The following is a 144,179-nucleotide window of genomic DNA, read 5'->3' as shown; positions in this document are numbered from 1 at the left end:
TGGCCCCACATAGTCCTCCATACAGAATAATGGGCCCCACATAGTCCTCTATACAGAATAATGGGCCCCACATAGTCCTCTATACAGTATAATGGCCCCACATAGTCCTCCATACAGAATAATGGGCCCCACATAGTCCTCCATACAGAATAATGGGCCCCACATAGTCCTCCATACAGAATAATGGCTCCACATAGTTCTCTATACAGTATAATGGCCCCACATAGTCCTACATACAGAATAATGGCCCCACAAAGTCCTCCATACAGAATAATGGCCCCACATAGCCCTTCATACAGAATAATGGGCCCCACATAGTCCTCCATACAGAATAATGGGCCTCACATAGTCCTCCATACAGAATAATGGGCCTCACATAATCCTACATACAGAATAATGGGCCCACATAGTCCTCCATACAGAATAATGGGCCTCACATAGTCCTCCATACAGAATAGTGGCCCCACATAGTTCTTCATACAGAATAATGGCCCCATATAGTTCTACATACAGAATAATGGCCCCACAAAGTCCTCCATACAGTATAACGGGCCCCACATAATCCTCCATACAGTATAATGGCCCCACATAGTGCTCCATACAGAATAATGGGCCCCACATAGTCCTCCATACAGAATAATGGCCCCACATACTCCTCCATACAGAATAATGGGCCCCACATAGTCCTCCATACAGAATAATGGCCCCACATAATCCTCCATACAGTATAATGGCCCCACATAGTCCTCCATACAGAATAATGGCCCCACATACTCCTCCATACAGAATAATGGCCCCACATAGTCCTCCATACAGAATAATGGCCCCACATAATCTTCCATACAGAATAATGGCCCCACATAGTCCTCCATACAGAATAATGGGCCCCACATAGTCCTCCATACAGAATAATGGCCCCACATACTCCTCCATATAGAATAATGGGCCCCACATAGTCCTCCATACAGAATAATGGCTCCACAAGTCCTAAATACAGAATAATGGGCCCCACATAGTCCTCCATACAGAATAATGGCTCCACAAGTCCTAAATACAGAATAATGGGCCCCACATAGTCCTCCATACAGAATAATGGCCCCACATACTCCTCCATACAGAATAATGGGCCCCACATAGTCCTCCATACAGAATAATGGCTCCACAAGTCCTAAATACAGAATAATGGGCCCCACATAGTCCTCCATACAGTATAATGGGCCCCACATAGTCCTCCATACAGAATAATGGCCCCACATAGTCCTCCATACAGTATAATGGCCCCACATAGTCCTACATACAGAATAATGGCCCCACATACTCCTCCATACAGAATAATGGGCCCCACATAGTCCTCCATACAGAATAATGGCTCCACATAGTCCTCCACATAGTCCTCCATACAGAATAATGGCCCCACATAATCCTCCATACAGTATAATGGCCCCACATAGTCCTACATACAGAATAATGGCCCCACATACTCCTCCATACAGAATAATGGGCCCCACATAGTCCTCCATACAGAATAATGGCTCCACATAGTCCTCCACATAGTCCTCCATACAGAATAATGGCCCCACATAGTCCTCCATACAGAATAATGGCCCCACATAGCCCTTCATACAGAATAATGGGCCCCACATAGTCCTCCATACAGAATAATGGGCCTCACATAATCCTACATACAGAATAGTGGCCCCACATAATCCTACATACAGAATAGTGGCCCCACATAGTCCTACATACAGAATAATGGCCCCACATAGTCCTCCATACAGTATAACGGGCCCCACATAATCCTCCATACAGTATAATGGCCCCACATAATCCTCCATACAGAATAATGGACTCCACATACAGGTGTGTCTTTCTTATCTTGCAACCTGCAACCTTTCTGAGAAAGGTCTGGATGGTAGACCGAAACGTCAAAATTGTTATATTACGTTATGATTTTTTTGGGCTGCACCAAATAAACTTTCTCCGTAACTTGCACACTGATGAGTGCCGAGTTTTTCATATTATTGATAGGCAATTATGTCATCCTCTGGCTCACAGAAAGTCAGAATCTGACTTCATGTCAACACTGCAAAGCATTTACTGGACTGTATGAAAACTTCCCAAGTCACCTTTTTGTAATCTATTTCCAATTACCATCAAAATCCACAGACAGCGAACACTTAACTTTTCCTTTAAATATACAGTAACAAACTTGAGGGATCAAGCGAAGTGCACCAAAATATAGTGACGGTATTGTGTGGTTATTACTATTAGGAGGTGACATCATCTTGGTGAATTAATTCTACATTTTACCAGGGGGAAAAAAAATCTTCCTTTGGCTTCCCACAGTGGAAAAAAAGACTCAAGGCACATTTCCTGTTTTATTTCCTCTCCAGAACATAGCTTCTCCTGTGTCTTTAAGAAGTTTCCTTCATTGAAGTTTTTCACTAGAGTGGAATTTCCCTTTAATAAGGTTACTTTGTGATCATAAAGTAAAATCTATGAGCAAAAGTAATAAAGTAGAAGAAGATGGATGAGTCTGCTCTGAAATTATCAAATAATCTGCACTTATATTAGTAACAGATATTCGTAGGTGGTACATCGAGATGAATCAATCTGCCAGGTTCCTGACGTCTAGAATCGGTCCAGTTGGTGTTGTGTAACTAAATGGAAATAAAAATAATATTTGTTAGAAGAAATGAACCATCAAGGTTGAGGATGTTGGTCTCATACAGCTAAATTATGGCTCTGTGCAAGCTCTGAGTCTTACCAAGTTCTAATATGACACCACTAGAAGTGACTGCTACACTGCACTGCTACAATCCTCTGATTTCATGGCATGCTCCTTCAGATGTATCATAGAAAAATACTTTCATAAAAGCGTTAATTACATCTATGTAAGGCCGGCTGTAGAGTCTGTCATCTGAGAATATTGGGCCGATTATGCAAATAACGCTCTGATCAGAGTTTGCAGTGTGATCAGATTCTCTCGGATGTGAGAATCAGCGTGAGGAGCAGATGGAGAAGAGTTCTCCATCTTCTCCATTCTGAGAGTTCGCCAAAATCTGACTGCACTCGGATGTCATCCGAGTGCAGTCCGATGTTTTAAACGCATCCATGTTAAAATTGGATAGCACTCGACCAATGTATACACTGGTGTGAGCGAGCCCCAAAAAAAAAAAGAGCCTTCCATCTCCATTTCTGAGCTTGGTATGGCTGTACACACTCTATATACACAGCTCTGCCATGTGACTTATGCCCCCCATACAGATTAGACGAATGTCGTCCGATAACAACAGGTTCGGTCGACAGTCTAATGTGTATGGGAGCCCCGGAAAATTGATTGTCGTGAGAGTTAAGGATCCGGCGTGTCTGATTTTGGACTGCGAATACTTTTGCCTTTATCCTGTAAGGGTGCACATACATGTAATATTTTTTTTTATAAATAAAAACAGGGGAATGTTGTTGGAGAGATCTTTTCACCTAAACCCAACAGCTTCACATATGCCCAGTGAAGACCTGCGCCCGATCCATGTATCTTGGGTCCATAAATGAACCGTAACATAAGGATGTGCAAAGCCTTAAACCGCAGGCCAATAGAGAATATAGGCATAAAGAAAGGTAGTAATAATGTGCAATACAAGGCTGCTAGTGCACGTTTGAGTCTGAGCGGCACTAGTCATCTTGTAAACTGTTGTGGTTCAGGGTGCAAGTACGTGTGCAGCGCGGCAAAGAGCAGCAATCTAAGACCAGGTACAATGTTTCGCCGTATGTAGCTTTTTACTAAGGTTTTGATGTTGCACCATTTCTGCACCCAGTAAGTAAGAAAGGTTACTTGCATTTTTTCAAAAACTGACCAAAAACTCATCGTGGGCACACAGCCTTATACTTTCATAAATTATGACCTTCAACTAAAAAACTGCATCAAACTCTACAAAACTGCACATGTAATTCCAGCTTAAATATGTAGCAAATATTTACTGTATGTTGACATAGGTTTAAAGAAGTTGTCCACTACTTTTACATTGATGCCCTATCCGTAGGATAGGGCATCAATGTATGATCGGCTGGGGTCCTGCAAGCGGCACCCCTGCAGATCAGCTGCTACTGATGCCGGCGGCGGCCGCAGGCCGGAAGTGCTCATGACGCGCCCCTGGGCCTGTGTCGCGCTGCGTTGCGCACGCGGGAGCTTACCCGGAGCCGGATCTGTTTAGGGTTGTAGTCTCGTGGCGGTGACCCGGTCCGTGCCCAGGGAGTCAAACTGGACGGCAGTCTGTTAGGGTTGAGGACCTTCCGTCGCGCTCCTGTGACGTCGGCGTCTGCTGGGCTCCTTCCAGGACCTTACGCAACGTCCGGACGTGAGGCGGGGCTTCAGTTCTCGCGCGCTTTCGGAGTCCACGCCCTCTTCTTCCCGCGCGGCGTCCTCAAGATGGCGTCCAATGGCGGGAAAACTCCACGGATGGCGGGAAGAAGGCTGAAGATGGCGCCGGATGGCGGGAAACTTCACCGATGGCGGGAAGAAGGCTGAAGATGGCGCCGGATGGCGGGAATCTTCACCGATGACGGGAATCTTCACCACTGGTAAGTTTGAACAGTCTTTGCTTTTCAGGCACGCAGTACCCGGTGGTTGCGGGCACGTGATCCTGCCGACTACGCCAAAGTTGACGCGCCCCTGGGCCTGTGTCGCGCTGCGTTGCGCACGCGGGAGCTTACCCGGAGCCGGATCTGTTTAGGGTTGTAGTCTCGTGGCGGTGACCCGGTCCGTGCCCAGGGAGTCAAACTGGACGGCAGTCTGTTAGCGGTAGAAAATGGTTGATGACTACGCCACCCGTTGAATGCAGCCAGGGGGCTGCTGCTGCAGGGCAGACCGCTGAGGCCGGTGGAAGGATGGTGCAGCGTGATAGTATAACCCCCAACGGGAGGGGTATGGCCTCAGGGCAGCCGACGTGGATGATGGGGGTAGCAGGAACCACTCAGAGACGGTATGGTAGCGTTCAGGGTCTTTACTGGTAACAACGATAGACCCTCCCGGAGTACTTGCTAGCGAACGGGGCCTGGTCAGTCCTTGAGCAGATGGGATCTCCCCTGGCCAGGCGTAGTTGTAGGCCTCCCAAGCTGACTGTACTCTTCTGGCTACCTTGCTAGAAGCTGATGTAAGTAGCCCACGTCCCTGAGTGTACCGTGTGGTGCTCACCCGTATGGCCGGTGACTCGGGGCCTTCTAATGGCTTCCGCTCCACGATGGCGGTGCTGGTCCCACGCGTGTGACCGGGCCTTCGGGCTTCTGGGCCAGGGGACCTGAAATCCCCTGCCTGACGGATTCTGCTGCTGGGTAGAAGTTAGTCCCCACAGCCTCGGACTCCGGGTCCGGTAAAGAATCTTCTTAGTCAGGGCGAGCTCTTTAGCTGCCAGCCCCTGACTCCTTGTGACTCTGCTGCTTCCTATGCTGCTCTTGTCTCTACTCTTCCTGGACTCACTAACCCTGCCTCAGCCCCGGGTTTATACAGGGGAAGTTCTTCCCCTCCCAAGGCTGGGCAGGAGGTGTGGCATGCACAGGATCCCTGACCAAAGGACCTCCCACCTGCTCTCAGACGTAATATCTCTATCACTGTGACAACCAGACCCCTGGGGTGTCACACTCCCCCCTAGTGAAATTTAGTACTCCGGGACTAAACACTTTTTAGAAAAATATAACAAGGTATATCAAAGAACAATAAAATACAATAAGGAAACACAATAAGATGGTCACGGATGTCCGCAACCGGGTGCAGTCTTTGAAGAAAAGTAAAGGTGTCCATTTCACCAACACAGGGAGACGTAACCAGGTAGGGGTCTGTCCTACCCCGAGTCCTTAACAGTCTCTAGTCCATCCTGGGTTACGCTCCAACTATATACAAAGGATTCCCGGTAAATCCACCGAAGACTCCTAAAAACAACTAGAAACACAAAATTACACACAAGCAACAATAAACAGGTAAACATTGTAAAACAACTTAAACATTTAGATCCTCCAACGTGCGGGTAACTGGCCTCTAGTGGCCCTAGTGGACCTACGGAGCTGACTGTCTGGCCCTGAACTACAGGGTGTAGGAGCTGTCAAGGGTAAACTGGGCAGCTGTCTACCGGCTCTTTGTCTCACTAGGGGTACGGCAGGCTCACTATAAGCAGAGGGTGGATTCTCCTGTTCCGCTTGGGTGGAGTCTTCTGCCTCCTGGACCGGCTGCTCTTCCAGCTCTACCCGTTGCTCCGTAGGTTCTTGGGATGATGGTTGGAGGAAGGTGAGTACGGGTACCACAACTGCACCATTGACTTGAGTCCAAGACCGAGGGAAGTCCCCGAGCACGGTACTAACCATATCTTCCCTTTCTTCCACGGGTCGATGGTCTTCCTGTTCCTCCTCAGGGTTCCTCAGTTGTTCGGGGCACTTCTTCAGGTGGTCCCGGGATACAATGGCTGTGGTTTCCCCTCCGTCTTTACTGATGGTACAGACCTTCGGGTTCTCGTGGCTTGAGGGCAGTACGGTGTACGGGTCCTTCTCCCACTGGTCGTCCAACTTGTGGAGCCGTCTCTTCCTCTTCAAGACCTGCTCTCCGGGTACCAGGGGAACAGCGGGAGCATACTGGTTGTAAGTCTTCTTTTGTCTTTCCCTAGCCTGACAGAGACTTCGCTCCACGCTCTCCTGTACTTTCCGGTACTGCTGCTGCCTCTCTGTGTCCCAGTCCGTTTCTGGTGAAGTGTCCTCGGGCGTCAGGACTCCCATTTCCAGGTCAACAGGTAACTTACCAGGTCTTGCCCTCATTAGGTAAGCCGGGGTACAGTTGGTGGAACCTACCGGGATGTGGTTGTATAGGTCCACCAGATCGGGCAACTTCTCAGGCCACAGACTGCGTTCTTCCAGGGGCAACGTTTTTAGAAGATCCATTACCACCTGGTTCATTTTCTCACAAAGTCCATTAGTTTGCGGATGGTAGGGTGTCGTCCTTATCTTCCGGCAGCCATACAGATTGCAGAATTCCTGGAAGACCTCCGCTTCAAAGGCAGGTCCCTGGTCCGTCAGCACTTGGTCCGGGTACCCGTGTGGACGGCAAAAGTGCTGCTGGAAGGCTCTAGCTGCTGTTCGAGCCGTTAAGTCCTTGACGGGGACGACAACCAGAAACCGGGAGTAATGATCCACGATGGTTAACGCGTAGACGTAGCCACTTCTGCTGGGGGTCAGTTTTACATGATCCAAGGCTACCAGTTCCAACGGTTGCCGGGTGACGATGGACTGCAGGGGAGTCTTCTGGCTGGCCCGGTCCTTCCTTCTCAGATTGCACGGGCCACAGTCTCTGCACCACTTCTCGATGGTTCCCCTCATGCCTACCCAGTGGAACCGCTCGCGCAGCAGGAACTCCAGCTTTTTCCACCCGAAGTGTCCAGCTCCGTCGTGGTATGCCTCCATCACCATGGCTGCGTCTCTTCGTGGCACCACTACTTGCCAGAGTAGTTCATGCGTCCTGGAGTTAACCATTCTGCGGCACAACTTCCCCTTGTAAAGGAACAGTCGACTCTTCTCTGCCCATAGTTGTTTGGCTTCCTCTGGAGCGTCTGATTCCAGGCTAGCCTCCGGGCGAGTCAGCATCTCCTTCACCAGTCGGACGGCAGGGTCGCTGTCTTGCGTTTCCGCCCAGTTGTAGTGAGGTAAGGGGTTCAACGTAGCAGCCTGCTTACTCCTTACCCGGTGGGAATACTGGATAGTCCCATGACGGTGGAACGCAGGGAGTTCAACTTCTTCCAGTCCCTCCGGATCTTCTCCTCCGTCCGGCAGGTTGGGCATCCTGGACAGGGCGTCCGCGTTGGTATTGGAGCGCCCTGCCCGGTATTTAATTGTGAACTCGTAGTTGGACAGACGGGCCATCCACCTCTGCTCCAGGGCACCGAGTCTTGCCGTGTCCAGGTGTGTCAGCGGGTTGTTATCCGTGTATACGGTGAAAAGGGAAGAAGCGAGGTAATGCCTAAAGCGCTCGGTGACTGCCCATACCACGGCCAGGAACTCTAGCTTAAATGAGCTGTAATTTTCGGGGTTCCTTTCGGTGGGTCGCAGTTTTCGGCTGGCATAGGAGATTACTCGTTCTCTCCCCTGCTGAATCTGGGACAGTACGGCTCCTAGCCCGATGTTACTGGCGTCGGTGTAGAGGATGAAGGGCTGGCTATAGTCCGGGTACGCCAAGATTTCATCCCCCGTGAGGGCCATCTTCAGCTGGCGGAAGGACTCTTCTTCTAGCTTTTCCCATTTGAAGGGCGGCTTCTGGTTCTTGGCCTTCCGGGACTGGCCTATCAGGAGGTCCTGCATAGGTGCTGCCTTTTTGGTGAAACCGGGAATAAACCTTCGGTAGTAGCCTACCAACCCTAGGAACTGCCGCACTTCTTTTACGCTGGAGGGGCTTGGCCATCCCTTAATTGCGGTGATCTTATCGGGGTCGGGAGCCACTCCGTCAGCGCTCACCACGTGTCCCAGGTATTGCACCTTTGGTTTCAGGAGGTGACACTTGGAGGGTTTCACCTTTAGGCCGTAACTCGCCAGAGCTTCGAACACCTCCGCCAGGTGTTTCAGGTGGTCCTCATAAGTTTTGGAGTATACGATGACATCGTCCAGGTACAACAGGACCGTCTCGAAGTTTCTGTGGCCCAGACAGCACTCCATTAATCGTTGGAAGGTTCCTGGGGCGTTGCAGAGTCCGAACGGCATGCAGGTGAACTCGCTAAGTCCCATCGGGGTGGTGAATGCGGTCTTCTCCCGGTCCGCCTCTGCTACAGGAACCTGCCAGTACCCGCTAGTGAGATCCAAGGTAGAGAAGAAGTTAGCAGATCTTAAAGCAGCCAATGACTCCTCTATCCTTGGTAAGGGGTACGCATCCTTGTGTGTGATACGGTTGATTTTCCGGTAATCTACACACATCCTCATGGTGTTGTCTTTCTTTTTGACTAAAACTAGTGGGGCTGCCCAGGGGCTACAGCTATCCCGGATTACCCCAGCCTCCTTCATGTCTCTAAGCATCCCCTTGGCGTGTTGGTAATGTGCAGGGGGTACGGGTCGATACCTCTCTTTTATGGGAGGATGATCTCCCGTGGGGATGCGGTGTTCTACCCCCTTGACTCGCCCGAAGTCTAACGGGTGTTTACTAAACACTCTCTCATACTCTTGAACCACCCGATAGACTCCTTGTTTCTGGTGTGAGGGAGTGGAGTCAGTACCCAGATGTAGTTGCTGACACCAGTCCTCCATGTCTTTCTTAGAGCCGTTACCTTCCTCCGGGTGAGATGGAGGCAAGGGTTCCACAGATTGTATAGAATTTTGATTAGTGGTATATAATTTGGCTAGCGTGGCATACCGGGGCAGGTACACTTCCCTCTCCCCGATATTTATTATGCGAACGGGCACCCTCCCATGGCGTACATTGACCACCCCCCGTGCTGTCAAAATGGTGGGCCTACTGTCTGAGTAAACTGGTTCTACCATTGCCTGGTAATCTCTACCTCTCAGACCAATAGCTGCCCGGCACCAAATCATCATTTCACTTTTTGGGGGCATGGCAATAGGAAAAGGGTCACACATTCTTACGCTACCAATCTCACCGCCGGAGAGTTCCACTTGTTGCCGTTGCATCAGTGCCCGGATCTCTTTCTGGAGCACCCGCTGCTCGCCGGAGCTGGCATTCTTGGCAACCTGCTGTAAAAGGAAAATCACCTCTGCAAGACAATTTTCAATTACATTAGTTCCTAGAGTTATTTTTGGGTGACTCTCATGTTTGTCAATATCTACAATGATCAGTCCCTGTGCGGCCAGTTCGACTCTACCAATTTTGATGGTCACCTCTTTAAATCCGATCTGTGGCACGGGCTGACCATTGCTGGCGATGATACTCAAGTCGTCGTCAGGGTAGCGGGTAATATCCGAGTCATTCCAGTACTGCTTGAAGAGCACGTACGGGATGGTGGTGACCTGTGACCCGGTGTCCAGTAGGGCACTCATGGGAATGCCATCCAGTACCACAGGCAAGACTGGACGTCCTCCCACATATCTGTCGCGCCAGTTCGATGGGCCTGGTGATCTTTTTCCTGGGGGTTGGCCCTCTACCCCAGGTTGTGCCCGTTTAAAGAACAGTACCTTTCCATATGTCCGGGTTGATTGCAGCGGCGGCAGATGGGTCGTCCGTCCTCGCTGTATCGGTCACTGGGTCTTCCTCTGGCCGGTGGGGTCCTCCTTGGTCGACGCCACGGGATGTCCTCCGGTCCGGATGCCAGCTGGATCTTCCCTGGAGTGGAAACCTGTAAAGACTGCACAGTTCGGGTTAGCGCAGCAACGCTTTTAGCTAGCTCTTGGACCTGATGGTGTAGGTCTGGAGCCGGGTCATTGTCCAAAGCCTGCGCATCAGCTCCCACAGGCCCTGCTGACAAGGGCGCCGCCTCCTGGTAGTAAGTGGTAGTGGGGCGTCTGTGGGTCACAACGCCACCTGGTGCCGGTTCTCGGAGCACCCGGATGGCTCTGTCCTTGAACTGTGCAAATTCTAGATGAGGGTCCTGTAAGGCCATTGCCCGCAACTGGGTGCGGTGGGCATTGCAATATAAACCCTCTATAAATTGTTCGGTCAACAGCCTGTCCTCGTTTCCCACTCCATTAGGGTCGGTCTGCTTAATGGCCCTCAGGGCCTCTTGTAGGTTGAGTGCATAGTCCCTTATACTCTCATGCGCTCGCTGCTTGCACCCGTAGAATCTAAGTTTAATCTCGGCTGAGGTGCGGGTATCAAAGGTGTCCTTCAGCCGGGTTAGTATCCCTGCGACAGTCTTCCTCCCAGGTGGCCAGGATTTTACTTCCCTTTTGGCTGCCCCAGTTAGTTGGGCCACCAGGATGCTCACTTTTTGCTCTTCTGTGAGGGGGTACACCTGGAAGAGGCTATCCAGCTTTTCTCTAAAGTCATGCAGGGTATGTGACTCCCCTGAGTACTGGGGTAGCCAAGCTGCTCCCGGGATATAGGGCATGGTGAAGGGCATAACTGCAACAGCGGTAGCGCTGGCGGGGGTTGAGGCAGTGGAGCTCTCCTCCGTATCCGACATCTTCCTCCCCCCTAGTGGACCGTGGCCTACCTTGCGATGATCCTGTTCCGTAGGCCGCGGCTCCGCAGTGGATCGTCAGGGTTGAGGACCTTCCGTCGCGCTCCTGTGACGTCGGCGTCTGCTGGGCTCCTTCCAGGACCTTACGCAACGTCCGGACGTGAGGCGGGGCTTCAGTTCTCGCGCGCTTTCGGAGTCCACGCCCTCTTCTTCCCGCGCGGCGTCCTCAAGATGGCGTCCAATGGCGGGAAAACTCCACGGATGGCGGGAAGAAGGCTGAAGATGGCGCCGGATGGCGGGAAACTTCACCGATGGCGGGAAGAAGGCTGAAGATGGCGCCGGATGGCGGGAATCTTCACCGATGACGGGAATCTTCACCACTGGTAAGTTTGAACAGTCTTTGCTTTTCAGGCACGCAGTACCCGGTGGTTGCGGGCACGTGATCCTGCCGACTACGCCAAAGTTGACGCGCCCCTGGGCCTGTGTCGCGCTGCGTTGCGCACGCGGGAGCTTACCCGGAGCCGGATCTGTTTAGGGTTGTAGTCTCGTGGCGGTGACCCGGTCCGTGCCCAGGGAGTCAAACTGGACGGCAGTCTGTTAGCGGTAGAAAATGGTTGATGACTACGCCACCCGTTGAATGCAGCCAGGGGGCTGCTGCTGCAGGGCAGACCGCTGAGGCCGGTGGAAGGATGGTGCAGCGTGATAGTATAACCCCCAACGGGAGGGGTATGGCCTCAGGGCAGCCGACGTGGATGATGGGGGTAGCAGGAACCACTCAGAGACGGTATGGTAGCGTTCAGGGTCTTTACTGGTAACAACGATAGACCCTCCCGGAGTACTTGCTAGCGAACGGGGCCTGGTCAGTCCTTGAGCAGATGGGATCTCCCCTGGCCAGGCGTAGTTGTAGGCCTCCCAAGCTGACTGTACTCTTCTGGCTACCTTGCTAGAAGCTGATGTAAGTAGCCCACGTCCCTGAGTGTACCGTGTGGTGCTCACCCGTATGGCCGGTGACTCGGGGCCTTCTAATGGCTTCCGCTCCACGATGGCGGTGCTGGTCCCACGCGTGTGACCGGGCCTTCGGGCTTCTGGGCCAGGGGACCTGAAATCCCCTGCCTGACGGATTCTGCTGCTGGGTAGAAGTTAGTCCCCACAGCCTCGGACTCCGGGTCCGGTAAAGAATCTTCTTAGTCAGGGCGAGCTCTTTAGCTGCCAGCCCCTGACTCCTTGTGACTCTGCTGCTTCCTATGCTGCTCTTGTCTCTACTCTTCCTGGACTCACTAACCCTGCCTCAGCCCCGGGTTTATACAGGGGAAGTTCTTCCCCTCCCAAGGCTGGGCAGGAGGTGTGGCATGCACAGGATCCCTGACCAAAGGACCTCCCACCTGCTCTCAGACGTAATATCTCTATCACTGTGACAACCAGACCCCTGGGGTGTCACACTCACCTGTGAGGCTCCGCCGTCAAGTGGTAGTGGCCGCCGCTGTGTACTACATATCCACCTCCCATTCAATTGAATAGGAGGCAGATGTGCAGCACACTGCGGCGGCCACTACCACTTGATGGCGGAGCCCCACAGGTGAGAACTTTCGGCCGGCGGCCGATAATAGCTGATCAGCGGGGGTGCCGCGTGCGGGACCCTGGCCGATCATACATTGATGCCCTATCCTACGGATAGGGCATCAATGTAAAAGTAGTGGACAACCCCTTTAAGGCAAAGACAGTGAAAGATATCATGAAAGGGAGAGAAGGAAGAAGGGTAATAATGGGTGAATGGGAAGTGGTAACGAATGGGTATGTCCACTGATAACCAAATCTCAAATGGGTAAAAATCCCAACCTGCAGGGGCTTGCTCCTGTAAACCCTAATATAACCCTAAAATAACTAAGAGATTGATTCAATCTACAAATACAAGTACACTGCTCAAAAAAATAAAGGGAATACTTAAACAACAGAATATAACTCCAAGTAAATCAAACTTCTGTGAAATCAAACTGTCCACTTAGGAAGCAACACTGATTGACGATCAATTTCACATGCTGTTGTGCAAATGGAATAGACAATAGATGGAAATTATTGCCAATTATCAAGACACCCTCAATAGAGGAACAGGAGGTGCACTGCCAGACCCCTGCAAAATGACCTCCAGCAGGCCACAAATGTGCATGTGTCTGCACAAACGGTTAGAAACCGACTCCATGAGGGCGGTATGAGGGCCCGACGTCCACAGATGGGGGTTGTGCTCACAGCCCAACACCGTGCAGGACGCTTGGCACTTGCCACAGAACACCATGATTGGCAAAGTCGCCACTGACGCCCTGTGCTCTTCCCAGATGAAAGCAGGTTGAAACTGAGCACATGTGACAGACGTGACAGAGTCTGGAGACGCCGTGGAGAGCGATCTGCTGCCTACAACATCCTTCAGCATGGGCGGTTTGGCAGTGGGTCAGTAATGGTGTGGGGTGGCATTTCTTTGGAGGGCCGCACAGCCCTCCATGTGCTCGCCAGAGGTAGCCTGACTGCCATTAGGTACCGAGATGAGATCCTCAGACCCCTTGTGAGACCATATGCTGGTGCAGAGGGCCCTGGGTTCCTCCTAATGCAGGACAATGCCAGACCTCATGTGGCTGGAGTGTGCCAGCAGTTCCTGCAAGATGAAGGCATTGAAGCTATGGACTGGCCCGCCCGTTCCCCAGACCTGAATCCGATTGAGCACATCTGGGACATCATGTCTCGCTCCATCCACCAACGTCACGTTGCACGACAGACTGTCCAGGAGTTGGCGGATGCTTTAGTCCAGGTCTGGAAGGAGATCCCAGAGGAGACCATCCGCAACCTCATCAGGAGCATGCCCAGGCGTTGTAGGGAGGTCATACAGGCACGTGGAGGCCACACATAATACTGAGCCTCCTTTTGACTTGTTTTAAGGACATTACATCAAAGTTGGATCAGCCTGTAGTGTGTTTTTCCACTTTAATTTTGGGGGTGACTCCAAATCCAGGCCTCCATTGGTAAATAAATTTGATTTCCATTGATGATTTTTGTGTGATTTTGTTGTCAGCACATTCAACTTTGTACAGAACAAAGTATTCAATGAGAATATTTCATTCATTCAGATCTAGGATGTGTTATTTGAGTGTTCCCTTTATTTTTTTTGAGCAGTGTAGTTTAGAATCCAAAAGAAAGAAGACATATTTCTCTCCTTCTACATTCACCCATTAATCTTTAAAAAAAAAGTGTCCCATGTGGACTGTAAGGCCATGTTCACACTAGGTGTTTTTTATGCAAATTTTCAGCTGCATTTTACAGTACTAGCAAAGTCTATGAGATTTCAGAAATCTCATGTACACAACTTGGTTTTTGTGTCATCAGTATTTTGTGCTTTGCATGTTTTTTTGAACAATAGAGCGTGTCACTTCTTTCAGTGCTTTTTGTGCATTGTTTCAGCATTTTTCACCCATTGAAAGTAATGGGTGGTGAAAAAAACGCTGAAAAAATGCCTAGTGTGAACATAGCTATCAGGTTTTGCTGCATTTTTAGTTAAAAAGACAAGTAGAGCAGTATGTGAAACTCATTTATTTTTGTGATTTTACCACCTATCTTGGTCACCTATGATGGCAGTGTGGATTAGGACAGTTTAATTAAATGAGTGATGTGTACAATGTAAATATTGTCTGAGGTAGGTGTGAGATTGAACAGTACCTGTGGCCCATGGAGGTGTGAAATTGAACAATCCCTGAGCAACTCAATGGCAAACCATAGTGTGAAAGTAAATAGTGTCTTGCAAACTCAATGCACTGCCAGTGTCTTAGGTAAACTATTCCTGAACAATTCATCTCCCCCCACTGTTACATTTGAAATTCTGATTAATATGGTTTCACATATGTCTTGCTTTGGTAACCTGTGTTCATGCTTCTGTGGTGGAAGCAAAGCTGGACTTTGGGATACTGAAAAACACACCAAAACCTGTGTTTTTGATGCAGCTTCTTTCCTGCTAAGAGATCAAGTTTTGCTGCAGAAAAAAAAAGCTGAAAAAACGCCTAGTGTGAACCTTACAGGAATTTGGATATTTTACGGGTGACTTTCCAAGGGCATGTTCACAAACAACAGGTTTGTTGCAAAATCCTCAGTAATTGTTCCATTGATCTGAATGTGGTTTGCAAAAATCCATTTGCTTCCCACCTAGACATCCTCATACAGATGAATGGAACTGATTTTCAGTCACAGGTCATTTTGAAAGGTTTCCTGTGCCTAAAGACGGAACATCCCGACTTCCAGTTGTGCTTGGATGGGGACTTGGTCACCTGTTAAAATTTGCTATGTGACACAAAGGGTGCCACAGTTATTATTCTCCCAGACAGGCTGTTTGAAAAGTTGATAATATATATATTATTTTTTTTGGCCTAAAATACAAAGGAAATGTGTCATCTTTAACTTTAGGCCTTTTAGAAATCATTTGATCTTCAACTTGCTTAACTGTTCACAATAATTGTAATTTTGACAAGGGGTGCCCCAACTTTTACATGCCACCGTAACCTACTAGTTGGTAAACTTGCAGCTTGCGCCTCAAGGGACTGTATGGTGACACACTGAATGCCAGTGGTTCCACAATCTATGGCCCCGATTCATTAACACTGGCAATTGATTAGCTGGTTTTGATGAGGGAGCTTGTTAGAGTCAGACACTCCTGATTCAATAGGAGGCACATGCTGAATTAATGAGTCAGAAGCGTCTGACAAGTGGCTTGCACATCTGTGCACCTCACCACAAAACTTACTCCAGTAAGAGACTAGAGTGCGATTTCTAGCATAGGAAACATCAGAGCTCATCATGAATGCACTTCCAGCTGCCCCCATTTTAGCGATTCTGAGAAAAACTGGCGTGAAAATGCCAAAAGTCACAACATTTTTGAGCAAATCTGAGTTACACAAAAATTTGCTAAACAATTTATGCCAGTTTTGCCAATGCCAATTTTGGCAAAAGTGCTTTGATGGATAGGGGTCTATGACTCTACAGTATACATGTCAAACACTGGCCCATAGGGTGGATTTATTTGGCCTGCGACAGCAGAACCACCACCCCTAAATGTAGGGCCATTATTCTGTATGGAGCACTATGTGGGGCCATTATACTGTATGGAGGACTATGTGGGGCCATTATTCTGTATGGAGTACTATGTGGTGCCCATTGTTCTGTATGGAGCACTATGTGGGGCCCATTATTCTGTATGGAGGACTATGTGGGGCCATTATTCTGTATGGAGGACTATGTGGGGCCATTATTCTGTATGGAGGACTATGTGGGGCCATTATTCTGTATGGAGGACTATGTGGGGCCATTATTCTGTATGGAGGACTATGTGGGGCCCATTATCCTGTATGGAGAACTATGTGGGGCCCATTATTCTGTATGGAGGACTATGTGGGGCCCATTATACTGTATGGAGGACTATGTGGGGCCCATTATACTGTATGGCGGACTATGTAGAGCCATTATACTGTATACTGGTTGGCCCGTGATTTTGTCCAAGTTTTTCATTTTGGCCCTCTGTGTGTTTTGAGTTTGACATCCCTGCTCTAGAGCCATGGACACTCTGTGTGTCGCCATATAGTGTGCAATACATAATCAGTGCTGCTTCTGGAGGAGATTACCTCTGCAACGTGAACTAGGCACAAATAATTTAAAAAAGAATCTTAACCCTCCATGTAAAACTGGAAGTACATAGAGGTGCAATAAGTTTTTCTACCCTTTTAGGAGTGTATTACAGTATTGTACACTTTGGATGTATACTAGTGTGATGTGCATGGGCCTGTATGAAAATGTGCTATACGCAGTGACATAATGTATATGCTGTGTTTTAAAAAAGCAGTTAAATTAACATAACATATATATAAAATTCTAAGCATGACACATACCCCAGATCAGGGCGGTGGTTTACATGCGTCAATGCATAATTTGCATCGCACAATAAATTTTTTTTTAAAAAGCGGTGAATCTATGTCAATTTCCATGTCACTTGCTGGCACATTACATGTCTGGATATTTATAAGTTTCCATTAACCTTACTAAACCTATGACGTTTCCCTTCTGCGGCATAAGAAAATACTTAAGAAATAAGTTTGGGCTATTTTTATGGAGAACAATACGTGGCCCCAAGATAAACCGAACTCCGGCAGCGAGAATAAACTGAGAACATCATTGTTTCGTTCAGCTGCCAACACATTATTTTTGTACTTTGTCCCACAGACTCTCAAAGCCACAGTGTTCCTGTGGGCTTCACTACATGAAGTAAATGGTAGCAGGGGATGTGGGATGGCTGTTATGTATTAGCCAGGTCACATCGTCTAATATAACACGCCATAAACCTCCCTTGTCCTGTAGTGTGACTCTTTTATACATGCTAATGTAGCTTACAAAATATTTTGTTTATTGCAAAAAATCCATGCTGGATCTTTAAAGCCCTGCGAGACATATTTCATGCCGGGCAAGGAGTGTTTCTAGTTTGCAAGAGCTTATTGTTTGTGCCACTGGTTAATGTCAGCGTGCATCTGTGCCTGTAAACAGAGGGCACATTTAGTTTTCCCGAGCTCTTTTTAACTCCCTAACTATTAACTTCCTATCCCAACAGCTGTGGTCAGAGTCAACTGTTTTCCCATGCCAGTTTGTGCTCCGCGGTAATGCATGCCAGATGAGGCTCATATTAAACAGTAATAATATAACCTCTGAAACCGCTCACTTATCCTGCTCGCTGGACTTTTTTTTTTTTTAAGAAAAATAGTTTGATTTGAATATATTTTCTGTCTGCGACGTCTAAAAACCCTAATCTAAAGAACTTTAATCCCTCACTTCACATTTCCTTGCAGAATTTTAAATAAACCAGGTAGAGGTCATGTACAAGAGCGGTATTGTGCGAGCATCCATGGGGTTTCGGCAGGCACCGCGGACTCAGATCCTGATTGTCTCACTCTTCTAGGTCTCACTTTGTGCCTTTAGGGCTTGTGGCTTCACTATTATTCCACAATTATTTATACCGCTTGTTATATATTCTGACTCAATCTCTAGTGTCATTACACTGAAGCTCGTGATGTCAGATTTTCTTTAAGGAGAACTAGAATTAAAAGTCTTGGGTAAAAACTAACCCCAGTGGTCCATTCTTCTGACCTAAACATGGAGGATAAATGTGTGGCGCCTATAGCTTCTTATTGAGCAAATAGAATATATTTTAGGGCTTGTGCACACAACCGATTATGAAGGACAAGCCCTATCCATGGTTTTCATGGATAGTACTGGTAACTATGATATTCTATGGGGCTTTGCACATGTCCAGATTTTTTCCATTTTCGATTTTGATCAAAATTGGCAATGCAAGTTTATGGGTCCGTGAAAAACATCGTAACATACTCAGATGTCATCTGAGTGCAGTCTGATATTCCCGGACTGACAGAATGGAGATAGTGGAGAAACTTTTTTTTTTCTCTCCCCCTGAGAAAAACTGATCAAACTCGGATCAGAATAATCAAGACAGTTTTTCTCAGATGGAGAGAAAACAATCGTATGAACCTACCCTGACTGTGATCATTTCTAAAATTTTGTACTGATATTCATATCTTTATAGGGGTGAGTGACAATTTTTTCCAAGCTGGAGCTCAAAATTCCTGCTCGTTTTCAAACATCCTTAGGCAAACATGGCCGGCAGCCACCACTATGCAGGATTACTGACGCAACAGCAACCATTAGACTAAATATTAAAGGGTTATTTCCGTTAGTTAAAGTTATGATCCTAGATATAGATGATAACTTGCAGGTTCATGGGGTCCAACTCGCTCTGAAATGACCTGTTGCAATGGTGTGATGGCCAGTCATGGGTTACACTAGTCCATTCATTGTCTATGAGAATTACGGAGACAGACGAATATGACAGCATGCTGCTTTCTTCTTTGGGTAAAAATTATGGAACTTGTCAAAGAGCTTCCTAAGAGGATCCACCACAAGAGGATCTAGTCTTAGATAGACATATGGTTGCAGAATAGGAAAACACATGGGATAATGGTAGTTTGCGACTTGTGATGAGCGTAAGTGCTCGTTGCTCGAGTTTGCCTTGGGTGCTCAGGTATGCACAGAGTATCGCGGGTGCTCGAGTGACATGTTCCCGGGCCGCATGTTTCGAGGCTGTTATACAGCCACAAAACATGCGGGGACTGCCTGACAAACACTAACAATCTCTGCATGTTTTGTGGCTGTCTATCAGCTGCGAAACATGCGTCCGCGGGGACTTGATAATGATACTCTGTGCATACCCGAGCACCCGCCATACTCTGTGCATACCCGAGCACCCGCCATACGCTGTGCATACCCGAGCACCCGCCATACGCTGTGCATACCCGAGCACCCGCCATACGCTGTGCATACCCGAGAACCCGCCATACGCTGTGCAAACCCGAGCACCCGCCATACTCTGTGCATACCCGAGCACCCGCCATACGCTGTGCATACCCGAGCACCCGCCATACACTGTGCATACCCGAGCACCCGCCATACACTGTGCATACCCGAGCACCCGCCATACACTGTGCATACCCGAGCACCCGCCATACTCTGTGCATACCCGAGCACCCGCCATACACTGTGCATACCCGAGCACCCGCCATACTCTGTGCATACCCGAGCACCCGCCATACACTGTGCATACCCGAGCACCCGCCATACTCTGTGCATACCCGAGCACCCGCCATACACTGTGCATACCCGAGCACCCGCCATACTCTGTGCATACCCGAGCACCCGCCATACACTGTGCATACCCGAGCACCCGCCATACTCTGTGCATACCCGAGCACCCGCCATACTCTGTGCATACCCGAGCACCCGCCATACTCTGTGCATACCCGAGCACCCGCCATACACGAGCACCCGCCATACACTGTGCATACCCGAGCACCCGCCATACACTGTGCATACCCGAGCACCCGCCATACTCTGTGCATACCCGAGCACCCGCCATACACTGTGCATACCCGAGCACCCGCCATACACTGTGCATACCCGAGCACCCGCCATACACTGTGCATACCCGAGCACCCGCCATACACTGTGCATACCCGAGCACCCGCCATACACTGTGCATACCCGAGCACCCGCCATACTCTGTGCATACCCGAGCACCCGCCATACTCTGTGCATACCCGAGCACCCGCCATACACTGTGCATACCCGAGCACCCGCCATACTCTGTGCATACCCGAGCACCCGCCATACTCTGTGCATACCCGAGCACCCGCCATACACTGTGCATACCCGAGCACCCGCCATACTCTGTGCATACCCGAGCACCCGCCATACACTGTGCATACCCGAGCACCCGCCATACTCTGTGCATACCCGAGCACCCGCCATACACTGTGCATACCCGAGCACCCGCCATACACTGTGCATACCCGAGCACCCGCCATACTCTGTGCATACCCGAGCACCCGCCATACACTGTGCATACCCGAGCACCCGCCATACTCTGTGCATACCCGAGCACCCGCCATACTCTGTGCATACCCGAGCACCCGCCATACACTGTGCATACCCGAGCACCCGCCATACACTGTGCATACCCGAGCACCCGCCATACACTGTGCATACCCGAGCACCCGCCATACACTGTGCATACCCGAGCACCCGCCATACACTGTGCATACCCGAGCACCCGCCATACACTGTGCATACCCGAGCACCCGCCATACACTGTGCATACCCGAGCACCCGCCATACACTGTGCATACCCGAGCACCCGCCATACTCTGTGCATACCCGAGCACCCGCCATACTCTGTGCATACCCGAGCACCCGCCATACACTGTGCATACCCGAGCACCCGCCATACACTGTGCATACCCGAGCACCCGCCATACTCTGTGCATACCCGAGCACCCGCCATACTCTGTGCATACCCGAGCACCCGCCATACACTGTGCATACCCGAGCACCCGCCATACACTGTGCATACCCGAGCACCCGCCATACACTGTGCATACCCGAGCACCCGCCATACTCTGTGCATACCCGAGCACCCGCCATACACTGTGCATACCCGAGCACCCGCCATACTCTGTGCATACTCGAGCACCCGCCATACACTGTGCATACCCGAGCACCCTAGGCAAACTCGAGTAACGAGCACTTGCGCTCATCATTATTTGTAACCATTGAGATACATATGTGTTCATAGGTGATGTAGACCCAAAACAGCACCGCTCTGCTACTTCATGGCCTAACATGACCTGGTGTAAATCTGTAATTCATGGCTTTTTTTAACCATTGTGCAGTCCAGAAAGCTTATTCCAGTTCTATCTCTGACAGTACTGACAGTAAAGTCTTCTTGCTCAACTGAAATCGCACATTTTAACCAATCTCTCTTGTGCTGTGTTGCAACATAACATTCAGAAAGTCATCACAATCTACCATACATCCTTTTTACAAGGGAACATGTTTCCGACAAAGAACTGTGCAAAAATGTGATCAGCCGTCAAACCGTTTGATTGTCCATCAGATGATGGCTGCCGTTTACACAAGCCAATGATCGGCACCACTCCCATTCAGTCACTTCCCAGCCATCGTTAAATGTTCTCTAGGATGGGTTTGTGGCTACTGGGGCTTGTAAAATGATACGAGACAAAAACCGTATCTTTTCCCAGGCTATAAAGTATAGGAGCCACCAAAGCTTCTCCTGCAAGTTCTGCACACAATGAGGTGGGATGGATGATGTCTGGAGTAGGACGGAAAATGTGAGACAACACCTAGAAGTGGAGGGGGAAGTAATAACATGAGAGAGTGATACATGGGCAGGCGGCTCATACTAATAATGTACCACAGCCATGCAAAGCAAAAACTGCACTGACATGGCGGGAACTGCGCCGACATGATGGTCACATGGATTCCACAGGTTCTGCATCCAGCGCAAGTCTGGAGCCTACAAATGAATAGTAGGAAAACTCCAACTGCATCCCTCCCACCTCCACTGTCATATGTGCTCCCACCAGTCTCGGAGGTTTGGATATAGGGATAGCGCTACAGCCGGTGGGGAATGGTGGTTTAGGTAAGATCGTTAGGTTGGAAGGACAATGCTAAGCTTTTCTTTTATTTTCCTTCTTGTGTTGACTGTTTGTGCTGTATTCTTAAAGAAATGATGAGGAGCGTTACCGCCAAGTAAGGCAAAATCCACAGCGGGGTGTATTGTGCACCACTATTTTTTCTGATATATGATATACTAGTGACCCTGAAATTGTATTTGCCTGGAGGGGTCTTGTATGCCGAGGCTCTTGTATTTTTTTTTACTCCAGTCCATCTCTGTGGAGGGAGGAAGTGATATCTGAAGGATCGATGATACTTGGGGGAGGTGACGCCTTAAGACAGGGATGATACCTGGAGAAGATTGGCTTATTTGGCCCCAATATAAGCGGCTGAAACACTCATTGTGTCCCCACAAGCTAAAAGTGACATCTACAGCTTAATCTAATAACGGTTTTATAATTCTAGGTGTCTTAAAGGGAATCTGTCAGCAGGTTTTTAATGTGTAATCGGAGAGCATGAGGTAGGGACAGAAACCCCGATTCTAGCCATGTGTCACTTACTAGGCTGTGCTTTGCTGTTTCAATAAAATCAGTGTTTTATCAGCAGGAGATTATCACTAGAGGGGTAGATGTCTCGTGCCTCCTTGTCCAACCCCGCCCCACCACTGATTAGGAACTGTCTGCCTATGCACAGTGTATACAAGAAGCTGCAAATCAGGGGTCTGGGCAGGGTTATACAGGGCTCAGCATTCAGAGCTCTGCAGATCCGCAACGGAGAAAATTGTGATTGCATCACAACTGCTGCATCTAGTAAACTAAACAATACATCACTGGAATCAGGGTCTCTGTCCCTACATCATGCTGCTGTCAGATTACATAGCAAAACCTGCTGACAGAACAAGAACCCAAAATGTAAAATCTGTCATGCAGGACATTGTCAGTCCTATAAACAGATATCAGATAAGTGGGGGTCTCACTCTGGGTACCCCTACCTGGCAGCGTTATCTGACTGCACCAATTAATGGAGCCGTTTAGTGGCTACTTCTGGGTACTGCAGCTCAGCTCATACACATATCATGTAGAGCTGAACTACAGTATCTGAAAATATAGGTCATCAATATATGATCTAGAAAACACTTTAGCACATAATCCCGCAGTTTACTTCCCCAAACCAACCCATTCAATAAGTAACAATTGTATAACACATATACGGCATAGGTAAATACTGACTGTCAGTGTCATGTTCCTTTAATTCCAGGAACTTTCAGGAAAAATGACAAAATGATTGTTAGGATATGTAATTACATTGTGTTACTGTCTTAATATGGAAAAAAAAAACAACTAACAAGCAAGAAGTGTTGCTTTTACAGCTTTATTGCAGTTCAATATCCATTGTAATTCTCACTCACTACCACTAGATGGGGCAGTGGAAAAGTCCGACAAGCAACATTGTATTTATTGCATAGAGAAAATGCTGCAAACTGAGCTAATTAATAGTATGTTAATGATCAAATCTGAATATCTATGTATGGTTGGCTTGTATTTCACTTTTACACTTCTCTCAATCAATAAAGAAAAGGTTAAACTAATATTATCCAAGAAAATATGTGAAATTCAAAGTCATATACAGTCACACAGTGAATACATGGATAGGTACAGCTTGTGTGAGATTAGGATATTGTACTGCGCCTGACACCAAAATGGATTAAAAATCTGTACAATTACTTAAAGGATCCAAACACAGCCCTAAAGCCAACGTAAACATCTTTTCTCCTGGATTCAATACTAAAAGCTCAGACTGTAACTAATACTCTTACTTTCTGTGCAAGCAGCGATAGCAAGACATCAAAGCTTCCAAAGCCATTAAAAGATTTATAAAAAAAAAATAATTTTGGTGAAGAAAGATCCATAGATCTATAAAAAAAACCAGGATTATTCCATATTTACACGTTTAAACAAAAAAAAAAGTTACAAAAAGTGAAACTTTATCCCTTCATATCCCCGGTTTACCCTTCATTACAAAAGAAACGACACAAAAAACAAAAAGCATCAATAATAAACAGATGACAAGTGAGGAGTGAAGGTCTACAACAGTCTACGTCTACAGATTAAAAACTCTGCTAGACTTCACATAAGTTTTCTGCTTTTTTTCCTTTTTAAAATACTTTGACAAAGTGAATAAACCAGAAAGTAACATCTGTCTCTGAAGTGACATCTGTAATAGATTGCTAATGAAAAACGATGTGAAAAACACCAAAAACAATGGGGTAAAAGTCAGCAACACTTTCAAAAGTTTTTTTTGTAGTAAGGTGCACCAAATTCATAGGGTGGATCATAGGGGCTGCCCGGATCAGAAATGTGCTCCGACTCCGATCTGCCACACATTTCTGGAGCAATGTACTCCGCTATCTGGTAAATATGTCCTCTCCGATTAGTCACGCTGCTTCCACTTAATCCCACCCACTTTATATAAGAAAAGTACATAGATCGGTGTAAAATGGCAAAAAGTATGACATTTTTGAGCAGTGCATTGATTTTCTGCTGTAAAAGCCAATAACGGAAACTGTCGGCACAAAATGACTGTTCAAACAAAGCACAGGCTTCAGTGCGCTCCTGAACACCATCCCACCAACTCGTGTTCCACCCATCTCTCTGGAAAGCCAGAGTTGTCAGCCAACGAAGAAGAGGGCAGAGATAGAAATAATGTAGGTGGGAAGGTGCACTCAACTGTTTGGCCACACCAAGGGTGCACCGAGAGCCTGTGCTTGGTTTGATCAGTGATTTTGTGTTGACAGTCTTCCTTTAATGAATTCCTCCAGCCAGGTATTCTGATTGATTGTAGAATAAAAAAATAATACAATTTAAAATATACATTTTCTATCAATTCCTCAGTTTTTAAACTCTCAATGGAAACCTTCATTACTCACTGCTATAACAACAGATCATGTCCTCGGCAAGTGATAGAGGAGCATTAAGCCACGTTCACACGCTCAGTATTTGGTCAGTATTTTACATCAGTATTTGGAAGCCAAAACCAGGAGTGGAACAATCAGAGGAAAAGTATAATAGAAACACGTCACCACTTCTGTATTTATCACCCACTCCTGGTTTTGGCTTAGAAATACTGATGTAAAATACTGACCAGATACTGTGTGTGTGAACGTGGACTAAGACGGATTATTATTATCCTCCTGTAAGAAAACGATGAAGGTTTCTATTGAATGACTGTAAGCAGAAATCTTGAAATACCAAGGAAGTGATTCAGAAAGTATATAGGAAAAATCTACACCTTTCTGTTACACAAGAAGTCACCTTTATTTGTTGAAACTGAAAAACACCTTTAAGATTTACCCAGGTGCCAACTGTAATGGCCGAGGGGAACCGGTGTATATTTAAAGGGGTCTTAGAAGTTTAATAGATCTGTCACCTGAATATGCGGCTTTATGTCTGAAAAAAGCCGCTGTGAGGGCAGATTGCAATATTAGTGCAGAGTATTTGGCTATTAGGCCACGTCCCCACTATCCGTATTCGGGCAGTATTTTTTCTCAGGAGTGGGAGCCAAAACCAGGAGTGGGTGATAAATGCAGAATTGGTGACTTGTTTCTATTATACCTTTTCTCTGATTGTTCCTCACCTGGTTTTGGCCCCCGCTCCTGAGAAAAATTACTGACCGAATACTGACCAAATACTGATAGTGGGGCTGTGACCTTAGTGGGATTGATGGGTGTATAGAAAGTACAGATATACGGCAGCTGTCAGTCACAGGAGAGGGCAGGGGAGTACACCCCTCATGAATACAGAGGACTCATGACTATGAAATTCTGCATTTCTTAAATCCCTTTAATAAGGCAGGTCACTCAGACAGATCTGCTTTAATAAGCCTCTTCTTCGTTTGTCAGGGGACAAATATGTCTCTTTAGCTAGGGTTGGCCATATGCATAACAGGAAAGTCATCCAATCCCTTTGCAGAGGGAAAGGAAATCTATATTATGTGTGGACTCTCCTCTTATGACAGATGTAAGTGTAAAGAGGGATGGGGCAAGCTGAAATCAACATGCCCAATCCTTTGGTCTCAACTGGTTGATCTTGCATATTTATAGGGGGAGGTCAAGAAGAATAGCTCTCAGCCAAGAGAGTATATGACCCACAGCAATCAAAAGTGTATGGCCACCTTAAAAGAGGGGATCCTGATTGAAGACAGTCCTTTATTAGCTCAGTGTAACTAGAGGAGGGTCTAAATCAGTGCAATAGGAGGATATTTATTTCCCAAGATTCCATAAGGAAGATTTAATAGTTGTTATACACTTCCTTGTGCATTTAGCCTGAATATATATATATATATATATATATCTAGATATATAGATATATATATAGATATATATACACACATACACACACACACACAGAGAGAGATGTATATATCCATCAACAAGATATGTGGGCGGTTGAGTAAGAAGCTTATGGAAGCAATGTTTCCTTGCATGCGGCAGTCAGAGACTTCAGCCTGAGGAGGCTGGACGCTTTATCTATATTCTTTACAAATGTATGCAGTAGGGGAATACTGAAGACTTACTAATATTTACTGAGCAGAAGTGTTGCTCTATGTTATCACTGACTGTAAAGTCACCTTATACGGTTAGTGAAGTCGTCTTGCACGCTGCGTAGGTGCTAGTGTGTTGGACGTCCCAGACCCGAGCAAGTGAAAGCTTGGTTATTTTTAACTGATAGTACCTAAGATGGGCAGCAAATTGTGGGGGGCCGGGTCCTGAGACTCCCACAGATTGCTCAAAAGGTGGCTTTTGCAGCACACCGCTCAGCAGGCAGCCACACTGGGCTTCCCTGTGAGCATTCTGTAGACCGGCCTTTTAAGTGATCGGTGGGGGTTTCAGGCCTTGGACCCCACCAATTTTCTGCACATTTCGTTAGTACCCATCATTTAAAAAAAGCAAAACTTTAAAATATTAAGTGCTCTTTAAATACCTTCCTTTGCTCAAGTCCTGGACGTCTAGCGCATTGGGATCTACGTATCTGAAACGCGTAAGCCTTTGTACGCTTTTATTTGCACTATGGTCTCATGTTTTTAATTTTTTCAAATTAAAGGCTATTTTTTAAGTTAATTTCACGAGTAACTGGATAACTACCCTTTCATCACTGTCTAATGTCTCCCAGATGGGGATCTTTACAATCCAAGCACCGTGCCTCATGAGAAAGTGGACCGAGCAGGCTGACCCAGGGGAGCTGAAATATTTTTTCTACATTACGTCTAGCGCACACGCAGGATGTTTCGAGAGATGTTGCTGCTGGACCGATTGCGTTACATGACCCTCAGTCTTTGGTCATTTTCAGGATGAGACCATTGTGCTGTCATAAGGCGAAGACTTTTGTTAATAATGTACACATCTAAAGATTCAGATCAGCACTACACCCTCCCACACAGAAATTTGTCCATGACGGCTCCAGCATAGCAGGAGGTGCTCAGTATCCATCTATACATAGAAATATGCAGCGTGAAGTTCATAAATAGTTGGGGGACTTGTCCATAACATTTCTAAGTCTTAATTCCAGTAAAAATATAAATTTCATGAGCATTAGGGTGGATAGAATTATGTAAGCTCCTCCTCACAAGTCCAGCAGAACAGCCCTTTTGTGTCTCACGCGATGCACCTGAAAAAGCGTCAAGTGAGATGCGAAACTAGCTGGTCTTAAGGGAGGGAGCTTGCATAAGTCTGTCTGCTCGAATGGTCATGAAATTTATATTTTTACTGGAATAAAGACTCAGAAGTTATGGGTGAGTGCCACATCTATTCCTGCACCTTACACTGCAAACTGTATTAACAAGAGTCATGGATTTAGAGTGATATTCCGCAGTGGAAAACTTCTAATGAGCATTTATTAGTGGGTTGTGTATATAGTCTGCCTTTCCACACATATTTTAAGTTTCTATATTTTGTCTTTACTGAGGGACTTGCCTTTATAGCGTCCATATAGCCTACCAGAGCATATAGTGCAAAGGTTGTCCTGATGGGACAAACCCATTAAAGGGCTATATGTGTGTGTATAGTGGCCTTTCTTTTTGGGAAAACCAACCATTTTTCTATGTCAATTTGGGTGGTCATTTTAATGAGGCATATGTGTGTATATATATATATAAAACAGGTAACAGTGGCAGGATGCTCAGCCTTATGGAGAGGTTTCCATGTACTTATAGGGGGTAAGCAGGGCCATGGATGAGGGTGATAATGAGAGAGATATTGCATATCACTGGTGTATGTACAGTTAGGATTGTCACTCGAGGGTTTTTCATTTACAGATTTCCCTCTGCTACTTTAAATGTACAAATATTTTAATATTTCAAAACAGACACAGCTACAAAAGCTAACGATGATAATTAAATAAAATAATAATCACCTATCGCATAACAACTAGAAAGCCTAAGCTAAAACTTAAGTAATAGCCATACTAATACAGGTCCCAGTCCAGATGATATTGCTGTAATGTGTCTGTCAGTTTCATCACAGGAAAAGGAGGAGGAAGTATTTAAAGGGGTTCTCTAGGACTTTAAGAACCTACCATTAGAAAATGTAAAAAAAAAAAAAAAAAAAACTACCATTACAGACTGTCACTACTTTTTTGATTCCCGCTAGTCTATGTTTATTACCCTACATCAGTGACATCACGTACATCCACTTGGCCACTGCAGCCAATCAAATGGCCTCAGCAGTGATTCTAGCATGCTGATTGGCTGTGGTGGTCATGTGGATGTACATGATGTCTTTGCAGCAGGAAATAATAAAATTCAGAGATTGGTAGGGACCACAGAGGGATTTAACAGGTAGGTAGTGGGTGTATTTTTATTTTAGATAATTTTTTGCTTTTAGGTTCTTTCTTCCAAATTCCTAGATGTGATCCCTTTAATTAGTAAAGATGTCCCTCAGAAAAAGATTTCTTTAGCTAAACAAGTAAAACATCTGTATTTCACTATAAACCATACATACTGTGCCTGAAACAAAGAAAAGAAAAAATCTATAAAAAAAAAAAAAAAAAAAAATGTAAACAGTTAAAAATTTGTGGCTATAAAAATTGTACGAATAATCCCTTATCAGATTGAAAAAAAAGAATCTGGTGTAAACTGATGTGAATCAGAAGTAAGAGGGGTTCTCGCGACGTAAACGGGCAATACCTGAAACCCCAGAAGAACAACTAGTGAATGTCTTGTGCTATGGACCTAAACACTGGGAGACAACTTCTAAAACTTTCCTACAAAGTGGCTGTAATAAAGGAAGTTTCCATGCAGAATACAAATCACACCATAAAAACTGCAGCAATAATAATGGGGACGTATCTTTGGTCCATAAACGATAAACCCATATACAAATATGGAGGTCTACTGTCCACTGTCCACGGCTTCAGTTCTGCGATGCCTCAAGGCACTCTCAGTGTCCGGCGTGCTTGTGGGTTGTGGTTGACTGTCCTGGTCTTCCTCATCTTCTGGGTCAGATTTCTCCACGGCCGAGTCCTCCTCTGAATCCTTAGCGTCACTATTAGAATTAGCTTCCTCACTGTCCTCCGCTTGGTCGTCTTCTTTATCACCGTCATTATCCGCTTCAGTTACTTCTTCATTTTCAGCCGCCTCCTTCGGTTCATCAGAAGAATCTTTCTGCTCTTTATCTGATACTTCCACGTCTTCCATGTTTTTATCTAGAGTAAAGTAAATTAGAATAAATGGGTATTTATTAATTCAATGGTTACATGCTAAGGAGATGAGAAAGCTGAAGCCCATAACCATCACGGCCATAACTAAAGCCCTGTTACATCTATTCTCACACAGCTGAGCAGTCGCTACAATGTCTCTGGCCGGGAAATCCTGTGGGACATATATTCCTTGGTCTTTTGTTCCTTTCCTACACCGCTAGCTGCTACTATATACTATTACAAGCTCTGAGCCATACAAACCCAAGCTTGAGTCGAGGACTCCTAGACATTCACGTGATGACCACAGGGACCAATTAGCAAAACTTCATTGAGCTGGACAACTATCGGTACAGCACTGTGCTTAGAAGAAAGATTAAGGGGCAGTGGTACTCCAGGTACGAGTGGAGCCTTTCGTTCTGCAAGTAAGTAGGGATCTATGGGTAGGACTGCATCCTCAAACAGCGATAGTCTATATTTATTCAGATCTTAAAGGGGTTGTCCAGGACCTTTAATTTATATCCTAGTCTACTGGTCAAAGGTAGATAACAATTTTAACCAAAAAGTATTAGAGTTAGTGAGAACCTATTCGCAGGAACCGATCCATCGGCAGCGTCATTAATCTGTGACCACTAGACGAGAACCTTGAAAACAGCCTCCTACCTGACGTCATCTCCAGCTCCTCTTTTGATTAGCTAGCCTGATGTGATGGCACCATTGCAACGTGATCCACATGTCATGTTACGCTAGGCAGGTTAATCAATAGAAGAGCCGTCAGGTAAGAGGTGGTTCTTAGGGCTCTTGTCCAGCGGTGACAGATTACTGACTTGGCCGCTGGATCAAGAACTGTGAATCCATTCACACCAACTCTAAAAAGGATGCCTTTGGAAAAAGAAGGATCAGGCATGTTGAATTTCATTCCCTGATCTTATTCTTTTGTAGGGAGATAAGTCAAACACATGGCTGAACCAAAGATTGAGAAATCGGGAGACATAGCCGCCGGTTGAATGAGTGTTAAGTTGTATGGACACCAGAAAACTGGCTCTAACACTTTAGTGATTGGACGAACATCAATGGCAGCAGTTTATTTCCATAAAGGCTGCCATATATATTAGCCAAAAGTTGGCTGAACCCAACGACTTCAGCCAATTATCTAATATGTTTGGGGTCTGCTGAAGAAGGATCCATCAACTGATCCTTTTGCTCAGCGGGGAGATAAGTCAATGCCAGAGGGTTCTGGAAGCGGCTCGATCATAGAGACCACAGGAGCGCTTGGCTGAGCCAAATGTTCCTTTGCATGGGGGAGTCGGGAGAGATAGGTGCTGGCTCATTATCTAAGGTGTATGGGACCTCTAGAGTAAAGGATTAAACCATCAGGGGGGTAAGAATTGGGACAATGCTATACACATTAGATGCTCTGCCATTTCCTTTGAACGCGGAGGGCTCAGACGCCCTTCATCTAATAGATATGGGCACCTTTGTATCATCTTGGATAGGCAACTTCTAGTGATATGCATGCAGAGCAGGCTTATATCTCAGCGGATCTGAATGAAGCTGGTGCACATATGGGTTTTCATCCACAAGCGCAATCACCTCTACAGTAATGTGCATGTGAATCCCCCGACAGTTTAAAGGATGCCTTTGATGTTTATATTAACATATGGTATCTGTAGAGAAGGCGTAGAAACAGATCATTATTCTACCTCAAATAGAAGACTTATGAAGAACATACAATCTAAGCTGAATTGTCATTCATTATCTACAAACCTACGGATAAGGATCAATGTTCTCCTCCAGCTGTCTCGGGATGATAAACAGCACTTGGCTGTAAAAGATAGACTATTTTTTTTTTCTCGTAAGGACTCTCTAAAAGGAGATCTTATATACAAAGCAGAACAAGATAATGATCAGATGAGCATTATGGAAGCCTCACCAAACAAATGCGGCTTTATCGTTTACAGAAAGAAACCAATTTGACCAGGGAGACAATCTATTTCTAAAAACAGAGCTCGGAGATAGTAAATGTACAAAGCAAGTGGGAAGGTTAAAAATGGAAAGAATAAAAAAAAAAAAAAAACACAAACTGAAAAGATTTAAAGGGGGCATAGCTGGGTAAGTGAAGTAATTGCAAGCTTTCAAGGCACCACGTGTTTGGCAGGAAGGAAGATACACGTACCCCTTTGAAAGGCAAGACAGTAATGTAAAGTTATTTATTTAGCCTAGACAGATGTCTATCTTAAAGGATGGACATATGGCAGAAAAAAGAGCATAAAAACATAGTAAAAGAGCAAGCTTTGACTTGTTTGGATAAAATGAATATCTCATTTTGACTGTAATACAATGCAAATTGTCTAGTTCATATAACCTATTAGGGACTTCAGAGATAAAGAAGACCTGTCACTTGCATAAAAAAATAAGTACTTTGCAAACATCTATGAGCACATCTGATCCCGATGCTCTTTTCCTTTTTGCGCTGCGTCACTCCATTGCAGAGATATTTACATTTGTTGCTTTTGGAGAGCAATATGTGAAATCTGTGTTTGCAGACCAACTAGGCGTTTCTTCTCAGTCTTCTCTGAGGGCATGAACATGTACCCCTGCCTGAATAATGCTGCCAATCACTGTTCAGCAGCTGATCTAGCAGTCTATTATTAGTCTCAGACGCTGCCAAGCTGCAACTGGCAGCATTTAGGAAGGAGGAATGAAAGTGCACGCCCTCAGAGAAGACTAAGAAAAATGCCCAGTTGCACTACAAGCAGAGATATCACATACTACGCTTCAAAAACATCAAATGTGAATATCTTTAAAACAGTGTGACAGAGCACAAAAAGGAAAAGAGCATCAGAATCAGGGGAGAGCAAAGCTTTTTACTCCAAGCATTTAACTCAATTTTGTTTACCAAGTGATATTAATATCACAAATATTAATCCCTTGTGGAATATCCTCCATGTGATTACACCACATTTGAAAGATTCATCAATTTTTTTGGTTACTCTTTCTTCCATGGGAGCGCCGTAAATCATGCAGACGCAGGGAGTCGAACATAATATACAAGCACGCCAAAGATACTGGGTAAGCACCCGAGCATGCACGGTGAAAGGGTCAAACAAGCACGCTCGCTCATCACTAATTGGCATACTTATCCTGTACCACATTATAACACTTACTGCCAAATTTCCCCACAGTTTCCAGCTGATTGATAGCAAGGAGATGCGTTGTCAGCTTTTTGTCAAAGGCTCCATCTAGCTCCTTCTCACCTTGGAAACAACGAAAACCCTCACTGTTGCCCTGATCCACTCCCGCCTTGACTACTGTAACTCTCTATTAATTGGCCTCCCCCTCACTCGACTTTCCCCTCTCCAGTCCATCCTTAATGATGCAGCCAGGGTCTATTTGGCTAACTGTTACTCAGACTCCTCCGCTCTGTGCCAGTCACTGCACTGGCTGCCCATGAATTATAGGATCCAATTTAAATTGCTTGCTTTCACCCACAAGGCTCTCCATAGTGCAGCACCCCACTGCATCTCTTGCCTCATTTCTGTTTATCGGGCTACCCCTTCTCTACGCTCCGCAAGCGACTTTTGACTAACATCCACACTAATCCGTACCTCCCACTCCCGACTTCAAGACTTCTCCCGAGCTACACCTATTCTTTGGAATGCTCTACCCCAAGGAATTAGGATGAACCACAACTTACAGTTTTAGGCGCTCCCTAAAAACACACCTGTTTAGGGCGGCCTATCACGTTCCCTAATCGAAGTCCTTTTATATTTTTATAGCCCATCCCTTATTTGTCCAAACATAAGTCTCCACCGAACCAAAAAGCCCTACAGATACTGGCTGGTGATGAGCTCATGCAGCCTTTATCTATCCCTCATCCCCTCAAGATGGCTGGACCATCCTTGTAAATAAGCCCCTGTCCTTTGTGTCACCTCCACCTCATTGTAGATTGTAAGCTCTTACGAGCAGGGTCATCATTATTTTTGCTGTAATTATTGTATTATCTTTAGCTATGTTACTTATGACTGTTGTATATGAACCTCTAAATTGTTAAGCGCTGCGGAATATGTTGACGCTATATAAATAAAGATTATTATTATTATTATTAACTACAGAAATCAACAGAAAACAAGGGGGTTGTCCACTACTCACACAACCCCTTCTGAATCACTTGTAAAATAATAGCTTATACTCACCTCCGATGCTGGAGCCATTCTAGCAGTGTCAGCATTGGCTCTCCTGGGGATCGAGTGACATTATTATGTCACGCAATCCTTGCAGCCAATCAGTGCTGGCTTCACTCTCCCCATATTCGGATGCATCACGTACAGCCGGAGGAAGTGAAAACTGCTGCTCTCTGCTGGGAGAGTCAATGCCAAAACCACTGAATCAGCACCGGCTCCGAAGGTGAGTATAAGTGTTATTATTTTACAAAGGAGAAACCTAGTGATTGAGAAAGGGTTGTCTGAGAAATGGACAACCCCTTTAATGGTAAAAGGCTCTGTACGCAAAACAAAAATAAACTCCACCTTAGCCAAATTGTTCTTGCTTCCCTAGGTTTAAAAAGCAATTTTAACATGAAACAGTCCAATGAATTTCTTAGGTGGGGGTGTGTGGCATATAGTTCATTTAGATATAGTTTTGTGGAAATGTGTTGAAAATCTTTGATTTCTCGTTTGATTCCAGAGGGTCATTCATCACATGCATAAAGGGATTGTAAAAAAACTATGGAAACAGTCCTCAGTCAACTACAGCATTAACAGTGATTTTTCATATGGGACCAGCCCATCTATGAGCTAGAAAAGAGGCCATGTAGCAGAGTTGCTCTTGCTATGGCCGACTAGAGCAATCATGGATGACCATTTATCTGGTAGGTCAGTAATCTGCAGCTTAAAATATTTCCTACCTTTTTGCAGAAAACCATGTTCAAGCTATAGGAAACCGGCCATCAGTAAATCCCATACACGTGTTTTCTGACATAATCTTAAATTGTTTGTTTAGCCATTTTTTAACCAGATCCAATATAGTTACACAAGTTGCAGTTTGTATGGCTAAAAAAAGACAGTCCTTCTAGTTCAGCCGATTTCCCTGTAATTTTGATCTAGAGGAAGATTTACCCCACTTCATGAGACAAAAAAATAATTTCCTTCATTTTGGGAATATGTTTCCTGACTCTGCACATGACAATGAGAATGATTCCCGGGATCAGAAATCCATCTCCAGCAATCTAGAACCCATATATGATAATACCCTCAGGAACGACATCCAGAGACTTTTTTAAATTGTTTTAGTGATTACACCATAATAACCAATTCAGATAAAGAGATCCATAGCATCAGTGCTCTTACAGTAAAGACTCCCCTTGTCCGGTGGTGAAGAATCCTTGCATCCTCTAGAAGTCCCTATGTTATAGTTACAGTCCTGTGTATAAGTAGCTCAAGGGAGAGGTCCTTGTACTGATCTTTGATATACTTACTGAATTCATGGATATTAATTCATTTCTCACCCATCTTTTTTGTAAAATAAGTATACCCAATTTTGATTATCTGTTCACACTGCTTTTCTGCACTGCTTTCGGGGATTCTGCCTGATTCCACCTAAAAACTGTATTGCGAAAAGATGAGACCCAAGATGAGGCCACAGAACGCAATGACAATGAGTTCAGATGAACGCTGTGCTTTTTCACCTGAAAGTATCCATCATTTAGCCGGGGACAGAGATAAACACTTTCAGAAAAAACACGACCGAAGGTCATCTGAACACTGTTATCGCTGCTATAGCCCCATTAGGAGTTCACCCTAATGCCGTTTTTAAGCAGATTCAGGTGGAATCTCGGAACGCACTGCAGAAATTCAATCTGAACAAGGTCTAAGCAACACACATCCACAATGTTCTCCATTTGGTGTGGTTGTCACCATCTTTTAGAAACGGAAAATCCTAGTCCATCTCTATTCCCAATAAAAGACGGTGTCTTCCATACTTACCAGGTTTTGCCACTTTATACTTCGGTTTCGCTGGACAAAAGCAATCGGCTAGAAGGACCAGTATCTGCATAGGAAAGAGAAGAAAGAGCAGGGGTCAACTCTACAACACGAGAAGTCAACCATGAAAATACCCGAGCTGCCATCACCCACATCCCCCTCTCCCAAATATGAGTACACTCAACACCAATACAGGAATCCCTTGTGTAGGAGGAACAGAGAGGAGACAAACACTAAACGTGGCTGCCAACTTATGTCCATGGGGATGAACGGCCTCCAAGCTGTATCCACATCTCTGGGGTTTTTCAATAGGTTCTGATGAAAATGTCAGATTTTGCTGGAAAAAAAACATCAACTAAAGAGTCAAAAGATGACCAGGTCCTTTTCTCTTAAGAACTAATCTTGTAAGAGATGAGTAGAGCATTTTAAGATGGGAGATGTCAATCACTGATGAATCTGCGTGGTGCTAAAATCCTGACTGCTCAGAATCGTCAACTTGTGCCTTCACCCGATGTTAACCACCTTTGTATTAATATCCACATAACAGGACTGTTTCTATATGGAGGACCTGCCTACGCTTCAGACGTGTCAGACTTTACTACATGCTTGTATTCTTTTCTTAGATCTTTGCTCTGTCCCGTTCATTTCTTAGGCTGTGATAATCTGTAGCGGAAACGCTTAAAAAACGCATGGTAGAAGGCCTGCCATGTTCCCCAATGATAATCCGCATGTGCTGTGCACATGCTGCGGAAATTTTTGCTGCGGATTATCATTGCGGCAAAATCCGCAGCACTACCATTAATTTTGCGTAATCACAGCGTTTTCACTGCCATTGACTTGCATTGAATCGCATAATATCAACATCACTACATGTGCACATGCGGATATTAAGCGATTCAATGTGCGGATGGTACCCAGGTCGGGAGAAGAGGAGACTCTCCTCCAGACCCGGGTACCATAGTACCTGTAGAAAAAAAAAAGAATTTAAAATAAAAAAATAAACCATACTCACCTTTCCGTGGCCTCCAGTTTCCTCAGCGATGCGTCCTGGCTCTCTGGCGGCTCGCGTTGATCTAAAAGGACCTTCCATGACGTCAATTAGTCAAGTGACAGGTCACGCGACTGCTGACGTCTGTGGTCGCGTGACCTGTCACATGACTAAATGACGTCATGGAAGGTCCTTTTAGACCACCGTGAGCCGCCCAACACACGGGACGGACCGGAGAAGGAGACCGGGGCCATCAGAAGGGAAGTATAATGTTTATTTTTTACCATTTTATTTTTATTTTTTAACTATTAACTTGGTCACACTTTATAAATCCATGCCGGTTGCATGGATTTATATAGTGTGACTAAGTTGTCAAGCACTTTCCAAGTGATGCTAAAATCGCCTGGAAAGCGCTTGACAAAAGCATGTGAAATCGCATGTGAAAAACGCGGGACATCCGCTTGTCCCTGGCAGAAAAACGCATGTAAAATCATCATCTCCCTGGCATTTTTTTCTGCCAGGGAGATGCAGAAACGCTCAGGAAAAAATCCGGAGCATTTCTGCATTGTGGGCACATAGCCTTATTCCTCCAATAAAAAAAAAGGTATAAATCACTTGATAACCAGCACTACCTTTTCCCTTTATCTTTACACACTCAGTATTAAAAGGGGTTGTCCGGACTTTTGTATTGACATTAACATAGGGAACTTGGTAAACACCGTTTTTGATAAAAAAAAATAATATATATATAAAAAAAAACAATAAAAGTCATCCCGCCAGCGCCAAGGTACACCTAGTTGGGACTTTCCTAACCAAGTTTTCGTTGATCAGGGCATTAAGGTTATATAGCTTTCCATTGCTTGGTGTCCGTAGTTGGGCCCCTATCCTTCTCGGCCCTTATTCACATTGAGGTCATTTTCAACACATTGTAAAATTTTATTAAAGAGGTTAGGAAAGTCACATCTGGGTACATTTTGGCGCTGGTGAGATGGCTTTTATGCTTTTTTTTTTTTTTATCAAAACAGTGTTTACCAAGTACCCTATGTTATTTATATGCACTACTAGATGGTGTTCGGGTATTCTAGAATATGTATGCGGCCGACCGGGCGCGACTAATCAGCGAAGCAGTGTTTAAATGGGTTGTGCACTACTTTAAATTAACCCCCCAATGTATCCCCCCAGGGCCCCTAATGAATTTTGGAGGACCGGGGAGCGAGGCCGCCGGTCAGGGAACTTCTGCTGCGAGCAGCCGGGAGATGACCGGCTAGCACAGGGTGAGCGTGGGAGCGGGTGAGCGTGTGAGTGTGAGCGTGAGCGTGTGAGGGTGAGCGTGGGAGCGTGTGAGGGCGAGCGTGGGAGCGTGTGAGGGTGAGCGTGGGAGCGTGTGAGGGTGAGCGTGGGAGCGTGTGAGGGTGAGAATGTGAGGGTGAGAATGTGAGCATGTGAGGGTGAGCGTATGAGGGTGAGCGTGTGAGCGTGAGCGTGTGAGCGTCCAAGAGTAAGCGTGAGCGCCAGAGCCTGAGCGCCAGAGCCTGAGCGTCAGAGCCTGAGCGTCAGAGCCTGAGCCTGAGCGTCAGAGCCTGAGCGTGAGCGCCAGAGTCCGCGTCAGAGCGTGAGCGTTAGAGCGTGAGAGTCCGCGTCAGAGCCTGAGCGTCAGAGCGTGAGCGTCCAAGCGTGAGCCTGAGCGTCAGAGCCTGAGCGTCCAAGCGTGAGCTTGAGCGTCAGAGCCTGAGCGTCCAAGCGTGAGCGTCAGAGCTTGAGCGCGAGCGTCAGAGCGTGAGGGTGAGCGTCAGAGCGTGAGGGTGAGCGTCAGAGCGTGAGGGTGAGCGTCAGAGCGTGAGGGTGAGCGTCAGAGCGTGAGGGTGAGCGTCAGAGCGTGAGGGTGAGCGTCAGAGCGTGAGGGTGAGCGTCAGAGCGTGAGGGTGAGCGTCAGAGCGTGAGGGTGAGCGTCAGAGCGTGAGGGTGAGCGTCAGAGCGTGAGGGTGAGCGTCAGAGCGTGAGGGTGAGCGTCTGAGGGTGAGCATCTGAGGGTGAGCGTGAGGGTGAGCCGCTAACGGCCGCCATCTTTTTCTGAAATCCCGAGTCGCTGATTGGCCGCGGCCTGACCAATCAGCGACGTGGGATTTCCTGGACAGACAGACAGACAGACAGGATAAGACAATTATATATATTAGATTGCTTTTTACTCACTTCCATCAGGGTATATGTTCATTTTATTTCCATTTTAAGTTTTGTCTTTTATATTGATGGACTTTTAGGATCGTTCGTTAATTCAACAAATCAGCTGCCCTCTGTACCGACAGTGGCCGGATGACTCCATTGCAGAGCGGAGCTCCACAGCTCCATAAACTTTATAGTGGCCACAGTGGAGTACTACAGATCCACTCCTATTAGTTTGACATATATTTGGGGGACAAATTGTAGTGATACAGTAGGAGAAATCCCCGGATGTATACTCAGACGTCCACATAGGCCCCATGAATTATTTAGCATATGCTGGGCCAGTACGCATTACATAGTAAAACATTTTCTATTGCTTTTCTATTCAGAAGGGCAGAAAATTAACATGTGCCATGTGTGTTTTTTTTAAATATTAATATTATCTTGAATTATAATATATGATTTTTATAACATGAGCTTATGGGCAACATATTCTTCTCTATACATCTGCAACTCTGGTACATACCTCTAACATGCTATAAAAACAAAGTGTGAACAGTGCCTGTGCGATACCAGCTAACAGTCTAGACCCTTAGATCAGGAATAGGACGGACATTTATAGGACATTTCATAACTTTCCCAAATTCTTATGAAAAAATATTCCCCACAAACTGCATTGAACTACTGTACCCAATTTATTATATATTTTAGGAGTTGGAGTCGGTCCATTTTATACTGACTCCACCAAAATGGGCTCCAACTTAGACTCCACAACCCTGGGAAAAACTGAGCACAGCGACAGGACACAAGGTAGTTATACTGCATCAGCAAGGTCTTCCCCAGGCAATGATTTGAAAGCAGATCAAGGTTTCAAGATGCGCTGTTCAAGCTCTTTTGAAGAACACCAAGAAATGGGCAATCTTGAGGACCATAGACACAGAGGTCGGCCAAGGAAACTTGACAGCAACCAGAGGGAACCAGCTACACCCATCTACTGTTTGGAGAAGTCTGGCCAGAAATGGTCTTCATGGAAGAAATGAGGCCAAAACCCATACCTTTGACATGGAAACAACCAAGTGACTAAACTAAGGTAGGAAAACATAGGAACTGGGGTATAGAAAAATGGCTGTGGGGCGCTGGACTGAGTAGTCAAAATGTGAAACGTGGCTGTAACAGAAGGCAGTTTGTTTGCTAAAGAGCTGAAGAGCGGTACAATAATGAGTATCTGCAGGAACAGTGAAGCATGGGAGAGGTCCATTGCAAGTTTGGGCCTACATTTCAGCAAATGGAGTTGGGAATTTTGTCAAAATGAATGATGTCCTCAATGCAGAGAAGTACAGCCAGAACCGTACCCAACATGCAATAGCAGCAGGAAGGCTTCTGATTGGCAGCAAATTTATATTGAAGCAGGACAACGATCCCAAACATACAGCCAATGTCATTAAGAACTATCTTAAAGGGAACTTGTTACTCCCTGGAGTTATCAGACCTCTACTATGGCCATACAGGGTATAGAAAAGTAAATCTATACATACCTGTATGGCCCTTAGTAGAGGTCTGATTGCAGAGAAAATTAGTTTTATCTTTTTGGTTTTCAACATGCTTGGCATCCGGGGGACACTAAGCAAATGCCCGCCTATCTGATTATCATTCCCCTAAATCGCTGCCTATCGGCCTAGTTACCATTTTCCCTCCCCCGCACGTCACAGGGCGCTGTGACGTGCGCTTTCCTTCCTCACCTCCAGGCGCATGCGCATAGCGCGGCTCTTCTAGACCACGCTTTATTTGCTCCCGGCCAGGTTTGTATGAGCGCAGTGCCGCAGAAAACCTTCTTATTATGCGCCGGAAGTCACAGTGACTCCCCGGCGCCTGCGCAATAGAGCAGAGCACTGCGCTCATACAAACCCGGCCGGGAGGAAACAAAGCACGGTTTATAAGAGCCGCGCTATGCGCATGCGCCGGCAGGTGAGGAAGGAGAGCGCACGTCACAGCGCCCGGTGACGTGCGGGGGAGGGAAAATGGTAACTAGGCTGATAGGCAGCAATTTAGGGGAATGATAATCAGATAGGCGAGCATAAATCAGAGCAAGAAGTCCGGGAAGTGATGATATGGCCCCCACAAAGCCCTGATCTCAGCATCATCAAGTCTGTCTGAGATTACATGAAGAGAAAGAAGGATTTTCACAAAACTAAATCCACAGAAGGTCTGTGGTTAGTTCTCCAAATGTTTTGAACAATCCTCCAGCAGCGTTCCTTCAAAACCTGTGTGCATATGTACCTAGAAGAATTGATGCTTTGATGCGGTTTTGAAGGAAAAGGGTGGAGGCAACAAAGATTGATTTGATTTAGATTTCTCTTTTGTTCATTCACTTGGCATTTTGATGTTAAGTACTGTAAATATACACATATATCTATTTATTCATGTTTTATTTCCGTCATATCTAACTAAGCACTTGGCGCAGACCACACAAATACATGGTGATGCTTTTATTCAGACATCTAAAATGTAAATCAGACAAGACTTACCAAACCTAGTATAAGTCCAATCATCAGGGTGGCCACAATAAAGATGATATATGAGCCCCATGCTGGAATTCCAAGAGGTCCTGTGAAGTAATTGTGGATTTGCTGAAATAGAAGCACAATAAATTAAAGTGATGCCCAAGCAGATGACTATCCAAAAAATGTGTCGTCTTATGTGTACACTGCATTACGCGACTTTTCCCTAGACCTGGCGTAGCACAAATGATGCTTACAAGTAATTTTTTTCTATTTTGCAGTCTTTAACCTGTAGCAGATTCTCCAGTCCATGTTAACCACTGAGCAATTAATGTCATTGGATGACAGCTCCTCACCATGAAGTTACCCCATTTAAAGTCTATGTACTAAAACTTCATTGCGGCAGCTTCAGAAAGAGCACATTATGTGAATAAGGTTTCATAAAGAGTCATCATTTTGTTTCCTAGAGAAGCATTGCACGGTAAATAAGCCTCCTTACATTGGCATGCCAGGCATGTCACTCTCCACAAGGAGAAATGTTACCTCTTAGACCTCAGTCCAGAGCCTCTCATCTAGCCAAATCAGATCTCACACTTTGCACTGACGAGAGGCAATATCCCCAAACACCGTGTCTGCAAATTGAGATTCTGATTTGGCTTTTATCCTAAGTCATATTGCAAGGCTTGTTAAAGGGTGAATAGTGACTTGTAGGATTATTGCTTCCAACAGGTGGCGCTATAGAGTTCTAGTCCTCTTCCTCTCTGAAGAGGCAATTTGCATAGCGTTTTCTTTGTAACTAGTCTCTAAAAGTACTGCAGCAAGATCGCCATGTAATATATGGCTGAAATGACACAAGTGCAAAACTGAAGTGTATCGCAGTACTCTATCACAATGAGAATGGGGTTTCAGTCTCTGAATGTGTGCAATCAATATTTCCATTTACTGACAGCATGAAGACATCTTGAAAAGGAGAAAAATGAAAACACTAAGGGGAAAGGGGTGAATTTATTAAGACCACATTTTTTAGGCCAGACTTAATAAAAAAAAAAACCTGCTGGAGAACGATGCACCCAATTTAATTTAGAGGCGCATAACTGGCACTCAATGAACCAGAAAAGCATGGCTGCTGTAGCTAAGCACTTACAATCTATGATAATTTTTGGAATAAATTATATTACTTTAGTTGGGCTACAGGTAGACATGCTCCTTTCGTTAAATTCCATACAGGCCTCAACGACACTGTTCTCCAGCAGAAAATGATAGGTTAGGACTGGGCATGGGGGGCTTCCCAAACGAGATAAGCCACTACCAGAGGTGTCTGGTCCCTTCTGCTAGGTAACCACTTGCATGCTCAATTGAGTCGAGCGTGCATGTGTATGAGGGAATTGGATGGTACAGTTAAAGAGAATATGGGCATCGGTATGTGACATTAGAACAGGAAAGGTTGTCATCAAAGCCTCTGTGTTGTGCACAGGGCTGTGGAGTCAAAGTCGTGGAGTCGGTGTCCATTTTGGTAGAGTCGGAATAAAATGGACTGATTCAGACTCCTAAAATATGTAATAAATTTGGTACAGTAGTTCAGTGCAAAATGTGCTGTAAATGATTTCATAACTTTGGGAAACTTATGAAATGTCCTATAAATTCTGTTCCTGATCTAAGGGTCCCGGCTTTTAGTTGAGATGAATCTGTGCTGCACTTTATGTACATGCTCAGTAGTGAGGTAAGGCTGTGGGGTCAGGGAAACTGAGGAGTCGGAGGTTTGGCTTACTGACACCACAGCCCTGGTTGTGCGGCTTCATATTTTAGGTCTATTCCCGATATAATTGCTATGATAGTCACTACTGACTAGCTGTGCACTTAGGCTCGGGGGGTTCACATCACCTTCTGCTTTCCGCTGAGCATTCTGTTGGGTGCTTCCATTTGAATAGTACAAATGCACGTCTGAATACTGTTTTTCGACTGTTCAAGTAGAAGCACGATGGATTGCTCAGCGGAAAAAAATAAGGTAATGTGAACCCTCCCTTTAATTTACTGGAGACTCATCCTACAGGTTTGGAGAGAGGGAAAGCCAACTAGTGACAGTACATCAAGCACGATGCAGCAGGTAAAAAAAAACTACTGTAATTTCTGTACTCCCAACAATGCAGAGAACAAAAATCCAATTTAAACCTCTATGATGAAGATGGAAATGTCAGAGTTTCGCTTGTTTACAGACAAGGATGACAGCTGAATGAGAGAAGTCAAGAAACAAAAAAGTGAAATTATAAGTTCCTCTAATAAGCGCCTGCAGAGTCATTGCATCCAGCCAGACCAGTTTACTGAGCACTGGAGTCAGTATATAACAGAGTCCACTGACAACCAGAGAAATAACAATCCTTGTCCTCCAGCAATGCTGCCTAATGGATGCAGGAGGTCAGCTCATGTTCACAGTCATTAGGGTGACGATCTGACACATACTGGTTTCCCAGCACTGAGAAGCCACATGTTACACGCTGCAAAGTCATCAGCCTGACAAGGTCACTATTAAGCAAAGCACACAGCGGCCAATGGCACTTGTAATCAAAAGTCACTAGTTACCGCTACTGCCAGCAAGCGCAGGATGACGACGCACATGCCCAGGGAAAGCTTATACTGACGGTATGTACATAAAAACTGCACTGGGCATTCAGGAGACTTGCATTTCTCAGCTTCGGGACCGAAATAGTGCCACTGCTGCAGCCGCAGAACAGAGCAAATATGGGGACTTCCAATACAAAGATAGGTTTGCTTTTATACAGAGGGTTTAGCATCTACTGTACATTGAAGCCCAAAACACACTTCCAGCCACCTGAATGCAGCCTTAGGCCAGCCATTTTCTTGTATTGATACAACCATTGCACCAAGTGTAGCTCCACTGACCATCCATAATATTTAGGGCACCAAGTCAAAGCTCTGACTACCATGATGTCACGCAAGATGTGGGAAAGACTTTGTGCAATACAAAGAGAAAAGGGAAAGGGAGCCCACACCCTAGGAAAAGGGGGAAAGTGGAGACCTCCTAGTCTGGTCTAGTGTCACCCTGTCTCCCCTAACGTCCCTGTATTGGCTCTTCACCAATCGTCGCACGCGTGCCTTGCCTTGTCTTTCCCTGGCGTATGGCTAAGGCTAGGGAAGGGAGGAGATGAGAACTAGTCGATCTCCACTAAACACTATAGACAACACGGGTGGACAAACAGGGGGAAATTGTTTAGCTTTAGACGAATCCAGACAAATGCGCACACAGCCTCAAGGGAGGTAGCTGCTGAGTCCTAGAGACAGTCTCTAAGAAGATGTCTGTAATGCCAAACGTACAGATCTCCTGCAACCAACTGCAGGGCGACTGTCTGTCACCTCTGACAAACCCGTGACACATGAAGGCACTATGGCACTGCATTGTTTCACAATCGTTTGGCCATTGGCCTGCAGTGGACGGGCAGAGCTTCACCCCTACCGCACAATCTATGCCGTACCCTAAAAACACTCAAAGGTGAAGAAAATAACTTGGAGAATGGCAGCTGTCAAGGGGTGGGATACAGAAGGCAGAAAGTGATCATTTAGCTGTTAATTTGCTGCAAGCCAGAAAAATGGGCAACAGTAATGTTGTAAGCAGATTTGGCAATGGCCAAATTGTGATGGCTAGACGACAGAGCATTTCTAAAACAGCGGGTTTTGTAACGTGTTCCCAGGGGTCAGTACCTATCAAATGTGGTGTAATGACAGAACACACATATCACGGCAGCTATGGTAGAAAGGAGTCAGAACACACAGAGCAGGGCAGCCTAATGTGTATGTTTCAGCATAGCCACAGACCAGTCGGCATGCTGACCGATGTTCAAAACTGAAACCTCTCATCCGGGCATTTGTGTGGACGTGGCATTAACACGTACCACCTATCAAAACATTGTACAGACCAAGTACACCCTTTTCAGCAAGTGTATCCCCTAATGGCAATACCCTTTTTCTACTGGAAAATGTCTCATGCCACACTGCAAAAAGAGCTCAAGTTGATGACTTGGCCTCTGAATTCTCCAGATCCCAGTCTGAAGAAATCTTATAGAAATGAATATAACATAAAGATGATAATAATATAGCATAATGTGGTGCTATAGCCCTTCATGCTCCAGTAATCGTCTTAATAATGTGATAGTTATCGCAATCAGGGATGTTACTGGTGAGACAAATGGGCAACAGACGCCCAGCGATCACTGTAAGCGGTGAGGAAATTCATCAATAGGCTCCCATTCTGCAGGTAGTGCCACAACATGGGATATATTGCAGTACACTGCTGCCATTACTGGACTGTCCATATATAGAGGTCCTCCTGATAAGCTTTATAGCTGCTCTCCATCCTGAATAATAGATGAGGGTTCTGGATGGGACATTACTCTTAATTAATACCGAAATTCCCTAATAAGGCAATTTCAAAACTAGACGCCCCCTGTGGCCAAGTGCCTTGCAGGTGTGTGGCTGAAGTGTGCCATTTCTACCATTCAAGTAGCAAGGGTGCAGACTGCATTATATATTTGGCACCCAAAAGTGACTGCTGTAATTGGAGTTGACTGTAACCCCCTAAATGCTGCTGTCAATCATGATAGTAGCATTTCAATGGGTTGTCTCAAGTTTTTAAAAAGTTAAAATTGCAAAGTGCTTTTAAAAATAAGTATCTTTGCAATTTACCTCTTATTAAAAATCCTCTCTGTTCTGAAGTACGCAGGCATTATTAAGTCTATAGTGTACAGCTTGCTGTTTAGGTTACTGGCTACCCTGCAATCTCAGAGTGGCCGGTTGCCTAGGTAAGGAGCGCGTGCCGTTATCAGGCCCTATGCTTTAGAGTCTGCAAGGGCTGCTCTAAAATCAGCGCACTTCAGTATCGCAGTGCACTGTATAAGCCATCCAGTGATCGAAGTTACAATTAAAGGGAATGTGTCAGAAGGTTTTTGCAATGTAGTTTGAGGACAGCAAGAGATACAGGCTGAGGCACTGAGTTCAATGATGTGTCATTTATCACCATGCGTGGAGTTGTTTACTTATAGTGTAGGTATTATCACCTTGTGATTAGCTGTCACCGGTGTGTCAGGTTTGACTGACAGTCATACGAGGTCTGGCTGTAGAAGGTCGCTGAGTTTGGCCTTGAAAACATCTTAATGATCCCTCTCTCTTTAGGACCATGGGGTGTTCCTTGCCTTGCTTGGGGATTCTACCTTTAGGATCCAGCGGTGATCCTCAGCTTCTGCTGCTAATTACCACACCCTTGCCGTATCCTTAAACACACTCAGTTTCTCCAGAGAGTTGCTGGTGATAGAGTGTTCTTATCTATTTAGGCCTGGAATTCTAGTAGTCGGCTAGAATTTCCTTGGAGTTCCTTCGTGGATTGTTGCCGTGTGCTCTCAGGTGTCATCTTGAAGCTAAGTCTATTCCCTTGTTCGTTTCCCTTGTGTGTACTTTAGTTTGCAGTGGAGCTGACTAGTCCTCACCCCTCCCCTCCTCCCTATCTAGGGCCTAGCTTTAGGGTCAGCTAGGGCCAGGTTTCCTGCTCGGCGATAGGTGCAGAACCTATATAGGGTCAATAGGGGAGACAGAGTTTGTCGTTTGAGCTGTTTAGGGGTCTCCACTACCCCCTGCTGTTATATGATGGGTTCTCCCAATACCTTTGCTTGACATTAGCACTGCTGGACTACACTATTCTGACCACACCCTCTCCCCGTGATAAGCACCTCACTGTCTACGGACTTGGCATGGAGAACTTGGTGTGGCCAGGGGCAGCTTTCTCAGCTCTGCTGCATTCTACATCTAAAAGCTCTGATTGTGTGAGAACGGCTGCACCCAGTAAACTAAGTGACACATAGTTGGAATCAGGGTCTCTTTTCCTACATTATTCAGCTCTCAGATGAGGTAGCAAAAACCTGATGACAGATTCCCTTTAAGTTGACTTATTTAAAATGTAAAAAAAAATTAAATATTTTTTTTAATATTTAAAAAGTCAATAAAAATCCAAATGTTTAAATCTTTTTTACCCAAACGTAAATAGCAAAATCTAAAAAAAAAAAACACATTTGCCATCACTATGTGTGTAATTGTCCGAGCTAATAAAATATGAAATATATACACAGTATGCATTTTCACATAGTTACATTTGATACTGTGAACACCACAGAAGAAAAAAAAAATTGTAATGGCGTAATTAGAAGTAATGTGTGAACAAAGCCCATCTTTTGAGGAGCACCAATTGCCTCATAGCTATAGAAACGATGATCGCACAAGAATCCTACAATCAATTTAGACCTTCGAATGAAACAAAATAGAAATGACATTGACACTAATACCCGTCACTATGATGAGAGTAGTAGTACTAGAACCTCCTGATCATTATTTCCCGGAGCTCAGGCTTTGTGGTAATTGTCTGTTTCTGCGGAGGACAAGATTTCACGTCTTCACTGTCACTGTCAGAACCAATAAAAGAAAGACACAGGGAAAACCTAGCGTGAAGAATATCAGCGTGCGCTCCAGAAACTGTGTGAAAAGGCAATTTTGAAAACATTGAAGATTTTCCAGCTCTCCGGTGGCGGTATACAGAGGATATGCAACGTCTAGGAAGGTCACTCTCGCTCATATAAACTATTGATTCTTCGGCTACCCAGAGGACAATAGGTTGTGATGGCAATTTTATTTCTTTTTTGTTTTGTTATCTATTTCCTAGTTTGTGACACCGAGACGACCGGGGGAAGAAAACGGCGCAGCTCCTGGTCTTAGCGCGTACAATTAGGAAATCAATATGTTGGGATTCACAAAGTCTCTGCCTTCAGAAGCCTGGTGGACTCTGACCGATGTGACGGCATAGACTGCCCTTCTGCTATTCTGGCTGCGGACTCTTTCTCTAATGTTTTGTTATTTTCTGCAGATTATTTCATTTTCTGGCCTTTTCACTGCCCCACATATTGCAGCATTTCTCACCAAAGCTTCTCTTTTATATTGTTATTTTGTTCTTTTGCGGTACTTTCTCAACATGCCGCACACCACGGCTCACAAGAGGCAGAGAGCTGTGGGTAAGTGGAAAGGCGATCAACCGTGTAACAGTTAATAGTGGGTGTACACGTTGCGGCGTGGAAAGTTTAGACCGGACGACGAAATTCTACGCGAGCCGAACGATCGTACATTCTAGGAGTACAGAACAATCGTATCGGGGCAGCACATCACCTGCTTACACAGAACAACGTGCTGCTGAGAACAATTAGGCTATGTGCTCATGGAGTTTTCAAAAGGTGAAAAAGTTTCAGAAAAATTCCAGCAGTCATTTTCCTAAAGAATCTTCACCGGCAGCTGTTCAGCCATCTTTCCTTGTCTTTGATTTGTGCTTTCAGATCTATAAAGCAGGCGGCTTTTAAGCGAAGCAACCCAAAGAATCAATGTTGTTGTTTTTTGTTTTTTTTAACCCTGAAGCGGTTAAAAGAAGTGACATAAGACGGCGCAGCAATGTCGTTTTGATATTACTGTGCATTATGTTCATTTTCAGTTGCGGTTTTGCAGAGCTTTTTCAGGTGGATTTCAGACAGGATCTGCCTGAAAAAGACGTTGTGTGTACATACCCTTAGGCTATGTTCCCCCACGATGAGCTTTTGGTGAGTTTTTCAAGCGCAACAGAAAAAAAAAAACACCAAAAACTCATTGTGACCTTTTGCCGTTGCGTATTTTCCTCTGCGTCAAAAACGCAGCGTCTTACAGGTCCAGCAGTGTGGATGGGATTGTAGAAATCTTCTGCCCGCTGTGCTTCTTATTTACTCAGCATAAACTGACCGACGGTGTGTGGTTCGAATCCGCAATTTGTCAATTTCTTTAGCGGGTTTGCTGAGTTTCCCCCATAGACTTGCATTAAGTGTGGAAGTTTATCAGAGAATATATTAATACTATCTGATGACAGATTCCTTTTAAAGGGAATCTGTCACCATGAAAATACAGTCCAATCTACAGGCCCTGTATTAAAGAGCATGAGGAGCTGAGCAGATTGATATATAGTTTTTTGAGTAAAGATTCAGTATAACCTGTGATTTTATTCATTTAATCCTCTGCTGTTTCTGGGATTTTGGGTCCAGTGGGCGGTCCTGTCAGTGTCCAATGGGCGGTTCTATAAGTGATTGACAGCAACCTCTGTATGCACACTAACACAAGGAAAGCTGTCAGTCACTGACAGGGCCACTCACTGGATCCAAATCTCAGAAACAGCAGAACTTTAACCCCTTTATCCTCGGGCGATTTTTAATTTTTGTTTTTTCTCCCCTTCTTCTAAGAGCCATAACCTTTTTATTTTCCAGCCACATGGCCGTATGAAGGCTTGTTTTTTTTTTTGCAGGACGAGTTGTACTTTTGAATGACACCATTCATTCTGCCACAAGGTGTACTGGAGAACAGGAAAAAATTGAAATTGCAAAAAAGTGCAATTCCACAGTGTTTTTTTTTTTTACTTACCATGTTCAATATATGGTAAAACTGACCTGGCTACATGATTCCCCAGGTCAGTATGAGTAGGCAGATACCACACATCTCGGATCCACCAATGATTGTTAGAGGCACTTGATGGCAGATTAGATCAGCCATCAAGTGCGGGGAAAGAAGTGGGCTCAGCGCCGAAACCCGCAATAAAGGCAGAGACATGGAAGGGGTTAAATGATTAAAACCCAGGTTATGCTGAATCTCGTCTCACAAAACTATACAATCAACCTGCTCATCTCCCTCTGCTCTATACCATGAAGCTTGCAGATTGGAGGTCATTTTCATTGTGACAGATTCCCTTTAAGAGGGTTATCCAGGGCCTGTCACATCCACATCGGGTCGTCAGCGGTGCTGTAGACGTGGCCTCCAGTGTTAGGTATCATGCACCTGTCCTGTTTTTCAGAATACCATATCTGCGGATACCTGGCAAATGACCAAGGCAGCCCCCTCAGTCAGTAGCCCCTCATACCTTCCGATGTGTAAAGCGCTGGACGACCTCTTTATTACAAGATTCAGGTTGTCTGCACGGTTTTGACAAAGAAAAAAAAAAAGAAGATGTGACAAAACGAGCTTTATTTCGAGGGGAGCCCCCGATATTCTGGAGTGGAGGGCGCTGATGTCCACTATTCCCCTCTCCCTCCATCCTGCTTGCTAGTCGGTGCGTATCTGCAGCCTGATGTAGAGCAGTGTAAATAATTCCTCAATCTGTTATCCCTCCGGGTCACCATGTGTTGGAGAAAAGTGATAAACAGCTCAATAATACTGGAACCACATTACAGCGTGACATGGCAAATCATGCTGTCAACCCAAAGCGAAAGAGCCGCTTTATTATAATGTGGAGCTCCGCACTGAGGGCGCTTTAAGGAACGATCATAGATGGCGAAAATATCAATTTCCTGATATAAAGATGGTATCAGTAATGCACCCTGAGCTCCCGCTGCTCCTGCCGGGGCCGCAGCGGACGTGGCCCCATAACTTACAGGCCGCCAGGTACGGAGCTGGAATTATGGAGATTTCCAGTAGCACTCACAGTGCAATTAATTATTCATATTCGATAATTCTTAGTTATGGACTTGCCAAAATATTTTATACGCTGCCTATTTGGTGAGGATCTGTGTGCAGAAAATCTATAGCATAAGGCTAGGGTAACACAAGCATATATTCTCTCCCCAAAGTGTGATTACACTGTGTCATATTATCTCGGATGAGAAGATGGAGAAAAAAATGTCTCCATTTTCTTTATTGTGTCAGTCCATGGAAAATCAGACTGCTCTCAGATGTCATTCGAGTGCAGTCTGATTGACCTGCGGTGCTATTTTAAAATATGAAGTTTGTCAATTTTGTGTGCGGATTTCAGCCTTAGCAACAGAATGGATGAAATCTGAGGCCTCCACAATCTGCTCAAATAAGTCAAGATTTTGCTGCCGTTAACTGTGGGAAAATCCACACCAAATCTGCCGTGTGTGACCTTACCCTTATAGAGACCACTTGTAGTTCTGCCATTGTAGGAGTGGTCAAGGTAATCAATACATTTTGGGGTTGCCACTGGTAAAAAGTTTAATGTGAGTCTATCAGGACATTGTACATTACTAATCCAGTAACAGCCCTGGGTAAGTCACATCCAAACAAGTCTTAACATAGCTAATGTGGCATCATATTAATAAAATGAATGTGAATGGCATCACATCTCGGGTCATGCTGGCAAGAGTCCAGTGGGCGTGGCCAAGGCACGGACCAGTCTTGGCTTTTCTTCAGTAATCCCTCCTCTTGCATCATAACTGACTTTGCTTAACGGGGTTTTACAAGATTTTACAAAGTAAGAAATTGTGCCCTAACATGGAAGGGAATATATATTAATATAAAAAAATGTTTTAAAAAAAGCATTTCATAGCTCTTGAATACTCCCAGAACTGCTGCTCCCACCTATACCGGTAATTATAACATCCCATTCATCAAACTTCTTAATGCTGCAGACAATCACAGGCCTCAGAGATTAAATACCAAACTATGATCATTGGGGTCAGTGATTGGCTGCAGCTATCAAGAGACTGATGATGGGACATTATCACTTCCTTTACCAGAGAGGACCACTGGAGTGACAAAAGATGCAAACGGTAAGAAAGGCTTTATTTTGCAGATGTAGAAATGCCAATCCTGACGGTCACGGCGTGCTGCTCCATTAGCCTGGCACACCGATTCAATGGGGAAAACCATTTTAACTTCGCTTTTTGATATTTCATGCTTCAAATAAAGTGCTTTGCTTTTGATACTTTCTGGTATCAAAAATTAATACTTAAAAATATAAAAAAAATACTTCCTGGTATACTTTGACAAAACTTTACTGGCATATGTATGTGCGGATTACATGAGTTTTTGATGCGTTTCCACCATGGAATTGCACTTGAAACGCATGTGCATTTTTAAACTACTGATTTTCTGCACCTAATGCAAGTCTATGGGGAAAATCTGCATAGAAAGCTCAGTGTACCAGCAAGAGAAATTGATGTTGTGGATTTCAAACACGCACCGCAGGTCAGTTTACACGGTGTTAAAAAGAAGCACAGAGGGCAGGAGATTTCTATAAATCCCATCTATTTTGCTAGCACTGTAAGACGCTGCATTTTGACACAGCGAAAATAAGCAGTGTCAAAAATTCACCAAAAGCTCATCGTGGGAATGCAGTCTAAGACAATAAAAAGGCACTAAACAGAGCAGATTGTGTATTCCAGTGCGGAAAACATGCAGAAAAAAAAATGCAGCATGTCTGGCCTTAAAGTCATAACATTACACAAACCCCCTCTCCACCACTTGCAGTCATTAGTCCTAAGCCCTGGCTCTAGCTCAGAATAGGCAAAAAAAAATGAGCTTTTTTTATATATTAAAATACTATACAATGAAAAATTATGATCCTTAAAGGAACAGCACATATTACTTGTAATGTTTTCTTCACACATAGAGCATCAACAACTACTATTTGTAAAGAAGTCGTTATGACCTTGCACAGAAGGGCCCTAGGGCTGTATCTTGGTAATGTCAATGTTGTCAGGTACGTTACAACAACTGCCTGCGGCCAAACCACATTCACAGGGAATACGATATAACATCTAGGTCCAGGAGGCCAAAACTGCCGGGGTTCAATAAAGGGTTAAGGGATTTTTTTTTTTTTAATGACCACTTATTTCTTTTCTACAGCAGCATCATTTTCAAATAGGAACAGTAGATGGCGCCAATCAGCAGCGCAGAAGGCTAGATTTACCTCTGGGAGCATTGGACAGTGAGCCTGAGTGATAAGAGGGGCCGCAGCCAAGAGAAGAGCAACAGGGACAGCACTGCACAATAAGTAGCTGGGGGGAGCAGAGGGCATGGGGATGCGCTGCTGGTAGGTTATCTGGGAAAACATTTTAGTAAATTTAATGTAATGCATTTTTAAATACTAATATATATTTTTTGCAAAATTGAATCCAAACCCGCTATATAAGCCTAGTATCCTCGCAGATCAATGGCGTCTCTGGACTGACCGCAGTGTTGCAGCAGATGGGCAGCAGCAGGTACAGACTGGGACAACATCTCAGCCTCATCCTAGTCCTGGGAATATCTCAGTCTCAGGAGGCTCCTGGAAACTTCACTTCAAGAGATAGTGGGGCTGATGTAATAGAAATCGGGTGGAGGCCTCATTCACCCTCCGTATTTTTAACAGATAAGACACGTACCCATAGTCTATGGCGCTGTTCACATGCACGTGTATTTTTACAGACTGTGCACAAAAAAAAAAATCGAGGAGACATGTCCATTTTTTATCGGCGTCATGGATGAAAATCACTCATATAAGTCTATGGGTCCGTGAAAGTCAGAGAACTCGGATGCCATCAGTGTACAGTCCGTGTGCTGTCCATGATTAACACCAATGTACGAGAAAATCACTGATAGTAAAAACTGACACCCAGACTAAACCTCGATGAAGCTCAGATCCAAAACACTGAAAACACTCAGACTGTTTTTTGTGTACGTGAGAAATCACAGACGTCTGAATGAGACCTAAGGCTATGGTCACACTATCAGTCTTTGGTCAGTATTTTACATCAGAATTTGTAGCCAAAACCAGAAGTGGTGACGTGTTTCTATTATACTTTTCCTCTGATTGTTCCACTCCTGGTTTTGGCTTACAAATACTGATGTGAAATACTGACCAAATACTGAACATGTGAATGTGGCCTTAAAGGAGCTGTCCTGGAAAACAAACAAATAAGGAGCAGATCGGTGGGGATGCCAGTTGTTGAATTTTAACCAATCTCATACTGATGACTTAATCCTGGACAACCCCTCTAACTTGTGGCAAAAAAAATGTTTCTCAGGCCTTGCACCAGATTTACTATATATTTAAGACACTTTTTTCTTCTTTTTTTACAATGCCTGACAACGGGGCTCTGTCCATCTACTCAATGGCTGAAGAAAGGCCATGCCCTAAGCTACAACCCCGTGCACAGCAATTTATGCCAAGGAGGGACAAAATCTGGTGAAGCTTAGTTAATCAAAGTAAGCCAATAGGTGGTGTGAACTAGGGCTAGACCGTGCCTCAAAAAACAGGAGCTACCCTGATAAATAAGGCGCTTTTTAAGACATAGTGTAAAAGTTAGACAGTTCTAAGAAATCTGCCCCCCTGAGTGTATGATGAGGAAATATATCGGTAAGAAAATTACCCAAAAAATTAGAAAATAAAAAGGTTTATAAAAAATAAAAATATATCATTCAGTTACTGGATTTAGATATCAAAAAAAAAATCTGTTACATTCCCTTCCATTGGTTTCAGCAAACAAGCCTATTCTCATCATACACATCACTGATATCTGGAGCAAAGGGTTAAACCCTCTGGTAGTGTGGACAATCTGAAAAGTAACTATATATTTGGCCTATACAGTCACCCTGCCCTTACATACAGTCAGTCACCCTGCTCATACATACAGTCACCCTGCCCATACAGTCAGTCACCCTGCCCATACATACAGACAGTCACCCTGCCCATACATACAGACAGTCACCCTGCCCATACATACAGACAGTCACCCTGCCCATACATACATACAGTCACCCTGCCCATACATACATACAGTCACCCTGCCCATACATACAGTCACCCTGCCCATACATACAGTCACCCTGCCCATACATACAGACAGTCACCCTGCCAATACATACAGTCACCCTGCCCATACATACAGACAGTCACCCTGCCCATACATACAGTCAGTCACCCAGCCCATACATACAGACAGTCACCCTGCCAATACATACAGTCACCCTGCCCATACATACAGACAGTCACCCTGCCCATACATACAGTCAGTCACCCTGCCCATACATACAGACAGTCACCCTGCCAATACATACAGTCACCCTGCCCATACATACAGACAGTCACCCTGCCCATACATACAGTCACCCTGCCCATACATACAGACAGTCACCCTGCCAATACATACAGACAGTCACCCTGCCCATACATACAGTCACCCTGCCCATACATACAGTCACCCTGCCCATACATACAGTCAGTCACCCTGCCCATACAGTCAGTCACCCTGCCCATACATACAGACAGTCACCCTGCCAATACATACAGTCACCCTGCCCATACATACAGACAGTCACCCTGCCAATACATACAGACAGTCACCCTGCCCATACATACAGTCAGTCACCCTGCCCATACAGTCAGTCACCCTGCCCATACAGTCAGTCACCCTGCCCATACATACAGTCACCCTGCCAATACATACAGACAGTCACCCTGCCCATACATACAGTCAGTCACCCTGCCCATACATACAGTCAGTCACCCTGCCCATACAGTCAGTCACCCTGCCCATACATACAGTCACTCTGCCAATACATACAGTCACCCTGCCCATACATACAGTCAGTCACCCTGCCCATACATACAGTCAGTCACCCTGCCCATACATACAGACAGTCACCCTGCCCATACATACAGACAGTCACCCTGCCAATACATACAGACAGTCACCCTGCCCATACATACAGTCAGTCACCCTGCCCATACAGTCAGTCACCCTGCCCATACATACAGTCACCCTGCCCATACATACAGTCACCCTGCCAATACATACAGTCACCCTGCCCATACAGTCACCCTGCCCATACATACAGTCAGTCACCCTGCCCATACAGTCAGTCACCCTGCCCATACAGTCAGTCACCCTGCCCATACAGTCAGTCACCCTGCCCATACATACAGTCACCCTGCCAATACATACAGACAGTCACCCTGCCCATACATACAGTCACCCTGCCCATACATACAGTCAGTCACCCTGCCCATACAGTCAGTCACCCTGCCCATACATACAGTCACCCTGCCAATACATACAGACAGTCACCCTGCCAATACATACAGACAGTCACCCTGCCCATACAGTCACCCTGCCCATACATACAGTCAGTCACCCTGCCCATACAGTCAGTCACCCTGCCCATACAGACAGTCACCCTGCCCATACAGTCAGTCACCCTGCCCATACATACAGACAGTCACCCTGCCAATACAGTCACCCTGCCCATACATACAGTCAGTCACCCAGCCCATACATACAGTCACCCTGCCCATACATACAGTCAGTCACCCTGCCCATACATACAGTCAGTCACCCTGCCCATACATACAGTCAGTCACCCTGCCCATACATTCAGTCACCCTGCCCATACATACAGTCAGTCACCCTGCCCATACAGTCAGTCACCCTGCCCATACATACAGACAGTCACCCTGCCAATACATACAGACAGTCACCCTGCCCATACATACAGACAGTCACCCTGCCAATACATACAGACAGTCACCCTGCCCATACAGTCAGTCACCCTGCCCATACAGTCAGTCACCCTGCCCATACATACAGTCACCCTGCCAATACATACAGACAGTCACCCTGCCCATACATACAGTCAGTCACCCTGCCCATACATACAGTCAGTCACCCTGCCCATACAGTCAGTCACCCTGCCCATACATACAGTCACTCTGCCAATACATACAGACAGTCACCCTGCCCATACATACAGTCAGTCACCCTGCCCATACATACAGTCAGTCACCCTGCCCATACAGTCAGTCACCCTGCCCATACATACAGACAGTCACCCTGCCAATACATACAGACAGTCACCCTGCCCATACATACAGTCACCCTGCCCATACATACAGTCAGTCACCCTGCCCATACATACAGTCAGTCACCCTGCCCATACAGTCAGTCACCCTGCCCATACATACAGTCACCCTGCCCATACATACAGTCACCCTGCCAATACATACAGTCACCCTGCCCATACATACAGTCAGTCACCCTGCCCATACAGTCAGTCACCCTGCCCATACAGTCAGTCACCCTGCCCATACATACAGACAGTCACCCTGCCAATACATACAGTCACCCTGCCCATACATACAGTCAGTCACCCTGCCCATACAGTCAGTCACCCTGCCCATACATACAGTCACCCTGCCCATACATACAGTCACCCTGCCAATACATACAGACAGTCACCCTGCCCATACAGTCACCCTGCCCATACATACAGTCAGTCACCCTGCCCATACAGTCAGTCACCCTGCCCATACAGACAGTCACCCTGCCCATACAGTCAGTCACCCTGCCCATACATACAGACAGTCACCCTGCCAATACATACAGACAGTCACCCTGCCCATACAGTCACCCTGCCCATACATACAGTCAGTCACCCAGCCCATACATACAGTCACCCTGCCCATACATACAGTCAGTCACCCTGCCCATACATACAGTCAGTCACCCTGCCCATACATACAGTCAGTCACCCTGCCCATACATTCAGTCACCCTGCCCATACATACAGTCAGTCACCCTGCCCATACAGTCAGTCACCCTGCCCATACATACAGACAGTCACCCTGCCAATACATACAGACAGTCACCCTGCCCATACATACAGACAGTCACCCTGCCAATACATACAGACAGTCACCCTGCCCATACATACAGACAGTCACCCAGCCCATACATACAGTCACCCTGCCAATACATACAGTCACCCTGCCCATACAGTCAGTCACCCTGCCCATACATACAGACAGTCACCCAGCCCATACATACAGACAGTCACCCTGCCAATACATACAGACAGTCACCCTGCCAATACATACAGTCAGTCACCCTGCCCATACAGTCAGTCACCCTGCCCATACATACAGTCAGTCACCCTGCCCATACAGTCAGTCACCCTGCCTATACAGTCAGTCACCCTGCCCATACATACAGACAGTCACCCTGCCCATACATACAGACAGTCACCCTGCCCATACATACAGACAGTCACCCTGCCCATACATACAGACAGTCACCCTGCCCATACATACAGACAGTCACCCAGCCCATACATACAGTCACCCTGCCCATACATACAGTCACCCTGCCCATACATACAGTCAGTCACCCAGCCCATACATACAGGCAGTCACCCTGCCCATACAGTCACCCTGCCCATACAGACAGTCACCCAGCCCATACATACAGACAGTCACCCAGCCCATACATACAGTCACCCTGCCCATACATACAGTCAGTCACCCTGCCCATACATACAGTCAGTCACCCAGCCCATACATACAGACAGTCACCCAGCCCATACATACAGTCAGTCACCCTGCCCATACATACAGTCAGTCACCCTGCCCATACATACAGTCAGTCACCCAGCCCATACATACAGTCAGTCACCCAGCCCATACATACAGACAGTCACCCAGCCCATACATACAGACAGTCACCCAGCCCATACATACAGTCACCCAGCCCATACATACAGACAGTCACCCAGCCCATACAGTCAGTCACCCAGCCCATACATACAGTCAGTCACCCTGCCCATACATACAGTCAGTCACCCAGCCCATACATACAGTCAGTCACCCTGCCCATACATACAGTCAGTCACCCTGCCCATACATACAGACAGTCACCCAGCCCATACATACAGTCAGTCACCCTGCCCATACATACAGTCAGTCACCCTGCCCATACAGTCAGTCACCCAGCCCATACATACAGTCACCCAGCCCATACAGTCAGTCACCCTGCCCATACATAGTCAGTCACCCAGCCCATACATACAGTCAGTCACCCTGCCCATACATACAGTCAGTCACCCTGCCCATACATACAGTCAGTCACCCTGCCCATACATACAGACAGTCACCCAGCCCATACAGTCAGTCACCCTGCCCATACATACAGTCAGTCACCCTGCCTATACAGTCACCCTGCCCTTACATACAGTCAACCCTGCCCATACAGTCACCCTGCCCTTACATACAGTCAGTCACCCTGCCCATACATACAGTCAGTCACCCTGCCCATACAGTCAGTCACCCAGCCCATACATACAGACAGTCACCCAGCCCATACATACAGTCACCCAGCCCATACAGTCAGTCACCCTGCCCATACATACAGTCAGTCACCCTGCCCATACATACAGTCAACCCTGCCCATACATACAGACAGTCAACCCTGCCCATACAGTCAGTCACCCTGCCCATACATACAGTCAGTCACCCAGCCCATACATACAGACAGTCACCCAGCCCATACATACAGACAGTCACCCAGCCCATACATACAGTCACCCTGCCCATACAGTCAGTCACCCTGCCCATACATACAGTCAACCCTGCCCATACAGTCAGTCACCCTGCCCATACATAGTCACCCTGCCCATACAGTCAACCTGCCCATATAGTCAACCTGCCCATATAGTCAACCTGCCCATACAGTCAGTCACCCTGCCCATACAGTCACCCAGCCCATACAGTCAATCACCCTGCCCGTACAGTCACCCTGTCCATACATACAGTCAGTCACCCTGTCCATACAGTCAACCTGCCCATACAGTCAACCTGCCCATATAGTCAACCTGCCCATATAGTCAACCTGCCCATACATACAGTCAGTCACACTGCCCATACAGTCACCCAGCCCATACAGTCAATCACCCTGCCCGTACAGTCACCCTGTCCATACATACAGTCAGTCACCCTGTCCATACAGTCAGTCACCCTGCCCATACAGTCAGTCACCCTGCCCATACAGTCACCCTGAAAAATGGTGTCAGTAGAGATGACGGCAGAAGCAAACGCCGGGCACCAGATAGGGAGCATGACTGATGGACGGTCTCTTCAGTGCATGCGTGGACGTTCGCTTTAGCTGATAACTTTAGGAACAGATGCAGAGTCTTATTCTATCTCTAACAGACTTTAACGTGACAAAATAACATATCACCTCTCTCACTTCTCAGTTCCAGCACCGATGCCCTAGTGGTTCCCGCCGAATTCCTACTATTCTGCAGCAGTGGCATGCCAGACATCCACGTGACTTCAGCAGCCAAAATCTGGTCTCGGTGATGCTCACATGTACAGTATAAAGCACTGGGACCAGTGATCGGCTGTGATGTCACCTGGGGGCATCTGACATCATTTCTGTAGGAGACAGAGGATGAGAACCACCAGAGCTTCAGCGCTGGATCTTGGGAAGTGAACAGATTAGTTATGGTTCATTTATTTCATTATTTTTTCCACATTTCCTGTACTCTTACACAATTAATGGTTTGGGTCAGAACTCTATTTCTACTATAGGAACCCAGACCTCTGGCAGACGATGACGTTTAGAGAATTGTGGCATCAGTTTAGCAATGATACTGGGAGAATGGAGGGGAAGAAACCCTTCTCAGGACTCCAGGATAATGATTATGGGTGGTCAGGCGAGACCCCTAGATGTAATGGGCAAGGCGAGAGATTGTAGAATCCGCTTATCCTGAATGTCATTCATTAATGTAAAGAATATCCCACATTGTAACAGAAATGCACTATCTTCTTATAAATGGAGAAGCAGTCTTACCCGGATCCATCCTGATAAGTGAAACAGGCCGGCCATCCCAGACATCCTGCAAAGGACAGAGTCCCCATTACAGACATGACACTAACAATCAATACTCACAATTTACAGCTCGTCTGGATCTGGTCAGAGACAGGGGCTAATGTGACTGCGGGCGACGAGAGCCGACCTGGGACCGGCAGACATGGAGCACAGCAACTCCCACAGCTGCCGCCTGACTTGGAGACACACAGTACAGGCCTCCTGGTTATTTCACAAGACTGGACATAAATGGAAGGTTCATCAGGGAATAACATACACTCCAGCATTTATGTTATATGGGTTTTCCCTAACATTTTATCTAAAGCTTGTTTGGCCCAAAAGGACGTTTTCAGAGAAAAAGACCGGCACTTACCTCCCTGAGTTGGTCCGAATCGATATGCAGGACACGGTTCATCTGACACGACAGATGTGAGCCCTGTGAACTACTTCTTACGTGACAACATCTGCAGCTTTATTTTTGATTAGCCGGCCTGCCACAACATCATCAATCATTGTGACGTGTAGCATGTAGCGCCAGGCTGGCCATCAACAACAGAGCCGCAGAAGCAGTCAGGTAGGCGGAGGTTCTCAGGGCTCCAGTCCAGTGGCCACAGATTAGTGACGTGGCAGATGAACCAGGTCCTGCAAATCAATAAGTAGGCAATCGTAGGCACTAGACCTAATATTAGACTCAGGCTTCCTGTTCTGTACAGAAGACTTTTCTGCAGTCTCTTCATCATCACAGACAGGATTACAATGAACGGTAACACCTCTATATACAGTAGATAACAGGACCCACTATTCACAGTAGGTGACGTGACAGCTCACCTCCTCCCCTCCTTGTACCAGGACCTCTGCCCAGATTACAGCATGCTTAGATAATGCATGTATACAAATAAATAGGGTCTGAGTCAGTCTATTGCTGCGAATGCCCACATTAAAAAAACAAGAAGTGGGAATCTAATATTAGACTAATATTGCAAGATTATTTTTTATTATTATTTAAAAAAAAATAACATAAAAACCTCATTTAAATAAGAATCTATCTTCTGATGATACATTTCCTTTAAGAAGGAAATCCAGTCAAAATGATGATCTGATAAATCCTACACACACATCACGCCTGACCTCGGACCCCACAGTTCTCCTTTGGATCTCATTAACGTCTTCTACTGTAACTCTGGCACGAGGTTCTGAGCAAAATGTAATTGTTCTGAATATGGCTCCGTGCTGTATCCAATTCTGAATTACAAAAATATCTAGACGGTGTCAAAGGGGTTTTTAATCATCCTTGGAGTGCTTTCCCATATATTGTTTTAGATCCCTCGTAAACCGCTTGCTGCATGTGAGTGTCAAAATGAGCGTCAGGGGGGTCTTCAAGTGGCAGAATTACTCCAGCCAGTGACTCTGAGCTGCGTGCTGGGCATCACCAGCCCCACCGCTGCATTCACACATATGATATCAATCCTTACACACTTATTAAGATTGATGTGTTTTTTTTAAATTCTTGACATTTTTTGTTCTCTCACTTGTAGGGCTCGCTCACACTGGCGTATATTCTCTCATGGGAGAGTTTGATACGAGTGTCACTTTAGTGTGATCAGATTTTCTCATATGCGAGAATCGTATCACAGGTGGGAAGAAGACCGAGAACTTGATTTCTCCATCTTCTCCAGTGTCTGTATCTGCGGTAATCCGACTGCACTCTGATTAAATCCAAGTGCAGTCCAATGTTTCACATGCACCCACAGACTTGTATGGGTGCGTGCAATCCGACTCTCAATGCATTCACAGCGTGCGGAGGTTGTTTTCTCATGCTGAACCGACATGAGAAAATAGTCGCAGATCTGCATTGCCCCATAGAATAACATCGGGCCGAGTGCTATCTGATAAAACATCGCATAGCACTCCACCGTGTTATACCCTAGTGTGAGAGAGCCCTTATTGTGACATATCACATTTTTTTGTCCAGGACAGGAAAGGTTGTCAATATCAGATCTGTTGGGGTCTGACAACCCCCTGTTGACCACCGGTTTGCAGGTTCCAATTTAATATTGGTGACCCAAAGTCCTGGACAAGCCCCTTTAATTCCCCACCAGTGGATTTTTGAGCCTTTTTCCTCCTTGGTTATACCGCTAGTAGAGGATTATTGGAAGCGAGGTTCACTTTCATCACAAAACTCTTGAATTCTTCCCAACTTTCTGTCCGCTTCCTAAATATAACTCGGGATCTCATTCTTTCTTCTGTTTGTCTTTTGTCTGAAGATTACAATCAATTTTTCAAATAAAATAAAGTCCTGCTGATCATAATTGTAGGAAATGCCTGTGAGCGGTCCATGCCAACTGCGTCCCGAGCCAGACACATGAAGGTGCTGCAGGCTATTCTTACTATATGCTATTACTATCTGACCTGTCTTAGATAATATAACATAAATGTATATAGAGACACGACTTACACAATACACTTAATCATTACTTCTTCTTCTCTCTGCCTTAGTACACACCAGAAGACAAGCCGTTTCTAAGTGTGGCAAATGGTTTAAATGATTTAGTAGGGGAAAGTCTGGTCCGGCAAGTCATTCTCCCCTGCAGTGCAATATAGTGATTTTTCCACTGCAAGGACATGTGACCACTGCAGCCAATCACTGGATGTAGCAGTGATGTGTTGCCACTAAATGTCCAGCAGGTGACCCAGAAAGCAGTGAAACGGGAGCGCAGGTGATCAGTCAGGTAAGTATAACTACTTTTATTACTTTCCACTATTTAAAGCATTTATTAAAACATCTGAAGTGGCAGTAAAACCCCTTTACCAAGGTAAATGCATTGCTCTGTTATCAATTTATTCCTACATTTCCATGAGTAATAACAGAGGAACGGCAAAATGTATTAATCTTGCTAGGGAATGCAAGTATTTCCTAAATCAGGATTCACACATCCATGTTTTTCATTCTGAGTACAGACCACGGTGCATGGAAGGACCTAGATCTCCTGAGCCAAGTTTCACAGCCCCATATATGTCTAAGAAGAAGTTGAGCTTGGGTCAGGAGACCGTTCATCACAGCCAACACTTGGACCACAAAACTTGGATGTATGAATTTGGCCTAACACCGACATGTCAGGAGCCATATATACGGGTAAGGCCTGGTACATACTGCATTCAGCAGTGGTTTTGATGGCTTCCATCCAGGTCCTCCATCAGAAAACCTGAAAAACAGGATTTAGATGTGGCCCTAATAGAGCCACTCATTATCAGAGACAAAAGAAATTTAAAGGGTTTTTCCCATGAACAAAGTTAATTTCAAATCAACATTTTAATCAATAGATAATGGAATAAAAATAAAGTTCCACAATTGGATCTGTTCAAAAAAAATGTTCCAGTGCTGAGATAATCAGTCTGAACATACCACATCTCCTGGGCAGAATACAGACAGGACAGCAGGGGATCACAGCTGATTCATTCAGGTAAAACATTGCTTAAAAACAGGCAGTGAAATATTTTGCCTCACAAAAACAATCATTTGAGCTGTCCTGTCTGTATATTCTCTTTTGCTTCCTCCCTTGCCCAGGAGCTGTGGAATGATCAGACCATGCTCCTGTATGGTCAGACACAGCCATTACATAGTACACAGCAGGGGCTGTCACGCAAGGTGAGGGAAGGAATAAGTGTACAACGACGGGAAGAGGGGGAAGGAAGCCCAACAACTAGGGAAAGGGAGAGTGGAGGCCCCTAGGCAGATCTAATATCACCCTGCCTACTCTATCATCCCTATATACTGCAGGTTCTGCACCTATCGCCGAGCAGGAACCTAAACCCTGAATGTCCCTAGAGCTAGACCCTAAATAGGGAGGAGACGGGGTGAGCACTAGTCAGGCCCCACTATAAACTAAAGACAACAAGGTAAACAAACAAAGGGGAGACACTTAGCTTGAGCAGACACCTGAGAGATAACGCCAACTGTCCACCAAGGGCACTAAAGACCAAAATAGATGACTGCTAGTACTGCAAGTCTGCACAGAGGTACATAAACCTATCACCGGTGACTCTCTGGAGAAACTGAGAGTTTTTAACTACCAAGCAAGGGTGTGTCAATCAGCAGCAGAAGGTGAAGGTCACTGCTGGATCCTAAAGGGAGAATGATATAACTATACAACACAGATGAGAGGATCAAGAAGGCGTCTGCAATGCCGAGCGCAGTGACCTTTTACAGCCGGATCCAGAGCGACTGTCTGTCACACCTGACATACCCGTGACAAGGGCACATTTATAAGATTATCTCAGCACAGGAAAAAAAATTGTAAACATATCCAATTGTGGAACTTATTATTATTCCAAGATCTATTAATTAAAATGTACTTTTTTCGTGGGAAAACCACTTTAAATGGACCCGATTAATGCTCCTTCACTGATGGTGCCCAACTTCTCAGATGAGCACAACAGTGTAGTCGACTATGTGCTTGTGCCCCTTTGAAAAGATGGACACCGCCACTAAGGAGTCTAAGTGGGGTCCAATTCAATTAGGTCTCAATGTAATGAGTGTCTCCATCAGGGACACAACTGAATCCTGTTTCTCAGAAGGAAGAAATGGACAGAAAGCCATCAAACCACTGCAGAACGCAGTATGTACTAAACGTTACTTCTCATAGAAGGGCACACCTCTCCCTAAAAGTCTATCTGCTGAAAAAAAGCCACCAGTGGGAATTTAAAGGACTTGTCCAGGACTTAAGCCATCAATATTAGATTAAACCTTAAAAACAGCTGGTTGCTGGGAGTGTCAGACCCCGATGGATCGGATACCGACGACCTATCTCATAGACTGTTATTTATACATAAAATTTGGAGGTCTGTATCAGAAAAGATAAAAACAGGGCAAAATTATGGACCTAGAAAAATATGATGTTAATGTGGACTGTTACTTTATGGCAAAGTATTAATTTATTTACGTCTTACAAGATAGATGAAGGCGCTTGCCATCCTGCCACCGGCTCTATCACTTTCCATTTCTGCTCTGCAATGAATGTGTGAAGGTCTTCAGCCATCCTTGAGCCATGATAACGTCGGAAAGCCCCGTCCATGACACTAGGAGGCAAAGGTTATATATAAGCCACAGCTGCAGAATTCACACGGATCAAGTTCATCTCCATCTTTTATATTTGTTATTGTGGAAAACAAAACCATTTATGAGCAGAGAACTGAAAAGTAGCAACTACATTTTATGTTCTCTTCTTTTAGGACATGTTCACACGGAGGGCAGAGAAATCCGCTGTGTATTTGCAGTGGAATGAGGCTGACCCTCTGATTTCTGCTGCGGATGTGCACTCCCCACAGAGGGTCCGTACGACAATTAGCCCCATGTCGCTACTCAAGGTAGTTTCCAGCCTGTGGTGGAAAAATCAGCCGCTGTGACAACGTCAAAGCAGATTTTCAATCGACTACCACAGGAGGTGTCTTGTGGGCGATTTTCAAGTAAATTTCATCGAGGAATATATGTGCCGAAATCTGTTTGAAAAAAAAAAATCTAGCCAGAAATAAAATTGTGCCAAATGAGTCGGCCCAGTACAGGAACACATTATGTGCAGGCCGTCCTGGCACAGAACTCAGTACAGGTCATCAATATCAGATCTGTGGGAGTCCAACATCCGGTACCCCCACCGATCAGCTGTTATTAGGGTATACACAGTGAATGGAGCGGCACTGCGCAGGTCTTTACAATGTGTAGAGGCCGCTGATGGGTACTGCAGATCAGCTCCTATCCTCTTCCATAGGAACTGATCTGCAGTACCCTGTAATGGCCGCTACACATTGTACACAATCTTCTACCACCGGAGCTAATAACAGTTGATCAGTAGGAGTGACGTCCGGACATCAGATTCCCACCGATCTGATATTTATCACGTATCCTGAGGTCATGAATATGCTCGGGAATTTCCCTAAATCCATCAATATACCCTTTAAATCTTTGGATCCTAATGCCACATCTATACAAGGAAAAGAACACTAAAAGTTAATATTACTGCTGCCTTGTTATGTGGCAGAGGATGCCCCTGTGCCTTAATTTTACGAAAAATCATTATGACATTTATATGTTTGGCACAAGGTCACAGATAACGGGTTGAGGATCCTGTTACGGCATATAAATATCATAGGTTGAGCCATTTACAAGCCAGTGTCAAACCCACTAATGTACAGAGGCTTTAGCAAACTGTAGTCGGTCATATATTACATGGTCGGCCGTCTGCTACAATATGTCCGTCCCCGCACCAGTCTTTGCCAGAAAGAAAAATAGGCAAATGCAGCTTCCCTCTGCAATAAAGGCTGACCGCTCGGGGCGAGAGAAAAAAGTGCCCAGATGTAAAGAATATGACAACTGATCTTATTGTTTATAGGTCCCAGAACTGTAAAAGGTAAATTCTTACAAAAGCAACATAGCAATGGAAGCTTTGTACAAAAAAATATTAGACAATATGGAGTCATTGCTGTGTCGTGTTTTAAATACTTGGTAAGGACTCTTTCACACATCCTGATATTTCTGGTACTGGAAAAACTAGTACCAGAGATATCCGTGTCCGTGTGTCCATATCTACCCGTGTGGCATACGTGTGGCAACTGTGTGCCGCCCGTGTACCGCATCAGGATCCCACATACCAGCGCCTGGGAGTCAGCGGTACAGTTAGCGCTGTTTCCAGGTGCCGGGTGCTAAAGGAATCTCTCATCATTGCCCCATGCTTGCGCTGCGATCAGCACCAGCGGGGACAATGCTGACAGTTGTATTCTGTCCCCGCTGTGTACAGAAAGCGTAAAAATAAGAATAAAATAAAAAAATCATTATACTCACCTGTCCGAAGTTGAAAAAAATCCAGTGTCTCACGCTGTAATCAATCTGACCAACAGGCAATTGCACACGCTCAAGAGCAGGGCAGAATGAGCGGGCACCTGATCTGCACTAAGCTCAGTAAGTGACAGGACACTGCTCAGAGAGCACAGTGCAGTTCAGGGGTCAGCTGGCTGCAGTGAGTCATCCTTCCTTGCTCCTGAGCGTGTGCAGTCACCTGTCGGTCAGATGGATTACAGTGTGGGGTACTGGATTTTTTTCAACTTGGGACAGGTGAGTATAATGATTCTTTTTATTTTATTCTATTTTATTCTTATTTTTACACTTTCTGGACACAGCGGGGGCAGAATACAACTGTCAGCATTGTCCCCTGCTCATGTTGATCTCAGCGTAAGTAGGGGCCAATGAGGACAGATGCCTTCAGCACCAGCTCTTGGGAACAGCGCTAACTGTACCACTAATTCCCAGGACATCAGTGTGTCATCAGTGTGCACATGTGTGGGACGTTTTGCAGCCCGTATTGCTGATAAAAAAAAGGACATGTCAGAGTGTTTTGCCCGCGGACACACGGTCCGTGGAAACACACTGACATTTGCGCAGACCCATTCATTTGAATGTGTCTACCTGTGTCAGTGTCTCCAGTACAAGAGGAAACTGTCACCACACGTATCGGAGACACTGACGTTGGAAAGTGCCCTAAGGATGAAAATATTAATAAAGTCTGTTTCAACAAAACTGTGGTGTTGTCATCAGCCGCACATTACAACTCACCACAAAGTGACCGCTGCAAACAATATAGGTCACAGGTTGTAAGTGACGGAGTTGTTTTTACAGCAAAATTACAGTTCTAGTTTTATACCTGCAGCGTTGATCCAGAAGAAGAGAAAAAACTCCCATAAGATAGAAACCACAATTTCCTAATATTAGGAGAGAAAAAATGCCTTCCTGACTCCAATTAATCTGCAATCTATAAAGTAAGGTAATACTTACTGGTAGATTGTTGGAAGTGTCGTGACAAAGAAACGTCCGCTCAGTCCTAAGAAAAAGCAGAAAAATCACGTATTGTAATCAGTTACAATCTGATCCACATCAATCTTTAACCAGGATGTCACTCAGAAAAGACATATATTGCCTTTCCATGGGACAATTGATAGATGTATGATAGTGGGGAGCCCTACTGATTAATAGAACAGGCATTCACAGTCCCCTCGTTTCTCCGCAGCCCTGCAACTCGTCTGCAGTTCCTTGCTCCTCCACAGCCCCCTCAATCCTCCACTGCCCTTCGCTCCTCCACTGGCCCTCCAATCCTCCACCTCCCCTTCAATCCTCCACTGCCCTTCGCTCCTCCACAGCCCCTCGACTATTCCTCACTCCTCCACCGGTCCTCCAATCCTCCACCGCCCCTCCAATCCTCCACTGCCCTTCGCTCCTCTACAGCCACTCGACTATTCCTCACTCCTCCACCGGCCCTCCAATCCTCCACCGCCCGTCCAAACCTCCACTGCCCTTCGCTCCTCTACAGCCCCTCGACTCGCCGCAGCCTCTCAAAAACTCCTCACTCCTCCACCGCCCCTCCAATCCTCCACCACCCCTCCAATTCTCCACTGCCCTTAGCTCCTCCACAGCCCCTTGCTCCTCCACCATCCCGCATTATTTCACATAGTAGACCCATGTGGAGGAGAACATTTTAAGGAGTGGCGTCACAAAGTACATTATTTTTCACAAAAATTTTCTTCATGTCTGAAGAGCATTATTCATGGATCAGCAACCTTTGGCTCTCTCGCTGTTGCGAAACGACTATTAGCGCATGTTAGGAGTTGTAGTTTCACAATAGCTGGAGTCCTAAAGGCTGTTTATGGAACAATAACATTACCAAAAAATATCATCATATTATGTTGAATCCATTAGGATAAAACAAGGTCCATACATTATAAAGGGATCCTGTAAGACCATATCATCTATACTATCTGTGTATGAAGTGGACGATCATTCAGATGAAGAATAGCTGCTCGCCTGGGGTTAGAAATGCCAGAACCTCTGGGGCACTAAGACTTTATATGGAAGCAGATTACAGAGAGTCCTTGAACATGCTCAGCCGGGACTGACAAATGACAGCCGGTCTTGGTGAAACATCTGCCTGTCCTTGGACCTCCCGTGAGCGGTTGGCAAGATGTCATAACCCTGGTCAGTACATGAGATGCAGTATAAAGTGTTCTGGATATAGAAGTCCAATAAATGCAAAGTGCAACTGAATTAAACCATAAGGTAACACTCGTATATACCTCATTGTCTCATTTTAACATCAAGGTACAAAGAGGACTCACGTGTGGTATTAGACACCACAGATTTACTTCACGCAAATGAACCACATACAAAAATATCCAAATAAAACACATCGAGCCAAGCGGTCTAAACACACATTGGGCTCTCCGTCCGTTTCTAACCCTCTCTGCACATTTATTCATTAAAAGCAGATTTATCTCCAAATTTCAAAATACAAAACTATATACATTACTAATTTCATCTTAGACCTGATGAGGCCGGTGTACTTACTTGAAGATTCAGGTCAGAATGGTTGTATAATCCATTATTAAAGTATCTGAGCCTAACATTAAAGTGGAGTTAAAAATGTGAATTCATCTATCAGGATTTTACAGCCAGTCTAAAAAGAATTTTCAAAGTTAGCACACCAGCCTCATCAAGCCTAAGAGATCTACCTAATAATGTAATGTATATGCAGTTTGTATTATGAAATCACAGACCCACTGTAACTCATTTATTTAGTGTGTGTATTTGCCGCCGCCGCCGCGCTGTAGATCTCTATACAACAGTGAAATACACCCAAAATCCAAATCTGCACTTTGCAGAAGCTTTCAGCTCCTGACTCATACAGGGGATAGCAGGCAGATCCCATAACATCCATATATCCATACAGGGTTTAGTAACCTGTCCCATTATGTCTGTGTGCTCCCTATAAAGCACTAATATTATACAGACCAGGGAAGAAAGTACGGCCGATAATGATACATTCATTGAACATCTCGCCTGATGGAGAGAAATTAATTTGCGCTGGTCCAAAAACTAATATTGGTTTAACCAAGAAAATACCTCTGCACTCTGAAATACTATAATATGCAAACACTGAATATACGAAATTGGAACTGCATTACAGCTATAGAAAATAGGTTAAGAAATGAGGGTACTTAAATGAGCCAATTTAGGTGTACCCAACAGCCAGCGACAAGACGACCCCCTCCGTTCACTGGTGCACCTCAGCCTCTGCATTGTTTTTCAGCCACACTGCCGTACCAGTTGTAGTGGTAGTGTCTGGTACTGCAGCTCAGTCCTATTCAATACAATGGGACCGAACAGCTGAAAGCTGCAATACTAGGCACAGCCACTACAAGACGTACGAAGCTGTGCTTTATGAACAATGAGGGGTGCTGTATGCGCCTCCTTCGTTCTGCTAACATCTGGTGTTGGAACAACCACTTACTGATATCCTAAGAACAAGTTAAAGGGGTATTCCCATCTCCAATCCTATCCCAATATGTAGTAGGTGTAATAATAATAATATTAGCAAATACGTCCAATTAGAAATGTAGTATAGTTTTCCTGATTCGCAATGTCTCTTTCCTCATGTGCAGGCATTGCAGGACCTTAGGTATCCATGGTTACGACCACTAGCAACTAGCTAACTAACTGTCACTATATCAGTGGTCGTAACCATGGATACCTAAGGTCCTGCAATGCCTGCACATGAGGAAAGAGACTTGCCAAATCAGAAAAACTATACTACATTTCTAATTGGACGTATTTGCTAATATTATTATTATTACACCAACTACATATTGGGATAAGATCTTGGAGATGGGAATACTCCTTTAAAGTCAATCTGTCACCAGAATTGGCAATACAAAAATTATGAAATAGATCTCTTACACCTAATGAGGCTGGTGTGCTTACTTTGAAAATACAAGTCAGAATAGCTGTATAATCCATATGTCCAGGTACTGAGTGAGAGAGCTCATGAGTCCACATGTATTCAGCCTGACTGACAGCTGCAGCTTGTACTAAGAATTGTGAGATCTCACCAGCAGCGGGGAGGAGGGACACTGAGGCGCTGTTAATCAGGCTGAGTGCGCGGAGACTAAAATGAACTTTTCACAATGGATTATACAGCCATTCTGACATGGATTTTCAAAGTAAGTACACAAGCCTCATCAAGTGTAAAAAAAAATAATGTATGCAGTTTGTATTGTGAAATCTGCTGACAGATCTGCATTATTCCAGAGAGGGGGCTGTTGGATCACCAAGGCACATTACAAGAAAAACCAGCATTACGCATTATTGTTTGGCATAGGCAAGTATTTCAAAACACAGCCATCCTTGGCATTGTGTGCCTATGTTATAGCAGGAAATAGCCTGCACCAAAAATATTCCCAGACACATAACACAAGGCTGAATGTGAATACAGCAAGCACCCACAGACCTAAGATGGACAAGACGTACAGATATCGTGAGCAGGAATGTCACTGCACAGGAGCGTATGACCGTACCTGGCTCTTCAGTCACATCCACCTTGGCCACATTTATATCAAGGACAGGGCTTCTCCTTGCAAAATCCTCCCACTCTGGTTTCATCTGCTGACATGCCGGGCACCAAGGAGCAAAGCTGAAATGAGATAATGCATTGTTAACGCAATACGACATAGTTTTATTAGTCTATAAAGTGTCAGCACATTCTGCAGCACATTCACATGCAGACTAATTTCTCTCCTTCACACAAAACCAGGGTCAACTGCATGAGAAACCAAGTATAAAACAAACCAGAGTACGATGAGAAAACCTACACGAGCAAAAGGAAACGCACAAACTCAATGTGGATGTTTCCCACGAGCAACACACAGGATAGGCGACCATAGTATAGACCGTGAGGCACGCACTGCAGAGACATCTACCGGCCCCAAGAATCGAGCGGTAGTGCGTATGCATGAGCACCACTCCTGTACACAGGATAGGCGACCATTATATAGACTGTGAGGATCGGAATGTGCTGTGAGGATGGGGCATTGTCATGCATGAAATGATCTCGATGGTCCAGATGGATGGAGTGGAGGATGGCTGGTTGATGGACACCCCATGCAAACACGGCTATGGCGCTAACAAGGAGGAGGTGGAATAATGTTTTGGGCTGGAATCATGGGGAGAGAGATTGTCGGCCCTTTTAGGATCCCTGAAGGGGTAAAGATGAACTCCATAATGTATGTTGAGTTTCTCAAACAGCACTTCCTGCCATGGTTCAAGAAGAAGAACCGTGCATTCCGCAGCAAGATCATTTTCATGCATGACAATGCCCCGTCTCATGCTGCACATAACACATCTGCATCTCTGGCTGCTATGGGCATAAAAGGGGACAAACTTATGGTGTGGCCCCCATGCTCCCCTGACCTCAACCCCATTGAGAACCTCTGGAGCATCATCAAAAGGAGTGTCTATGATGGCGAGAGGCAGTTCACATCTAAGCAACAGCTCTGGGAGGGTATTCTGTCCTCATGCAAAACAATTAAAGCAGAAACCATCCAAAACCTGACAAATTCAATGGACGAGAGAGTTCAGAAGCTCCTTTCGAACAAGCGGTCCTATGTGCAAATGTAACATCACCTAGAATAAAGTTTTGAGTTGAAACCTGTTTGATTTCAGTTTGTAATAACCTGCTAATGCTTATAATTTCAAAAATGACCATTTTTTTGTTCTTTATTAAAATGAAAAGGTTGAAAACTCTGCTGTGCATAATAATTTGGAACATGCATTTTGAGTGCAGTTTGAGTTTTTTATTTTTTTAAAAATATCCTGTTATCATAGGCAGTTTGTACAAAAACCTTTCAATTGTACTCTAATAGTTATTTGACTGGAAAATTACAATGACTGCAATTCATATAGGTAATTTGGGAAAATCTGAGAAAATATTATTTGCATAATAATTTGGAACACAGTGTAGACCCTGAGGATCGGACTGCTGAGACATCTACTGACCCCAAGAATCGAGCGGTAGTGTGTATGCATGAGCACCACACCCGTACAGGATAGGCGACCATTATATAGACTGTGAGGGTCGGACTGCTGAGACATCTACCGACCCCAAGAATTGAGCAGTAGTGTGTATCCATGAGCACCACTTCCGTACACAGGATAGGCAACCATTATATAGGCTATGAGGGTCGGACTGCTGAGACATCTACCGACCCCAAGAATCGAAAGTAGTGCGTATCCATGAGCACCACTCCCGTACACAGGATAGGCGACCATTATATAGACTGTAAGGGTCGGACTGGTGAGACATCTACCGACCCCAAGAATTGAGCGATAGTGCACATGCGTGAGCACCACTCCCGTACACAGGGAATGCAGTGGTCAAGCATGCGCACTACTGATTTATAAGATCTCCTTCTAAAAGTCAGCAAGGATCACAGTGGTTCATACATTCATCCCATTGATTTACACATTGCGCTATATTAACCAGACCGCCTTATATATCACTTAAAGTAGCCGATTCATTAACGCAACTTCGCCAGAATTCTGGTGAAAATTACTTTGAAAAGTCGCAAAATGTTGCACCTTTTGGCGTTTTTACACCAGTTTCTCTCACCTCTGTCATAATGGGTGGATATGGGATGCGACAGGAGCACAGCGGGGGTGTGACGTGGCAGCTCGTCTAATTCATGGTGCGCTGTGGCATTCCTCACGCCAGAAACCTTCCTCCAGTCTCCAGCACATGTAGGCGCACAACACTCGTAAGACGCTCCCGATTCAGTAAAAGGTGTGTGCCTCTCTTATTGAATCATTCGCATCTGACTCCTGCTGTAACTGCGTCCCCGGCCCTAACTGACAGCTGGCCCCTAATGCTGAGCGAGCTGTCAGTCAGTGCTGGGAGCACGATTACAGCTGCTGCTCTCTATACCCAGAGCGGTGACTGATCCTGCGCCGGCGCTGCCCCTGTGACTAAAGTCTGAATGCTGACTGGTAGAATAAAGTTAATTTCCTCCAGGCAGCGGGTCTAAGTGCAGGCGCCGGGCAGGTTAATAAAGCTATTAACCTGCAGGTTAACCCTATATCTGCAGGTTAATAGTTTTTTTCAGGTGACAGGTTCCCTTTAAATATATAACTTATCACCTATTTTATTAGGAACTCCTTTTTTTATTTTTTTAAAGAACTATTGTTCTTTTCCATTAAACAGGAATACCATATAATACAGATGACTTACAGGAGTGTATAATTATCTGTATTATCATTAATGTTCAGAGATATAAAAGCTCTTAAGTGTGAAATGCGACTTTCCTTGTCAATGCCACCAAAATAAACACCAATCTGTCCTCAGTTCCGCACTATAAATCCCTTCCGGACAGATTTGGGGTAGTGGTAGGTTTTATAGAAAAGACTGAGCACTTCTGGATCTAGCCTAACAGCTTTACTGCCAGAAACCTATAGTGGTCATTCATCTGGAAAACGAATGCAATCACAATGAGACAATCCATGCCAATAGAAACCATTCATTTTCTACTTTTATTTTTTTGCTATTGGCCTTTTAATGTTTATTTTAGTTCTTTAAAACTAAATGAACAACAGTAACCCAAGGCATGCCATCTGCAGGACACTGTGCCAAGCCATGCCTAAAATAATGCTCTTTCTGTAACACAAAGAAACATGTCCACTTCCACTATACCCAAAATAAAAGGAGTATTCTCAAGTTCTTAAATTGTTTTAGTTAGAGAGCATGAATATAAGCAAGCTTGCAATTGACTTGCTTTTTCTATCTGCTGTCATTCTCCTGCAATGAGAGATTTTATCTTTTATAGTGTACAGCTCATTTCCATGGAGCCCGGTCTCTAGTGCTTGGCTGAGTGTGCTCAGTAGTTACATTCCAGGAGAAGGGTTAAAGTGGTTTTCCCATCTCCAAAATCCTATCCCAATATGTAGTAGGTGTAATGATAATAATAATAATATTAGCAAATACCTCCACCTAGAAATGTAGTATAGTTCTTCAGATTCGCTATGTCGCTTACCCCATGTGCAGGGCATTGCAGTAGCTTAGGTATCCATGGTTACGACCACTAACAGCTAACTAACTGTCCCTATGTGAGTGGTCGTAACTATGGATGCACTGCACATGGGGTAAGCGAAAAAGCGAATGAGAAGAACTAAACTACATTTCTAATTGAAGGTATTTCCTAATATTATTATTACACCCACTACATATTGGGATAGGATCTTGGAGATGGAAATACCATTAACTATAGTCTTAACAGCCCGTTCAGCTCTCCCAGTCCATCGATTTCTACATAGCAATTATCTGCTCACCTCCCTCCTCCTCCCTCTCATCTTCTGAAGAGATGCAGTTATAAATCACCAGCCCAGCAGCTTTCGCTGCAGGTCTCCTAATCATGCTCATAACCTCTGTGATTGTTCAAATTCCTTATTATTACTATATGTAAATATAGAGACTGCTAAATACAGAGATTACAGTGTAGACTCAGAACAAAAAACACTGAGAGCTAAATGTGTTATAGCAGAACTTGTGCTAGGTTTTATAGTTCTACTAATACAAGTTTATTCAAAGCTTTCATTCAAAGAGGAGAGTCTGCACTGCTAGAACCCAAGAAGTAAGGAGACTGCATCGCTCTAAGCTGCTCAAGGGATAACTTGAAAATACCATTTTAAGCTCTGGAGTCTATATTATACCACAGTAATAACTATCTTGGTTTCAAGATTTTGTGCTCTGGCGTACTGTCAGTCTTGATGAATCGACCCCAAAGAAAGTTTTTCCAAAACCATCTAGCAAATTTTTTTTAAACTAAAAGTCTCCTCTTAGTCAAAGATCCCCTACAAGGACCTATGCTTACTTTGATATTGATTTTGGAGGTGACAGATTCACTACAGAGAGAATCTGTCATCAGGATTTCACCCACCATACTATTTATGTGCTCATGTTTGTCTTTCAAAGAAGTCCAGAAATACCATTACATGACCAGTCCATTGCTCTATTACTGAGAAATCAGTGTTTGAATTGATATGCAAACGAGGCTGTAGTAGATCTCAAGCCTCTGTCACTGCAGCTCTATTCCCCTTATGACTGGAATTTGACTCAAACAGCCCTCTCCTCCCCTCCCAGGCTGATCTTGGTAGTCAATTTATATACAACCCCTGGCAAAAATTATGGAATCACCGGGCTTGGAGGATGTTCATTAAGTTGTTTAATGTTGTTGAAAAAAAGCAGATCACAGACATGGCACAAGACTAAAGTCATTTCAAATGGCAACTTTATGGCTTTAAGAAACACTAAAAGAAATCAAGAAAAAAAATGTGGTACTCAGTAAGGGTAATTTTTTTCAGACCAAGCAGAGGGAAAAAATTATGGATTCATGAAAAACAAACACACAAAAGAACACTCCAATACATCACTAGTATTTTGTTGCACCACCTCTGGCTTTAATAATGGCTTGCAGTCTCTGAGGCATGGACTTAATGAGTGACAAACAGTACTCTTCCTCAATTTGCCTCCAACTTTCTGTTGCCAGATCAGCTTTGCAGGCTGGATCCTTGTCATGGACCATTTTCTTTAACTTCCACCAAAGATTTTCAATTGGATTGAGGTCCGGACTATTTGCAGGCCATGACATTGACCTTATGTGTCTTCTGTCAAGGAATGTTTTCACAGTTTTTGCTCTATGGCAGGATGCATTATCATCTTGAAAAATGATGTCATCATCCCCAAATATACTTTCAATTGTTGGGATACGAAAACTGCCCAAAATATCAATGTAAACTTGGGCATTTCTTGAAGATGTAATGACAGCCATCTCCCCAGTGCCTTTACCTGACATGCAGCCCCATATCATCAATGACTGTAGAAATTTGCATGTTCTCTTCATGCAGTCATCTTTATAAATCTCATTGGAATGGCACCAAACAAAAGTTCCAGCCTCATCACCTAGCTCAATGCAGATTCGTGATTCATCACTGAATATGACTTTCATCCAGTTATCCACAGTCCACGATTGCTTTTCCTTAGTCTATTGTAACCTTGTTTTTTTCTGCTTAGGTGTTAATGATGGCTTATGTTTAGCTTTTCTGTATGTAAATCCCATTTCCTTTAGGCGGTTTCTTACAGTTCGGTCACAGACATTGACTCCAGTTTCCTCCCATTCGTTCCTCATTTGTTTTGTTGTGCATTTCCTGTTTTGGAGATATATTGCTTTAAGTTTCCGGTCTTGATGCTTTGATGTCTTCCTTGGTCTACCAGTATGTTTGCCTTTAACAACCTTCCCATGTTGCTAGCATTTGGTCCAGATTTTAGACACAGCTGACTGTGAACAACCAACATCTTTTGCAATATTGCGTGATGATTTACCTTCTTTTAAGAGTTTGATAATCCTCTCCTTTGTTTCAATTGACATCTCTCGTGTTGGAGCCATGATTCATGTCAGTCCACTTGGTTCAACAGCTCTTCAAGGTGTGATCACTCCTTTTTAGATGCAGACTAAGGAGCAGATCTAATTTAATGCAGGTGTTAGTTTTGGAAATGAAAATTTACAGGGTGATTCCACAATTTTTTCCCTCTGCTTGGTTTGAAAAAAATTACCCTTACTGAGTACCACATTTTTTTTCTTGATTTATTTTAGTGTTTCTTAAAGCCATAAAGTTGCCATTTGAAATGACTTTAGTTTTGTGCCATGTCTGTGATCTGCTTTTTTTCAACAACATTAAACAACTGAATGAACATCCTCCGAGCCCGGTGATTCCATAATTTTTGTAAGGGGTTGTACAACTGTAGGAAACAAACCCCTTGCCTAGGTCTCTTGAGTTATTGCTACTCAGGGTTTAGGAATGTTTAGTTGAGGTAGAAAATATTTACAGTATATGCAGCATTAATATTTCATAATGATGTGTGTTGATCTGAGATTGTGGGTTGTAATAATCACTTAGGTAGGTTAACAATGCAACTGTTTTTTTATTCCTTACATCCATGGTTTTACAACAACTCCGGGTAGATGGCCAAAATACATTGCCCCCAGTCCACAAGATCCCCTCCCCAAGGCCAGCAGTCCCACTGACCCCATACCAGGCGATACTCGCTGCCTCCCAACTTTTGGTTAGCCCACATATTTCGTATCTCCCGCCAGTATAGTCTGTAGTCACAGTCCATGCTCGTCCAGACAACAAATAACATGACTGAAGCACATGTATCTAGCAGCAACAGTCCTTAAGAAAGTTCCTCAAATCCAGACGACAGATCCCTCAACCGTTGCGCGTGTGTCCAGCCCAGCCGGTAACCGATCTCCAAACTCCATAGCCATCCATCAATGGGCTCCAGGACCTCAGAAATTGATCCTCGCCCCACGACGTAGCTCTACCAACTGGGTCTACTATCCCTATCCACACAATGGGATGAGTGACTGGGAGAACAATGGAATGATTGCTTTCCTTGATAGCTAATATTGGGTCTGGCCTTGTGTATGCATAATATCCAGCCTGCATGTCTTCCTCTGCTTACTGTCACTGAATGGAAACATTGATTCCTGAGGCTGAACAGACGAGCAAGCAAATATCTAATAAAACACGGCAAGGAAATCTCTTATAGAACACAACAATAAGATTGACGTAACTGGTGCTCCGTGCTGGAAAAAGTCTGCACCCCTTAGAACCGTGGATTCCGCTCTACATCAATAGGTCCAATAGTCTTTAGAAAAAGTCCAGCTCCTCACATGGTATAGTAGACAAGCTGTACAAACTACACATACACTTCTATCACATTTGTGTTATCAAACTCACGAAGATGCTGTAAATTTACAACAATAAAAAGTAGAATAATGTTGCAGTGTCTTCAGCACTTATAAATGAAGATATTGTCCTACTGGTAATAGGTCAGCAGTGACTGATGACATTAACGTGCATATTTCTGCCTCAGACTATAAATTGTTGAGTGACATAAATCAAATCTGTTTGCAAAATATAATCAACAAGCTTTGGAAGTGAGATTTCTTTTTCTATGATGCTGTAAGGGCCGATGAGCACAACATAATTAAATGTCTCCCAAGGCTCTAACATCTCTTCAATCTGCCCTTTGGATTATGAATGTACATCTCCAAGATAAAACAATTTGTGCGACTTTAGGGGAGAGGAGAAAAGGCAGAAAAGAAAACAATGTACTTCAATTTCCACGGCACGGTTGAATCTTAATCATACTCAAAAGTAGCTCCGAGCAAGACATTTATTACAAGAACAATGCATTATAATCAGCCACGGAAGGTTATTGCTCTCTAAAGTCAGATTTGGACTTAACTCTTTCTCGTCAGAATGGGTCCAGAATATATTGTGATTGTAAGTGTCCACCAAAATGTAGGAAAAGAAAACATGAATTCCTAACATTGCAGTTATTATGGACAGAAATCTACCCAGATCAGTGCAGCTTAAAGAAAACCTATCACCTCCTTCAAAACTTCAAGAAGTAAGAGACCAAAACATAAAACATTCCCAAATATATACAGTACAGACTAAAAGTTTGGACACACCTTCTCATTTAAAGATTTTTCCGTATTTTCTTGACTATGAAAATTGTACATTCACACTGAAGGCATCAAAACTATGAATTAACACATGTGGAATTATATACTTAACAAAAAAGTGTGAAACAACTGAAAATATGTCTTATATTCTAGGTTCTTCAAAGTAGCCACCTTTTGCTTTGATGACTGCTTTGCACACTCTTGGCATTCTCTTGATGAGCTTCAAGAGGTAGTCACCTGAAATGGTCTTCCAACAATCTTGAAGGAGTTCCCAGAGATGCTTAGCACTTGTTTGCCCTTTTGCCTTCACTCTGAGGTCCCACTTGACTGGCGCCAAGCAAATGTGGTACCAATATTCAAAAAGGGGTCTAAAAGTGACCCTGGGAACTATAGACCAGTCAGCTTAACGTCTGTTGTGGGTAAATTGTTTGAAGGATTTCTTAGAGATGCTATTGTAGAATATCTTAATGATAATAACTAACTCCATATCAACATGGATTCATGAGGGATCGCTCCTGCCAAACAAACCTGATGGCCTTCTACGAGGAGGTGAGCTCACAGCTGGACCGGGCAGAGTCAGTGGATGTTGTATACCTTGACTTCTCCAAAGCGTTTGATACCGTGCCACACAAAAGGTTGGTATATAAAATGAGAATGCTTGGTCTGGGGGATAATGTGTGCAAGTGGGTAAATAGCTGGCTGAGTGATAGAAAGCAGAGGGTGGTTATCAATGGTGTAAGCTCAGGGTGTGTCAGGGTTGCTAGCGGGGTGCCTCAAGGGTCTGTCTTGGGCCCTATATTATTTAATATATTTATTAATGATCTAGTGGAAGGGTTGCATAGTAAAATAGCAATATTTGCAGATGATACTAAACTTTGTAAAGTAGTTAATACAGATGAGGATAGGGCACAGCTACAGGAGGATTTAGATAAATTGGGGAGTTGGGCCAAAAAATGGCAAATTGGGTTCAATGCCGATAAATGTAAGGTCATGCACATGGGAAAGAAAAACAGCAGTCACCCATACATATTAAATGGGAAACCGTTGGGGAAATCTGACATGGAGAAGGACCTGGGCGTCTTGGTTAATAGCAAATTAAATTGGAGTGCCCAGTGTCAGGCTGCAGCTGCGAAGGCAAATAGAGTCATGGCATGCATCAGAAGAGGAATAGGGGCATATGATGAGAACATTGTTCTTCCTCTGTATAAAGCGCTGGTAAGGCCGCACTTAGAATATTGTGCACAGTTCTGGGCTCCGGTGCTCAGGAAAGACATATTGGAGCTAGAGAGGGTACAAAGGAGGGCGACTAAGGTAATAAAGGGAATGGAGGGACTAGAATACCCAGAGAGGTTGTCAAAATTAGGCCTATTTACGTTGGAAAAGAGAAGGCTTAGGGGAGACCTCATAAACATGTATAAATACATCAGGGGGCAGTACAGAGATCTCTCCCATGACCTGTTTATACCAAGGATGGTGACAAAGACGAGGGGGCACACTATGCGTCTGGAGGAAAGGAGGTTCCTGCTCCAGCATAGAAGGGGATTCTTTACGGTCAGAGCCGTGAGACTCTGGAACTCTCTGGGAGAGGAAGTGGTGATGTCCAACTCACTTAATGAGTTCAAGAGAGGCCTGGACGCCTTTCTTGAGAACAATAAAATTACATCTTACGCTTAGTGATAGTTAATTAATCCAGGGATTTAATCTGACTGCCAGATTGGAGTCGGGAAGTGAATTTTTCCTCAATGATGTAAATTGGCCTATACCGCATGGGGCTTTTTTGCCTTCCCCTGGATCAACGCTGCGGAATAGCTGCAGTGCACAAGAAATAGGCTGAACTCGATGGACGCTTGTCTTTTTTTCGGCCTTATTATAAACTATGTAAACTATGTAAACCCCAAACCATCTCGATTGGGTTCAGGTCTGGTGACTGTGGAGGCCAGGTCATCTGGTGTAGCACCCCATCACTCTCCTTCTTGGTCAAATAGCCCTTACACAGCCTTGAGGTGTGTTTGGGGTCATTGTCCTGTTGAAAAATAAATGATGGTCCAACTAAACACAAACCAGATGGAATAGCATGCCGCTGCAAGATGCTGTGGTAGCCATGCTGGTTCAGTATGCCTTCAATTTTGAATAAATCCCCAATAGTGTCACCAGCAAAGCACCCCCACACCATCACACCTCCTCCTCCATGCTTCACGGTGGGAACCAGGCATGTAGAGTCCATCCGTTCACCTTTTCTGCGTCGCCCAAAGACACGGTGGTTGGAACCAAAGATCTCAAATTTGTCTCATCAGACCAAAGCACAGATTTCCACTGGTCTAATGTCCATTCCTTGTGTTCTTTAGCCCAAACAAGTCTCTTCTGCTTGTTGCCTGTCCTTAGCAGTGGTTTCCTAGCAGCTATTTTACCATGAAGGCCTGCTCCACAAAGTCTCCTCTTAACAGTTGTTGAAGAGATGTGTCTGCTGTGAGAACTCTGTGTGGCATTGACCTGGTGTCTAATCTGAGCTGCTGTTAACCTGCGATTTCTGAGGCTGGTGACTCGGATAAACTTATCCTCAGAAGCAGAGGTGACTCTTGGTCTTCCTTTCCTGGGGCGGTCCTCATGTGAGCCAGTTTCTTTGTAGCACTTGATGGTTTTTGCAACTTCACTTGGAGACACTTTCAAAGTTTTCCCAATTTTTCGGTCTGACTGACCTTCATTTCTTAAAGTAATGATGGCCACTCATTTTTCTTTACTTAGCTGCTTTTTTCTTGCCATAATACAAATTCTAACAGTCTATTCAGTAGGACTATCAGCTGTGTATCCACCAGACTTCTGCACAACACAACTGATGGTCCCAACCCCATTTATAAGGCAAGAAATCCCACTTATTAAACCTGACAGGGCACACGTGTGAAGTGAAAACCATTTCCGGTGACTACCTCTTGAAGCTCAACAAGAGAATGCCAAGAGTGTGCAAAGCAGCCATCAAAGCAAAAGGTGGCTAATTTGAAGAACCTAGAATATAAGACATATTTTCAGCTGTTTCACACTTTTTTTTTGTAAAGTATATAATTCCACATGTGTTAATTCATAGTTTTGAAGCCTTTAGTGTGAATGTACAATTTTCATAGTCATGAAAATACAGAAAAATCTTTAAATGAGAAGGTGTGTCCAAACTTTTGGTCTGTACTGTATATATTAGGAAACCAAAACAATTCCCAGTAAATATTTTTTTAAGAAGAAAAGACTGAAGCTGGCTGGCCCGCAGCTGCAGGAGACTTCCTGCCTATGAGCATGAAATACTACTGGCGCTTGGCAGTGTGAGACTGGTAGTCTGAACCTTGGGAACACAGTGGATGTGTGCTGCTGCCTTAGGCCTTGCTCAGACGAGTGCTTAACACGACCAAGTGCTATCCGATGCTAACCTGTGGGATCCATCTTGTTTCCTGTTTGGGCCTATTTAAAGCCGCATGGATCTCTGACTCATTGCTTGAGTATTGTGTCTAGCTGTTAGCCTAGTTCAGGTCTCCAGCTCCTGAACATTCTTACCCAGACTGTTCACACCTATCTATGGATTGTTTCTTACAACTCATTTTGCTAACTTCAAGAACTTCTACTACCGCTTGCTGTTCCTGATCGTGCTCCTTCGGCCACTGGTTTCCAGCAGTACTACGACAGTATCGTAACAGTAAGATGGATTCCTGTGTATTATGGAACAGCAAGAAGGAGGGGCTGGAGACAGCAACTGGGGTAAATGTTGTAAATGCTTTATAAGGTAGTCTGCGTACAGAATGTAGTGAAAGACTCAGATTACTTCTTTAGAGACAGGGGTTTCTTTCTTTTGCAGATTAACCTTTCACAAACAGCTATGTTCTCTACTTAAGCAAAAAAAATGAACTGAAGTATAAGTTGGTATGCATACAATATAGGAGCATGTACACACTTTTCAATAAACAGACAAAAGCTAAGACAGAAATAAAATGAACATATACCCTCCTGTAAGTAAATAAGTAAAAGCAATAGTGCATAAAAAATAACATAGGGTACTTAGTAAATACAGTTTTTGATTACAAAAAGAGTAAAGGCCATCCTACCAGAGTCAAGGTGTACCCAAATGGGTCTGGTCCTAACCTCTAGTATTAAAACCATAACTGTAGAAAAAAGACATACACTACAGATCACAATATTCATACTTTGATCTAATGCCCCTCGGCAAAAATTTACAAACTGAACATGAGGTTCTTAGTTTAACATTCTGTTCAGACTGTATGACGCCCACTACCATGTCACGGTGAACCTCTCAGTGGATCACAGTGGCAGTGTACTAGCAGGGCGAGCGACCTGGTGCCCCACAGCACCTATGTTTGTAAATTTTTGCCGAGAGGTGTTAGATGAAAGTATGAATATTTGGATGTGTGGTCCATGTCTTTTTCTACAGGTCTGGTTAAAGTGACGTCAATGTGAATAAGGGTCGCGCAGGACCAGGTCCCAAATATGGATACCCAGCAAATGGAAAGCTATACGTAAAGTTCAGCTCAAAGAAAGCGAGGCCACACCCTTACCTGCAGTTACAGAGGATGCAGCTATAAGTAATGGGATAATTTCACTATTCCAATCACCCTGAACATGGCTCTGAAATTAAAGCAGACTGTTATAGAGCAGGAGGAGCTGCAATATTGTAGGGAAAAAAAATATTATTGCTTGCAACTCATTCATGGTACTTCTCATTCTGTGCTTAGGAGTCAAGTGGACAGTTCTTTTTGTGTATGCAGTTTGTTATAGAGCACGAGGTGCTTCTCATCAAAGCTGGCGAGGGAGCGCACTGTCATTGTGAATTAAAGAGAATATTGCACAGCAACAAAATTGTAATGAGCATATGTCAAAATTGACAACCAACGCATGCTCAGTAGAGGAGGCACTTCGTTTCGATGATGCTTCGTTTCAAGATGGGGCAAAGGCTGCGGCAGTGACCACCTGATGACGTCTTATTTGAGTATCCCAGCTTGTTCTGGGGGTTCTCAAATGAAGTGTCAAAAAGCAGGAAGTAGATAAAAAAGGGGGGTTTTAAATTTAAGTATATTAGAAAAAGGATTAGATTATTACATTAAATGAATAGAGATTTAGTAATAAAATAAAAAAGGGGTAGTCCGAAACCAACATTAACACCTTCTATAACTCAGGATCAATACAAGAGAAGGAATGCATTTACACAATTATATAACTATTTTTACTCTTTCATTCGTGTACACATAGAACAATTTTATTTTGTGAGCCTAACTACGATGTATGTCACATTAGCATTTATATGGGATTCACATGGCCAGAGGTTAAGATGGCCTCAAACCAAAACATGGCAACTTGTGCAATTACATGGTCCATGTACTCTCCGGCCTACAGCAGTTTGTGACTTGTCTCATGGGGTATGGATCTGTTTAATGGTGGGTAGACGGGTGGCGGTTGTATGGCATCAGGAGACAAGTGAGGGAGCTGTTGGTACCCGGACTTAGAGTGGCATTTGTGTAGTCCTGGGCACATCACCACCTTATGCCAGGATGACATATGTTGGAAATTGACATTTGTTGAGAGTTACTGAGAAGACTCTGTTCTATTTTGAAGGATAACATTTTTAAAGGCAATCTGTCACCGGGTTTTTGACACCTAATCCGAGATCGGCATGATGTAATGACAGAGTCCCTGATTCAAGCGATGTGTCACTTACTGGGCTGCTTGCTATAGTTGTGAACTCCTGCTGACTTTATCACGAGAGGACTAGTAAACCTTCTGCCATGTAGCCCTCCATATCCATGAACTCCGTATAACCCCGACCTCACTACCGATTGGCAGATTTCTGTGTACACTGTGCATAGGCAGGAAGCTGACAATCAGTGGTGTGGGCGGGGTTATACAGAGCTCAGCATTCAGAGAACTACTAGATCTACAGCAGAAAAAAACAGGGATTTTATCAAAGCTGCATCAAGCAGCCTAGTAAGTGATACATCACTGGAATCAGAGTTTCTGCCCCTACATCATGCACTAGGTAGAAAAAACCTGGTTACAGATTCCCTTTAATCAGGATGTACATGGCCAATTATGTTAATTTGTGTTCCATTTTCATTGGGACAGCCATCTTACCTGAGCTGCTGCTATGATTGGTGTACAACTATTCAGAGATTTGCTCTACAGCAGCCTCAGGGGTTTAGCAATTCTCAATCAGAAGATGACTTTTTGACTTGCATGGAAGAATGTTGTGGGCATGGTCTGAGACCTGGGCGGAGGTGACTGCGCAGGGAGGGAGGAGGAGAGTTGTTACCATCACATTGTGAATGGTGGGTTCTGTGCTATCCATATAGAGGTGTTACTTTTTATAGTAATCCTACCTGTGATGACAATTGAATGACTACTGAAATGTTATCTTAGGAGATAAACTAAAATTAGTTCAGAGGCTAAATATCTTCATATAGGAAAACATATCCTTCTAAACAAAGCAGTTTGCATTGTGGCCAGAACAACAAGGGTGCCACTCTGTCATGTAATCCCCTTCTGCTCCTGGCTAGACACCTTTAGGAGTGCACAGCTGGCACATACTGCATCCAGTATGTGTGACGCCCAGCTGCGCTTGGTATCACAGATCCTAGAAGAGTGCATTGATGGATTCCTCCACAAGAGGCCCCCCCTTAACCATTCACACATCTCCACCTTCCACCTCAGACCAGCAGAGGGAGCCCGTTTGGAAGATAAATAGGGAAGGTGGAGCCAGGCAGCAGTTAGTCTATTCTGGAGTCGACAGAAAGCCAAGTCTGTTGAGAGAGTTCCGGCAGTAAGGAAGCCTGAGAGAGGTCAGTCTGCAGTGGAGCACAGTCTAGACTCAGTTGTAACTCAGAATAGTGAGCTTTAGGTGTGCCGGCGCCATAAGATCGGTGAAGCGCGGCAAGCTGCCGTTAGTGTGAGTAGCCTAGTGAGGGTCTGAGTAGGCCGAAGGCGAGTGGAGATTTAGTACATAGGGGGCAGAGGAGCTTAACTTGCTCACCCCGAAGAATTTACCGGACACCGGGTCCGAAGCTTACCGGGATCTCTATGACCCAGTAAGGCACAACCGGAATCCTTGGAGAACTACAAGTCCCAGAATCGCTAAAGTGATGATATGTAACAGAGCCGGGAGACACATAGGCCCCGCAAGCTGAGGAGCGTGTACTCCAAGAGAAGGCCCTACCACAAGGTCAGCCAGCGCAGGACAGAGACAAAGTTAGGCCTAGCTCCAGGCAGGTCAGAAACTTACTACGCAGAGGCAAGAAACAGGAGGCCCAAAACCCGCTCATTGGGGAGGATCCTGACATGCACCCTTCACCTTACAGTGCTCCGGGATGTGCCTGAATTTCCATCAGTAAAAGGTACTGAAGTGACTATCGTGTCTGTCCCTGTTCTTGTCCTGCATTCCCCCGTCATACGCTGCCCTGAGGCCTAGCTCCACCTGCGGGGAGCTATACCATCGAGCTGCCTTATCATCGGCCTCTGTGGACTGCCGCAGCGCTGGTGCTTCTCACCAGATACCACAGGTGGCGTCACGAACTTTTATAAAATAAACAACTATCAACGCTTTTCAAAGAGAGACCCTAGGGTATGGGCCCGGGAGCCGACCACCGCGACATCCCCAAGGCCAGGCTAAAGGCCCGGGTACCGAGTAATCCCCATCCCCCTGGGCTAGTCATATGCTTCCCAGGCCAATCACACTCACTGTCATGTTGAGTTTAGGACATACCAAAAGCTAATAAAAGAGACCCAAGGTCACATGCTGGATTAGCAAAAGGACTGGCATTGCTAGATTATAAAATATGTACCGTATTGCCCTATTATTATTAGGATCAACACAGATCTCCAAATATAATGTGGACATCTATGACGTCTTCACTGTAAGTTTAGTTTCCACAAAGGAATTACATCCAACGTACAAAAGCTAAAGAATTTATGTACAGATTTGGGGGATTTCAGGTTTATGTAGTTGTTTGACCTTTTATATTCCTTTCATTACAGATTTTTGTTGCAAGATTACTTTACTGCTGTAGTGCTGGGATTAGGGGACTAAGTCAAGTCTTAAATATTAATCCTTGTAAAGTCCAGGATGAAATCAATTTCACAATGTTTGGACTCCACATCTCATATGAGAAGATTTTGTTTTTCCATTCAGAAAACTCCCAACAAAAACTCAAGAGATAATATGTTATCATAAAATTAAACTAGATGTAGTGAAGAGGTAAAAAACCCGGCAGGAAAAAAGTCCAGGGTCACATACATAGTGCCAAATACATAGAGCTACATGCTGCCACAGAAAGCCTCAAGCTTCATCTCAAGCGGGATAGACTGATGCACGAGGCGGCAAATATTGTGATTTCTAAGGGGTGCGCTGTGACTTAAAATTTGGGGGAAAGGGAAACTACTAAGTCTACTATGGGGATACAATGTTGAACAGGCTTCTGTGATTACTGGAAAGTGGGGTCCTCCTACGACTACTGGAGACATAAGGCAGGGGCAGCTGTGATTACTGGGAGAGGTAACATAGACCTGCCATGACTATTAGGCAGCAGGGCTGTGGAGTCGGAGCCCATTTTGGTGGAGTCGGTATCAAATGGACCAACTCCAACTCCTAAAATATATAATAAATTGGGTACAGTAGTACAATGCAGTTTGTGGGGAATATTTTTTCATAAGAATTTGGGAAAGTTATGAAATGTCCTATAAACGTCTGTCCTATTCCTGATCTAAGGGTCTAGACTTTTAGCTGAGATGAATCTGTGCTACAGTAAATTTATCACTTAAACATGAGCCGTGTATGAGGGAGTCGGAGTCGTGGAGTCGGTGTCATAGAAATTGAGGAGTCAGAGGTTTGGCTTACCAACTCCACAGCCCTGTTAGGGAGATAGGAAAGTCTGATCTGATTGTTGGGGAAGTGGCAAAGGAACAGCTGTGTCTACTGAGGAAGTAGTGGCCTTGTGCAGACAGCTGGGAAGATGAAGTGAACTTATATTTAGTATGAGAAAGGAGAGTTACATGAATACTGTTTAGACAATTGGGGAAGGAAAAACCAGGACTGATGTTTGTAGGCAGCTTTATCTGGGCTTATAATCAGCCAACTGAGTGTTCAAGAGAAGGCTTGTCCCCATTTGTTTTTCCATGTAAAAAGGACAGGGAGCAGAGGATAAACAAGCAAAACGCTTGTTCACTGGCTACCATGAATGATTCGTGTAAAAGGACTTAACGGGTGCCAATTTGTTAGGTTGTCAATCAACTCTTGTTTTGGTCAAAATCTTCATGGGTCAAACCAGCTTAACCGGTTCAGGACCGCCCACTGTACATAAACGTCGGCGCTGCCTGGGCTCTGTGCAGCGCCGACGTTTAAAAACGGTGGGTGGTCCCGCAGCGCTCAGGACCCCCAGGGTCCTGCTAGCGCTGCGGTACCGGTTCAGAGCGATAGCTCTGACATGTGGCATCATGGGGACCTGATTGGATCAGGTCCCCATGATGTTAACCTGTTCCTATCTTCTAGATGCCGCGATCCATAGCGATCGCGGCATTTAAAAGATAGGGACAGCCGGTGGTCGGCGATCGGGACCCCCCACATACCTGTCAGCGGCGGGGATCCCGGTGCTGTGACCTCTGACATCATGGAAACCTGATTGGCTCAGGTCTCGATGATGTCAGTGTAGCGCCCCGAGGGCTCGGCCGCTACAGGGGTATTGCACCTCAGACCAGAGGTGTGATATTCCACTCTCGGGTAAGGATGGAGTATGGACCAGGGCTCAGTTAGCTGCATGCAGCACACACACCCCATTTCTCAGGGACAGCTCAACGGTGCTCCCACTAGACATAAGTGCAGGCACGACCGACCATGTCCCTGCTGGAGTGGGGAGGGAGGGGTGGAACACCCAGTGCTGTAGGGGCAGATAGGGGGCGGTTCCTGAGTGTAGGTAGGAGCCCATTGGTTGCTGGTCACCTGGGCTCATGGCTAGAGGGAGGTATAAAAGGTGGGCACCATCTTAGTTCTGGGTCAGTTCAGCCAGAGGAGAAGACAGGGAGTAGAGGCTCTGTAGGAGCTCTACTCCAGGAGGGCCTAGTGAAGAGGCCGAGGAAGAGGTGAAGGGGAGCTGAGATTCTGGCTCATCTCCGCTCCAAGAGAACGGAACAAGAAAGGAACAGAAAGGAACAGAACAGAGAAAGAGAAGGAGAGACAGAGAAACAGAAGGGCTCAGGAACAAGAAGGTGGAAGGGACCCTAAGAACCCACGAGAATCCAGGGTGAAGGGTCAGGCAGATTAAGGGTACCGGATCCCAAGTTGGTGGAGGAGAAACAACCCTCAGCCAAAGACCGGTCGTCGTGATCATCTATTGGTGCGACACCTCATCAAACCTGCTAGGAAGGCACCATATAGGACAGCGGAGGACGGGGCCCACGTTTAACCGCACAAGTCCGCGGCAGCTGGACAAAAGTGGGCCACTGGTGAGGCAGGCCAGAGAGAGGATTAAAGGGGGTCCTGTGCCATGCTCCTGAACTGCCTGGGAGTTGACCGAGCCCCACACCTGGTGGACGCAGCACGGCTCGGGCGGTCACTATCTGTGCACAAGTGACCTGGACTACCTGAACTGTGAGTAAAAGACATTGGACTTTCCTATCTCCCTAGCAGGGCTGTGGAGTCAGTAAGCCAAACCTCCGACTCCTCAATTTCCATGACACCGACTCCGATTCCAACTCTGACTCCCTCATACATGGCTCATGTTTAAGTGATAAATTTACGGTAGGACACATTTTTCTCAGCTAAAAGCCTAGACCCTTAGATCAGGAATAGGACATTTTATAACTTTTTCAAATGCTTATGAAAAAATATTCCCCACATCCAGCATTGAACTACTGTAGCTAATCTATTATATATTTTAGGAGTCTGAGTCGGTCCATTTTATACCGACTCCAACTAAGACTCCACCAAAATGGGCTCAGACTCCACAACTCTGAATCTTGCCTGCACGGTGATTATATTTGGCCCGCAATGCCAGCATCGCTGTACAGTACTGGAGGACTATGTGGGGGGCATTATTCTGTATGGAGGACTATGTGGGGGGCATTATTCTGTATGGAGGACTATGTGAGGCCCATTATTCTGTATGGAGGACTATGTGAGGCCCATTATTCTGTATGAAGGACTATGTGGGGCCCATTATTCTGTATGAAGGACTATGTGGGGCCATTATTCTGTATGGAGGCCTATGTGGGGCCATTATTCTGTATGGAGGACTATGTGAGGCCCATTATTCTGTATGGAGGACTATGTGGGGCCCATTATTCTGTATGGAGGACTATGTGGGGCCCATTATACTGTGAGGAGGACTATGTGGGACCCATTATACTGTGCGGAGGACTATGTGGGACCCATTATACTGTGCGGAGGACTATGTGGGACCCATTACACTGTGCGGAAGGCTATGTGGGACCCATTATACTGTGTGAATGGCTGTTAATAAATATCAAGTTGACTGAAAAAAGATAATTAGCTCATATCACCTGATACTCACAGGAATCCCAGGCTCACGGATTTGTGTCCAGCATACACTTGCAAGGATATATAAGGAAGGTAAAATCCGGTGCCACATGCGATAAATCCTTTTATTCCAAAAATAAAAATCACAACATGTCCCTAGGAGGGGAACAACTGACGATTAAGGGGCTGTGTCCTCGAAACGCGTCCAGTTGTTCCCCTCCTAGGGACATGTTATGATTTTTATTTTTGGAATAAAAGGATTTATCGCATGTGGCACCGGATTTTACCTTCCCTATAATAAATATCAAGGTAGGCCCGCGACTTTGTCCAAGTTTTTTATTTTGGCCCTCTCTGTATTTGAGTTTGACATCCCTGCCTTAAACAGAACCTGCACTCCACTGACAGTCACACAGGGACGGTTTGTAGTTCCCAGCAGTGCTGCAGGGTATTAATTAACATTACTTACACTCTTACTACCAACACAATAAAGTAAAAATAAAGAAACTACAACAGAAAGACTGGGGTGAAATATAGAAATTATGTAGAAGGTTAATTGAAGTCTATTTCCCTTTAAAGTTAGTCCAACACTGCAAAATCTTCATCCAATGAACCAAAACCAACAGCAATAACTGATTTCTGCTGCAGGAAACAGCTGCCATAGCTGTAATGAGGTGGAGAGGGTACTGAGATGGTCCCTGTGGCGGTTTTATTCCTGCACAAACAAACACAAAAAAAACAACTGCCTAGAAAATGTTCTGAAATGACAGGACGGATCCTTCTGCTTTATACCTTAGACAGAATGAGCAAGATGTTTACAGAAGGTGCTGGGAATACAGACCGCAGGGAGCGCGGGCCACCATCGAGCGGCTGCTCATAAGTAATGCACTGGAAAAGGAAACATCGCAGTGCAGCACAATAAGTATTAAAGGGGTTGTTCATTAGATGCTAATGTAAACCAATGTATGTTAATGATGATTATACAACACAGGCCGTCTACCTCGTAGTAAATATTGTGCACAGGAAACTAGTACAGGTGGAGGGGAGGAGGATGAATGCCATGTCTCATCACATACTCCTGCTTACATCTTGTGGACGGATCATCAATTTTAAAGAACAAGAAGCTGCAGCAGGAGCCTCCCCCCAGCGGGTCTGCAATATGACACAAGGATCAATAAAGGGTCAGCTCTAAGCCCTGGGACAGGAAGCAATGCCGTCCCATCTTACACTAATAAAGCATACCAGTGTGAGCAGCTATATTCATGCAGCACAGAAAAAGAGCGATGTAGATAAATGAAAACTTGTCTTTCTTTATTAAGTCCAGTTAAGACAATCCTTTCAAGATGAACAGTAGCAACCACCATAAAATAGTCCCAGTAAGATCAACACGTTTCGACTCAGTTAGTCTTAGTCATGATCACCTATATTCACGGTGATCGCCCTGCAGTGCTGATTGATGGTCACTGCTGTATACAGTCATGGCCAAAAGTATTGAGAATGAGACAAATAGTAATTTTTCCAAAGTTTACTGCTTCATTTTTTGTAATGGCAATTTGCATATACTCCTGAATGTCAAAGAGTGATCAGCTTAACAGCAATTACTGTACTTGCAAAGTCAATATTTGCCCAGAAAATGAACTTTAACCCCCAAAACACATTTCAACATCATTGCAGTCCTGCCTTAAAAGGAGCAGCTAACATCGTTTTAGTGATTGATCCATTAACACAGGTGTGGGTGTTGATGAGGACAGGGCTGGCGATCAATCAGTCATGATTAAGTAAGAATGACATCACTGGACACTTTAAAAGGAGGCTGGTTCTTGGTATCATTGTTTCTCTTCAGTTAACCATGGTTATCTCTAAAGAAACACGTGCAGCCATCATTGCACTGCACAAAAATGGCCTAACAGGGAAGAGTATCGCAGCTACAAAGATTGCACCTCAGTCAACAATAATCGCATCATCAAGAACTTCAAGGAGAGAGCTTCCATTGTTGTCAGAAAGGCTCCAGGGCGCCCAAGAAAGACCAGCAAGTGCCAGGACCGTATCTTAAAACTGTTTCAGCTGCGGGATCGGACTACCAGCAGTGCCGAGCTTGCTCAGGAATGGCAGCAGGCTGGTGTGAGTGCTTCTGCACGCACTGTGAGGCGGAGACTCTTTGAGCAAGGGCTGGTTTCAAGGAGGGCAGCAAAGAAGCCACTTCTCTCCAGAAAAAACATCAGGGACCAACTGATATTCTGCAAAAGGTACAGGGAGTGGACTGCTGAGGACTGGGGCAAAGTCATTTACTCTGATGAATCCCCTTTTCGATTGTTTGTGACATCTGGAAAATAGCTTATTCGGAGAAGAAGAGGTGAGCGCTACCACCAGTCTTGTCTCATGCCAACTGTAAAGCATCCTGAAACCATTCATGTGTGGGGTTGCTTCTCAGCCAAGGGAATCGGCTCACTCACAGTCTTGCCTAAAAACACAGCCATGAATAAAGAATGGTACCAGAATGTCCTCCAAGAGCAACTTCTCCCAACCGTCCAAGAGCAGTTTGGCGCCCAACAATGCCTTTTCCAGCATGATGGAGCACCTTGCCATAAAGCAAAGGTGATAACTAAATGGCTCATGGAACAAAACATAGAGATTTTGGGTCCATGGCCTGGAAACTCCCCAGATCTTAATCCCATTGAGAACTTGTGGTCAATCATCAAGAGACGGGTGGACAAACAAAAACCAACAAATTCTGGCAAAATGCAAGCATTGATTATGCAAGAATGGACTGCTATCAGTCAGGATTTGGTCCAAAAGTTGATTGAGAGCATGCCAGGGAGAATTACAGAGGTCTTGAAGAAGAAGGGGCAACACTGCAAATATTGACTTGCTGCATTAACTCATTCTAACTGTCAATATAACCTATTGGTACTCATAATATGATTGCAATTATATTTCTGTATGTGATATAAACATCAGACAAACACTAATAAAAACCAGAGGCCAGCAGATCATGTGAAAATATAATTTTGGTGTCATTCTCAAAACTTTTGGCCATGACTGTACAAGCTAATATAACAGTCTACCAGCGCTGGGTGGCACGGAAACAGACGAAGCGTCCCCAGAAACTGCTGTCTGCTGTACTCTCTATCAAACACACCGCTCCATATTATTCCGTATACAACTCTAACTGATTGCCCTGGTGGGTTTACAATTAAGGAATATGGCAGCACTATCCTATCACTAGGACATACCAACATGTTCTTATACACATAATCCCTTAGTGGGGGGCCAGTAGCCTTGATCACTCACTGACCTTAGAATTAGGCAGCCACAGATAGAAAAATACTTAATACTTGGTCAGCATTTATAGGAGGCAGCCATACATTCCATTTCACATATCAATTACTGCATCACGCGCCTGGGCGCTCGCCCGTACGCTCCCTACGCGCTCGCCCGTACCCTCCCTACGCGCGTGGGCGCTCGCCCGTAAGCCACGAAATGCTGCGATCTAAGTCAATCGCAGCATTCTGGGAGCAAGGAAAGGAAAAACAGCCCCTCTTACCTTGCGTCGGAGACCCCGTGCTATAGCAGCGAGGGGTCCTGATCGTTGCCATGGTGACTGGGTCACCAGGCATCAGGAAGTTAGATAAATCATGCACAGTGCAAGCCTATGCGATCAGCTATGAAAAATAGCATAGTGGGACAAAGTGTAAAAATATCAGAAAGTGAAAAAAAAAAAAATCTTAAAATAAAAAAAAATAAAAATATACTGTACCCATAAATAAATATTATGAAAAAAAAAACAACTATAAAAGTACACATTCCGCGTCCGGAATGACCTCACCTATAAAACTGTCCCACTAGTTAACCCCTTTAATGAACACGGTAAAAAAAAAAAAAAAAAAATGAAGGAAGGAAAAAGCTAAGCTTTATCATCATACCGCCAAACAAAAAATGGAATAAAACACGATCAAAAAGACGAATGTAAATCGAAATGGTACCGCTGAAAACGTCATCTTGTCCTGCAAAAAAAACAAGCCGCAATACAGCTCCATCAGCCGAAAATTAAAAGTTACAGCTCTCAGAATAAAGCGAAGCAAAAAAATTTTTTTTTCTATAAAAAAAAAGTTTTGACTGTGTAAAACACAAAAAACTAATTTAGTATCGCTGTAAATGTACTGACCCAAAGAATAAAGCTGCTTTATCAATTTTACCACATGCGGAACGGCATAAAAAACAAAACAAAAAAACAATTCCTGAATTGTTGGTTTTTGTTTATTCTGCCTCCCAAAAATCGGAAGATAAAGCGATCAAAAAAGGTCACGTGCCCGAAAATGGTACCAATAAAAACGTCAACTTGTCCTGCAAAAATCAAGATGTCACATGACTCTGTCGGCCGAAATATAGAAAAATGATTGCAAAAACAAAAAGCATCTTTTAGTGTGTGACAGCTGCCAAACAAAAACCCGATATGAATCTGGTATCGCTGTAATCACACCAACCCAAAGAATAAAGTCGTCTAATCACTTATACCGCACGAGGAATGGCGTAAAAAATAAACTCTAGGATTAGAGTTATAGTTAGGGTTAGGGTTGTCCGCTAATTATTCAAGTAAATTTTACATTCAAAAAGTCAAATAGCGCTCCTTCCCTTCTGAGCCCTGCCATGTGCCCACATATGTGGTATGGCATGCTCAGGAGAAATTGCACAACAAATTTTGGGGTCCATTTTTTCCTCTTACCCTTGCGAAAATAAAAAAAAAATTGGGTCTAATGTAACATTTTTGTAAAAAAAAGTTATATGTTCATTCTTTTCTTCCACATTACAAAAATTCCTGTGAAGCACCTGAAGGGTTAATAAAGTTCTTGAATGTGGTTTTGAGCACCTTGAGGGGTGCAGTTTTTAGAATGGTGTCGCTTTTGGGTATTTTCTGTCATAAAGACCCCTCAAAGTGACTTCAAATGTGATGTGGTCCCTAAAAAAAAATGGTTTTGTAAATTTTGTTGGACAAATGAGAAATCGCTGGTCAACTTTTAACCCTTATAACTCCCTAACAAAAAAAATAAATTTGGCTCCAAAATTGTGCTGATGTAAAGTAGACATGTGGGAAATGTCATTTACTAACTAATTTGTGTGACATATCTCTCTGGTTTAAGGTCATGAAAATTCAAAGTTTGAAAATTGCAAAATTTTTGATTTTTTTCACAAAGTAATGCAAGTCATATCGAAGAAATTTTACCACCATCATGAAGTACAATATGACACTAAATAACAATCTCAGAATCAGAGGGATCCATTGAAGCGTTTCAGAGTTATTACCTCAAGTTAAAAGGGGTATTCCCATGTCCAAGATCTTATCCCAATATGTAGTAGGTGTAATAATAATAATAATTAGTAAATGCCTCCAATTAAATATGTTGTACAGCTTTTTTGACTCGCTATGTCTCTTTCCTCATGTGCAGGCAATACAGGACCTTAGGCATCCATGGTTACGTCCACTGATAAAGTGACAGTTAGTTGGCTAGCTGCTAGTGGTCATAACCATGGATACCTAAGGTCCTGCAATGCCCTGCACATGAGGAAAGAGACATAGCGAATCAAAAATACTATACTACATTTTTAATTGGAGGTATTTGCTAATATTATTATTATTATTATTACACCTGCTACATATTGTGCTAGGATCTTGGAGCTGGGAATACCCCTTTAAGTTTGGATTGTGAGACCAACCCCTTTTAAGGACAAATGGAAACCACTGCATGGTACAACAGTTGTGTCAATCAATCGGTAGATCTCCAAGTTTAAAGGCCAAATTATACGGTAATTAGATCCCAGATTAGACTATGTTCTCCTGATCTAGAAGCACCTGCCATGCTGCACTCAATGTCACTGTGCATGAGCATATAAGCAATGCATCATAATAATAATAATAATAATAATAATAATAATGAGTCAGCCAACAGATAAAGATTATAGAAACTTAGACTGCAGGTGTGATCACAGAAAGTAAAAAAGTGTGCTCCAGAAAAAATATATAAATATATGTAACTAAAGACATTGGGCCCGATTCAACAGCTGGGGTTTGTTTTAAGTCACTTTAACTTTTTTGTGTTGTAGTTTTCGTTGACAGTTTTTGCACCAAATTCCCCTTTGGCGCACGTGGTTCATGAATTTTGCACAAAATCAAAAATGATCTTAATTTTTGTCTTTAACTTGCTTTGTGTCTTTCTAGAGCATAAAGTTGCACGCTTCCCTAAAATATTACAAATTTTCTGTCCCTAAAAAATTTAGACATACATAAATCACTTTAAAAGGAGGCGGGTGAGTTTATTTATTTTACTCACTTATATAGCGCCTTTAAAGGGGTTGTCCAGACCAAATCTATAAGTCTGTAGTCACTCTGTGTCTGGCCTAGTCGGCCACGCGCACCGGACGGCCAAGTCACTAGATGGGGCATAGCCTCGGCTCTATACAAGTGTATGGAGCGAGGGGATGCAGTCTAGTTGGAATGTGGCTGGATGTATCCAAACAACACACTTACAGTCACATGACCGCCCGATCCTGGCACCAAAGAATCCTCACAGCGTGCAGTATGGGTGATGTGAGCATTCACAAGTCTGCAGTGACATAGAGTGACTGCAGACTTGTAGCATAAGGCCCAGACATTTTAATGCACATGAGAAGCTTTAAAATTTATTAACTCTTTCATACTGATGACATTCGGATGCAAAACACTGATGAACAATGGTCCATATTTTTACGGACAAGAAAAATCATGGACATCTGAAAGAGCCTTTGCACAGTGCAGTACCAATCACTTTAACAATACGAAGGAAGTGATGGCAATGCCTGAATTAGATACCAGTATTGACAATTTAAAAGAGTTCTCCATTTTTTTTTTTTTTAAAGTATACAGGTATGCTGTGCTACAGAAAAACAAAATCAGCCTTTACTTACCCCCGATGTGGATCTAGCACTGCCTGCCCTGCCACCAATGCCTCTCTTGATCGATATGGCTGGAGAGGTGACATCACGACTACAACACGAGACCTCGGATTACTTTGCCTCTGATTGTTCCACTCCTGGTTTTGGCTTACAAATACTGATATAAAATACTGAACATGTGAATGTGTCCTACCACTGATTCTCTTATTTGTACACTGATCATGACTATAGATTAAAAACCCTTTAAAAGCAAACATTTTTCGGTAGTAAAACCGGATTTTACTAATATGTGAAATATTTCCTTTTGCACTGATTATTTTGGCTTCACAATGTATGCAAGTTCAGTATAGAAATATATCATTGCCCCCATTGCGCAGGGCCGGCAGGGAGGTTGGGGTGAGGCTCGATACTTCTTAAGACACATCTGAGGGAGTAGCTATTTTTCTTAAAGATCATGCTTTGTAAGCTGGTTATCAGGAAGGCTGCCGCTCTTTATCAGGCTGAACACCTGTCATAGCAAGTACAGTGGCTGCTACGCCTTGACTTCTACAAGATAAAGCCAAGATGGGCCGCACTTATTCATAGGCATCGCACTATGGGCCTCATGAAGATGCAAGGCTCAGCCGGGGACAGAGATGAAATTTGTCACCTCATTGTTCTAAACTAAAACTTTAGTAGAACATCAATGAACAGTGTTATACACATAGTCTACTTTGTATTACCATAGTTCAAAGGAATCGTAAGTAGGAACACGAAGACTATAAAATACTGACAGCAACAAGTGTAGATAGAACGAAGTGTCAAGATGGAAAGCTCGAGCATGGGACTCCGACTCGATACAAAGAAGACGTAGATATTGACAACTGCCAGGTATGACCGGGACACATTTGAGATGGTCGGCGACAAATTGGAAGTTGTAAAGGACTTCAGCCTACTCGGATCAATGATCACTCAAGATGCAGCGATGGCACCAGAAGTCAATAGGAGAATAGCTATGGGCAAATCAACAATGTAGTCACTGAACAAGGTCTTCAAATCGAGGAACATTTCACAGGAGACTAAGACACGGCTTGTACATAGTCTGGTCTTTTATGTAAAAACATATGGATGCCAAACCTGGATGATGAAGAAACAAGACAGAAGAAAAACCGATGCTTTCGAAATGTGGTGCTGGAGAAGGATGCTATCAATACCATGGATGGCAAGAGAAATCAATTTTGAAACAAATCAAGCCAGACATGTCACTTGAAGCAAGGATCACCAAGCTACGAGTTGATTACTTTGGACACATCATACGAAGGGAGCATCACTGGAGAAGGACATCATGGAAAAATAGAAGGAACAAGGTGAAAAGGAAGACCATCAACTCTATGGCTTGATACTATCAAGATAACGGCAGACAAGACCCTGGTGGACATATCTAGGCTGCACAAGATCAAAGACCAATCTTCCTACAGATCATTCATTCAAGTCGCCATGGCTAAGGACTGAGCCGAAAGAAGTTAACAAACCTGCTTATTATTTTCAGGAGCATCGCTACCCTGCCTGCGGGCTTTCTCCTTGCCAGGGACTGGTGCGCTCCTGCTTGCCTGACAGTCTGGCCCTATGTGCTCCTAATAATGCTGCGTGGCATCGGCAACATCAGAGGAGCGCAGCAGCACTAAGGCCGGCCGGGGTCATGAGCGACCAGTGCGTTACAGCCATCTTCACAGCAGCGCTTACAGGATCCATGAGAAACAGCTTGTAAGCGCTGTAAATATTTGGCACCGGTGGCCAGTAACAGACAACGAGCAGTAAGCCATAAATTAAAAATTCTTCTTGGGAACGGAGAGGATTTTCAATAACAAGTAAATTGCAAACCTGGAAATGTACCCACCATCGATGAGAATAACCCTGTCATAACCAAGCCCCAAAGAATACCTTCCATTAACCCTGTCACGTTGTACATGCAGTCTTATCTGTGGGCAGCACGGTATACGGCCACGTTCACACGTTCAGTCTTTGGTCAGTGTTTTACATCAGTATTTGTAGGCCAAAACCAGCAGGGGGTGAAAAATACAGAAGTGGTGACGTTTTTCTATTATACTTTTCCTCTGATTGCTCTATTCCTGCTCTTGATTTACAAATACGGATATAAAATACTGACCAAATACTGACAGTGTGAATGAGGCCTAAAGAGGAGAAGCTGAGCAGAATGATATATGGGTTTTTTGGAATAGATTCAGTATAACTAGTATTTTATTCATTGAATCCCCTGGTGTGTGTATGTATAGGAGTCCAGTGGGCGGTCCTACTAGTGATTGACGGCTATCTCTCATGCTGTCGTACAGGGAGGACTGTCAGTCACTAGTAGGACCGCCCACCGGACTCCTATACATACACACACCAGGGGTTTCTACAAATAAAATACAAGTTTTATTGAAACCTTTCCCTCAAGAAAGAAGCCATTGCCAAACCTGACAGCTTGCAGGAGTGGTCCCAGATATATATGGCCGTGGCACAACAGCCATTACATCCCATGTACCCGCTGCACATTACTGGGACCCCCCCTCACCCCAGATACCAGGCAGCACTATAGCCCTGTCTGGGCACATCTCCATAGCAGACAGCCTCCTGTACACTCACACACAATTCTCAGCCAATCACAGCCTACAAGACAGTCATGTGATTCTTAAAGCACTTTCTGGCTTTTTTGAACAAGTCTGAGGGGCGGGGCCTGTCCTCATGTGGACATCTGATTGGCCCCGGTGTCTGTTATATAGTGTTAGCTGCAAAATATAAGCAAGAGCCGTTTATGGAGGGCAGATAAAGTCTTCAGTTGGGCTCCTGGTGAGACCCCTATAAATGGCGGCACAGATATAACAGGTACATGGCGGGGACACAATGACAGCACGGAGCAGGGTGACAGCAGTACGCGCCCCCGGCTGTCAGTGGCGGCAGGATACTCACAACGTCACCATCCACTGCCCCTCTAGCACCGCCGTCCAGTTGCTGGAGGTGACCGTCCTCACTGCGCCCTCCTCCTGCGTCACCTCGCACAGGCCGGGCGCCCAGCACAGCGCCCACACCACGGCCAGCAATGCCGCCGCCCCGGCACGTCCTGTCCGCAGCTTCCAGGAGCCCGCCATCATCATGTACACAGCGGCAGCGAGCGACCAGGAAGTGAGCGCCGCCAGTGGTGACTCCCCCTGCTGCTGGCACTGGGCGGCGCTGCCGGGCACCGGGCGGAACAGACGGCGCTATGGGCGAGAGCGCGCAGCCACCTCTCCTCATCACATGGCTGACAGGGTCTGCTGCCCAGAGGACATGCCGGGGATGTCTATGTGTCACTCACTATACATATATATATATATATTTATTACACATAGTGGCCATGTTTATGTGACTATATATAGTGTCTTTATATATGTATGTATTACACCTATATTCTCAACAGTGGAATTGCAGCACCAGGAAATACAATAGACATGCTAATGATATGTGAGTAATGGAAAATTGGAAATAATTTTTTTTAAACCATCTGGATTTATTCGGTATGGAGTATTAACGCCACGTGCAGAAATCCCCGCACTTACATGACATGGCTGCTATCAGTCAGCTAATATTACTGGTTGAGCACTGAATTTCTCTTGGGCAAATTATCAACATCAGCTCTGTTTGCAATGGCCGACCAATGATGCCCAGATGTGCGCGGTGGGAGACAAGTCCGGAGACACTGCAGTCGTAGTCGCACGTTTAGGCCACGCAGTCTGTTCACAGTAGCACGAGTAACGTGGCCTGGCTGGAAAATAGCTCCTGGGAGACCTCGGAGAAATGGCCGTACCACTGGTTCCACGACAAATCAATGTAATGCCGACCTGTTAGCCTATCTGGAATGAAGACTAAATATGTCCAGACGGACACCTGACTGGTGTGACGCTCCCTCGTGAAGTTGTTCCTTTGACCTCACGCTACCTCTGTGAAAGGCTATCGTGGTGCAGCGCTAGAATGGAGGTTGGAATAGAGGTCTATTCACTTCAGCGATGAGTCTTAGCAGGCCCGGCATCAGCACCCGGGCAAGTGCCGGGGCCCTGAGCAGGCGGGGGGCCCACTCGCCATCGGGCACCCCAGCGCACTATGGGGCCCATGAGTTGGGGAGTCCGGTGCCCTGACACAATACTTACCTCTCCCCGTTCCTCTGCAGGCCCTGTCTCTTCTGTGTCTTCTGACTGTTACTTTTCAGGTTAGAGGGCACAATGATAGCGCACCCTCTGCTGAGCAGTCACAGCACAGAGAGCGCGAAGACGACGTCGCTGAGGAGTCCGGAGCAGCAGCAGCGAGGAGAGGTAATAATAATAATCTTTTTATTTATATAGCGCCAACATATTCCGCAGTGCTTTACAATTCAGACACTTTATCGGCACTGTCCCCATTGGGGCTCACGGTCTAGATTGCCTATCAGTATGTCTTTGGAGTGTTGGAGGAAACCCACACAAACACGGGGAGAACTTACAAAGTACTTCCAGATGTTGTCTTTAGTGGGATTTAAACCCAGGACCCCAGTGCTGCAAGGCTGCAGTGCTAACCACTGAGCCACCATGCTGCCCTGAGGTGAGTATTTGACTTTTTTATTTTTTTTATGGAGGCATGGAGCATTATATGGGGCCCATTATTCTGTATGGTGCATTATATGAGGTCCATTATTCTGTATGGAGCATTATATGGGGCCCATTATTCTGTATGGTGCATTATATGAGGTCCATTATCTGTATGGAGCATTATATGGGGTACATTATTCTGTATGGTGCATTATATGAGGTCCATTATTCTGTATGGAGCATTATATGGGGCCCATTATTCTGTATGGTGCATTATATGAGGTCCATTATTCTGTATGGAGCATTATATGGGGCCCATTATTCTGTATGGTGCATTATATGAGGTCCATTATTCCGTATGGAGCATTATATGGGGCCCATTATTCTGTATGGTGCATTATATGAGGTCCATTATTCCGTATGGAGCATTATATGGGGCCCATTATTCTGTATGGTGCATTATATGAGGTCCATTATCTGTATGGAGCATTATATGGGGCTCATTATTCTGTATGGTGCATTATATGAGGTCCATTATCTGTATGGAGCATTATATGGGGTATATTATTCTGTATGGAGCATTATATGGGGCCCATTATTCTATATGGGGCTCATTCTGTATGGAGCAATATATGGGACCCATAATACTGTATGGAGGACTATATGGTGCCCATAATATTGTATGGAGGACTACACGGTCCGGTCTGCACTGTGCACTGCAAGAATTCGCCGGTTTCTGAGATATTGTAGAATTTACAATAGATATCACTCATGTAATGTAAGAAGTACCATATTTTTCGGACTATAAGACGCACTTGTTTCCTCCAAAATTTTGGAGGAAAAAGGGAGGTGCGTCTTATAGTCCGAATGTTGCTGGGGGGGTGTGTGTATATATATTCACTGCTCCCCATGCCCATAGGCGTGGGGAGCACTGAATATTCACGCTCCTTAATAGCGGCACACAGTGTATCAGCAGCGCGGCTCCTGCTTCTGCTGGGCGATCGCGTGTGCCCGCTATTAAAGGGCATCAATATTCACCCCCTCTCCACGCCCATGGGCGTGAGGAGGGGGTGAAGATTCATGTCCTTTAACAGCAGGCACACGCGATCGCCTGGCAGCAGCAGCAGCCGCGCTGCGGCTACTCTGTGTGCCGGCTATTAAGGAGCATGAAGTCACTGCACCCCGCGCACACAGTCCCGGCGTGGGGAGCAATGACTTCCGGCAGCTGATCTCTTTGTGAGCCGCGCATGGCAGTGACGTCATGCGCGGCTCACATGTAGAGATCAGTGCGGGCAGACAGGTTGCAGCGCTGGAGAAGAGAGGTGTGTAGGAGTGTTTATTTTTTTATGTGCAGCCTGATGGGGATTAGGGGGACCATGAATACTAGGATAAGGATGAGGGGGCCATATATACCAGGGTAAGGATGAGGGGGCCATACATACCAGGGTAAGGATGAGGGGTGCCATGCATACCAGGATAAGGATGAGGGGGCTACCAGGAAAGGGATGAGGGGTGCCATGAATACCAGGATAGGGATGAGGGGTGCCATGCATACCAGGATAAGGATGAGGGGTGCCATGCATACCAGGATAAGGATGAGGGGTGCCATGCATACCAGGATAAGGATGAGGGGTGCCATGCATACTAGGATAGGGATGAGGGGTGCCATGCATACCAGGATAGGGATGAGGGGTGCCATGCATACTGTAAGGTAGCGCTATTCATCAAATGGGGTACTCGCTTCACCGGGTCAATTAAAGCACACATGCAACGTTATCCGGTAATATGTAGTCCAGCAGTTTATTACACCTCATAAACCGCACATAACATAGTCCATCTCAGTGGCTCGCCGACATGTTACACATATAACATCCAAGAGTCTTTCCAGTGACAGATGTGCCCACTTGGCTCCAGACACAGTCTTCAGCAAGGTAACAATATCAATGTCCACATCAAGCAGCGTTTTTACCTTTGCCGAGTCGTAGCTGCTTTAGTCAGCTCGATTCTGCCACAGCTGTGGCTTTAAGGCTTCTCAGATGGGGCCTCTGGGTACCTTCAAAGGCTACTGGTATCTCAAACACAGGGGGATCCAGCCTTTGCCTTCCAGGCTAGTGGAGTCCCACACAGGGACCAGGCCTCTCGCCCTCCAAGGCTACTGGTATCCTAAACACAGGGGGATCCAGCCTCTGCCTTGCAGGCTTCACCAGGCCTCTCTTTCTAGGCCTCACCAGGAAACTATCTCTCTGTTTCAAAAATACCAGGGTTTATATATCCTTTTGTGCACACAGGACCTGTGATGATGTCACAGTCACGTGATCAGTCACTTGAGGGGGAGGTAAATGGTCAGCTAGAGCACACCCCCTGGACATTCCAGAAATGCCGCAAGCCGCTGCATTACAATACCCTGATTGGGATGAGGGGTGCAATGCATACCATAATAGGGATGAGGGGTGCCATGCATACCAGGATAAGGTTGAGGGGTGCCATGCATACTAGGATAAGGATAAGGGGTGCCATGCATACCAGGATAAGGTTGCGGGGTGCCATGCATATCAGGATGGGGATGGGAGCCACGTATAATAGGAAGGGGGAGCATATCTACCAGGATGGGGGATATTATCAGAATTGGGGGACATTACCCCTATTCCAGTGTCAGCAGCAGACCCGCTCCCCCTTAACAGTGCATTGTGACCACATTTTTTGCTTACATTTTTTTTTCTATTTTCCTCCTCTAAAACCTAGCGTCTTATGGTCCGGTGCGTCTTATAGTCCGAAAAATACGGTAAGTGAAATCTTTGGCATTGTAATATACAGTGGGGGAAATAATTATTTGATCCCTTGCTGTTTTTGTAAGTTTGCCCACTGACAAAGACATGAACAGTCTATAATTTTAAGGGTAGGTTAATTTTAACATTGAAAGATAGAATATTCCAAAAAAATCAAGAAAGCTACATTGTATAAATTAGATACTTTTTTGCATTTTGCAGTGAGAAATAAGTATTTGATCCCTCTGGCAAACAACACTTAATACTTGGTGGCAAAACCCTTGTTGGCAAGCACAGCAGTCAGACGTTTTTTGTAGTTAATGATGAGGGTTGCGCACATGTCAGGAGGAATTTTGGTCCACTCCTCTTTGCAAATCATCTCTAAATCATTAAGATTTTGAGGCTGTCGCTTAGCAACTCGGAGCTTCAACTCCCTCCATAAGTTTTCTATGGGATTAAGGTCTGGAGACTGGCTAGGCCACTCCATGACTTTACTGTGCTTCTTTTTGAGCCACTCATTTGGTGCCTTGGCTGTATGTTTTGGGACATTGTCTTGCTGGAAGACCCAGCCACGACCCATCTTCAATGCTCATACCGAGGGAAGGAGGTTGTTGGCCAAAATCTCGCGATACATGACCCCATCCATCTTCCCTTCAGTACGGTGCAGTCATCATGTCCCCTTTGCAGAAAAGCACCCCTAAAGTATAATGTTTCCCTCACCATGCTTCATGGTTGGGACAATGTTCTTAGGGTTGTATTCATCCTTCTTCTTCCTCCAAACACGGTGAGTTGAGTTAATGCCAAAGAGCTAAATTTTTGTCTCATCTGACCACAACACCTTCACACAATAACTCACAGAATCATCCAGGTGTTCATTGGCAAACTTCAGATGGGCCTGCAATGTTTTTCTTCAAATAAAGAATCAGCTGTGATCCCCTGCTGTAATGTCTGTATACTCTTTCTTCCTCCCCTGCCCAGGAGCTGTGGTATGATCAGACCATGTTCCTGTATGGTCAGACACAGCCATTACACAGTACACAGCAGGGGCACATTCATAAGATTATCTCAGCACAGGAACATTTTATTACACTTTCTGTCCACCTACTTTTGGACCACTCTGTGTGTATATATATATATATATATATATATATATATATGAAAAAGTTTGGGCACCCCTATTAATCTTAAGCTTATTGTTTTATAAAAATTGGTGTTTTTGCAACAGCTATTTCAGTTTGATATATGTAATAACTGTTGGACACAGTAATGTTTCTGCCTTGAAATGAGGTTTATTGTACTAACAGAAAATGTGCAATCTGCATTCAAACAAAATTTGACAGGTGCATAAGTATGGGCACCTCACCAGAAAAGTGACATTAATATTTAGTAGATCCTCCTTTTGCAAAAATAACAGCCTCTAGTTGCTTCCTGTAGCTTTTAATGAGTTCCTGGATCCTGGATGAAGGTATTTTTAACCATTCCTCTTTACAAAACCATTCCAGTTCAGTTAAGTTTGATGGTCGCCGAGCATGGACAGCCCTCTTCAAATGATCCCACAGATGTTCAATGATATTCAGGTCTGGGGACTGGGATGGCCATTCCAGAATATTGTAATTGTTCCACTTCATGAATGCCTGAGTAGATTTGGAGCAGTGTTTGGGATCATTGTCTTGCTGAAAGATCCATCCCCTGTGTAACTTCAACTTTGTCACTGATTCTTGAACATTATTGTCAAGAATCTGCTGATACTGAGTGGAATCCATACGTCCCTCAACTTTAACAAGATTCCTGGTGACGGCATTGGCCACACAGCCCCAAAGCATGATGGAACCTCCACCAAATTTTACAGTGGGTAGCAAGTGTTTTTCTTGGAATGCTGTGCTTTTTTGCCGCCATGCATAACGCCTTTTTGTATGACCAAACAACTCAATCTTGGTTTCATCAGTCCACAGGACCTTCTTCCAAAAAGAAATTGGCTTCTTCAAATGTGCTTTTGCATACCTCAGCCGACTCTGTTTGTGCGTACTTGCAGAAACGGCTTCTTTCGCATCACTCTCCCATACAGCTTCTCCTTGTGCAAAGTGCGTTGTATAGTTGACCGATGCACAGTGACACCATCTGCAGCAAGTTGATGCTGCAGCTCTCTGGAGGTGGTCTGAGGATTGTCCTTGACTGATCTCACCATTCTTGTTCTCTGCCTTTCTGATGTTTTTCTTGGCCTGCCACTTCTGGCCTTAACAAGAACTGTCCCTGTGTTCTTCCATTTCCTTACTATGTTCCTCACAGTTGAAACTGACAGGTTAAAACTCTGAGACAGCTTTTTGTATCCTTACCCTGAACAACTATGTTGAATAATCTTTGTTTTCAGATCATTTGACAGTTGTTTTGAGGAGCCCATGATGCCACTCTTCAGAGGAGATTCAAACAGGAGAACAACTTGCAAGTGGCCACTTTAAGTAGCTTTTCTCATGATTGCATACACCTGGCTATGAAGTTCAAAGCTCAATGAGGTTACAAAACCAAAAAAAGTGCTTTAGTAAGTCAGTAAAAAGTAGGTAGGAGTATTTAAAACAAGAAAATGATAAGGGTGCCCATACTTATGCACCTGTCAAATTTTGTTTGAATGCAGATTGCACATTTTCTGTTAGTACAATAAACCTCATTTCAAGGCAGAAACATTACTGCGTCCAACAGTTATTACATATATCAAACTGAAATAGCTGTTGCAAAAACACCAATTTTTATAAAACATTAAGCTTAAGATTAATAGGGGTGCCCAAAATTTTTCAGATAACTGTATATACAGTATATATATATATATATATATATATATATATATATATATATAATATAATACATATTTCTCTGCCGTATCTTTGCATAATGAATCGTGGTATGTGTTAAAGGGGCCGACTGAGACTCTTTCGCTCAGGGCCCACGAAAACCTTGAGCCGGGTCAGAGTCGTAGGCTAGGGTCACACCACCATATATTCTATCATCTGAGAGAATCTGGCCAAATCTACTAATCACACTGATCAGAGTGTGATCCAATTTTTCGGATGTGGAGAAGATGAAAAAAAATTCTCCATTGTGCCAATGCGTGAAAATCGGACGCCAATGCGTGAAAATCGGACCACACTGATGTCATCCTAGTGCAGTCTGATTTTTTGGATGGACCTATTGAGTTGCATGGAGAAGTGTAATCCGTTTTACAGATGCATATCGTGCATCATATCGTGATTTTTTTTCCTCGCACGGACTCAGTCAGAGGAAACATCGAACTTGTGCACGGCCCCATAGGCTAACAGTGGACCGAGTGCGATCTGATGATTTGTCCGATTGAACTTGGACCAAAAATACAGTCATCTGCATGAGCCCTTAGATCAGGGATGTCAAAGTCAAACACACAGAGGGCCAGAATTAAAAACTTGGACAAAGTCGAGGGCCAACCAGTATACAGTATAATGGGCCCCACATAGTCCTCCATACAGAATAATGGCTCCACATAGTCCACCATACATCATAATGGCCCCACACAGTCCTCCATACAGAATAATGGGCCCCACGTAATTCTCCATACAGAATAATGGCTCCACCTAGTCCTCCATACAGAATAATGGCCCCACATAGTCCTCCATACAGAATAATGGGCCCCACATAGTCCTTCATACAGTATAATGGGCCCCACATAGTCCTCCATACATTATAATGGCCCCACATAGTCCTCCATACAGAATAATGGCTCCACATAGTCCACCATACATTATAATGGCCCCACACAGTCCTCCATACTGAATAATGGCCCCACACAGTCCTCCATACAGAATAATGGGCCCCACGTAATTCTTCATACAGAATAATGGCCCCACATAGTCCTCCATACAGATTAATGGGCCCACATAGTGCTTCATACAGTATAATGGCCCCACATAGTCCTCCATACAGTATAATAGGCCCCACATAGTCCTCCATACATTATAATGGCCCCACATAGTCCTCCATACAGTATAATGGCCCCACATAGTCCTCCATACAGTATAATGGCCCCACATAGTCCTCCATACATTATAATGGCCCCACATAGTCCTCCATACAGAATAATGGCCCTACATAGTCCTCCATACATTATAATGGCCCCACATAGTCCTCCATACAGTATAATGGCCCCACATAGTCCTCCATACAGAATAATTGGCCCCACATAGTCCTCCATACAGTATAATGGCCCCACATAGTCCTCCATACAGTATAATGGCCTCACATAGTCCTCCATACAGAATAATGGCCTCACATAGTCCTACATACAGAATAATGGGCTCACATAGGGGTGGTAGTTCTCGTGTCACGAGCCAAATAAAATCACCCTGCGAGCCAAATTTGGCCCACGGGCCAGAGTTTGACATGTAACCGAAATGTGCTACCATGGCCTGGGTGTTTCTTATTTGGGCAACATTGTTTTAAAAATACAATGATTGCTTTTCATTTTCCTTCTGGAGCTACGTAAGTTTCCTTTCCTTAGAATATGTCTCTATGCCCTGGCACTGATGCTCCCATTGTTTCCCTGCAGCCTCTACTAATAGAACGTGCAGGTCTACGGAGCGGTGTGAACACTGATGAGCTCACATCGCTCCTTCATACGAGGGTGCTGGAATCAGGGAATTACCAATCTGATATTGGCATATTCTAAGATCTCTCTCTCGTTTTTGATGTGGGGTTTATTTATTTTTGCGCCAACTAATTTGACTTTCATGTTAGGCTACATAACCACGATGAGCTTTTATTGTGTTTTTGAGGTTGCAGAATTTCTGCACCTATTATTCAAATTAGGTTACTCGCGTTTTTCATTGCATTTTTGTGTGCGTTTTTATTGCGTTTTTGACACTGTGTTTTTGTCTTTTTGGTGCGTCGTGCTTTAAATAAAAGGTGCTGGAATGGTGTGGGTTCATCTGCGCTGCCATCAGCTGATGATAAGAAGACAGGAATCCAAAAATCATTTGCTGCGGTTTATTAGTCAACGCGTTTCGAAGTTTCAAACTTCTTCATCCGTACAAAACCACGGTTAGAACTGACACAATAATTATTGTGTGCGCTTTTTTAACATGCGTTTTTATCACGTTTTTGACTCTGCGTTTTTGTCTCTTTTTGAAGTGTCATGCTATAAATAAAGCTGCTTTGTTTTTGATAATTCCTGTTTTTTTAATGACATATTTAGATGCTGATTACACGCTTTTTGATATGTTTCCGCCATGGAGATGCACTAAAAACGCATGTGTGTTTTTTACCTGCGGGATTTCCGCACCTAATGCAAGTCTATGGGGAAATTCTGCACAGAAAACTCAGAGTAACTGCAAGAGAAATTGACATGCTGCAGATTTGAAAAATGCACCCCAGGTCAGTTTACACTATGTTAATAACAAGCACAGTGAGCATGAGATTTCTATAAATCCCATCCACTTTGCTAGAACTGTAATATGCTGCGTAAACTGACTTATTTGGCTGTATGAGAGGCCTCTGACTGGTGTCTAAGGTGTAACGTCTCTCCTTGTGGAGAGTGACATGCCTTTCATTCTAGGGTAAGGAGACTTATAGGCCATGCAGTGCTCATCTGTGAAATTAAATATGCATATTACCTCTTCAGAGAGGACGAGGGTTTGAACTCTAGTGCCACCTATTGGAAGTTGTAATCTGGTCAATATTGACTTTTAGGATTGCTACTTCCAATAGGAGGCACTAGAGTTCCTGACCTCTTCCTCTCTGAAGAGGGAATTTGCATAATTATTTTCCCAGAGGAGCATTGCATGGCCTATAAGTCTCCTTATGCAGGCATATTGCTTTCTACAAGGTGAAACGTTATCCTCAGACCTCGCCAGAAGAAAGCCATTACTGCTCAAATGCCACAAAGTATCTCGCCTACAATATGCCAAACAGCACAGAGACAAGCCTCAAAACTTCTGGAAGAAGGTAATTTGGAGTGATGAGACCAAAATTTAACTTTTTGGCAACAGCCATAAACATTACATTTGGAGAGAGGTCAACAAGGCTTATGATGAAAGGAACACCATTCCTACAGTAAGACACGGAGGTGGTTCGCTGATGTCTTGGGGATGTGTGAGCTACAATGGCATAGGAAACTTGGTAAAAGTTGAAGGAAAGATGAATGCAGCACGTTATCAGCAAATACTGGAGGCAAATTTGCACTCATCAGCCCTGAAGCTCCGCATGGGACGTACTTGGACGTTCCAACATGACAACGATCCAAAACACAAGGCCAATTCGACCTGTTATTGGCTACAGCAGAACAAAGTGAAGGTTCTGGAGTGGCCATCTCAGTCTCATGACCTCAATAACATGCTAGACAGCCAAAGAATTTACAGGAACTGGAGGCTTTTTGCCAAGAAGAATGGGCAGCTTTACCATCTGAGAAAAGAACCTCATCCACAAGTACCACAAAAGACTTCAAGCTGTCATTGATGTTAGAGGGGGCAATACACGGTATTAAGAACTGGGGTATGTGAACTTTTGATCAGGGTCATTTGGATGTTTTTGGTTGTCATTAAGATTTAAAAAGAGAAAACACAGTAGTTTGACACTAAATGGCTTCACCCAACCAATAACCATGAGTGGAGAAAAAGTTTTTCTGTTATCATTCATATTCTCTGAAATAAGGCCAAAAAAGTAAAAATTCAGGGGTGTTTATAGGATGGCGATAAAGGATTATCATATCAAATGCACAGTATATTGTACAGCCCCCTGATTGAAGTACGCCTGGAGAAACACTGGAAGGAAGGGACTGACTAATGTAGCTTTTTCCATTAAGATGCAAAGAACATCCTAACTCTGGCTGTGCATGTACTTTTATATCTTTATATGGACTTAGTTTAGCTGATTTATATAGATCCACTTTTTTAAAGGGAATCTGTCACAAGCTTTTTGCCATTTAATCTGAGAGCAGCATAATATAAAGACAGAGAACCTGATTCCAGTGATGTGTCACTTAATGTGGTGCTTGCTGTAGTTTCGCTAAAATCCCTGTTTTATCAGTAGATTATCAGTTGAGGACTAGTAAACCTGTTACCATAGTCCTCCATATTCATGAGCTCTGTATATCCCCATCCTACCACTGACTGGCAGCTTTCTGTGTGCATCAGCAAAAAGCTCCCAATTAGTGGTGTGGGCGGGATAATACAGGGCTCAACATTCAGAGAACTGCTAAATCTGCAGAAGATAAAACAGGGATTTTATCAACATGACAGTAAGCAGCTCAGTAAGTGATACAGTACAGACCAAAAGTTTGGACACACCTCATTTAAAGATTTTTCTGTATTTTCATGACTATGAAAATTGTACATTCACACTGAAGGCATCAAAACTATGAATTAACACATGTGGAATTATATACTTATAATTCCACATATAATTATATACTTATAATTCTCCAATGGTTTTTTTATGTAATGGTTATGATATTAAAAGCTTCAATTCACATTGTTTGGTTTCTTGTCCTATAAAGTGTTTGTAGGCGCAGTGCCGTATAACATTATTATATCCACTGATGATCCTAATGTTGGCTTGTTCTGTCAAGCCTTTATGATTATTAGACCCAACACAATATATTGGAAATGCAAATTCTTCACCATTACTGACATTATCTAACTATTATCCATCCCAACATCAACCCATCATTAATTTCCTGCCACTTACCTTCAGCACTCCATTATCTTCACTCTTCTTTGTCATTCCATATCCAAGAACCACAAGAATCCTTTTACTAAAAGCTGACCCACCAGTATTAAATGTGGAAGAATAGCAGACATTTTACTGTAATGCAATGTACTATTGTTTTTGATTTAATAGGAAATAATACAGATTATATTCCACGAGTTTCTTAGCACTTGTACTAGACTATCAGGCCTGTTAAGGGATTAATTTGCAATATTGCATTAACACATTCAAACTTCTAATAAAAATTAAACCGGAATTCTTTACATCAGCTTTCTAATATGAAAAAGTTGAATATTTTTTCGCAAACATTTAGGTAACTTTGCCATTATTACTCCAGTTGCTCATCTTTTTTAAAAGTGTGTGGGATTATCAGGAGTGTATATGGTCAAATACGGGCACTTACTATCATTTACCATAGAAAGATTAGCTATAATTTACTTCAGCTTGTGCTTCCTAATGAATCTGTAACCTCCTTACATCAGCAAAAAAAGATAACTCCCAAAAAGTGATTATTTAGTGTAAAATGTATTTGGTTGCCCATACAGTACATAAAACCAGCAATCCTACATTTATTAGATAGCCACCCTATATTGTTGGCAATACGTCCCTGTTTACATGAAGACATATAGGTCCTGATTCATCATTTGCAGGGGGAGTGGGGGTTATGTCATTTTTATTTTTTGACTTGTATTTGTTGTCATTTATTGTTCCAAATTCTTCAAAATAGCAAACAGAGTTCATGCATTTTGCACATCGCCAAAAGTCATCTTTGTCTTTAAACATTTTTGTGACGTTTTAGCATAAAAAGTTACAAATTTTGCAAGGTTGTAAAAAAATAGCTTTGAAAATTTTCTGCGATGCGAGCAGGGTCCACTTGAAGGGGGGGAATAGAGCCGGTTTGTTGTGGGCCAGAACTGAGTACTTTCTGCCCTGAAACCCCTCTTCTAAACAGGAATTTGAGTGTAGTGTGTTGTGCATTACATTCTTTACTCACTTGTAGTATGGAAGTCCTTGTTACCTCCCCATCCATGGAACCGGTTCCGGCTACAGACAAGACAGGAGACCTTGGTTTAAAAGTTTGAGCTTTACTGTGCAATTCGGTTACAGACAGCTGCAGCATACAGATTAAGACAGAGTCCTTTCTTGGTGATGTTCCCTTTGTACTGTGTACGATCAGTCCTAGTCTCCGTTCTACCCAACCTGTTCCTAGCCTAACTTCTGCTGACCCTAGGGATTTCCTAACCGACATAACAGCTTCCCTGAGGCTCACCAACCTTCCCTTTCTCTGTGACCCGGCCGACATTTTCCTCTCAGGGGAGACAGAGGTATGACTCTCAATGCCTCTTCTGGGCCTTAGGGCCAAGGCTGTCCCGGCGTCCATGCGAAGCTCCACATGTGCCCTCATGCTGTATGGAGATTTGGCACTGACAACACCCTTCCAGCTCTGCTGCATACACTTCCCCACAACTTGCTAGAACAGTGATGTCTAGCTTTCTTCTCCACTCTCCTTCTCTGACTGTCACTTGAACTGACCTCCTGTAACCGGAAAACCTTATAAAAACTGATTTAACCCCTCCCAAAAAGTGGACTAATCCTAGTTAACTATCTACTGCCCTGTGTAGTGTTAAGGCAGAGCCTAGAGGAGAAGTGAACCATACAACGGCCATAGGGATAAAATATAATATTTTTATCACACTCATACAGTTGAAACCAGAAGTTTACATACACTATATAAAAAGACACATATGCATGTTTTTCTCAATATCTGACATGAAATCAGAATAAACCTTTCCCGTTTTGGATCAATTAGGATTACCATAGTTTTTAATATTTGCCAAATGCCAGAATAATGAGAGAGAGAGAATGTTTTAGAGCATTTTTATTACTTACTGCAAAGTCATGAGTTTACATACACTAAGATTACTATGCCTTTAAACAATTCTGGACTGCCCATATGATGATGTCATGTGTTTGGAAGCTTCTGATGTTTTTTTTTGGCAACATCTGAGTTAATTAGAGACAAACCTGTGCATGTTTTTCAGTGCACACCTGAAAGACACTGCTTCTTTGTGTAGCATCATGGCAAAATCTAAAGATATCAGGAAGAGAATTGTGAACTTGCAAAAGTCTGGCTCATCCTTGGGTACAATTTCAAGATACCTGAAGGTGCCTCGTTCATCTGTGCAAACAATTATACGCAAGTACAAACAAAATGGGAATGTCCAACCATCATACCGCTCAAGAAGGAGATGGGTTTTGTGTCCCAGAGATGAACATGCTTAGGTCTGACATGTGCATTTCAACCCAAGGACAAAAGCAAAAGACCTTGTGAAGATGATGGTGGAAGCTGGTAAGATTGTGTCAATAACCACATTGAAACGAGTACTGTACCAACATGAGCTGAAAGGCCACTCTGCCAGGAAGAAGCCATTACTCCAAAAGAAACATAAAAAAAGCAAGATTAATGTTTGCAAATGCACACAGGAACAAAAAAATTTAATTTTTGGAAACATATCATTTGGTCTGATGAAACTAAAATTGAACTTTTTGGGCATAATAACCATCGTTACGTTTGGAAAAAAGGAGAACCTTGGAAGCCTAAAAACACCATACCAAATACTAATGAAATGCATGTAAACTTTTGACTTTACAGTAAGTAATAAAAATGCCTTAAAACATTCTCTCTCTCTCTCATTATTCTGGAATTTGGCAAATATTAAAAATTATGGTAATCCTAATTGACCTAAAATGGGAAAGGTTTATTCTGATTTCATGTCAGATATTGAGAAAAACATGCATGTGTGTCTTCTTATATAGTGTAAGGGTATGTGCACACGATGCAGAAATGAAGCAGAAAATTTCTGCATCTCCCTGGCAGAAAAAACGCATGCAGATTGTGCATGCGTTTTTCCTGCAGAATACATGCGGATCCACATGCAGATTCACATGCGTTTCCGCATGCAGATTGACAAGCGCTTTCCAGGCGATGTTAGCATCACCTGGAAAGTGCTTGATAACTAGGTCACACTGTATAAATCCATGCAAACAGCATGGATTTATACAGTGTGAACCGAGAGAGTGTATATACTTACCTCCGATGGCCCGCGCTGTCCTGCTCACTCCGTTCTCCCGGCTGCCGGCAACTTTGAATTGAAAGACCTGCCGACGTCAGCGTCACGTGACCCGTCACATGACTCTGACGTCACCGCAGGTCCTACAACTCACTGCAAGTGCCGGGAACCAAGCGGGAGCGCTGCGCGGGCCGACAGATGGTAAGAATACATTTATTTTTTATTTTATTCTTCTTTTTACAGCTTTTTTAATGGTACCTGGGTGTGGATGAGACTCTCCTCTCCTCCACACCCGGGTACCATCCGCACATTAGAACGCACCAATTACGCAAGTACAAATGCTGTCTTGCGGAATTGGCGCGTTCTAATGCAAGTCAATGGCGGCGAAATCGCCGCGTTTCCGCAAAATTAATTGACATGCTGCGGATTTTTGACCGCAGCGTTAACGCTGCGGAAAAATCCGCATCATGGGCACAGCACATGCGGATTTCCATTGGGGAACATTGCTGCCCTTCTACCATGCGTTTTTCATGCGTTTCCGCGGCGTTTACGCAACTGCAAAAACGCCGCGGAAACGCATGAAATACGCATCGTGTGAACACAGCCTAAGTAAACTTCTGGTTTCAACTGTAAACACATGAAACAGCAAACAACATCATGTAACTCCCCTGTTGCCACAACATCTTCTTCATCCTTTCCACTCCCCTACACAAGGACAAAAATTACCAGTTTTTGCTCTTACTTTATTCCCACTGCTCGGCTGAGTATTCCATTTTTTCGTTTTTAAAAATCTGCCATAAAGTACCAGAGATATGGGCTTTTATATTTAGTACTAATTTGTATGATTTTTCTGAAGTGGGCGTGTCTCACAAGATAATTAAGCAGAGCAATCTAAAACACGCCCCCAAACAATCCTGCAAACCCTTAGCAAAGCCAAGGAAAAATGACTACTAAAAATGAAGGCTCATATCTCTGGAATCATAAAGCGGATAAAAAAAATACAGAATATTCAGGGCAAAAGTGGAAATTTAAATAATAGCAAAGAATTAATATTTTTGACCTGGTGACAGGTCCTCTTTAAGTACATGTGCTCTAATATTTTAGAATGGCCATTTGAAGAGAGTACAGTTTATTTAGGAAAATCCATGAATCCACACAGAATCATGTCTATTTTCATGTTGTCTTGCCCCCTGAGGAAGCTAATAAGGAAGGTAAAAAAAAAAAGTTTTCGGTTTTAAAGTACCCAAGTATTTAGCTTTGGATCTGCAAGAAATCAACAACATCAACATCATTTTCAAGACTGATTTAATTGTGGATATTTTTCTTCCCAAAATATTCAAAGACAAACTGTAATGGAATTGATGTGTCATGGATTTTAGAATCTGCACTAAAAGTCAACCTCAAAGCAGAAAATCTCTTTGCTTTCATTATGTGGGTAACATTTGGTAAAATCTTATCTACCTCAATAATACTGTATTTTGTCTGCACAAATTCATGGCTAAAATCCACAGCAATTTTGTAACATGGTACCTAATACAGATCATAAGTTGATACCTTTATAAAAAAAAATATATAATAGATCCAGGTAATGTGCTCACCAGAGTGAGTTGTGGAGGCACACTCCTATGAAAGCTCAATAACGGCTGTTACTGACACTTCTTGACCATCCCCACAGTGTTCCATGGTATATCAGATGCTTTGGAAACTTTTTGTACCCTTCTCCTGACTGATAACTTTCAAAAATGAGATCCCTTTGCTGTGTTGTAAGCTGTTTATGGAGCATGGGTTTTGCTGTAAAATGCAGCTAATAAAATGTTTGGAAAAGACTACTAGAACAGATAAACTTTATATGGGGCTAATCAGAATCACTGTAAATGTCGGCAGCCGTGTACTGACTACTATTTAGCATAAGATTAAATGTAATTGGCTAATTCTGAACACAACTACATCCCCAATTATATGAGGTGCTCACACTTATGCAACCACATTATTTTAGTTTTGTTATTTTTATTTTCCCCCTCCAAAATTATTTTTAGTTTGTTTCTCAATGGATTTGTACCGATTATGAGTGACCTTAAAAGTGCAAAAAGTTCTGAAATGATTCTTCCTGGTATAATTTTTTTTTAACATGTCGAAAATCTGGCATTTTACCAGGGGTGTGTAGACTTTTTATATCCACTATATGCTCATAAGTCCTTAAGAATTTTACAGTTTTGGGTTCTTATGTTTTCCTTTTTTATATGTTTCCTTGGTTAGAGACTATAAATACATTTCGTGTTGTCTCATTCTGGAGTCAATGCATCTGTCCCTCTACTATCTTCAGTACGGAAGTTGGCAAGCAGAAGTGGCAAATGAAAGGGAGTAACACATGTCTGTAGGAGAAGACTTCACAGGGTTTGTTTGTAGACTGTATCAATGAATGCAGAACAGCATTGGTAGTATTTCATTTGTGTTGTGTATTAAATAAGGAAAATGTTCACACGTGAACCAGTGGAGTCGAAATTTCTTTCATTGAATTGTGTCATGTGATTTCAGAGGCACATTACTTTTTTATTCAACTAGTAAAAATCAATACAGATAAAATACACTATATTATCTTGAGTGACAATTTTCCTCTCTATTAGATATAGGAAACATAAAGCCCAGGTGAAATACTGGCATTTATTTCTACTCACAAAAATATAAAAATCCATGTAATTATCAGATTATCTGCAGCTATATGTAAAGGGAAGAGTTGAGGTGATGAAGCTGCACATAAAGGCGTCAGTGACACAGTTTGAACTGGGACATGTAAAAGGGAACCTGTCATCTGTTTCAAAGCTGGTTGCATGAATCAAATCTCAGAATCCAGATCAATTTTTCTCTGAAATGCTCCGGCATTTCAGAGAAAAAATACTTTGTAGCTCCAGCTGGGGACCAAAGAAAGACATGAGACTAGTCTAGTTCCATCCCTGGCCGGGTCTTCCCAGCGCCACTGCAGGTGATTGACTGATTTCTCCCTTGTGTTTACATAGAAAGAGACTTGTGAATCGCCCCTAGCAGTGCTTGAAGTGAGGCAGAGCTGGACTAATCCCGTCTCCGGTTGGATCTTCAATATGCATCTTTCAGAGAAAAATATATCTAGCTGCAATCATGCAGCCAGGCTCTGATTCATGCAGCCCTTGGTTTGGACAGCATGAGCCAGGTTATAGGTTCCCTTTAAGCATTATTTCAGTGTCCGAGCCTCTCTTTCATGTCCCTTAAAGGGAATCTGGCAGCAGAATTTCACCCTCTTCCGCCAAAAAAAAAATATATGCATTTAGTTCTTTCAAACATAAGTCCAGCAATACCTTTACATGGCCAGTTCATTCCTCCGTTATTGAGAAATCAGTATTTAATTGATATACAAATGAGGCTGATGAGCTACAGTCATATGAAAAAGTTTGGGCACCCCTATTATTCTTAAGCTTAATGTTTTATAAAAATTGGTGTTTTTGCAACAGCTATTTCAGTTTGATATATGTAATAACTGTTGGACACAGTAATGTTTCTGCCTTGAAATGAGGTTTATTGTGCTAACAGAAAATGTGCAATCTGCATTCAAACAAAATTTGACCTGTGCATAAGTATGGGCACCCTTATCATTTTCTTGTTTTAAATACTCCTGCCTACTTTTTACTGACTTACTAAAGCACTTTTTTTGGTTTTGTAACCTCATTGAGCTTTGAACTTTATAGCCAGGTGTATGCAATCATGAGAAAAGCTACTTAAAGTGGCCACTTGCAAGTTGTTCTCCTGTTTGAATCTCCTCTGAAGAGTGGCATCATGGGCTCCTCAAAACAACTGTCAAATGATCTGAAAACAAAGATTATTCAACATAGTTGTTCAGGGGAAGGATACAAAAAGCTGTCTCAGAGATTTAACCTGTCAGTTTCCACTGTGAGGAACATAGTAAGGAAATGGCAGAACATAGGGACAGTTCTTGTTAAGGCCAGAAGTGTCAGGACAAGAAAAACATCAGAAAGGCAGAGAAGAAGAATGGTGAGATCAGTCGAGGACAATCCTCAGACCACCTCCAGAGAGCTGCAGCATCAACTTGCTGCAGATGGTGTCACTGTGCATCGGTCAACTATACAACGCACTTTGCACAAGGAGAAGCTGTATGGGAGAGTGATGCGAAAGAAGCCGTTTCTGCAAGTACGCACAAACAGAGTCGGCTGAGGTATGCAAAAGCACATTTGAAGAAGCCTATTTCTTTTTAGAAGAAGGTCCTGTGGACTGATGAAACCAAGATTGAGTTGTTTGGTCATACAAAAAGGCGTTATGCATGGTGGCAAAAAAACACAGCATTCCAAGAAAAACACTTGCTACCCACAGTAAAATTTGGTGGAGGTTCCATCATGCTTTGGGGCTGTGTGGTCAAAGCCGGCACTGGGAATCTTGTTAAAGTTGAGGGACGCATGGATTCCACTCAGTATCAGCAGATTCTTGGCAATAGTGTTCAAGAATCAGTGATAAAGTTGAAGTTACGCAGTGGATGGATCTTTCAGCAAGACAATGATCCAAAACACCGCTCCAAATCTACTCAGGCATTCATGCAGAGGAACAATTACAATGTTCTGGAATGGCCATCCCAGTCCCCAGACCTGAATATCATTGAACATCTGTGGGATCATTTGAAGAGGCTGTCAATGCTCGGCGACCATCAAACTTAACTGAACTGGAATTGTTTTGTAAAGAGGAATGGTCAAAAATACCTTCATCCAGGATCCAGGAACTCATTAAAAGCTACAGGAAGCGACTAGAGGCTGTTATTTTTGCAAAAGGAGGATCTACTAAATATTAATGTCACTTTTCTGGTGAGGTGCCCATACTTATGCACCTGTCAAATTTTGTTTGAATGCAGATTGCACATTTTCTGTTAGTACAATAAACCTCATTTCAAGGCAGAAACATTACTGTATCCAACAGTTATTACATATATCAAACTGAAATAGCTGTTGCAAAAACACCAATTTTTATAAAACATTAAGCTTAAGATTAATAGGGGTGCCCAAACTTTTTCATATGACTGTATTTGTAGATCTGAAGCTTCTGTCACTCCAGCTCTATTCCCTGCCCAGCGCTGCCTCCTCCTGCTTTACTGACAGCCTCTATGCTGTGTGACTTCATTCAACAGCGTCCTCAGTCATGCTGAAGGAGGGGGCGCTAGGGAGGCGGGAATAGAGCTGGAGTGACAGAGGCTTCAGATCTACAAACAGATCTTCAGCCTTATTTACATATCAATTCAAATGCTGATTTCACAGTAATCTAGAAACAAAAAGGGTAATTTAAAGGTATTGTTGGACTAGTCTTTGATAGAGCTACATGCACATACAGTTTGGCGTGTGAAATCCTGCTGACACATGCCTTTTACGAGTGAATCAAAATATAAAGTGCATTGACAATTAATTTTGATGTATGCTGCTGTTTCTTTGATAATTGGCGATTGCTGGGAGAGCGAAAAGAGGCGTTCCACAATTACTTGGTGATTTGGTTCTTCTTGAGGTCCTCGCTCACAGACCAACTGTTGATAAAGTGGGGTAGATTATCTCTTTATAGTTGTCTTGCCATACAAAATCTTTTCTTTCCATTTTCTGATATCCTGAAACAATGTTATTTTTTTGTGCTGTCTTTTCAAGCTTCTTAAAGTTTGGGTTTTAGGGACATAACTTAGTCTTGTGTATTACATCCTGTACTGTTAGCAGATATAAGTTCCTGTAGCTACATTCACACAAATGGTGGTTTACCCAGACAGGAAGTTGAGTAGCCGCGAAGCATCCACAAGTATTACAGACTACTGAATTAACTAAAGGCGGTGTATAAGAGAAAATAGATAATACATGCGTAATAAAGAAACTTCTGTAGATGCACTATCTCTCATCATCTGCACTTGGCCAGTAATGTTCTATCTGTTATACTTTGTAGTTGTCAGAGACTTGTGCTAAAATCATGGGGCTATCTTGACATTACCCACAATGATCTCAATGATTTTCATTCAGGACCAAACAATGTGTAAAATGGTTCCCTCATTTTCCTGACACCTCCAACTTTGGGAGAGCACAAAGGGGAACGTCCTACTTAGGACAGACAGGAGCCTGTACAAGCAGTAAGAAATATATAACCAGTGTTCTGCATTTTGAACTCATAGAGGAGCTATGCACTTTTCCTAATATATCATCCCTTTGTATTTGGTCAGTTGAACATCTCATACAAAAATTTTGTACAAATGAATAGTGCCTCAGATTGTAATAATTTGTCCCATAACAATATGCCTGTTTTTGTGCCCCATGCATTAACAATGTCGTCTTAGTTGCATCAAAACATTTATTGTGCCCATACACAGTGATAGTGCTTCTCTGTACGTCCACCCCTCTTTATGTACACACACAGTTCTGATGGCACCTATTGTGCTCACAAACAGTGTCTCTGATCCCTTTTTGCCCTAAGTAAGTGCTAATGTCTCCATTACTATCTCCACAGAGATAAGTCCCTTTTTGTGCATCTGTGGCACCCCAGAGGGTCTGGTTAATACCATGTCTGGGAGCAAAACAGGAGTTTCCTAGTCAGGGAACACATTACATGCAACACCTCCTGCTCCAGACCAGAAAGGGGAGGATCCTGCCCTTTATAACTGGGTCTGGAGGCGGGGTTGGTCAGTTTAGTTTAGTCTAGAGTTCAGTCAGTGTCAGGAGTGAGATAGGACACGACGGAGCAAGGAGCCAGGGACTGGAGCTGGAGCTAGCTCGTCCTGGCCAGTGTGCACAGAGGACCAGACACCGGAGTCCGAGGCTGTGGGACCCTTCAGGCCCAGCAGCAGACACTGCAGGGCAGGGGATTGCAGGTCTCCTGGCCCAACAGAAGCCCGGAAGCTCAGCCACACGAAAGGACCAGTACCGCCACAGAGGAGCGAGGAATACACGGGATCCGAGTAGCCAGCCATACGGGTGAGCATGGCACGTCACACTCAGGGACGTGGGTTACAGCATGACTATAAGCGGGATAGCCAAAGAATACAGTTAGAATGGCAGGCCTACAACTCCACCTGGCCTGGGGGATTCTAGGATTGCTCCCAGACTGACCAGGCCCTCATCCCTAGCAAGTACTCCCGTTGGGGCCTATATTATTGCCACCAGTAAAGACCCTGGGACTGCACTGCAAAGACTCCGTGTTGTCATTACCGATACCTTGCACTACTACCACCATCATCCATACACGCTGCCCTGAAGCTACACTCTTCCTGTGGGGAGTTACATCAGCTTGCTGCACATACCACCAGCTTCAGTGGACTGCTCCGCAGCGGCGGTTCCCAATAACCGCATTCCACCGGTGGCGTAGTCGGACTATACATAAACTACCCTGGTTTAACCGCCCTGGGTCACAGACCGGGTCGCCGCCCCGGTGACTACAACCCCCAGCAACTACAAGGCCCAGCTCCGGGTATCCCACGGCCCAGGGGGCGCGTCAACTTTGGCATAGTCGGCAGGATTACGTGCCCGCTACCACCGGGTACTGCGCGCCTTCACAGACTGTGTTGCCTACCGTGGTGAAGATTTCCCGCCATCCGCTGCCGTTTTCCCGCCATTGTCCGCCATCTTCGGGTCGCCGTGCGGGAAGAAGAGGGCCGTGACCGCTGAAAACACGCGAAGTCCAAAGCCCCGCCCCACGCACTGACGCAGCGCCAGGTCCTGGAAGGAGCCACAGCGCACGCTGACGTCAGACGCGTGCCACGCCAGGTCCTCAACGGAGACCATCGCCTGCGGAACTGCGGCCTATGGAGGAAAAGTAAAGGAAGGCAGGCCACGGTTCACTAGGGGGGAGGAAGACGCCGGATAAGGAGGGAACTTCCACCGCCAGTGCGGCCGCTGCCGCAGTGATGCCATTCACAATGCCCTATATCCCGGGAGCGGCGTGGCTGCCCCAGTACTCGGGAGAGTCGCACACCCTGAGTGGCTTCAAAGAGAGACTCAGCAGCCAGAAAGTGAGCATCCTTATAGGCCAGTTGATTGGTGCAGCCCAGAGAAAGGTAAAATCCTGGCCAGCCAGAGAAAAAGGGACTGTAAAAGAGATACTGGCCCGCCTAAAGGACACTTTTGACACCCGCACCACCGCAGAGATAAAAATGAAGTTTTATGGATGCAAACAACAGGCACAGGACAGTGTGCGGGACTATGCTTTAAACCTGCAGGAGGCGCTGAGGGCCATCAAACAGGTAGACCCTGACAGTGTACCAGAAAAATACCCAACAACCGTTGGAAAAAAGGGGATGTAAACTAACTAACAAACCAAGGAGCAGAAAAAATACCCTTTAAAAAATAACTTTTAATATAACATTTAAAAATGTGTACCAAATAGTACAGTTAGGACAAACTACATATATTGAGATGAGATACTAGATAGTAAGGGGATGGTGGGGATAGTCATATAACAATCAAAAATTGACCCTGAATAACCCTGGTAGAGGAGCTCCCCCTACCTAGCAACGGAGTGATATCACCCTAAGGGTTAAGATGGTGCCCCCCCTACACAAAAGCTGTCCCTCACCCAACCCTCAATATCCCTACTCAGACACATACACACAAATGACCAGTAATTTTTAAAGTTGGCGAACTAAATATATATCGGACACACAATAATTATGTCAATAGGGATACTAAATACATACACAGAAAATAGATAGGATCGCCTACAAAAATAAAGGCAATCCTTAAAAGACAATAGCCAATTACAACATATACTGGTCAACCATTATATAGCTTCAAAAATGTATAGCAATGGACTTATTCTTATACAGAGCTTTCTGAGGTATCACTTCAAAAATGTATAGCAAAGGACTTATACAGAGCTTTCTGAGGTTTTTGTTGTTAGACAAATGTCCCCTTCAGACCCCAGAACAATATATATATATAGCTGTGTGGACCAGGTCCAAAAAATGTTCGCAGCTAAACATATTCAATACATCAGGTGCCCTTAATAGCAGTTCCTTTAGGCAGGTATAAGATCACCAGCAGGTAAACATATCCCTCAAATATAATCCCAACCTAAAAAGGATCAAAAAAAGAAAAAAATGAAAAAAATAAAAAAAAAGGGAAAAAATGTCCCAAATAGTCTCAGTAGTTTCAAAACATTATATATAACAATGGACTTATCTTGTTCAGATCCTTCTGAGGTTCCGGCTGATCTTCCTGTAGAAAAGATCCCTTCAGACACAAAAGATTTATAGCTGTAGGAGCCCGGTCCAGAAGATAATCCCAGCAACAAAATATAAGCAGGTTGCTTCAGAGGCACACCAAAAGTCTTTAGTAATGGTCCCTCAGGCAGGTGTAGAATCAGGTTTACTTCAAAAACACACCAGAAGTCCTTAGTAATGGTCCCTCAGGCAGATATAGAATTATCAGCAAATAACATATATTTAAATATGGTCCCAAAATCGTCAACGGATCAAAAAGTCCTTTCAGAGTAGTCTCATAGTACCTACGCGTTTCACCCCCCCCTCCTTAATGCGGGGCTCATCAGGGGACAAAATTGTACTAGAGGAGAAAAAGTGCACCGATAATAAGTGCTACCAAGTTAGAGTTCAATCACATATAAACTAAGCAGGACCCTATATTTATACCTCCCTCCACGTGCTAACACGCCGTGAGATTAGACCCACCTGTAGTTAGTTACATACTCGCCATGATTTTGGAACGCAAACTGCGCTCCACGATCCCCCCTTCCTTCCTTCCTCACGCGTGATCAGTTCCGGTAGTTACATCAGACGTCATTTCCGCTTGCGTAAGTACCGATCTAGACTGGAGAAGTTACGCAAACTGCGTACTGTTTAGCTTCATAGTGGAAGGCTCGCAGCCACGGTCAACTAACGTCAAAACTGACAACGCAAAGAACCATCACATGGGGGGGGGGGAGGACCATAATAAGGTATGAGGGTATAATAAGAATCCCCATAAGAGGCCATATATAAATAAATTTAGGCTGATAGGGGGGCCATATATAATTAAATTTAGGCTAATAAATACATATAAAAATATATTGTATCCCTATGTCATAATAATGAATACACTAGGCAAACTTTCATGTATAAGCAACAGTGTTATGATACAATAGAAGAGGGAGAAAAAAACAATTTTTTAGAAATGATGTAAAATATGCTAATTGCTCTGTCTACCATAGGTAGAAAATCAGAGCTGCCCATAAAGATATACCTGGGCAGCAGAATCCATTAGCAATCAATCAGGATTGTCCCAACAAAGGCCAGTATCCATTTTTTAAATACTGGAACATAATAATATATATATAAATCCTTAATCCGGAGAAAGAGACTGATATTGATTTTTGAATAAGGGCTAATAAAGTAGAAAAAAATAGAAAAATAGAAAAGGCTAGACAAAACTAGAAAAATTCAGCTGTTCGTTAATGCCCCCAGGGCTCAAAGACTCCAGCCAAAAAATCCATCTGGATTCCCGCTATAAAATTTTTTTGTCCCAATCGCCCTGGCGACAATGGGGGTTAACAACCTCTACTGAGCGAAACGTGATGGAGTTCAAATCACCTCCATGATGTACATTTACATGCTTCGCCAGAGGTGTATCTCTCTTGTTTCGAATATCACCCAGATGTTCACCAATTCGAACCTTCAGTTGTCTTTTTGTTTTTCCCACATAGTCTTTGGGACATGTACACGTACAAATGTATATGACACCCATAGTTTTACAGTTGGCGAAATGTTTGTTTTTATAGGTGCGTCCAGTTGCTGAGCTGGTAAAAGTCCCTGAGATTGAAATATATCTGCAAAAAGTACATTGTCCACACCTAAAGGTGCCTACAGACCTTTTATCCAACCAAGTCCCTTCTCTCTTAGGGGGCACAAAGTGACTATGCACCAAGTAATCTTTTACAGATTTGCCTCTCCTAAAAGTAACAGATGGATAATCAGTAATCCATTTAGAGATATCGGGATCAGTTCTTAAAATGCCCCAATATTTTCTCAGAATTGTCATGATTTTTGGATGCTGGTCATCGAAGGTTCCAATAAGTCTAGTCAAGGAGGTCTGTTCAGACCTATCTCGAGGTACAAGTAATTTAGACCTATCTTGTTGCAGGGCAAAGTTAAATGCTTTATTCACCACCCTAGCTGGATAACCACGATCCTTAAACCGACCCTTTAGATCCTTAGCTTTCCTAAAAAAGTCAGAAGAAGAGGAGCAATTCCTCCGCAATCTCAAGAACTGACCTTTAGGGATCCCTTGTTTGAAGGGGATAGGATGGTGACTCCCCCATTTTAGAAGACTATTGGCCGCCGTCGGTTTTCTAAAGATGGATGACCTTAAGATACCCGATTCACCAATGGCTATCTCAACATCCAGAAAAGCGATTTTTTTACCTCCTATCTCATAGGTGAACTTAAGGCCCAGTTCGTTAATATTTAGGCGTTGAATAAACCCAACAAAGGATGCCTCATCTCCCGTCCAGAGGACGAGGATATCGTCGATATAACGGCCCCAAAACTGGATGTATGGACCCCCGACGATATCCCCAAAGACTATCGTGTCCTCCCACCAGCCCAGGAGCAGATTAGCATAAGTAGGGGCACAAGGGCTCCCCATTGCTGTGCCCCTGAGCTGGTGGTAAAAATTCCCGTGAAACAAAAAGAAATTATGCGTCAGGACATAATGAAGCAATTGAAGAATAAAATCATTATGTGGAATCAAATGGTTCCCTCTAGATTTAAGATAAAATTCAACTGCCGAAATGCCCACTGTATGATGAATACTCGAGTAAAGGGCTTCAACATCAATTGATGCTAAGATAGTCCCTGGGTCAACTACAACATCATCTAGTTTTGTTAATAGATCAGTTGTATCCCTCAGAAAGGATGGGAGGGCTATAACAAAGGGCCTAAGTATCTGATCAAGATATATACTCGAGTTTTGGCTCAAAGCATCCACACCAGAAACAATTGGTCTCCCTTTCAATGGAGGATAGCCCTTATGGACCTTCGGGAGGGCATAGAAGGTCGCAATCACAGGGAACTTAGGGAGGAGAAACCTAAATTCATTTAAAGATATCAGACCATCTTGTTTGGCTTGTTGCAAGATGTTCGAGAGCGCCCTCATATATATAGTAGTGGGATCCCCCTGCAAGACCTTATAGGTCACGGTGTCAGAGAGGATATCCATACACATCGATACATACTGATCACAGTCGAGGAGTACTATATTTCCGCCCTTGTCAGATGGTTTCATGACAAGGGAGGTATCATTACTTAAATTCTGTAATGCTCTTCTTTCCTTAAAAGTGAGATTTGGATCAACCCTATGTAGTCTCGGGTTGATTTTCTTAATCTCATCAGTGACCAACATTAGAAAGATGTCAATGCTACTTATGTCTCCAATAGGTGGCATTTTGACACTCTTGGGTCTCAAATTAGAAAAGGGGCCCTCCCCTAAATCACGATCACCCTCTTCTGCCAATTCAGACAGAAGGTGAACGTCATGAAAGTCCTCCATAGAGATCCCCAATTGTTGGCATTTATTTTTATCATTGAGGGCAAAAAACTTTTTCCATCTCAATTTCCTCAAAAATAGATGGATATCTTTGACCCATAAAAAAGGGTCAAACCGGGTCGTTGGTATAAAAGAAAGTCCTGTACCCAAGACCTTTCTTTCGATCTCCGTGAGTATATGTGAGGATAAATTAAGGACATTCCTGTCGTGATCAGTATTAGGCCCATATGTTGGTTTATTCATAGCTACCGGTTGTAATTTACTGTTCTCTCCCGTAAATGATACCGCATATCCTTGTTCTCTAAAAAAGAGGAGGTAGAGGGAAATCCCATAGAGGGCGATGATGAAAGGGATGGTCCCTGACCCGGAGGACCTCTGTTTTGCCATCTCCTATATGGACCCTTCCTTCCTTGTCCCCTCGGTCTATTAGGCAGTCTCGAGGTATCCTTTGGGATACGCTCGGTATCAGAGGACTCTATATCCGAGGAGGAAACCTCCGTAGTTGTACCCTCTTTAATATTCAACGCGGGATATGCTCGTTTTTCTCTAAAGTCAAATAGATCTCTAGTAAAACGTTTTTGCTTCCTATCCTTTAGGATCAATTGGTATTTTTCCACCGACACCCTCAGTGCTTCCTCTCTTGTAGAAAAATCTGATGCGGACTTAAATTTAAGAGCCTTATCAATCTGCTCTTTCAAAGTTGCTGCGGTTCTCTCAAAAGTAATCCTTTCCTTCTCCAACAGGATTTGCATCAGTCTGAGAGATGCAGCCGTCAGCTCCTTCTCCCACTTGGACACGAGTGGGGTTGACCTACTCCTAGGTGCCGGTAAAAGATTGATCCGCAGACCACGTGGTACTATCCCTTGTTTTATATAATTTTCCAGAGATTGAACCTCCCACCACAATTTTATATTCTCCTTATACATCTCAAGCAAGTCAGAAAACGTATTCTTAATATTAGGTTCTGTTGGAGTAATGTCTCCACACTCCGCTCCCGAAAAAACTTCCCTAGCCTCGTCCAGCCATCTATTTGTATTTAAAGGCCCTGACAAAAATCCAGCCATTATCTGAGGAGTACCAGAAAAATACCCAACAACTAACAAACCAAGGAGCAGAAAAAATACCCTTTAAAAAATAACTTTTAATATAACATTTAAAAATGTGTACCAAATAGTACAGTTAGGACAAACTACATATATTGAGATGAGATACTAGATAGTAAGGGCATGGTGGGGATAGTCATATAACAATCAAAAATTGACCCTGAATAACCCTGGTAGAGGAGCTCCCCCTACCTAGCAACGGAGTGATATCACCCTAAGGGTTAAGATGGTGCCCCCCCTACACAAAAGCTGTCCCTCACCCAACCCTCAATATCCCTACTCAGACACATACACACAAATGACCAGTAATGTTTTGCTGCGAACATTTTTTGGACCTGGTCCACACAGCTATATATATATATATTGTTCTGGGGTCTGAAGGGGACATTTGTCTAACAGCAAAAACCTCAGAAAGCTCTGTATAAGTCCTTTGCTATACATTTTTGAAGTGATACCTCAGAAAGCTCTGTATAAGAATAAGTCCATTGCTATACATTTTTGAAGCTATATAATAGTTGACCAGTATATGTTGTAATTGGCTATTGTCTTTTAAGGATTGCCTTTATTTTTGTAGGCGATCCTATCTATTTTCTGTGTATGTATTTAGTATCCCTATTGACATAATTATTGTGTGTCCGATATATATTTAGTTCGCCAACTTTAAAAATTACTGGTCATTTGTGTGTATGTGTCTGAGTAGGGATATTGAGGGTTGGGTGAGGGACAGCTTTTGTGTAGGGGGGGCACCATCTTAACCCTTAGGGTGATATCACTCCGTTGCTAGGTAGGGGGAGCTCCTCTACCAGGGTTATTCAGGGTCAATTTTTGATTGTTATATGACTATCCCCACCATCCCCTTACTATCTAGTATCTCATCTCAATATATGTAGTTTGTCCTAACTGTACTATTTGGTACACATTTTTAAATGTTATATTAAAAGTTATTTTTTAAAGGGTATTTTTTCTGCTCCTTGGTTTGTTAGACCCTGACAGTGTGCATGATGAAAACAGACTGTTAGGCTGTGTGCCCACGTAGCGTTTTACAAGCGTTTTTGATGCGGAATTTCCGCAGCGGAAACGCTTGTAAAACGCTTGGTAACCCGCACCCCATGATCCCCAATGGGTTTCCGCAACTTCTATGCACATGCTGCGGATTTTTCCGCAGCGTTTATGCCGCGTTCAAAAATCCGCAGCATGTCATTTAATTTTGCGTTTCCGCAAGCGGAATTGCCTTTGTTCAATGCATAAAAAACGCAAGGCAATTCCGCATGTGGAAAACGCGTGATAAACGCGCGAAAAAAGCGCGATAAACGCGTGCGGAATTCCGCATGCGTTTTTCCGGGAGAGGACTTGCATTTATGCAGCAGAAATTTTCTGCTTCATAAATGCAACGTGGGCACATAGCCTTAATTGAGCAATTTATTGAGGGTTTACTGTCCAGCGCCCACCGAACCCAGCTGCGCATAATGGCTCTGCAAAACCCTGACTTGGACTTTGCTCAATTTAAGGACAGGGCCATCCGGGTGCTACGGGAACCAGCACCAGGTGGCGCTACAGCTCACCGCCGCCCAGCTATCACCTACCACCAGGAGGTGGTGCCCTTTTCCCCGGAGCCTGTAGGAGCTGATGCAAAGCCTCTTAACAGTGCCCCGTCAACAGACCTGCACCATCAGGTCCAAGAGCTAACTAAAAGTGTAGCTGCATTAACCAAAACTGTGCAGTCCTTGCAGGTGTCTCCCAAAGGAAAGATCCAGCTGGCTTCCAGTCCGGAGGACGTCCCGTGGCGCCGACAGAAGAGGATTCCACCATCCAGAGGGAGGAACAGCGACCGCTACGCCCAGGACGGACAACCCATCTGCCGCCGCTGCAACCAGCCAGGACATTATGCAAGGTACTGTCATTTAAACGAGCAAAACCTGGGGCAGAGGGCCAACCCCCAGGCATAAGACCACCAGGCCCATCAAGCTGGCAAGACAAATATGTGGGAGGACGACCAGTCCTACCTGTGGTGCTGGACTGCTTTCCAATGAGCGCGTTGCTGGACACTGGATCCCAGGTGACCACCATCCCCTACATTCTTTTGAAACGGTACTGGACTGACTCTGACATCACCCATCGTCCAGATGAACGTTTGAGCATTTATGCCAGCAATGGTCAACCCGTACCTCAGGTGGGGTTCAAAGAAGTGACGATAAAGGTTGGCAAAGTCGAACTGCCAGCACAAGGACTGATTATTGTCGACATTGATCGCCGAGAAAGTCATCCTATGATAACTTTAGGCACTAATGTCATTGAAAATTGTCTTGCAGAAATAATTGTCTTATTGCAGCAGGTTGCGGATACCGCCAATTCCAGCCAGCAGCGGGTTCTACAGAGGGAGATCAGAGTCCTGATGAAAAGACAACAGGTAGAACTGTCTGGTGGTGAAATTGGTAGCGTTAGGATGAGTGACCCATTCCCTATCGCCATGCCCCCAAAAAGTGAAATGATGATATGGTGCTGGGCAGCTATTGGTCTAATGGGTAGAGACGACCAGGCCTTGGTAGAGCCCGTCTAATCTGACAGTAGGCCCACCATTTTGACAGCCCGGGGGGTGGTTGATGTCCGCCATGGGAGGGTACCCGTCCGCATCCTAAACATTGGGGAGAGAGAAGTCCATTTGCCCCGGTATGCCACCCTAGCCAAACTGTTCACTGTCAACCAGAATTCTATAAAGACAGTGGAACCCTTGCCTCCATCCCAACAGGCGGAGGATAACTGCTCCAAGGGACAAATGGAGGACTGGTGTCAGAAGCTGCATGTGGGCACTGACTCCACCACTTCACACCAAAAACAAGGAGTATACCGGGTGGTGCAGGAATACGAAAGGGTCTTCAGTAAACATCCACTTGACTTCGGGCAGGTAAAAGGGGTTCAACACCATATCCCCACGGGAGACCATCCACCCATTAAAGAAAGGTACCGGCCTGTACCCCCTGCACACTACCAAAATGCCAAAAGGATGTTGCGAGAAATAAAGGAGGCTGGGGTAATAAGAGACAGTTGTAGCCCCTGGGCAGCTACATTAGTTCTTGTAAAGAAAATGGATGGCACTATGAGAATGTGTGTAGACTACAGGAAAATCAACCGCATAACACACAAAGATGTATACCCATTACCCAGGATAGAGGAGTCACTAGCTGCATTAAAATCTGCTAATTATTTCTCTACTTTGGATCTTACTAGTGAGTATTGGTAGGTTCCTGTAGTAGAGGCGTATAAGGAGAAGACAGCATTCACCACCCCGATGGGCCTCAGCGAGTTCAACTGCAAGCCATTCGGGCTCTGCAACGCCCCAGGAACCTTCCAGCGGTTGATGGAGTGCTGTCTGGGACATAAGAATTTTGAGACAGTCCTGCTGTACCTGCATGACGTCATTGTATATTCCCAGACGTATGAGGACCATCTGAAGCACTTGGTGGAAGTGTTTGACGCCCTGGCTGGCTTTGGTCTAAAGGTGAAGCCCTCAAAATGTCATCTGCTGAAGCCCAAGGTACAGTACCTGGGGCACGTGGTGAGCGCTGACGTTGTAGCTCCAGACCCCGATAAAATCACAGTAATCAAGGACTGGCCAAGACCCTCCACCGTAAAGGAAGTGCGGTAGTTCCTCGGGTTGGTAGGCTACTACCGAAGGTTTATACCAGGCTTCACCAAGATGGCGGCACCCATGCAGGACCTCCTGATAGGCCAGTCCAGGAAGGCCAAGAACCAGAAGCCGCCATTCAAATGGGACAAGCTGGAAGAGGAGTCCTTCCCCCAGCTGAAAATGGCCCTCACGGGGGACGAGATCCTGGCTTACCCTGATTATGGCCAGCCCTTCATCCTCCACACGGACGTGAGCAACGTGGGACTGGGAGTGGTGCTGTCCCAGATCCATCAGGGCAGAGAACGGGTAATCGCTTATGCCAGCAGGAAGCTCCGGCCCACAGAAAGGAACCCTGAAAATTACAGCTCCTTCAAGCTAGAGTTCCTCGCAGTGGTATGGGCAGTGACAGAGCGCTTTAAAGTTCACCGTATTCACAGACAACAACCCGCTGACACACCTGGACACTGCGAAACTTGGTGCCCTGGAGCAGAGATGGATGGCCCGACTCTCCAATTATGAGTTCACCATCAAGTACCGGGCTGGGCGCAAGAATGCCAACGCAGATGCACTGTCCAGGATGCCTAACTTGCCAGATGGGGGAGAAGACCCAGAAGAACTGGAAGAGAAAGAAATCCCCGCTTTCCACCGTCATGGGATAATTCAGTGCTCCCACTGTGTGAAAGACAGGTACTCTGCCACCAAAGAGGCCACGTTCAATCCCTTGCCCCACCACGGCTGGGCTGAAACACAGGACAGTGACCCGGCCGTCCACCTAGTCAAAGAGTTGCTGACACGACCCGACTCATACCCTGACCCAGATGCTCCAGAGGAGACCAAACAGCTGTGGAAAGAGAAGAGTAAGCTGTTCATCTATGAAGTGAAGCTGTGTCGAAGAACTGTCAACTCCCGGACGCACGAGCTGGTCTGGCAGGTGGTAGTCCTGAGGCGGGACGCGTCTATGGTCTTGGAGGCATACCACGATGGAGCAGGACACTTCAGATGGAAAAAGCTGGAAGTCCTGCTGCGTGAACCGTTCTATTGGGTTGGCATGAGAGGAACAATCGAGAGGTGGTGTCGAGACTACGGACCGTGCAATCTGAGAAGAAAAGACCGTGACAGTCAGAGGGCTCCCCTGCAGCCCATCATCACCAAGCAGCCACTCGAACTGGTAGCCCTGGACCATGTGAAGCTGTCCTCGAGCAGGTCAGGCTATGTCTATGCTCTCACCATCGTAGACCACTACTCCCGGTTCCTGGTAGTAGTGCCAGTCAAGGATCAAACGGCTCAGACAGCAGCCAGAGCTTTCCAACAGCACTTCTGCCGCCCACACGAATACCCAGAACGTGTGCTGACTGATCAAGGTCCCGCCTTCGAAGCGGAGGTGTTCCAGGAATTCTGCAACCTGTATGGCTGCAAGAAGATCCGGACAACGCCTTATCACCCCCAGACCAACGGGATGTGTGAAAAGATGAACCAGGTGGTGATAGACCTACTGAAGACATTGCCCCTGGAGGAACGCAGCCTGTGGCCAGAAAAGTTGCCAGACCTGGTGGACCTCTACAATCATATCCCAGTGAATTCTACCAACTGCACACCAGCGTACCTGATGCAAGCGAGACCTGGTAAGCTGCCCATCGACCTGGATATGAGAGTCCTAACACCAGAGGATGCTTCACCAGATGCAGACTGGGATACTGAGCGGCAACAGCGATACCGTAAGGTACAGGAAAGTGTCGAAAGAAGTCTGTCCCAAGCAAGGGAAAGGCAAGAGAAGACTTACAATCAACATGCACTTGCTGTTCCCCTGTCACCTGGAGAGCAAGTCCTAAAGAGGAAGAGGCGACTCCACAAATTGGATGACCAGTGGGAAAAAGAGCCGTACACCATTCTACCATCAAGTCATGATAACACCAAGGTGTACCTCATAAGTAAGGATGGAGGAGAAACGACAGCAACAGTTTCCAGAGACCACCTGAAGAAATGTCCCGAGCAGCTAAAGCATGCTGAAGAAGGCCAAGATATCCCTCAACCCGCAGAGGAATTGGAAGAAATGGTCAGCACAGTACTCGGAGAATTTCCCCGGTCATGGACGCAAGTGAATAATGCCATTGTTGTGCCAGTCCTTACTTTTCTCCAACCAGCCCCTCAGGAAGCTGTAGAAGTCCTGGTAGAGTTGGAAGAACCATTGGCCCCGGAGGCAGAAGATTCTTCATCAGCAGACCGGGAGAATCTACCCTCTGCTAGTAGCGAACCTGTCGTACCCACGGTAAGCCAAAGGATCCGTAGGAAGCTGCCCCACCTACCAGAGACACCTCCAAACACCTGTAGTGAGGTGAACATTGAGCCCACCACACCAGGGGTAGACACAAGGGACCAGGGTAGAACACTGACAGATAGTGTACTCCGTAGGTCTACCAGAAGCACCAGAGGTCAAATCCCTGCTCGCTGGAGAATTTAAATGTAACTATAACTGTAATGTTGAAATGTTTTATATGTGTGCATTTAACCTGTTTTTCCAGTTACCCGAAAGGGTCCAAAGACTTTTAGGTTATGGACAGTGACTAACCAAAAACTTAGCCTGTAAATAGTTGCACCTATAAAGTGCCCCTTTGTGCCAGACCACAGAACAAAAACCCGTGGAGGTGGCTGAAGACGTGGTCCAACATCCGGATCATCACTGCCCTGTAGCCACCCCAGGGCCTCCGTGGAGGGTTTGGGATGGGTCCCTCAAGAAGTGCACCTTGTTTCAGTGAAATGGACACCTGGTTACGGATGATACCGTGACCTAGAAAGACAGTAATGCCTGTAAATATGTTCATGTATTGTTATTGCTATTGCTTATTGTTACCTGTTATATTTTTGCAAAATATGTTCAGTCCCGGAGTATAGAAATTCACTAGGGGGGAATGTGGCACCCCAGAGGGTCTTGTTGCCACAGTGGTAGTAATACCATGTCTGGGAGCAAAACAGGAGGTTCCTGGTCAGGGAACACATTACAAGCAACACCTCCTGCTCCAGACCAGAAAGGGGAGGATCCTGCCCTTTATAACTGGGTCTGGAGGCGGGGTTAGTCAGTTTAGTTTAGTCTAGAGTTCAGTCAGTGTCAGGAGTGAGATAGGACACGACGGAGCAAGGAGCCAGGGACAGGAGCTGGAGCTAGCTCGTCCTGGCCAGTGTGCACAAAGGACCGGACACCAGAGCCTGTGGGACCCTTCAGGCCCAGCAGCAGATACCGCAGGGCAGGGGATTGCAGGTCTCCTGGCCCAACAGAAGCCCGGAGGCTCAGCCACACGAAAGGACCAGTGCCGCCACAGAGGAGCGAGGAATACACCGGATCCGAGTCCCCAGCCATACGGGTGAGCACGGCACGTCACACTCAGGGACCTGGGCTACTGCATGACTATAAGCGGGATAGCCAAAAGAGTACAGTCAGAACGGCAGGCCTACAACTCCACCTGGCCAGGGGGATTCTAGGATTGCTCCCAGACTGACCAGGCCCTCATCCCTAGCAAGTACTCCCCTTGGGGCCTATATAATTGCCACCAGTAAAGACCCTGGGACTTCACTGCAAAGACTCCGTCTTGTCATTACCGATACCTTGCACTACTACTACCATCATCCATACACGCTGCCCTGAAGCTACACTCTTCCTGTGGGGAGTTACATCACCTTGCTGCACATACCACCAGCTTCAGTGGACTGCTCCGCAGTAGCAGTTCCCAATAACCGCATTCCACAGGTGGCGTAGTCGGACTATACATAAACTACCCTGGTTTGACCGCCCTGGGTCACGGACCGGGTCGCCGCCGCGGTGACTACAACCCCCAGCAACTACAAGGCCCGGCTCTGGGTACCCCACGGCCCAGGGGGCGCGTCAACTTCACACAAAAAGGTTTCCTTTGTGCGCTCCACATATTGCTGGTTTTCCTCCTTGTGTCCCCACTCTGTTGTTTCCATCCTTGTGTCCCCATAGTATTTCAACCCACTTTACGTGAACCCACAATGACGTTCTCCTTTTTGCCCGCAGTGTTTATGCATGTATGTAATGTAGTCCCGCACCTTAATAGTGTTCTCTGTGTTCCTCTAAAAATAATAAAACCTTTACTCATCTGACCGAAGACAAGAACCCCTGTCCTCTAGTTTCTTACACTGTCACTGGGTTTTTCAGGATGTAATACAGTTCAAAATTATAATTAAGCAGAAAGCCATCGGCTCCCTGCTCATCCATTTACTTTTGTAGTGCACACAATGCACTTCTGGCCCAATGTCACTCCTGGTTCACCATGGGGGTAATAACCATTGCACAGTTCCTATTCACACCAATTGGTTGTCTATGCTGTAGACACTTATGGTAAAAGTCAAATAGCCTTTCTGTTTGTCTTCTTACTGCTCATGGTAGTCACTCCTCATTTATCTGACTACAAAGGAACCTGCAGGAGACAAACAGTGTTTATAGGAGTTAGGGTATGTGCACACGATGCAGAAATGAAGCAGAAAATTTCTGCATCATTTCTGCATCTCCCTGGCAGAAAAAACGCATGCAGATTGTGCATGCGTTTTTCCTGCGGAATACATGCGGATTTACATGCGTTTCCGCATGTGGATTGACAAGCGCATTCCAGGTGATTTTAGCATCACCTGGAAAGTGCTTGACAACTAGGTCACACTGTATAAATCCATGCAGCCGACATGGATTTATATAGTGTGACCCGAGAGAGTGTATATACTTACCTCCGAAGGCCCGCGCTGTCCTGCTCAATCCATTCTCCCTCGCCGGCAACTTTGAATTGAAAGACCTGCCGACGTCAGCGTCACGTGACCTGTCACATGACTCTGACGTCAGCGCAGGTCCTACAACTCACTGCAAGTGCCGGGAACCAAGAAGGAGCGGTGCGCGGGCCGACAGAAGGTAAGAATACATTTATTTTTTACTTTATTCTTTTTTTACAGCTTTTTTAATGGTACCTGGGTGTGGATGAGACTCTCCTCTCCTCCACACCCGGGTACCATCCGCACATTAGAACGCGCCAATTACGCAAGTACAGATGCAGTCTTGCGGAATTGGCGCGTTCTAATGCAAGTCAATGGCGGCGAAAACGCCGCGTTTCCGCAAAATTAATTGACATGCTGCGGATTTTTGAGCGCAGCGTTTACGCTGCGGAAAAATCCGCATCATGGGCACAGCACATGCGGATTTCAATTGGGGAACATTGCTGCCCTTCTACCATGCGTTTTTAATGCGTTTCCGCAGCGTTTACGCAACTGCAAAAACGCCGCGGAAACGCATTAAATACGCATCTTGTGAACTCAGCCTTAGGCCTTTTCACTTTAAACTTCAGTTAAAGGTTTCTGTCTTTAGCAATAAAAGCATATCACTGCAGATCTACAAACACTTAGGATTGTGGTCCATAGGGGTCTAAGCATTTTGAACCTGTAGGTTCTATATCATAGCAGGGGGTTGTATCAATAGGTTTGAAACGTGTAGGTTGCTGTGGACCATGCTCCTGAGTGTTTGTATCTCTGCAGTGATACTTTATTAATGCTGAAGGAATAAAGCTTTTACCAAAGTGGATTAATTTTTATGAACTGTGTTTGATCGTCTCTTCTGATTTATTTTAAATAATAAAGGAATAAAAGTTAGAGTTTTACCGAAGTGCTGGATGATCTCTCATGGATAAATTCCATACTTTTACCCAATATACCAAAATCCTAAAAAAGGATCCTTTATTAATTCAGAATTTGCTAATAAAGTATATGAAAAGTAGTTTTCGAACTTGGACAACCACTTTGAAGCAAGGCTCCAGCAGCCCCTTACTAAGGCTCATTTTCCAGAGTCTATGACAATTACTTCATAATCTTTTTCTCAATCATGGTTCAGTAATTTTTACTTTATGATCATGCTGGAAATCGACATTGACTTCTTGGTGGACCTGCCATGTTTATCTACATCAGCTAATCTGAAGAGGCGGAACTGCAAGGGGAGGGAGAGAGCTGACGCTTGAGCCAATGATGAGACAGGAGGTGGGTCTCAGACTACCACAGACTCCTGGTAGACACTGTAGCTAAACTGTAGTCACAGAGTACAGCTGTGCTCTAATGGACAGTTGCTTTAGAGATACGGCAATTGTAGGGAGACATGGCATTAGAAGCTCCATATAAAACCCCTAACCATATAAAACCATTATGAAATTAATCAGCACAGATTGATAGACTTGTTCTTTCAGACAAAATCTAAGCAATATAATTATCCAATGTCCTCATGTGAGGCACATAAACTTCTATTTTCAAACAGCACATAAGCATTTATACACATATCATCTGTCACACTGTTATGACTTCTATGGCTTTATTGTCTAGTCAAATGCGCTAATTCTGAATTGCTGTTGCTATGTAGCAGATAGTCATTTATTATCTACTTATTATTAGGAGGCGTAATTGGAGCTAACACATTATTAGCTAATGGACAAAAAGAAAATGAACTGCTAAGTGTAAGAAATAAGATTAGCTGGAAGTAGTACACATTAAGTGATGTTTGTAATGTAAAGACTTATAGGATCATTAAATACTGAACATCGAAAGGAAGTTGCATTAATGTAAAAAGGCCAAAATGAATGGCTTTAGGGAATACATGGCTTCAAAGTGAACATAAATGCATTTTAACCTCAAAAAAGCTTGTATGTAGAGTTGAGCACATCAATTTGCAGTAGTGCATGGCCACCAGAGAGGAGCTCCTTCCTGCCAGCATCCTCTTACCATTGATAGATCCAGCGCAATGTCATGCTGCATCAATGACATTGTGCCAAACCCAAAAATCAGAAAAAGCAATTGGTATTCTGACCGATGGGAGGCAGTCCATGGGGATCCAATCCGGCACCCACATAATTACTGACGTCACTGTTGGGCCAAGGTCTTGCGAATTCATTCAATGAACATGCAGTAAGTGAATAGAAGAAAGGTAGCACTCACCATAGGTATGCGGGATCTGCAATCTTTATTTGGATAAAGACATATGACGCGCCAGCTGGGCCGTGGGGTACCCGTTGCCGGGCCGGTAGATGCTGGGGGATGTCATAGTGGCGGTGACCCGGTCCGTGACCCAGGGTGGTCAATAAAAAGGGGTTATTGATTGGGGATTTATAGTGATTGTATAAAGTTCGTGACGCCACCTGTGGTATGCGGCTAAGGGAGCCGCCGCTGCAGAGCAGGTCCTCTGGAGCTGATGTTACTGCAGCAGGGTTGGTGTGGCTCTCCACAGGTAGAGCTCAGCTCCAGGGCAGTGTAGATGTTATGGATTATGCTGGGCGTTGTAGTGCAGGGGGGTGACGGCGCAGGCAATAATCACAGAGACAGTGGGGTACAGTCTTCCAAGTTTACTCACAGTTCTTAAGTTCTTCAGGCTGCACTGTACAGGCACAGCCTCCCATGTCGCGCTGCGTTCACCAAGCAGGGGCTCAGCAATCCCCCAGATAATTCAGGAGCACTTAACGGGACCCCTTTCTGTGTGCCTTTCTCAGTCGTCTTCCTGCGCTGGCTCTCACCCTCCTGCCCTGCGCCTCGCAGTCAGTGTCCCAATCCGGTAACCTCGGGTCTTGTCGGGCGACCTGCAGTCCCCTGGACACTCTGTGGCCACCTTCTTTGCGATATAATTGCGGATGTGGCCACTGCACGTTGCAAGTACAGCAGCCTCCGGTTCCTAGCTGAGCCTTGTAGTTCTCCACTAGTTAAGGGGCTGGTCCCCTCTGCGGCTCGATCCCTCCACCGCCTGGCAGATTCGGGCGTACGGGTGGCCTCCAGCACTTCCCTACCCCTGGGATCCCTTCTTTCCTTCTGGAGCCTTCCTCCTGCTCCCTCTCCTCTTCTCTCTCTCTCATTCTCCTCTCTCAGTCCTGGGCCTCTCACTAGGCCCGCCTCTGGAGCAGAGCTCCTGCAGAGCCTCTGCTCCCCTCACTTTCCTCCTCTGACTGGCTTGTCTTTCTAAGATGGCTCCCCTCTTTATACAGCTACTGAAGTGCTCCCCTGATCTATGTCCTCCACCCACACCCACTACATGGTTCCCCCTCACTTGGTTCCCCCCCCCACTCCAGCCAGGGACCAGGGACTGTGCTCTCCCGTAGGAGCAATCTCGCCCGGCCCTCTGAAGTGTGGTGTAATGAATGCAGGTGTTAGGGTCCCGGGCAGTACTCCATCCTTACCTGAGAGTGAGATACCACACCTCTGGGTGAGATGCAGTACCTCTGTGGTGACTGAACCCGCAGGGGCGCCACATACCCCCTTGGTAAAACACAGCACGTCCGCGGGCTGGAACAGAGTAAAAACAGGGTATGTTACAGACATGCAAATTTTTAGATGCATCACATATAAGATCAATCAGCAAAACTTTTTCTTCCGTTTATGGGAGGCACTTTTCCTGAACGTTACTGGTTACTTTCATCAAAACATTATAAAACTTTCTTCACATATATAAAACATTTTTCATATACAACATTTTTAATCAACTGCAGTGAAATTTATAGCCGGATATCCTTTTCACTGGTAAAGGTGCAACATGAGCAGCATGAGGGACCCGTCTGAAAACCCTCAACGTAGGCCCTGGGCGTGGCTGCAGGGCATTGGTGATTAAGGTGTTGGACCACGTCTTCGGCCACGCCAAACGGGTTTTTGTCCTGAGGTCATTCGTTGATACATAAAACCAATAAGGGGCACTTTAAGAAGTGCAATTATGTACAATGGAAAGTTTTTAGGGAGATCACCGTCCTCTACCTTAATGTCTCTATACCCTTACCGGGTAACTGGATAACACACACAAACTCTATTAACCTGCAGTGTCTCTGCCATACCTTTCCAGGTAACTATATACAGTCCAGTTAACTAAAACAGTTCAACAGTGGGGCCCCCTCCGGGGGAACCCCTGGTTTCTGCAGGCTGACTCAGCCAGGTCTTCAACCTCGTTCTGCGGGGGCATGTCTCTCCTTCCCTTCGCCACTTGGTATACCTGGAGGGCATACCACCCGCGCCATCCCCTGTGGTGGGTAAAGGTGACACGGTCACCGGGGTAGAGGTCTCGGCCGGGATGCCCATGCTGGAGGTGGGGTTCTACGTCCCGCCGGTTGACGAAGACGTCCCTATCCATCTGCGGCTCTCTGATGAAGCCCCACCAGGCGTCGAGGTCGAACTTCACTATTATCCCCTCCAGACGGGGACTGGGTGTAGTGGGTCTTGCCTGGCGGGCCCGGACCTTGGCCGCCATGTTTCGGGTCTTCATCTGTTCCCACCGCACCTGCCGGTCGTGTCGCTCCTTCTCTAGTTGCAGGAGCTCCCGCCTGCAGTGCTCCTCCCACCTGAGGGCCTGGGCCTGAGTCTCCCACGGGAACCCCATGAGATCCCCCTCCCGGTTGTCCCACCGGAACTCCTCTCCTTCAGGGCAGGTAACCGGGGTTGCAGCTGTTTGGGGCCAGGGGGAGTCCCTGCTGGTCTTCATTCCTGGCGGACCAGTCGTAGGAGGGGGTTCTGTATACCCCCTCGGGTGCGGGCGTAGGTGGCTGTGGTAGGGGGCCCAGAAGCAGGTCAGCGGAGCAGGCGCCCGGGTACGGAGATTCCACCAGGGGGCCCAGAGGCCGGTCTTCATCTGCCGCGCCCGGAGTAGGAGATTCTGGGCCCAGGAGCAGGTCAGCACCGTCAGCGCCCAGGACAGGGAAACTCTTCTTACCTGCTCCCGCAGCTGCTCCTGTGCTGCTCACTACCTCCTGGTCCTGGTCAGGCTCCGCCGAGGCTAGGGCGTTCCTGGTGGATTCCGGTACTTGCTGCCGTCTGGTCCTCATCTTCTCCAGCACCTCCTCCTTCCAGCTGGCGATGGCTGGTTGCTGGGCCTCTCCCACCCGCCGACTTAGTTCACACATCTCGGCGTGGAGGAATTCCGCATCCTCCAGGGACAGTTTGCAGATCACCTCTCCCAGGGTAAGAGGTGTCTCGCTCTGCTGCAGGCCACGGGCTGGGGTTTCAGGCTCACCTCCCTCCATCTTGCCTGCCGGGTGCGGTCTGTCTAGA

General features: G+C 44.8%; 1 protein-coding gene across 1 annotated transcript; it reads right to left on the bottom strand.

Moving 5' to 3' along the window:
- Positions 1-23,497: 23,497 nt before the first annotated feature.
- Positions 23,498-101,999, bottom strand: TMX4 (thioredoxin related transmembrane protein 4). Its single transcript, XM_073672251.1, has 8 exons — positions 101,698-101,999; positions 72,315-72,430; positions 68,746-68,791; positions 65,874-66,002; positions 60,909-60,954; positions 41,485-41,586; positions 35,815-35,878; positions 23,498-29,839 (listed from the first exon to the last, which is right to left on the bottom strand). The coding sequence occupies exons 1-8, from the start codon at positions 101,880-101,882 to the stop codon at positions 29,526-29,528; spliced, it is 1,002 nt and encodes a 333-aa protein (XP_073528352.1). The 5' UTR covers positions 101,883-101,999; the 3' UTR covers positions 23,498-29,525.
- Between the last annotated feature and the right edge of the window lie 42,180 nt (positions 102,000-144,179).

The sequence above is a fragment of the Phyllobates terribilis genome, unplaced genomic scaffold (assembly GCF_046119375.1).
Source record: "Phyllobates terribilis strain yellow unplaced genomic scaffold, ASM4611937v1 Scaffold_3__8_contigs__length_932513732, whole genome shotgun sequence".
Lineage (NCBI taxonomy): Eukaryota > Metazoa > Chordata > Amphibia > Anura > Dendrobatidae > Phyllobates > Phyllobates terribilis.
This window is presented reverse-complemented; position numbering and strand designations above follow the sequence as displayed.

What these genes read in the sequence shown, in the direction of transcription:
- TMX4 (XM_073672251.1), bottom strand. Translation starts at nt 101,882, where the DNA reads ATGATGATGGCGGGCTCCTGGAAGCTGCGGACAGGACGTGCCGGGGCG. An exon ending in TTGGACTTATACTAGGTTTG is followed by an intron (nt 35,879 to 41,484) that starts GTAAGTCTTGTC and finishes TTTCCTATGCAG; the next exon opens with ATACTGGTCCTTCTAGCCGA. An exon ending in GTATAAAGTGGCAAAACCTG is followed by an intron (nt 29,840 to 35,814) that starts GTAAGTATGGAA and finishes ACTTTACTCTAG; the next exon opens with ATAAAAACATGGAAGACGTG.